Source organism: Carassius auratus, chromosome 23, assembly GCF_003368295.1.
Source record: "Carassius auratus strain Wakin chromosome 23, ASM336829v1, whole genome shotgun sequence".
Lineage (NCBI taxonomy): Eukaryota > Metazoa > Chordata > Actinopteri > Cypriniformes > Cyprinidae > Carassius > Carassius auratus.
The window spans coordinates 2,738,860-2,883,038 of NC_039265.1; the positions used below are offsets into that span (position 1 = coordinate 2,738,860).

At 38.6% G+C, this 144,179-nt stretch overlaps 2 protein-coding genes across 2 annotated transcripts; one reads left to right on the top strand and one right to left on the bottom strand.

The window, feature by feature from the left end:
* The first annotated feature begins 26,343 nt into the window (after window positions 1-26,343).
* LOC113040985 (alpha-2,8-sialyltransferase 8E) lies at window positions 26,344-63,138 on the top strand. The gene is made up of 8 exons (XM_026199227.1): window positions 26,344-26,395; window positions 27,074-27,179; window positions 59,958-60,038; window positions 60,210-60,296; window positions 60,617-60,758; window positions 61,511-61,626; window positions 62,263-62,346; window positions 62,482-63,138. The coding sequence occupies exons 1-8, from the start codon at window positions 26,374-26,376 to the stop codon at window positions 62,936-62,938; spliced, it is 1,095 nt and encodes a 364-aa protein (XP_026055012.1). The 5' UTR covers window positions 26,344-26,373; the 3' UTR covers window positions 62,939-63,138.
* Window positions 63,139-74,260: 11,122 nt separating this feature from the next.
* Window positions 74,261-88,002, bottom strand: opn7b (opsin 7, group member b). Its single transcript, XM_026200375.1, has 5 exons — window positions 87,915-88,002; window positions 86,347-86,509; window positions 84,206-84,333; window positions 75,263-75,597; window positions 74,261-74,982 (listed from the first exon to the last, which is right to left on the bottom strand). The coding sequence occupies exons 1-5, from the start codon at window positions 88,000-88,002 to the stop codon at window positions 74,491-74,493; spliced, it is 1,206 nt and encodes a 401-aa protein (XP_026056160.1). The 3' UTR covers window positions 74,261-74,490.
* Between the last annotated feature and the right edge of the window lie 56,177 nt (window positions 88,003-144,179).

A 144,179-nucleotide genomic window follows, 5' to 3' on the forward strand; every position in this document is an offset into this window, starting at 1 on the left:
TTTTCTGCAGTTCAGCCTTTTTCTCTGCGGGCCAATCGATGTTTAAGTTGACCACAGTGCGAGTAACCTTCTCCAAAAGATCCTCATACTGGGGAGACTGAGGGGGTGAATCCTCATTGACGCCTACCATGTCAACCTCCTTGGAGGAAGACAGGTAGAGCGCAGAACTCACAAACTGTGTTTGTATTACACCCGTAATATAACACTGACAGGGAGGAACACACAGATTGAAACGCTGCCTGCCCTTGCCCAGTTTATGTTTGGTCTTGTCTCATGATTTTTACATTTTATGGACAAACATCAGGCGCTTGCTGAATGACAGAAGGCTAATTCCGGCTTCGCTGCACGTGCTTTTAAGCTTCCTGGTCTCTGACGTCACCCGCATATGACGTCTCACCCATCCATTGGATTGATGACACACGTGATTCAGAGCCAATCAAGCTGGAGACGTTCCCAAAGCATTCTCCGAAGCATCTCGAGTTCCTGAAGAGGAACTTGTTGTTGGAATAGCCCAATTATACGTCTGTAAACATTTAGGATGCACGCGCATCATGGTTGCAGAAAACCTGGTAGAGATAGCCTTTACAGAATTACAAGGATATGGTACAAAATAGTTAGGTTTAAAAAGATTACAGATTATATTGATTAGATGTCATTTTTTAAATGTTCTCCACAAATTTCAAGAGCGTGTCACCCAGCGACAAGCACTGTTAATCAATGAAAGTGTATTAGATAGTGGGATAGTCTCTGAAACAGGGATGATGTTTTTTTGTGGGGGGAGACTATCTGGTGGCAGAAAATGACTGCATGTTCTCAAGTGGTAGTCTATGGAGACATGGAATAAAATAATTAAAGGTCCCGTTTTTTGCGCTTTTTTGAAGCTTTGATTGTGTTTACAGAGTGCAATATAACATGTGTTCATGTTTCGCGTGTAAAAAAACAGTATTTTTCACACAATTCACCTATCTGTATACTGTTTTTTTCACTGTCACAAAAACGGTCTGATGTCTTCCTTGTTTTATAAAGTCCCTCCTTCAGAAATACGTGGCGAGTTCTGATTGTGCCAGTGGTTCCTGTGTTGTGATTCGATAGCAGCTGAGCGCACACTGCCCTCCTGGAAACGTGATTGGACTAGTTTTGAGAAGCAAGTGGGCAGGAGCACGTGCTGGAAATGTACTTATTATCACAGGAGCGTTTTTACTAAAGAGATGCACATGAAAATCGCATTCGTGTTTTTGCACAGCCCTAACATCTAGTTAACAAAGCTAAACAGTGTTGCACTTTGTGTAGTAAGTCACAGAGACTGTTAAACGCACCAACTTAAATAATAAAATACACCTACCTAGATTAAAGACCCATCTCTTTAACCTGGCATACACATAACATACTAATATGCTTTTAATATCCAAATCCGTTAAAGGATTTTTAGGCTGCATTAATTAGGTAAACCGGAACCGGAAACACTTCACATAACACCCGATGTACTTGCTACATCATTAGAAGAATGGCATCTACGCTAATATTTGTCTGTTTCTCTCTTGTTCCGAGGTCACCGTAGCCACCAGATCCAGTCTGTGTCCAGATCAGAGGGTCACTGCAGTCACCCGGATCCAGTACGTATCCAGATCAGATGGTGGATCAGCACCTAGAAAGGACCTCTACTGCCCTGAAAGACAGTGGAGACCAGGACAACTAGAGCCCCAGATACAGATCCCCTGTAAAGACCTTGTCTCAGAGGAGCACCAGGACAAGACCACAGCAAACAGATGATTCTTCTGCACAATCTGACTTTGCTGCAGCCTGGAATTGAACTACTGGTTTCGTCTGGTCAGAGGAGAACTGGCCCCCCAACTGAGCCTGGTTTCTCCCAAGGTGTTTTCTCCATTCTGTCACCGATGGAGTTTCGGTTCCTTGCCGCTGTCGCCTCTGGCTTGCTTAGTTGGGGTCACTTCATCTACAGCGATATTGTTGACTTGATTGCAAATAAAAACAGACACTATTTCAACTGAACAGAGATGACATCACTGAATTCAATGATGAACTGCCTTTAACTATCATTTTGCATTATTGAGACACTGTTTTCCAAATGAATGTTGTTCAGTGCTTTGACGCAGTGTATTTTGTTTAAAGCGCTATATAAATAAATAAAATAAAGGTTGTGGTCCATAAACAACGCCTTCTCCAGACAAAGAGGGAACTGCTCCATCTTTCAGGAATAATCTTTGTGTGAATCCGGCATTAAACTGATTGAGATTGAGAAAGTTGTCCTCAGCAAAATGTGCTGCACATAGTTTTACATGTGGATTATAATTTTCGGGAACCGAGTTAAACATAAATTGTAATCATTGATCTCCAAGTACAGTGTCCCTGGGAAGGCCAAACAAAGATGATTGGACTCCGAGATGAAAATAACAGCGTCTCGACGACATGTCGAACACAAACGCAACTCTTCCTCTTCTCTTTCGGAGTGCAACAAGACCACGCCCCCTTCTTTGTGAATTCATGTGGGCGGAGGTTAGTCAAAAAACTGTTTTAGTGACGTCATTACTGCAGGAACTAGAGGGATGTAGTCCAAACGGGTCGTTTTTTGTAGACGAATTCTGTTAAATAAAATATCTCGCTTGGCATTAAACTTTGAGCTTTAGAATTTTACAGATATTATTTATACTCTAACAACAACATTACACATGAACTAAAGTTTAAAACATGGAATCACGAAGAAGGGGACCTTTAAAAAAAAGGTAAATTTGATTTTATATTTCAAAATTCTGACTTTATTCTCGCAGTTCCAAGATTATATCTTACAGTTCTAATAAGGAAAATATATATATATATATTTTTCTCCTCTTCTGGCTTTTTATATTTCTGGCTACACTATTTATGAGTTAAGTTGAGTTATAAAGTCAAAATAAGGAAATATAAACTTGCATTTGCAAGAAAAAAAGTCAGAATTGTGAGATTAAGTGAATAAAAGTTTTGTAAAATTGTTAATAGTCAGGTTTAAATAATATTTCATGCTGAAAGGGCTAATACAATACATCCTCTATGAACAGCAATTGTGAATATTATGTAGACCTATTGTTTAAAGCAAAAATATGCTTTAAAAGAAGAGTAATCATAGTAGTTTTCATCCATAGTCTGTCCATTTAAACGTCTTTGTTCAGCTTCAAATGGCATCTTTGATTACAGTATTCTATAAAAATTATTTGCATTCCGATCTTGACATCAAAAGGCACAAAAATATATTTTTTACTCTCATTGCATGGATTTTCGAAATTTTTCTCCACTTGTTCCCATTGTTTTTCTGCAAACACCATGTGCGTGCAGCTGCAAGTGACGTAACTGTGATGTCTACTCTTAATTTGCCTCTAAGCACAGTGTTTTTTTTTTTTTTTATGCTAGAAACACTATTTCTATAAAGGCTCATATTTGAGGTATTTGAGGACTGAGACAGTTGGGGCCAGAGTATGGAAGCATATGGGTAGCAATATTCAATTTGGGATGTAATGTGCAAAATGACAATGCATTTCTGTATTAACATTTACATTTTCCAATACATTTGTGCAATGTTTGGTGCAAAATGAAAATGAAAATTAAATTACATAATTTTCATTCGCCATTTCATACACCAGTTTTAATATGTAAAATGAATACTAATTTTAACACTTTATAAGTTGCAAAATTAAAATGTATTACAGAAATGATTAGATATGTCTAACATGTTGAAGCAAAAACTGTGGCAAAATTATCATTCAAATGCTATTTTTCTTAAATGCATTAACAGTCACAGTCAAGACACTTAGATTGCATTTTCATTCAATGAATGTAGCAAAATTCAATGTTCACATTGAAAATGCATTCCAAGCCGATCACGTGTCTGCCCCCTCCCGCCATGTCAATCATTGTGTGAACAAGGCAGGGCTTGCAGAAGGTCAAGAGACTCAAAGCTCAAGAAGAGGATTCAAGTGAGAGAACATGGACAAGACAGTTGGTCCGTGTACGTTGATCATTTCGGTTTATGGCTTCAATATTTCATTCACACTTGTGGGCGGAGCTGAAACGCTGCTTTCATCTGTTTGGTCGAATCGCTCCAACTTCAGCTCGGTCTTTTCATTCTTTCAGACAGAATAATAGTCAGTGCGAGTGAAGCACTGTAATGTCTGAAACTACACTCACTGTTAATTAGCATAATATTTGAATCAGATGTAGCTGGGCACATAATTCGTGCTGCTGAGACCTGCAAATTATTTCTAGGTTGTAGTATTGTATGAATATTCATATAGTTCTGTCTCTTTGGATAAAAGTGAAGTGGAAATAAAAATCAATAATAGACTGAACAGTTCCATGTCTGTAACATTTACCACTCTCACCTTTTAAGTCATAAGGCACTAGGTATGTGTGTGTGACATTAATAAATAATTGAAAAAATTAATCTAGTTACATTTCTAAATAAAAATAGTAAAATTAGCTCTATGTTGCTCAGTGCTCCTGTAGCCTACCCCAGAGCGCCCTCTTGCGGCTGTAGACGGTAATGTTTTCTCTTGGTTCTGAATAAATGCGACTTATAGTCCAGTGCGACTTATATATTTTTTTTTCCTCGTCATGACGTATTTTTGGACTGATGCAACTTATACTGAAAATACGGGTAGCATTATTATTATTATTATTTATTATGAGAGTAAATGACACAGACTAGAACTTTAATGTTTCACCAAATTCAGCTCAGATCTTCAGACTCGTCTGACTCGTGTTGCTGTATAACTTGCCAGACTTACCTACCCTTACCTACTAAATTTAACTATATTTGTTTCCACTTCACTGTTATCCAAGGAGACAGAACAATTTGCACTGCTTTTTATCAGTGGGACAATATTTATTCAATACTATAACCTAGAAATAATTTAATTTAACTGGCCAGACTTACCTTCCCCCCAAAAAATCATATTTAATTTTATTTAATAAATTTAACTATATTTATTTCCACTTTACTGTTATCCAAGGAGAAATAACTATTTGCACTGTATTTATCAGTGGGACAATATTCATACAATACTACAACCTAGAAATAATCTGCAGGTCTCAGCAGCACGAATTATGTGCCACGCTACATCTGATTCAAATATTATGCTAATTAACAGTGAGTGTAGTTTCAGACATTACAGTGCTTCACTCGCACTGACTATTATTCTGTCTGAAAGAATTAAAAGACCGAGCTGAAGTTGGAGCGATTCGACCAATCAGATGAAAGCATCGTTTCAGCTCCGCCCACAAGTGTGAATGAAATATTAAAGCCTACACCAAAATGATCAAAACGTACATGGGCCAACTGTCTTGTCCATGTTCTCTCACTTGAATCCTCTTCTTGAGTTTTGAGTCTCTTGACCTTCTGCAAGCCCCGCCTTGTTCACGCAGTGATTGACATGCAGTACTGTTAAGTCACCTCCTGTTTGTTGTTGGCACCGTACTGCGTTTGAGCTCCGTCAGTATATTCTTTTTAACGACTATTTTTATCTTAAAAATCTATTTTAAACACAATTGTTTCCGCTTATATAACGTGTGAATATATCCTCTATTGTATTCTACAACAAAAACAATCAGAGCGCCTCGTTATCACTAGTTTCATTTGGATCTCCTGGGTCCGCTATTAGCTTTTAGCCTGTTAGCATCAGCAAGCGTGGTTGCAGCTATCTGCGCTTACTTTGCTAATACTCTATTCACACACATTACCACTGCTGTACTCACTGTTACTTGCTAAATGAATTTATCAAAGATAATAGTTTTGATGTACTCTGCTTGACTGAAACCTGGCTAAAACCAAATGATTATTTTGGTCTAAATGAGTCTACTCCACCAAACTACTATTATAAGCATGAGCCCCGTCAGACTGGTCATGGCGGGGGTGTTGCAACAATATATAGTGATATTCTCAATGTTACCCAGAAAACAGGATACAGGTTTAACTCTTTTGAAATACTTCTGCTAAATGTTACTCTGTCAGACATACAAAAGAAATATAATGTATCTCTTGCTCTGGCTACTGTGTATAGACCACCAGGGCCATATACAGAATTCCTAAAAGAATTTGCAGATTTCCCCTCAGACCTTCTGGTTATAGTTGATAAGGCGCTAATCATGGGAGATTTTAATATTCACGTTGATAATACAAATTATACATTAGGACTTGCGTTTACTGACCTAATTTACTCTTTTGGAGTCAAGCAAAATGTCACCGGGCCCACTCATCATTTTAATCATACACTAGATTTAATTATATCGCATGGAATCGATCTTACTAATATAGATATCGTACCTCAATGTGATGATATTACAGACCATTTCCTTGTATCGTGCATGCTGCGTATAACCAGTGTTGGGAACGTTACTTTAAAAAAGTAATTAGTTATAGTTACTCACTACTTGTTCCAAAAAGTAACTGAGTTAGTAACTGAATTACTCTATAATAAAAGTAATTTGTTAACAGGGAAAGTAACTATTTGCGTTACTGTACAACAAAAAAGTTGCCATATGTCAGATAATTTATTTATTTATTTTTTTTCTGCCAAAAAAAGTGGAAGATGTTACTGCAATGTACAGTGCTACAATGTACAATATTGAGCAGGCCTATTTGCGTTTTTGGTTGTTTGAAAATGTGCCTCCTGAAAATATGCCTTCTGAATAAACTGTGAAAATCAAAGACTGCAGTGTTTTATATAAAGTAGACTAGTGTGTTCCCCCTGATCTGAAAGTGTATGCATATGATGCAAGTATGTGTCATTTAGTCATCAGAGTTACACTTTGACAAAGGAATGTTAGGTTTTGATATTAGAGTTTAGGTTTTGATAGTAGAGCTTCAATTTGACACAGATGTGAATGGTATATTTCCCAGTGTTGTGTCATGTTTACTTGTGTGCAGAGTTTTGGCACAATGAGCCAAGTTTTGCAAAATGTGTTCAAGCAATGGGGAAAACTGTAAAAGGTCCAGACCAGAAGACCATAAGAGCCAACCCGGTGAATGTTTATGAAAAAGATCCTGAATATAGAGAGGTGCCTGACCATGCAAGGCTCTATAAGTGATAACTAAAATTTTAAACTGCACTCTGAATTCAACTGGGAGCCAATGAAGGTCCTTAAGAACTGGTCTTATATGAGACCACTTACTGGTACCAGTCAACAGCCTTGCAGCTGTATTTTGTACAACTTGTAGTCGCTCCATAGAAGATTTATTCAAACAAGTATACAGAACATTGCAATAGTCCAAACGTGACGAGATAAAGGCATGAACAAGCATCTCAATCTCTTTTCTTGAGACCACCGATCTAATCTGAGCAATGTTCCTGAGATGTTGCTTGAACACTATAGAACCATGCTTAGACTAAAGTAACACAACTTGAAGCTTTTGTTACCATACCTCAAACATACATACATTTCATACATAAGACACTTCGTTCAAAAATTAAATCTCAGAGTGCCATTTGGAAAACACATGTATCCAAAATACAAAACACATCGGGTAATTGCTACCACTCAAATACACAACTGAAGGCACTTACTTGCAAAACTGAACACCAATCAGCCAGCTACAAAAATCCCTCTTTAGCCATTTCAAGGACTTTGCAAGCATGGATGGAGGGAGAGCAAGAGGAGGAGGAGGAGGCGGCGGCGGCCATGCACGGATCCCTATTTCTGATGATATAAGAGCAACTTTGGTAGACCATGTCATCAACCATGGCCTGACTGTGAGGGAAGCTGGGCAGAGAGTCCACCCACACGCCCGCATGTCTCTTTTGCAGGTAATGGACCTGTGGTGACATAGTGTTTATATATTTATATACAGTATAGTGTTTTTTATATTATATTTTTTTCGCTTTATCTAAATTCATGTTACTGCAATGTACAGTGCTACAATGTACAATATTGAGCAGGCCTATTTGCTTTTTTGGTTGTTTGAAAATGTGCCTCCTGAAAATATGCCTTCTGAATAAACAGTGAAAATCAAAGAAAATCAAAGTGTTTTATATAAAGTAGACTAGTGTGTTCCCCCTGATCTGAAAGTGTATGCATATGATGCAAGTATGTGTCATTTAGTCATCAGAGTAACACTTTGACAAAGGAATGTTAGGTTTTGATAGCAGAGTTTAGGTTTTGATAGTAGAGCTTCAATTTGACACAGATGTGAATGGTATATTTCCCAGTGTTGTGTCATGTTTACTTGTGTGCAGAGTTTTGGCACAATGTGTTCAAGCAACGGGCAAAAACTGTAATAAATAGTGATTTAATTAAGATTACGTAATTCTGAGCCTTATTGCTTGCCATACATGTACTGCAACACGCATATAAACACTGCAGACGGAGTACAGGTCCTTCTAAAAAAAATAGCATATTGTGAAAAAGTTCATTATTTTCCATAATGTAATGATAAAAATTAAACTTTCATATATTTTAGATTCATTGCACACCAACTGAAATATTTCAGGTCTTTTATTGTTTTAATACTAATGATTTACTAATGATTTACTAATGATGGCATACAGCTCATGAAAACCCAAAATTGCTAAAAAAAAAATTAGCCTATTTCATCCAACCAATAAAAGAAAAGTGTTTTTAATACAAAAAAAAAAAAAAAAAAAAAAAAAAAGTCAACCTTCAAATAATTATGTTCAGTTATGCACTCAATACTTGGTCAGGAATCCTTTTGCAGAAATGACTGCTTCAATGCGCCGTGGCATGGAGGCAATCAGCATGTGGCACTGCTGAGGTGTTATGGAGGCCCAGGATGCTTCGATAGCAGCCTTAAGCTCATCCAGAGTGTTGGGTCTTGCGTCTTTCAACTTTCTCTTCACAATATCCCACAGATTCTCTATGGGGTTCAGGTCAGGAGAGCTGGCAGGCCAATTGAGCACAGTAATACCATGGTCAGTAAACCATTTACCAGTGGTTTTGGCACCGTGAGCATGTGCCAGGTCGTGCTGAAAAACGAAATCTTCATTTCCATAAAGCTTTTCAGCAGATGGAAGCATGAAGTGCTCCAAAATCTCCTGATAGCTAGCTGCATTGACCCTGCCCTTGATAAAACACAGTGGACCAACACCAGCAGCTGACATGGCACCCCAGACCATCACTGACTGTGGGTACTTGACACTGGACTTCAGGCATTTTGGCATTTCCTTCTCCCCAGTCTTCCTCCAGACTCTGGCACCTTGATTTCCAAATGACATGCAAAATTTGCTTTCATCTGAAAAAAGGACTTTGGACCACTGAGCAACAGTCCGGTGCTGCTTCTCTGTAGCCCATTTCCTGCACACGCCTGTGCACGGTGGCTCTGGATATTTCTACTCCAGACTCAGTCCACTGCTTCCGCAGGTTGCCCAAGGTCTGGAATCAGTCCTTCTTCACAATCGTCCTCAGGGTCCGGTCACCTCTTCTCGTTGTGCAGCGTTTTTTGCCACACTTTTTCCTTCCCACAGACTTCCCACTGAGGTGCCTTGATACAGCACTCTGGGAACAGCCTATTCATTCAGAAATTTCTTTCTGTGTCTTACCCTCTCGTTTGAGGGTGTCAATGATGGCCTTCTGGACAGCAGTCAGGTCGGCAGTCTTACCCATGATTGTGGTTTTGAGTAATGAACCAGGCTGGGAGTTTTTAAAAGCCTCAGGAATCTTTCGCAGGTGTTATAGTTAATTAGTTGATTCAGATGATTAGGTTAATAGCTCGTTTAGAGAACCTTTTCATGATATGCTAATTTTTGAGATAGGAATTTTGGGTTTTCATGAGCTGTATGCCAAAATCATCAGTATTAAAACAATAAAAGACCTGAAATATTTCAGTTGGTGTGCAATGAATCTAAAATATATTAAAGTTTCATTTTTATCAACTTTTTAACTTTTTAACAATATGCAATTTTTTTAAAAAAGACCTGCATGTGTCAAACGGGTGTAACACAAAATGGCCAACCACTTTTAGAAGTGTCTCATGGCAGTTCTCAATAAAGCAATTTAACACAATTTAAATATCATAAGATCTAAGTGTATTTTACACGAATATGATATGAACAAATATACAATAAAAACTTACTCACTGTGAAAGTCGTAAGGTTAGTCGTTCCGTTGAGTCAGACCTACGATGTTTGGCCACATGAACCACGCCCCTCACTACAGCTTAATAGTTTAGTTAAAAAGAAAAGAAAAGAAAAAATTCAGCAATGATGCATTGAATCAATGAAAAGTGAGTGTCACTTTTTTTGTTTCAGATAAATGCCGTTCTTTTGAATTTTTTTCCTGAAAAACTAAAAAGCTTTGGTGAGCATGAGATGTCTTTTCAAAAACACATCTTATGAATTTTGAACAATAGTGTATATTTGTGGTTATTAACTGTATGGTTCAGTGTTCTTTGTAGATGTAGTCTGACAGGACTCTGTAGCAGGCGATTAGCATTGAAGAATATAGGAACATAAGCAATTTGTCACAGAGACAACCATATTTATATACCAGTTTTATTACAAGGAACCAAGCTAAGGAAAAGAAAAAGAAGAAAATAAAGAAAACAATTTTGTAACGTAACATAATTTGTTTCAAGGTTTCTTATTTAATATTGCTTACTTATGGATGTCAAAGCCTTCTTAAAAATTGAATGAGCTTTCCCAGTTCTTCTGCCTTCAGAAATTGCTAAATCTTGTAGCTTCCCCTGTTACTGAGGGGTTTTTTTCTCTTCTGAAAGGCTGAAAACAATAGTTTTTGTCAATATTTGTTTACCATGAGAGATCAACACATGATTCAGTTTATTATCGCGCTGATATAAGTGATGTGACCGATTAACGGTTAACTTACAGTTTATATGTTTAACTTTAGCTTAAATAAATGAGCCTATTTCCAATCACCCATTTAAAATAAATAAATAAAACACAGCAAACCTTTCACAGACCTGTCAAATGCCCTCATGTACACATAAAGATGTAATAGAAATCCCAAACTTTAATAAAGAGCTCCGTCTATGGAGTTAGCCTAATGTTACCTCCAGTGAATCAGGTAAGATGCTAACGGACTGATTCGAAGACATTAACCATTTCTATGAAATAAATTCAACAGAAGCAAGTAAAAAAAAGAGCAAGAGAAGTGTCAGGAACAGTTGTATGTAATATCTATGTGATTTTAGGGACTAAACTTACCGAGAGGTTTGAAAAGAGCAGCAAAAGTCAGTAATAGGGCTTTGGCGTCGTGACGTCATTACTTGGCGTGGCCGCCACGTTGAAAGCCTCCTTTAATGCCACTCGGACTACTGCGCAGTGTTTAGACATACTCCCTCTCATCCGTGTGTCTTAATTTGATGAATGAAAAATCTATTTTAACCATTTTCAACCGTTGCTGTATTGTGGGGTGTAATAGTGCAACACATAATAGCCATGGGGAAAATAAAATGAGAATGGATTAACTTTACACCGCTTTCCTGCATGGAGGCGCGACTACGGAGACCATAACATCTGAATATTAATTTATATAGCGTAAGTCAACATTGAAAATAAGGGATATTTCTCGAGTTACTCATCCAAAATACGGGAAATTTCAACATTCATCTTTTTGTTGCTATCCCTCTGCTGACAGCAAAAATTCGTACTATAAAACTGCTGCATAAACTAACGTTAAGCGATTTGTGAAGCTAGGTCTAACATGACTTTAGTTACAGATTGGCGTGAAATCGTGCTCTCCCAACAACCACGCTATCTTAAAAAGCCCAACATCACGCTAAGGTTGCTTTCAAGTAAGCAAAACGATGCTTTGAAACAAAACTTACGCCAGCTTTCCCTCTTTGCATCTTTTATAACTCTTCTAACCTTAGCCCTTAATCTCTTATATTCTATTGCACATTCTTCCATTGGAAACTTCCTTACCCTTTGATATGCCTTATTTCGAGCTAACACTGCTTGAGTACATTTCTCATTCCACCAAGGCACCATTTGCCGTTCTTTTGGACAATCAAACTTTGGAATGAACTCTTCTGCTACCTGAATCAACATAAAGCACAAACAATCATTCCATTTGTCTATATCGTCTTCAACCACATTATTAATCTCTTCCTGAGCTCTTATATTAAATTCTTCCCACCTAGCCTTGGAATAATTATATTTTTCTGACCTGTAATCCTGCTCTTTTACCAATTTTTACCAATCACTCCCAATCGTGTAGCGATCCATTATATCCCACTCTCCTCTCGTGGCTAACTCTGGAGAAGCAAACGTTAAATCTAAACATGAACTACCACCTTGATTAACCTGAAATCTAGTAGGTCTACCATCATTTAATACCACCAATCCGTGTTTATCCAAAAATTCTTCTAAAATTACCCCATTTCTATCCCGAAATCTACTACCCCATACATCACTATGTGCGTTAAAATCTCCCACCCATATTACTGGTAACTCAACCTTATCCATTATTCCTTCAAAATTTTCCTCCTCTAATATTAAACCGGGGTTGTAATAATTAATCACAGTGATTTTCCCTCGATCTGACCAAATTACACCCACTACACATTCAAGTTCAGAATTTATCTCAATTCTTCTATGTTGTTATCCTAATTTTATAAAAGTAGCACACCCACCCCCTGCTCGATTACCTCTGTCAGCTCTTAAAATTGTATAACCTGGAATGACAAAATCCAGGTATGGTCTAAGCCATGTCTCCTGTACACATATCACATCTGGTCGGTCTACAAAAGCATCAACAAATTTCTTAAATTCCTGCCCATTAGCTACTAAACTCCTAGCATTCCACTGCAGTATATAAAACATATTTAATACTTAACCCATTTCGTCCTCTGATGACTCACATCTTTCCCCAGATTTACCTTTCTCTCTAATGAACGGAGCTTGCTGGCTTCCTGTTAATCCTCCATGCATATACTTATACAACATTTCTGGATGAATATCTTTGATCCCTAGAAATCTATCCGCCACCGCAACTACTTCCCTTGCAACATCTGATTTATTCTTAGCTCTCTCCATAATCCTCCACACAGCTTCTGAGAAAAAAGCTAAAAATTCTGCCTTTTTGATAACTGTCATCATCGGGCGTTTTCTCCCACATCTGTTGTTGCTTTACCACACCTACTTCATGACCAACACTTGTTCTCTCAATCCTTTTTAACGCTTCTGCATATGACAACTTATTCTCGTCCCTCATCTTCTGTACTGCTTCAGCTTTTGCATGGACTGGACATCCCCTAAATGCAGCTACATGACTACCCCCACAATTACAGCATTTGATCTGCCTTTTACATTCTTTGAAATCATGATCTTCGCTACATTTTCCACATCTGCGTTTACCCTTGCAAGCCCCTGCTATGTGCCCGAATCTCTGGCAGTTAAAGCATCTTAGTGGTGGCCTTTCATACATCTTAACTCTGAAGCATAAGTAGCCTAGCCTAAGTTTTTCTGGTAGTGTTTCTTCCATGAATGTCAACATTACTGCAGAGCTTTCTCGCCCATCATCTCTTTGTTTTTTCCCCAAACATCTTGCTTTGGTCACTTTCCCTCCTTTTAAGTTGCTTTTTAGATCTTCCTCAGTAATTTCAAAGGAGACATTATAAATAACTCCTATTGACTCATTATTTCCAGGAATAAATCCTTCTACACCCTTTCCATTTAAGTTCTTTACATTGCAGGCTTTCTTTTGCTGCTCAGAAGATTTACAAATGATCATTAACATTCCATTTGCCATTGTCTTAGCATGTCTGATGTCACCTATCTCTTCATTTATAGCGCTTGAAAACTTGAAAACAATCACTTTTAATTCTTTATCTCCTGGATTGTTCTCCATCTTCCTACTCTTAACTTCCTGAGGGATTTTACGATTTCTTTTCCCTTTTTTACCCTTCATTTTCATCCATTCCCCTTCAACCTTCTCAACCTCCCCAGATCCATCCAACATAGGCTGAATGTCAGACTATTTACCCGAAAGTGATATATAGTTCGTTCAGTTTTAATCAAAAACCCTTTTGTTGATTTCCAACCTTCCTCGATTCAAACTCGAGCGCCACGCGCCAAACAGTCCCGTGCGTGCTATGTGTCGTCCGCGCCCAAGCCCTATTCTCTGCTTGTTAGTTGTTGTGTTGGCGCTCTGTTTCTATGGCAACTCCCTCCGCTCCAGTGTTTGAATGAAACTCGAATGTTCAGCACGCACGCCCATTTAAACACATCACAGTCACGCAGAATTTACATGAATAAACATTTAAAATTAGAACATAACTTAACTTAATTAAATAATTATTAAATCATCTATTCTTTTTAATAATCTATCACATTATGGGGACCAAATGTAAATATAGTAAGTATAGTATAGTATAGTAAGCCTAATACCAGTACATTTTGACCTTGTAGTGACATTTTTTTAGGTCCCCATGAGGAAACAAGCTTATAAATCACACAGAATGGAGTATATTGTATTTCATGTAAGGGGTAGGTTTAGTTGTAGGGTGATAGAAAATATGGTAAAAATTAGAGACCAGCCTGGCCAAGCTGGGAGACCAGCTAAAACCAGCTATTTCCAGCTAATACCAGCCAACCAGCTTAGGCTGGTTTAAGCTGTTTTTTTCAGCAGGGTTGAAAGCAATTTGTTGAGTCAATATTTAATTGTCAGTTTCCAAAAATTTTAAAAACATTTCTTTCTTTTTTTTTTTTTTACAGTGAATGAATGATTTAATGCTGCTGTTCTGGAAGAGCAAATCCTGTGACTGTTTAACAGTCTCACACACTCATCCGAGTTTGGTAAAAGTGTTTTTCCCATGTAATTGTATTTTATGATAGGTAAAAATGTTTTCCAAAATGTAAATTTGTCTTGAGCTTCGTAAAATTGTTTCACACTTTGTAATGTTGTTTTGCAATTCCCGGCCACCGTAGGTCAGAGGAGAACCGGCCCCCCAACTGAGCCTGGTTTCTCCCAAAGTTGTTTTCTCCATTCTGTCACCGATGGAGTTTCGGTTCCTTGCCGCTGTCGCCTCTGGCTTGCTTAGTTGGGGTCACTTCATCTACAGTGATATCATTGACTTGATTACACAGATACTATTTAAACTGAACTGAGCTGGATGATGACATTCAATTCAATGATGAACTGGCTTTTTGCATTATTTACATATTATTTTCCTATTTAATGCTGTTCAGTTGCTTTGTCACAATCTGTACTGTTAAAAGCGCTATATAAATAAAGGTGACTTGACTTGACTTATTGTAAACTAGGTGGAAGCTTCTAAACCAGGGCATTTTCAAGCTCAAACCTGTACTCAACGTTTTGTTATGGCTTCTGGTTTGAACAACGTGTTTTCTGGAAACGGTGTGCAACAAGGTTTGAGATATGTTTTCCCTTTTTTGGTTAGTGTGTAAAACATGTCAGCCCAATCAGCAGCAACATGTATATAAACCATGCGGTATTAAAGAGACAGATTAGTAATGTAAATGTAAAAATACTATACATATTTATATATTTTGCTATTGTATTGTAGAGTGACACTTTCATAAACTTTTCTATACTCATCTGATTATATAATGGTAAATATTACAACATCATAGCACAAGAACAGTGATCAGCAATAATGAAAAGCCTAATACTCACAATAAATATGTGACCAGATGCTCTCCTCTCATGTTGTTCAGTAATAGAAATCAAGTTAATTGGAGTTCGCCGCAGACAAATTTCCTTTTAATCTTTTTGACGTAATTTCCGATCAGCCATGAATAGCCTCTTCTCATTCCAGTCGAGACACATTTTCTTTCCCCTTTCTTTCCAGCATGCGGGTGATTTGACTGTGGCTGTGCACCACCTTTTGCATACTCCTGAAATGGCAATTCCTTTAGCTAAAAATGAGACCAAGCGATCTAGAAGTGTTACGGTTCAGAGTGCTTGACTGATTGTATCGTCAGGTATGCCTTTATCATAGGAAGTTACGGGTACTGTGTGTTTGGGCAGTAATCTGGAAAGTTAGTATGTTTTTAGCATGTTTCAGGCATATGCAAACCAGTTAATGCGGCACTGCAGGATCAAAAAACATTTGGCATTCTTGCGGGCATTAACCATTGTGTTCCCATTTTAGGTTGTTCGAGATGCTCTGTGACTTTGAACTTCTTTTGCTAGATGCCGAGGGCTTCAGTCAGAAATCCTCCCTTGTTTTTTCCACACCTGTTGGTGGTGGTTTGAACAATGGGTGCTGTGTGCAGTGAGACGCACAGATTTTGTGTGTTTGTGATCAGTTTACTCCAGTGTGTGGTTTTATTTATTTGTCCTTTAGCTCTCAGCCAAAGCTTTTGAATGTAGTCTTTTATTGTATGTCAATTTTGTAGTGACTGATTGTTGAAAGACTGTATTTCTTCTCTGATTAAACAACATTCTTTTATGGCCAGATGGTGTGTCTTGCCTGGTATGCTCAGTTTATTTTAAGGTGATTTTTTGTATTAATGAACTCTTGTGTATGATAGTCATGTCTCTGTTCCTTACTAGTGCAACCAACTTGCATGCCTTAATATATGTATCAATTATTCTCGGTATGATGTCAGAGTGCTGTAGTCGGTTTTCTTAAAGCTGCATTTATTCTGTTCTAAATAGTTAGGCCGTTGGTGCCACTAAGTATGGCCCCTCTCTTGCCAAAAAAATAAGTCATATATCATAACCCACAGCCTCGGAGGAAAGAAGTGGATTAACCTTCACCTGAAATGTCTGTCAAGTCAAGTCAAGTCACCTTTATTTATATAGCGCTTTAAACAAAATACATTGCATCAAAGCAACTAATCAACATTCATTAACAAAACAATGTCAATAATGCAAAACGACAGTTAAAGGCAGTTCATCACTGAATTCAGTGATGTCATCTCTGTTCAGTTTAAATAGTGTCTGTGCATTTATTTGCAATCAAGTCAACGGTATCGCTGTAGATGAAGTGATGAAGTTGATAGGGAGCCAGTGCAGTGTTGACAGGACCGGGCTAATATGGTTATACTTCCTGGTTCTAGTAAGAACTCTTGCTGCTGCATTTTGGACTAACTGTAGTTTGTTTACTAAGCGTGCAGAACAACCACCCAATAAAGCATTACAATAATCTAACCTTGAAGTCATAAATGCATGGATTAACATTTCTGCATTTCACATTGAGAGCATAGGCCGTAATTTAGATATATTTTTGAGATGGAAAAATGCAGTTTTACCAATGCTAGAAACGGGGCTTTCTAAGGAAAGATTGTGATCAAATAGTACACAACTGATGACGAAGAATTGACAGAGCAGCCATCAAGTCTTAGACAGTGTTGTAGGTTATTACATAATAACAATAATAAAGCAGAGTCTGTCTTTTCATCCTGAAATGTCAAGTCAAGTCACCTTTATTTATATAGTGCTTTAAACAAAATACATTGCGTCAAAGCAACTGAAGAATATTCATTAGGAAAACAGTGTCAATAATGCAAAATGACTGTTAAAGGCAGTTCATCATTGAATTCAGTGATGTAATTTCTGTTCAGTTTAAATAGTGTCTGTGCATTTATTTGTAATCAAGTCAACGATATCGCTGTAGATGAAGTGACCCCAACTAAGCAAGCCAGAGGCGACAGCGGCAAGGAACCGAAACTCCATCGGTGACAGAATGGAGAAAAAATAACCTTGGGAGAAACCAGGCTCAGTTGGGGGTCAGTTCTCCTCTGACCAGACGAAACCAGTAGTTCAATTCCAGACTGCAGCAAAGTCAGATTGTGCAGAAGAATCATCTGTTTCCTGTGGTCTTGTCCTGGTGCTCCTCTGAGACAAGGTCTTTACAGGGGATCTGTATCTGCGGCTCTAGTTGTCCTGGTCTCCGCTGTCTTTCAGGGCAGTAGAGGTCCTTTCTTGGTGCTGATCCACCATCTGGTCTGGATACGTACTGGATCCGGGTGACTGCAGTGACCCTCTGATCTGGTTACAGACTGGATCTGGTGGCTACGGTGACCTCGGAATAAGAGAGAAACAGACAAATATTAGCGTAGATGCCATTCTTCTAATTATGTAGCAAGTACATCGGGTTTTATGGGAAGTGTTCCTGGTTCCAGTTTACCTAATTAATGCAGCCAAAAACAGATTGGCTTTAACAGATTTGGATATTAGAAGCACATTAGTGTGTTATGTGTAAGCCAGGTTAAAGACATGGGTCTTTAATCTATATTTAAATTACAAGAGTGTGTCTGCCTCCTGTACAATGTTAAGAAGGTTATTCCAGGAAATTCCAGGAAAAGGATCTGCAGCAGTTTATTTTGATTATATAGGTATTGTCAAAATGCCTGAGTTTTGAGAATGCAGTGGACGTGGAGGATTATAATCTAACAAGAGCTCATTCAAATACTGAGGTGCTAAACCATTCGGGGCTTTATACGTAATAAGCAATATTTTAAAATCTATACGATGTTTGATAGGGAGCCAGTGCAGTGTTGACAGGACCGGGCTAATAAGGTCATACTTCCTGATTCTAGGAAGAACTCTCGCTGCTCGCCATACTCGTCATCCAGTTTTTTATATCGACTATGTGTATTTATCAGAGCTTTTACATGTCCATGCCCCCATTAAAGCATTGCGGTCATCCAATCAGGTGCTCCTCAATGTTCCAAGAACTAGGTTAAAAAATAAAGGTGACCGGGCTTTTTCAGTGGTGGCACCTAATTTGTGGAATAGTTTACCTGTACACATAAGAGCTGCTCAGACTGTTGGAATTAATAAGTAATTTCTTATATTCCTTGGCTTTTATATCAAGCTGAGATGTGACATTGGGATGTTTTTACTGTATTTGTCTTATTTGTGTGTGACTCTATTTTTCTTTTCTAGACATTGTTGAGCACTCTGTTCAACCATGGCTGTTTTTAAATGTGCTATATAAATAAATTGAACTGAACTGACTATGCATTCCATTCGTTTTTTATATTGGGTTGTTTCGCCGGGCCACTTAGAAATATAGAGCTGAGTATCATCAGCATAACATTGAAAGGAAGGACGTCACTTCCTGTTTGTTGTTGGCGGCTGTACTGCGTTTGAGCTCCGTCACTATATTCTTTTTATTGACAATTTTTAACTTAAAAATCAATTTTATACATCATCGTTTCCATTTATATAACGTGTGAATATATCCTCTATTGTATTCTACAACAAAAACAATCAGAACGCCTCGCTATCACTAGTTTTATTTTGATCTCCCGGTTCCGCTATTAGCTTTTAGCCCGTTAGCATCAGCAAGCGTGTTTGCTGCTAACTGCGCTTACTTTGCTAATACTCTTTTCACACACATTACCACTGCTATACTCACTGTTACTTGCTTTAATGACGGATGAATGTCTCCACTCTGTGCAGCTCGAGCTCGAGGCCGTGGGGAAGCAGATTCGTGACCTGGAGGTAAGGCAGGCCAAGCTGAGAGAGCGGAGAGCCGCGCTGGAATCATCCCGGGCTGACGCTCACAAGTCCGGGGTAAGTATACAGCGTGCTGTTAACAGTCCCACCACGTCTACTCCGTGTGTTTCTCTGCACAGGCCCGGTGCACCCAGGACGTGATCTTCCCAGATGTCCTTCACTCCGACGCCGGGACACCACGGACTCTGGGTGCATCCAAAGCGGAGGATGCGAGCTGGGTCCCGGGCAACTGACTTCTCCCCCTCCTGCCTTCGAGATCTCCATGCGGAACCGCTTCTGTCCCCTCCGTGAGACAGGACGCAACGCTGTGATCATCCATTGTCCGACACATCCGTGCTACATTAGCCGAAGATAAAGTGCACACTCATTGTTTGCCTGGTGCTCATGTTCTCGATGTTTCTGCGCAGATACCCACGATCCTGAAGGACGGCGAGAGCCCCAGAGCGGTCGTGCTTCACGCCGGGGTTAACGACACCACGCTGCGGCAGACGGAGACGCTGAAGAGGGACTTCAGGAGCCTGATCGAGATGGTTCGCAGCACGACGCCCGCGGCGACGATCGTCGTGTCAGGACCACTGCCCACGTATCGACGAGGACACGAAAGGTTCAGTAGACTTTTTGCTTTAAATGAATGGTTGTTGTCATGGTGTAAAGAACAGAAACTGCTATTTGTTAATAACTGGAATCTTTTCTTAGGCTGTTTCGCGCTGATGGATTACACCCCAGCAAAATCGGAGCGGAGCTTCTCTCTGACAACATCTCCAGGACACTTCGCTCCATGTAGTAAGTCAATTCTCAAATAACCATTATGATGAGTTTTGTTCCACCCGCTTAAATGATAAAAGTACTTGCACTGTAAAAACTATTAAGACTATGTCTGTTCTCCCGAATAGTGAGGTCAAAATATAAATACAATGTAGGATCTAGAAAAAAATCTTATCGCAATTAAACCAGAAAAATGTAAAGTAAATGAACAAAAAAAATTTTTTAAGTTTGGGCTCATAAATATTAGATCACTCACACCAAAAGCAGTTATTGTAAATGAAATGATCACAGATAATAGTTTTGATTTACTCTGCTTGACTGAAACCTGGCTAAAACCAAATGATTATTTTGGTCTAAATGAGTCTACTCCACCAAACTACTGTTATAAGCATGAGCCCCGTCAGACTGGTCGTGGCGGAGGTGTTGCAACAATATATAGTGATATTCTCAATGTTACCCAGAAAACAGGATACAGGTTTAACTCTTTTGAAATACTTCTGCTAAATGTTACTCTGTCAGACATGCAAAAGAAATCTAATGTATCTCTTGCTCTGGCTACTGTGTATAGACCACCAGGGCCGTATACAGAATTCCTAAAAGAATTTGCAGATTTCCTCTCAGACCTAGCACACCATAGCACAGAAACTGCACTTGTTAAAATTACAAATGACTTGCTCCTTGCATCAGATCAAGGCTGCATCTCATTTCTAGTCTTACTCGATCTTAGTGCTGCGTTCGACACCATAGATCATGACATACTCATAGATCGATTACAGATTACAGAGACCAGATGGTGGATCAGCACCTAGAAAGGACCTCTACATCCCTGAAAGACAGTGGAGACCAGGACAACTAGAGCCCCAGATACAGATCCCCTGTAAAGACCTTGTCTCAGAGGAGCACCAGGACAAGACCACAGGAAACAGATGATTCTTCTGCACAATCTGACTTTGCTGCAGCCTGGAATTGAACTACTGGTTTCGTCTGGTCAGAGGAGAACTGGCCCCCCAACTGAGCCTGGTTTCTCCCAAGGTTTTTTTCTCCATTCTGTCACCGATGGAGTTTCGGTTCCTTGCCGCTGTCGCCTCTGGCTTGCTTAGTTGGGGTCACTTCATCTACAGCGATATCGTTGACTTGATTGCAAATAAATGCACAGACACTACACTCTAAAAAACGCTGGGTTGTTTTTTCAACCCAACTGCTGGGTTGAGGCCGTTGGATAGGACTTTGGGATGTTTTAACCCAAGTTTGGGTTGAAAATAACTATCTTTTTTAACCCAGCGGGGGTGGGTTGAGGACGCGGACGTGAAGGAGAGCACGCACGTCACGTCAAAATCGTACGTCTCTCCAGTGCGAGCAGCCGCCATTTTCTCAGCGTGATAGAAGCGAGAAGCGAGTGAAAGACTATGGTAAGTAACGTTAAATATTCAAAATGTAAAGTTATCTTTTATTGTTTACCCGGTTGTATGAAAGGCGGAAGGTTTTATGAAAGGCGGAAACAAAGGAGCTTAACGTTATATCTAACGTTATATAAAAAAAACGGACGCGGTTTTCGCCTCGGACACGGAGGTCTTAACTGCCTCATGTAACGTTACTGAACGGAGGATGTACTTTTAATATAACGTCTGTGAATGTATTTTGTCATATTTACATAAGATTTTACATTATCTGTTCTCTTTGAGGCGTTAACAGACGGTTATGGTCACGGTTACGCTCATGTGAATTTGTCTTTTTTTTCGCGGTTAAACTGAATGTATGTTTGTCTCCTAAAGGAAACGGCATTGTGTAGTAAAGACTAGCATAATTATTTTGAGGCTGTTGAAGTGGTAACTGTTAAAAGTATGTTTTACATGTAATATTTCAGACTTGTCCAGCTCCTGTCTTCATTGTCTTCGCGCTGAGAGTTAAAGACACAGAAGCTGTTTGTGTGAGGAGTCACAGACCTGTGTGAGGATGAGGAGGAGGTGTTCTTCTGAAGAGTGGGACAGACGGTTTAAGGAGAGTAAACTTCAGAATAACATCAAGTTATCTTTATTTTTACTAAGACTAAAATAATGTGTGTGTTTTTTTAGATGTTGAAATCCAGAGACAAGATAACTTCATTCTTTTGAGACTGATGTAAGTTAAATTATTATTACTTTTTTTTTTTTTTTAGAAAATTTATGTTTCTGTTGTGTCCTGCCTGTTAACTTCACATTTTGATGCAAAAACAGTGTGATTTTATATATATATATATATATATATATATATGTCTGTATGTGTGTGTATGTATATATATGTATGTATATGTTAATATTTTATTGAAACCATTGATGTCCCTCTTTGCAGAACTCAAACTAACTGGAGTTAAGGACACACAAGTCTGCTTGTGTGAGGAGGTGGTTTTCTCAGCTTCTTCTGAAGAGAGGGAAAGATCGTTTAAGGCAAGTAAACTTCATAATTTCATGTTATCAGTTGTTGTTGTGTTTTACTAAGAGTAAAATAATGTTTGTTTTTTGTTTTTGTAGATGTTAAAAGCAAGAGACATGGGAGATCATCATTCCCTTGAGATTTTATGTAAGTTATTTTTAGAAAATAAATTTTTCTGTTGTCTCCTGCCAGTTTACTTCACATTTTGATGCAACAACAGCATGATTACGTGCTCATTTAATAAAGACCATTGATGTCTGTGTTTTTCATTGCAGAACTCAAACCAACTTTGGAGTTGTCTGATTTGGAGAGTCATTATTCTTGGTCTTCGCTCTTAGAGGTAAAGTTCACACAAAAAAATCATTTACTTGCCCTCAAGTCATTCCAAACCTATAAGACTTTTGTCTGTCTTTACAACATAAATTAATATATTTTTAGTTTTCTCATAATATTTGTTAATCCATTTATAGTTTAGATAATCTGTATTTTCAAGCTTCATAAATATAGAGTTATTGTAGAAGTAAATTCTGATATTTATATATGAATAAATCTTAAATTATATGATAGCAAACATGTATGTTCAAAAATAAAATATTGGTCTCCCAGACCAGCAATGGAGGACACAAAAAGAGAATATTAAATATATTCATATGTTTTCCAAAAAAATGAACAGAGTTTGTATGAGTCTGGAAAAACATGGGGAGAGTAAATTATAAACATTTTAATTATTTGGTGAACTAACGGTTTGAAGAGCAGCCCTCCATGTACGTGAGTATTGTGAGGTATGTGAATGTCATGTCTGTTTTAATGTTTCAGTAAAGAAGCTTTCTGAAAGCGATATTTATTCAAACAATATCACCTGTCCTCACACTAGTGCTGCCATTATAGCATTCTGGAGCGCTGTGGTGGACTGAGACATTAAACAACCGCACAAAGTGTTGAAACTTTAAAACCGATTATTTACCTATCCTTACGGATGTGAATACACCTCTACCTGAAAATGGATAGTTTAATTAAATGTTTAATTTTTTCAAATGTGTTTCTCTTAGGCCACTGATGAAGAGCAGGCGGTGACTGGGATGAATCCTGGTCAGAGAGGAGAATCTTCTTTCCCCTAAACTGATGCAGCGGTGGTTTTAAAGGAGGACGCTGCCCTGGATGATGTAGAAGATGTCAGATGCTGTGCTGATGGGGTTTCTTCATGATTACATCGGTTATGCTAAAGAGATCATGAAAATTGACCGTGATGCATGATCTGTATTCATGGACAATGAAACAAACTGTAAGTGTATAATTTGTTAAAAAAAAAAGTTAAATGCTTTTTCTGTGTTGTTTAGTAGAAAAGTTTACACTCTGTCATGCTAACATTCTTTCACACACACACACACACACACACATGCATCTGTTAAAGGTTATAATATCAAAGTTAATGTTGTGATTTATTTGTGTACTGTCATGCCAGAATAGTTGGAAAAAAAAACTAACTAATTGTAAATTTATTGTATGTGTTTTCGTATATTTTTATACAATATATACAATTGAACAAAGTCCAATTTGATCTTAAGTTATATTCATCAAATGTTCAATGCTTTGTTTATGAACTCTGTAGCTGTTAATGCCATACTTTTCTGCATTTCTTCTAACATGTTACTTTTTGACTTTTCTCTTGTTTTTAATAAATATTTTCCTTTTGGTAATTATTGTTTGTGTGTAAAAGTGATATTTAAAATGAACAACATTTGTAGGTTTAATGCCTAGCTCAATTTGGGTTAATTTTAACGTAGAAATGCATTGTTTCCCCACATGGTTGCACTCTGCGAGTTTATTTTCTGCCAGCAGGAGGCGCTAAGAGCGGGAGAGGTAGGTTTCTCCGGTAACGGCTGCAGAGCGGTGCTGAGCTCACAAACGCTGCCTTACCAAGCATATGCGAAATGATATCGAACATTTTCTAAATACAGTAGTCTTCCTTCTGAAATACAGTGATAAAAAAAACACCCGCTCTGTTTTTTTTAAACCCTGCAATATAGTCATTTTAAACCATAAAAAAGGCAACCCAGCAGGCTGGGTTAAATATGATAACCCAACTGGTTGGGTTAAAACAACCCAGCGCTGGGTTCGTCCCTTTTTGACCCAGCGCTGGGTTGTCAAAATAACCCAAATTGGGTTGTTTTCAACCCAGCAGTTTTTAGAGTGTATTTAAACTGAACAGAGATGACATCACTGAAGTCAATGATGAACTGCCTTAACTATCATTTTGCATTATTGAGACACTGTTTTCCTAATGAATGTTGTTCAGTGCTTTGACGCAATGTATTTTGTTTAAAGCACTATATAAATAAAGGTTATTGATTGATATGATACCTCTCCGTTCACTGCTACAAATTGATGGCGGTCATATAAGTACGATTTAAACCATGCTAATGCACTTCCATTAATGCCAACAGTGTTCAAGTCTATGCAAAAGAATGTTGTGGTTAATAGTGTCGAACGCAGCACTAATATCCAATAAAACTAAAAGAGAGATACAGCCATGATCAGATGATAAGAGCAGGTTATTTGTAACTCTAAGGAGAGCAGTCTCAGTACTATGATACAGTCTAAATCCTGACTGGAAATCCTCGCAGATTATTCTCTGAGAAGCAATATAATTGTGAGGATACTACCTTTTCTAGTATGTTGGACAGAAAAGGGAGATTCGAGATCGGTCTATAATCAACTAGTTCTTTGGGGTCAAGTTGTGTTTTTTTTTTTTTTTTTTTTTTTTTTTAAATGAAAGGCTTAATAACAGCCAGTTTGAAGGTTTTGGGGACATATCCTAATGACTGAGGAATTAATAATAGTCAGAAGAGGACCTATGACTTCTGGAAGCACCTCTTTTAGGAGCTTAGATGGTATTGGGTCTAACATACATGTTGTTGGTTTAGATGATTTAACAAGTTTATTCAATTCTTCCTCTCCTATAGTAGAGAATGAGTGGAACTGTTCCTCAGGGGGTCTATAGTACACTGTCTGATGCGATACTGTAGCTGATGGCTGAATGGTTACAATTTGATGCCTAAAACTATCGATTTTAGAAGTAAAGTAGTTCATAAAGTCATTACTGCTGTGATGTCGGGAAATATCAACACTTGATGCTTTATTTTTCGTTAATTTGAAATGCAAGGCAAGTGTTGGATCACAATAATTAGGAACCACCGTTTCCACAAATTCCCTACTCAACTGGGATGTTCTCTTTTATTCTGGAAGGCAAGGGCAGTGACTATAACATTGAGTGTATTTTTCGTATTAAATACGTATCTATACCGATTTCACCAGGCAACGAATGGCCTTTTTAGCAGTTTAATTGAAAAGTTAAATTAAAAGTCATGCCACAACACTTGAACAAAAGACATACCAGAATGTAATATTTATTCACCTAACATGCAAGAAAAAAGAAAAAAAGCGAGCAAAAACCAAACCTAAGAAAAACAGTCTACACCAGGGAGCCACTTATATACAGTTTGAATATAACGTCAACAATTAAGTACTGCATTTGAGGGTGTACTGTAAAAGGGTCCATGAGGTTCATTTAGGATAATACAGACAGATATATTCAGCCCATTCAGAAGCAGCAGTTCATCCTCTGATTAAAACACTCATGTCTCACAGCACTTTTTGTCTGAAGTTTTCACCTATAAAGACTTCTGCTTTTTGTTTATTGCTTGTTAACCAACCCTCCAACAGTTCGAGAGGGCAATGTTTGTACAGCCTATTATTTAAAGTCTGTGGTCAAGGCATCCTGTCAGAAAGAGGAACACTGACACCATGCCTTATGTGTGCACCACGGGTAAGTTAACTCTTTTTATTTTCAGCATACAAACAGAGTATATATTAGCACTTATCCAATCAAATATCCATGAAATGACAAAACAAACAAAACAATTCACTAACATAGCACATGCTTTACCATAAAATCGAGACTTCTACAAATCCTTTGCAAATAGGAATTATTTTACAGGTTAACCTGTAGGCTACCATATAAAATGGAATGTATGCGAAAACATCAAGTCATTTTTAAATGTTTATTTGGAGGGGGTATAGTATTGCAATACTGAAAGAAAAAAACTAAACTAAATTAGTGTAGAACATAGTATGAAACAGAATATTCTCTGTAAACTGTAAATTTTGCATACTGTAAAACTACAAGAAAAGCTGGCACATACTATGTGTTTTTAGCCTTCCAGTTCTGCAAAAACACATGTGTTTGGGCTAGACTTCTATTTTCAGTATATACTATTTATGAAGACATTTTTCAAGCATTTGACCCTTGTAATGCTACTTAGCAGCATTTTATTATGAAGATTATCTCAGAGTTTAATGTTTGGCATTTATTTTCTGGAATGTCTTTGAAGTCAAATGGCTGAAAACATCATAAAATACAATTAATTTTTTGCCACCAGTTCTGACTCACTCTATCACAATATCATTATTAAATGACCTGAGAACATGTTTGTTCTCTCACAAGCCCAAAGCCTTCAGATGGATCTCTTTAAATGGATCTTCGGACTTCTGACTGTCCTGGTAATCTTTACATGCCTGTATTTGCCCTGCAGTAGAAATCATAAGATGGGGTAAGAAATGGATTTGGTCTTCATTTTTATTTTTATATTTAATTTATCCACACTTCTCAAACTATGAAAGAGCTGCATAATGAGCCTTTCAGTCATTTTGTGACTGAGAGGGAAAGAGTTACAAAAAAGAATATGAGGACAAAATAAATGTACTGTATGTAATTTTATGTTTGTAGTTTATTTAGAATATATTTAATAATCCTACAACTTAATTTAATATTCCCTTGCGAGTGCAGATAAACAGTTTATTAGGAACAACCAAATCTGACTTTCAAAGCAGAATTTTTTGCATCATTACTCCAGTCACACAATCCTTTAGAAATCCTTTTAACAATCTGATTTTCTTCAAAAAAAAAAAAAAAAAAAAAAAAAGTTGTTGTTGTTGTTATTATTATTATTATTAATGTTGAAAAAAGCTAAGAATATTTTTCCAGGTTTTGGGGGGGTAAATTGAAAGAACAGCATTCTTTGTTACATTTGTTACATTTACATTTGTGACCAATCACGGAAAGTAGGGACACAAGTCGGTTCTGGGGCATTTAGAGTTACTCACAGATTCTGAAAGTGTAGTCTCCAAGCTTTCCAACGATGTGTAACATATGGAAATCTGATAATATTTGGAGAAGTTGTGGCCATTTGAAGGTAGGCACTCAAAAAAGCTCAAAAAGCAGAAAATAGCCTCTGAAGATTGTGCAGTTCTCACTGCTGCGAGTGACAATGGGGCTCATTTACATCTCATTTAGATAAGCCATACCCCCTGCATAGCAACGACAGACACAACGGGAAAAATCGGACCGCATACTATTAATAATAAAGGAGAATGTGCATTGTAAATGTCAGTAATTTATCTTTTTTGACTTTTATAAAAAATCTTCAATCTTTAAAATGTGGCCATCATTTTTAATGTTATTATTTTAATGTTTATGTAAACAAAAAGTACATATTGATGCTAATTTTATTTGTTATTTGCTGGTTTTCTACATAAAACTTGGTGAATTGATTTCATTGTGTAGCATTAGGACTTTTTTTAACAGGATTCTGTGATAACCGATGAGCTATGAGCTAGCTAATAACAATAGGTAGATATGGGAAGGTCTAAACATGGACTAAACATGAGATAACGTGTACGTTTTCTTAGAATGAACACAAGACGACAAACTCTGATGTTTATGGAAACTCACCCCATAAGAAACAAAAGTATTCTTGGAGATCTCGATGCCTCCAATGAAATAAGTCGTTCGGGCACACTTTCTCTTTGTCGGGGTCTTCTTTGTGGATGTAACCATCTCCGAAGTTTGCACTGTGCGTCTGTTTGCCTCTAAATGTTACGGATTTTCCCCATTGCTCTGACTTTATCCCCATCAAATGTTACTATCGATAATAGTCTCTGATATTTTACGGTCCAACTCGTCTGACGCCAGTCCAATACATTCTTCCTCGTCATCATCTTCGCTCAGTTGTAGATTAGGTCTTATTATTACAGTCTTATTATGCCGCTTTCATCATCGCTCAGATCGTCTTCAGAATCAGTGAGCACTTGTTTATAAGAATCTGGCTTGTCTTCAAGTACTTCAAAACATTTTCGGTGTAACGCTCACGGTTCAGCTCGTCTGTGTTCATCTTTGCAGCGTACATCTTCATTGAATTTTGATATCAGCTAGAGTCCGCCAGAGCGCTGCATACTAAGTAGCCACGCTTCCCTCGGAGGGCGGGGGCAATAACAAAAGAAACAAAAGCCGGCTTTTTCAGTATGGAAATACAGACAGACAATGAAACCCCCCTACTGTGTGCTAGAATCTCCGACAAACAACCTGATTTCAATCTCAAAATGTACACTTTTAAATATACCAATACTGCTATCTCAAACACGGAGAGGCTTCTTTGTGATCTCAACTAACAGATTCTGCAAAAAAACGAAAATCACCAATTTTGAAAAAAAAAAACTGCTTCTTTCTCATTTTGCTCGAAAGTTGTGCTGCCGACTTGTGTCACTGGTTTCCGTGACGGGTCACATTTATTTGTTACATTTTGTATTATTTACATCAAGCTTTTGAATGGTAGAGTAGTGTATATTGTCATTGAAACTTCACAATGTTTCACTTGATTATACATTTAGTCAGGAATTATAGTTTGGAAAAAGTCTAACTAGTAAAATGTTTACACATTACGTGAAAACTAGTACAAGTATATACATAAATAAAAAGAGACTTACTCATGTTTATGATCTCTGCTGAATAAAGCACTTCATTCTTTTTTTTTCTTTGGAAATCCAAATCTCAAATCCTGAGGTAATCCACATCACATCTTTTTGGGGTGACATAATATTCCTCTCATCCCGAAGCAAACAGTAAAAAAAATCTCTCTGCATTGTTTTCTGTTGTATGGGCATATTCAGGCCGCGCACTCAAAAGTGCGTTCAGCGTGGGGGGCGTGGTCGCATTAGAAGATAATGAAGGGAGACGTGAAAAACGGACATCGCATTGTTTTCATATGGATTACTTTCGGCAACACTTGTTTAGTTTAAAAGTAGACATGTCAAGCTTTCTATAGATATATCTCTCATGTCTCTTCGTGGAGTATTCACTGAGTTACAGTTCATTTTAATGACGCGTTTGTAAATGAAGATCACCGCAGACAAAGGCTGCAGACAGCACATCTTGTTTGTTATCTTTATTTTATTTATAATGTCTGTATACAAAAAAGTAGACCCTTTTCAGATTCGATTGGTGTATTGCTCTTATATGTACGATCAAAACTGAAAGTGTAATTTAAGTTATTTTCGGGGTTATGAGGAGAAAATGCCTCATATGTATATGCATTAATCGACTCCGGAGGGTTAATGGGCAGTGGAGCTCACGCAGTCGGCTCTTGGGGAGTTGAATGTGCTTTTCCTTCTATTAAGCACTCCGCTCTTGCCTCTTCTCTCTCATATTAGTGTGTCCGTGCCTGTGATCTTGTGATTGTAGGCCCGCTGCTGCTGAGGCATGGCGGTGACTTAGATAATGGGGATTGCACATGATCTGGCGGACGGTCTGGAGACGGCTCTTCCTATCTCTACCCATGTTTCCAAGATCTAAAGCTTGTTCTTGAGGCTTGGAAGCCCGTGCTGTTGTTTCTCCCCCCTCTGAGTGAGAGCTCGCTTCGGTGGCCCAATATTTCTCTGAGGAGATTAATGTTGTTTGTGTGACTGAGCGGCTCATGCACTGCCGTAAATTACATCATTATGGTTTTTGGTGTGAATCTTTCTACACCAGATCATTGTTTACTCATCTGGTTTTTTGACTACATTTAATTCTGAGGAATAAAATGAAGTATTTATCTGACAATGAGAAGTTAGATATACAGGGGCTCTTGGGATAAAAATATCTTGAGTATAGCACGTGTATACCTCTCTTTCTCTGAGGAGGAAGGTCAGCAAGGGCTGCTGGGTGGAGGAGTCCCAAACCTACCGTGTTTCAGCCCCTCATGCTGGGGATGTCACTTCTTTTACTCCGCAGAGTCTAGAGTCAGAGTGGTGCTCCCAAGCCGAATGCTTCTAATAGAAGGTGATTCTGTGAACCATCATTCTTGCGGGATAGTCTTTGTCGTAAATATCCTGATGCCTAAGGCCATCTCCTTCTGGGGAAGAGCGGTGTACACTGCATTATACGGTGCCCGTCTCACCTCAGTGCCCTCAGGAGATTAGTCTGCCAAACCTGCCAGTGTTCCAGGGCACAGCAGTCTCCAGAAAGAGCTTCTTTCAATTACTGCCCGGAAATGTAGTGGTACTAAGAGCAGCTAGTACGGTCGTCCCCTGCTGGTCTGCCACTTCAGGGCACCAAGCTAGCTGCTCTAGGTGCACCAGAGGCCAGTATCACAAGACTGGTTCCCTTAGGAGGTCACATGGAGGTCATATGAATGTCCTGATGCTGTGGCACAGGACCACGGAGGGCAGGCTCCTCTGGGGAAGAGCTGTGTACACCGCATTACACAGTGCCTGTGTCTCTTCAGTGCCCTAGGGAGATCAATATGCTAACCCTACTGGTGTTCCAGGGCACTTCTCTCAGTTACCACCTGTAAACATAGCAGTGCTAAGAATCTTGCGACCTCCATAGAGGTTTCCAGAGCAGCTAGTTTTCCTGCTGGTGTGCTGCTTCAGGGCACCGAGTTAACTGCTCTGATGACACCATAGATCAGTCTTGAGAGGCTGTTGAGCATGTTGAGTCCAGCTCATGAAAAATGGGGGCAAAAACAAAAGTGTTGCATATATAATTTTGTTCAGTGTAAAAATGGAGGTGCCAGGCCAATTATATAGAGTTTTGAGATTCTGTAAGTATTGTAAACCACTATCATCATATATTTATATATATATATCCAAGAGTGTTTACTTTATAATGAGTCCATTGCAGACAATGAAATGGAGTACTGCCTGACAAAAGATTATTATTGTTGAAAGTAGGTGAATGCCTATTGCATATTGTAACAAGTTGATTTACACGAAATGGAACCCCCCAAAAAAACAAGATGCTTCAATTTATACAGATAAACAATTGAATCCTCAACTGGCCTCCAAGTCACACAGAAGCACAGAAGCATCAGGATCAAACCCAAACCAAAAGGGCAGAGGGAAAAGGCTGTAGTCTTCAGTCTAAAGTTGGGGAAAGAAAGACCTCCATGTAAATCTACTTCATTGTAAGGTAGTAGGTTTAATACAAGAGTGTTTCCCATCCGATATATCAAGTTTGTTCAAATTTGCACCCATTTCAGCAAGAAATGTAGTTTGTTTGTTTACTTGCATTTGCGCTGTAAAGCAGAGTGGGAGATTTTCTTTTTTGCCTCGTCTCAGGAAATCCCTGTGCCTCGGATTGGATGCAGATCTGACGTCTGGATGACGTCTTTTGGGAAAACCCTCCTGGTGATTGGTTGGTTGCCTGGTTACGTAGAACTTCGGAGAGTTTCGGATGGTTTCGTTGTCACAAAGTTTCAATGGAGTGGTTTTGAGTTCTGGATGGCAAGAACGCTAGCAGCTGGAGTTGGTAGTTCAAGCCATGGTGAAGAAGGAAGAGCAGCGCAGCAGGCCGCATTTACGCGACATGACAAGATACCCGACACAACCCTCGACAAGAGACCAGACTAGACCCTGAATTAGTTCAAGCATCGGGGTTTTATCAAAGCAGATTTGGTCCATCCCACGATGCGAGCTTCCAGTGGGATGCTGTTGCAGAGCTTAGACACGCCCCTTACTATTTCTTGATTAAACACTTATTAACCATCATGTGCCATCGTCATGTGAGAAGACCTCCTTCGTGATGACCTACTTATAAAGTGTCATAATATGCACACAATACAGAATCTGGAGATTTCATTTGCTCCAAGTTAAGGTAAATAACGTGAGCATTCATTCAATACTAAACTTTCCATATATTACACACATTAATAGCACTAAATGTCAAAAGGTGTTATAAAAACCATATATAAAACTAAAGTTGCACTGATTACCTTGAGCACATCAAACATATATAAGACATAAAACATTATTTGTGAATGTAGTTAAATCTTCAGATTTCTCAATGGTTGTCCTTTTGAGATGGTTTGTTGAAGAGATTCACAGCAAGCAGGAAGCAGAGTCATGGGATGCGTCCTGTATTGGTTCTTTGTTTTGAGGTCCATTAATTATTAACGATGCCTATGGTGTATCCATACATTGTGATCATTTGATGCTTCTGGATTCATAGGGTCCTTGTATCTTGAAGAAAAAGTTAATGTAATCAACTCGTTTAATTGGAAAACAACACTGCTGACAGGAAACCAACCCATATGTTGATGTCACATGTTTAGCTCAAGATTAGTTTTCTCAATTTTACAACAGACTTGTCCTCTGTTGTATGATCACATTATCACTTCACTTAATGTCAACATCAAGTTTTTTTAGCAGTTCTCCTTGACAGGAAACGGGTCCAGACAATCTAAGTATTGTTTCTCTTCAGCTTATCATTAACTTAGTTCATATCGCAGATGTGATAAAGTAGGCTCTTATAATTCCTTTGACGAAGTAGCCGATACTGCATTTATTGGCGTGGCTGTTCACCGAGGTTCTACATTTCCCACCTAACCTTGGTCAGGTGGCGAGCTGGTGGTTATAGGGGAATTAAGAAGGGGAAGATGTAAAACCTCCAAAGGGAGAGAGCAGACGAAGGTGATGACACCTTGTCTGGATCACCTCCCTTTGCCTATTCTCCTTTGACCCGTGATTCCTCCTACACCTACCCGCAGGTGGGAGAGGAGCACAAGCCATGGCACTAGCCTTCTGTACCTTCCTTACTGGAAGACGAGACCAGAGCATCAAGAAGAAAGCCTTACTTTCTTCCAGATATCTGCCAGGGTGGCGCAACTCATCTACCTCATCCTGAAACCGTATCAGAGCAAAGCCTCTATTGAGAAACATGCACTCCTAGGGGTTGTACGTTTCAAACAAAACAGTCAGTGAAGACAGTGAAAAGGATGACGTGTTCTCCCGGTGTCTATTTATAGTCGCACTGGTGGTGATGTCAGGGGCTGTCGGCGGCCAACTCGTTGGTGTTTTTACAATGTATGCTTCAGACACAGGTCACAACAAGGTGTTCCCCATAGCAATCCCTAGAGGTTGCAGTTCAAAGTTCCCTTGAAAGGGAACCCATTACAAACAAGGCATTTGTTGCATGCAGTGGGGACATAATTACCGATTATAATGATTTATACTGTTCTTGCAAAGAGTGAGGAACAACCAGCAGCTAGAGTAATGAATGGTCAGGGGCTAGAGTGAGGAACAGCCGACAGATTCAATGAAGGAGCAGCCAGGAGGCTTGTGGCAACCACATGTGATGACCCTGGGCTGGACGTCGCTTAGTTCGTGGTGAAAGCCAATCCGGCGATCCACAGCACAAAGGTGATGTATTTCCTCAGTGACCAGCAAGTATCAGCTCTAGGAATGACAAAGCGGATATTGTCCTCTTTTGGAGGGCCAAACAAAGTAGTTTCACTTTCAAAATGAAACACACAGTTTTTCCACATCATGGTGCCTGTGGCAACAGTAAGAATACAATGTATGCCTTCTTTCATTGTCTGAACATTTTGGTAGTGATATGCAGGGAGACGTGGACAAGTCTTTGGACTTAAGACTTTAGTCTTTGCAACTTACAAGCTTGTAACACTCCAAAGAGAAAGGAAAAATTTAAATCCCATCATATGACCCCTTTAAACTCTAACTCTAGAACTTTCTATTCTATTTTAAAAATATAAAATGATAATAATTGTATAAAAAAAAAGAAAAACACTAGCTTTCTTTCTATTCTTTCTTACTTGTTTTTCTTTGTGTGGTCTTCAGCTCATCCACATTTTTTGGTCTCTTTTTTCTCATTTTCCTTTTGACAGTACCCCATAGATTCTCTATGGGGCTCAGGTCTGGTGAGTTTGCTGGCCAGTCAAACACACCAACACATGGTCATTTAACCAACTTTTGGTGATTTTGGCAGCGGGGGGAAGGTGAAAAAATCCTGTTGTAAAATGAAATCAGCATCTTCAAAAAGCTGTTCAGCAGAAGGAAGCATGAAGTGCTCCATAATTTCTTGGTAAACGGGTGAAGTGACTTTGGTTTTCAAAAAACACAATGGACCAACACCAGCAGATGACATTGCACCCCAAATCATCATAGACTGTGGAAACAGGTGCAATGACTTTGGTTTTCAAAAAACAACAATGTGCCAAGACCAGCAGATGACATTGCACACCAAATCATCACAGACGGTGGAAACTTAACACTGGATTTCAAGCAACTTGGGTTATGAACATCTCCACCCTTCCTCTAGACTCTAAGACTTTGGTTCCCAAATGAAATACAAAACTTGCTCTCATCTGAAAAGAGGACCTTGGACAACTGGGCAACAGTCCAGTTCTTCTTCTCCTCAGCCCAGGTAAGACACCGCTGACATTGTCTGTGGTTCAGCAAATTCCTTGACACATCTGTGTGCGGTGACTCTTTTGTGTTTGCTTTGACCTTAGTCCATTCCTTGTGAAGTTCACTCAAATTCTTGAATAAATTTTGCTTGACAATCCTCATAAGGCTGCGGTTCTCTTGTTTGGTTGTATCTTTTTCTTCCACACTGTTTCCTTCCACTCAACTTTCTGTTAACATGCTTGGATAAAGAACTCTGTGAACAGCCAGCTTATTTGGCAATGAATGTTTGTGGCTTATCCTACTTGTGAAGGGTGTCAATAATTGTCTTCTGGACAACTGCCAGATCATCACAATTAAAAGAACCAAAGACATAAACCACTTCAGTCTGTGTGCATTGAATTTATTTAATACAAGAGTTTCACAATTTTGAGTTGAATTACTGAATTAAATGAACTTTTCCAAAACATTTTAATTTATTGAGATGCACCTATACTAACAAACAACTCATTTAGAACATTTATACTATTTTGTAGCTATTTATAGGCCTACTATTAATATGGTTTTAATAAAATATGATGTGTTGTAGATTACTAGTATCCAGACAAGTGATTATAATGGGAAATATACTTGGTTACAATAATTAAAGTGTGACAAACTGCTAAATACAGGTGTTTCTCAATAGATTGGAATGCTGAGGAAACATTCATTTATTTCAGTAATTCTACTCAAATTGTGAAACTCATGTCTTAAATAAATTCAGTGCACATAGATTGAAGTAGTTTAAGTCTTCATGTAACGATCGCAATCCAGTAAGACACAGGGTGAGAGCGATCCAAATGCAGGTATGTTTATTGAGGGGTAATCCAAAGAATAATCCAACAATCTGGGTCAAAACCAGAAAACAATCCAAAATAAAAACAAACAGGGAAGGGACAGGAAAGGGAACAGGCAGACGAGGAATCTCAGAAGACGAGAAGACTTGGATCACGAAAGGTAAAGTCTCCATCCAGACAACAGGAAATGACTGGTAAATATAGGGAGGCTAATGACAATTATGCAATTAATAAAGGCTCCTGGTGCAATCAGCAGGAGTGCAATTACTGTGATGAAGGGGCAAGGCTAGTGGGAATTAGTAGTGCCTATGGTGAAGTGCCTAAGGGGAAGTGAGCCAACTAGTGGACACACAGGGAAACAGAGACTAGACAGCATGACACTTTGGTTCTTTTAATTGTGATGATTTTGGCTCACATTTACAAAAACCCACCAATTCACTATCTCAACAAATTAGAATACTTCATAAAACAAAAACAAACAAAAAATAATAATAATAAAAAAAATAATAACATTAAGTGAATTGTTGGCCTTCTGGAAAGTATGTTAATTTAATGTACATGTTACTCAGTACTTGGTAGGGGCTTATTTTGCTTTAATTACTGCCACAATTTGGCTTGGCATTGAGGTGATCAGTTTGTGGCACTGCTGAGATGGTATGGAAGCCCAGGTTTCTTTGACAGTGGCCTTAAGCTCTGCATTGTTTGGTATCTTGTTTCTCATCTTCCTCTTGACAATATTCCATAGATTCTCAATGGGGTTCAGGTCTGGTGAGTTTGCTGGCCAGTAAAGCCAACACCATGGTCATTTAACCAACTTTTGGTGCTTTTGGCAGTGTGGGGAGGTGTCAAATCCTGCTGGAAAATGAAATCAGCATCTTCAAAAAGCTGTTCAGCAGATGGAAGCATGTAGTGCTCCAAGATTTCTTGGTAAACGGGTGCAGTGACTTTGGTTTTAAAAAAAACACAATGGACCAACACCAGCAGATGACATTGCACCCCAAATTATCAATTGGAAACTTAAAGCTGGACTCCAAGCAACTTGGGCTATGAGCTTCTCCACCCTTCCTCCGGACTCTAGGACCTTGGTTTCCAAATGAAATACAAATCCTGCTATCATCTGGAAAAAAAAAAAGACTTTGGACCAATGGCAACAGTCCACTTCTTCTTCTCCTTAGCCCAGGTAAGGCCTCTGACGTTGACTATGGTACAGGAGCGGCTTAACTAGAGGAATACGACAACTGTTGCCAAATTCCTTGACACTTCTGTGTGTGGTGGCTCTTGATGCCTTGACCCCAGCCTCAGTGCATTCCTTTTGAAGTTCTCAAAAATTCTTGAATCCAGTTTGCTTGACAAATCTTCATAGGGCTGCGGTTCTCTCGGTTGGTTGTGCATCTTTTTCTTCCACACCTTTTCGTTCCACTCAACATCCTGTTAACATGCTTGGATACAGCACTCTTTGAACAGCCAGCTTATTGGCAATGAATTTGTGTGACCTACTTTCCTTGTGAAGGGTGTCAATGATTATCAGAGACCATTTTGAAGCTCAGGAAACCTTTGCAGGTGTTTTGAGTTGAAGAGCTGATTGGCATGTCACCATATTCTAATTTGTTGAGATTGTGAATTGGTGGGTTTTTGTTAAATGTGAGCCAAAATCATCACAATTAAAAGTACCAAATGCGTAAAATACATCAGTGTGTGTGCATTGCATTTATTTAATACAGGAGTTTCACAATTTGAGTTGAATTACTGAAATAAAGCAATGTTTCCTCGACATTCTAATTTGAGAAGCACCTGTAGATTTATTCTGTAGAATATTAAATTAAATGTTTACTAATAGGGGAGAGTGGGGTAAGATTAGCCATTTTTTTACTTCCTCAAGATCAGTTAAAATGATGCAGAAGCACAATGGAAGTATCTATCCTATCCTTTCCTGTCCTATCCAAATGAAAGTATTCCTATAATTTTAAATGATCAGAATGTATATATGACAAAGGTTTAAAAAAAAAAAAATGGCTTCTTATAAAAAAGTGTTCCAGTTGCTCAGTTTGCCACGGGTTAGGGGTACCAAATCTGATTCAAACCCATGTGAAATAAATAATAAGAATAAGAATAAGATTAAGAATAAACTAATTTAATAATTTCCTTTTACAAAAAGTCATATTTATTTTCATAAAGTTAACTTTAACAGCATAAATCCAACCAAATGCAGTTTAAATTTCAATATTTAATTGTTTGCATTTCTGAAACAATATGTTGAACACCAAAGTTGTAGCCTTCCTAAAAACAGACTAAACAGAAAGTCAGAGACTGATTTGGTGCCCTTTTAGACTGTCCCTATCAAATAAACTACAAATATACATGTGACTTATGGTTGTGTAAGTTAAAATGCTGACTTGATTTACCCCACAATATTTGGCACACTATGCCCCATAGCTTCCATTTTGGAAAGAAATAGCTCTGTTGCTTATAAGGCTAATATTTAGCTAAATGATTTGCATGCTTTTAAATGTTATTAAATCACCTATATGTATCATAAATATATTTAGACCTGGATAAATTTGCTTTGATATAACAAGCATTAAATTTCTTATGCTAAAATTGTACTTTTACAAGCAAAAAACTGTTTTTAAAGTAAATGGGTGCTCTCTAAATTTTAAAATTTTGTGTTCCATCTGCATCAGCCATTTAGCCAGCGGTCTGTGGCTGTGACATCTGAGACTGAGACTGTGTGCCCTTTAGCCATTTTTATTATGCTACTGACTTCCTGTGGCAGCTTCTGTATTTCAGTTCCCCAAATCCAAATATCATGCACACATGCTGAAGATATCAGAGAAAATGGCTTTATCTAGCATTGGGAAGCGAATTGTCTGTGTTCCTGCATGGAAATATGGAGTGGGGCTAGGGCTCGATTCGGAGAGAAAGTGTTTTCCATAGGCTTGAGTCGATTGCACTCTGGTTGTGAAACTGGTACATTCTATGTAAATTATGAAAATGTACCGTGCTGTGAAAAAGTTTTTGTCCCCTTCCTGTTTTTTTTTTTTTTAGATTTGTCAAACTTGATTGATTAAGATAATAAAAATGTTAATATAACCAGAGTAAATACAAAATGCAGTTTTGAAATAATGATTTCATTTATTAAGGGAATAAAGCTGTCCAAACCTGCCTGGTCCTACGTGAAGAAGTAATTACCCCCTAAATCCAATAACTGATTGTGCCACCCTTTGCAGCAACAACTGCAAACAAGCATTTACGATAACTGGCAATGAGTCTTTCACATCATTGTGGAGGAGTTTTTGTCCACTCTACTTAGCAGATTTGTTTTAATTTAGCCACATTGGAGGGCTCTCGAGCATAAATTTACTGTTTAAGCTCTTGCCATTGCATCTCAATTGTTTTTAAATCAGGACTTTGACTTGGGTGTTTGTTGTATTTATTATATTTTTAACAAAACAGTCAAAGTCATATATCACAAGAAAGCTCTCATTCTCAGGAATTTGACTGCATTTCATTGTGTAACAATCACAGATAGAAACAATCTTCAACAGAATCGCAATGAAAATTTGATACCTCTGAGGAAACTTTCAGATGCATTCCTACTCGCACGATTGCCACAAACAGCCTAAAACTTTGTATTATCTTTTAGATTAGGTTCTCTTCTTCAAACGAGACCATTTTCGCATTTCTGTATGCTTGCATTGGTGAGAAATCTACTGTATTGTTGCAGAAGCACACTTGAGGGGTAAAGACTGTAAAAGCTTTTTTGTGCTGGGTCTTGCAGATTTAAAAAAAAACTGTTTTGAAGGCAATAATGACATGCTGGAAGACTTACGCATCGGCTGCACGGATAAATGGATATTTGAATGCAAAAAAATCAAAAGCTAAACTTGAAGAATGTTCAGCTGCGCCATAGAGTGGAGAGGACACGTCTGGTGAGCGCATATGAGTGCTTTTGCATTTTTTTTTGATATTATCATTATTTTGATGATAACAGCTCACAATCTGATAAACCTTGTATTGACAGTAAAGTACAGTACAAGATGCATTTCAGTAAATATATATTGATATTATTACAGTGCTGTGTTTATGAACAGTTATTTCTTTGTTTCACGTTCTGAAGACCAGATAGCTCAGCTGTGAGCTCATGGCAAAAGCAGTTAGCGCAGAGCTAGCGGCACAAGCTTCTCTGAAAATGAAACATAAATCAGTCAGTAATCAAGAAACGTGCTATGACGCATAGTAAAATAGGATTCTGGAGTCAATATTCTTTATAAAACCTGGATACTCACAAAGACACCTTTAGATGCAAAAAATTTACAATTTTACTCCCTTCGGTTATCATTTAATAACTCCTGTTTATGTCTCTTTCTTTATCAGAAAACAGTAGTTAAGAAAGCATTGTAGCATTGTCATTTGGATAGGTTTGCATGAGCTCTGCAATTGACCATTCACAAAGACCTGCCCTCCTTAGTTAATGTTAGAGTTGAAAAGTAACTAATTATAAATACTTACAGTACAGTACTTGATTATTATTATTATTATTATTATTATTATTATTATTATTATTATTATTTTTATTTTGAGTATAATTAAATTGTGTTACTTTTAAGTAAGTGGAATAAACCTTAAGTATTCAACTTCGCTACATTTATTAAGTACAAACAAAAAAAAAAAAAAACAATAACAAAAAACTTTTCAACTTTTCAAACTGCTGGGGAGGAGCCCTGCACTTCAGCCAATAACAGAGAGTTGTGTGTCAGCTGTGGGGGCAGGCTGTTCAAACCGCGCTTTGCTTTAACTGTCAATCACCTGCGTTGTCGTTTTGAATCAGCATCATTAGCGTTTCAGTATTTTAGTGAATGTGAACTAGGCTCTGGTTTTAAATCATCATTTTGTCAGCTCCTGAAATTTCCTAACAATTAAATATTTAGTAAGATTTCTATTAATTATTGACCTTATTTGAATCAAAATTAGGAATTGACAAGAATCAGAATCATAGAGTCAAACGATGCCAAAAACACTTACCTATACACCACGTTATGTATGAATCACACCTACAGTATGATTATGATATAGATATAATATATATATTAGGGGTGTAACGGTTCACAAAATTCACGATTCAGTTCAATACGATACACTGGTGTCACGGTTCGGTTCGGTACGTTTTAGATACAGCAAAAAGAAAAAATTGGCAGATAAATTTCCTTGATTTTTTTTTTTTTTTTACATTGAACTGATGGAGCTATTCTTTACCCATCTTCTATGGTGTTTTCTTAGCAGCATACTTTATAAAACAAAAACAGCTCCTTATTAAAAAATGAAAATGTTATATTGTTGTAGTAGTTATAAACAAATACAAAGATGTAACTTTTTATATGGAACTCTATAACTCTTTATATTGAGTGTGTTTTTACTCAGTTGGTTCTCTATAGGGCTTATGTTTTTTGGAACAAAGCAGGAATTACGGTCTGGCTGAAATGGGCTCTTGAAGGAATATTGTAACGGGGCTCAATTGCACGTTCTTAAAACCTGCGTTTTCTCTACAGAGTAATGCGCTTGCTCACTCAGTAGGGGAGAGCGGGGTCGAAAGTAACGTGGGATGAAAGTAACAAAGCAATTTTCTCAGAGCCTATTACTGCATTTGCATTCCCAGCTAGTTAGCATATTCAGCATGCAATCCTTGATGGAGCTGAGAAATATCATGTGATTTCCTCATCGTTTCCCGAAGTTAGGTCCGTAAAACTGTTTTCGAGTACAAAAAGTAAATTGTTGAAGTGGTAATTTTTTTTTATTAGTCGTGTTGTTTTTCTTGTTTCATGTTTTTTTAATATAAAATTAAATCGAGTTTAAATGTCAGGAGTTCCTGTCGGGACGAAAGTAACAGTTGTTACTTTTGTCCTGCTACAGTCACAAAAAGTATTTATTTTGTTCCAGTGCAAGCTATATTGTGAATTTCTGTGTCTTGCATCATTTCTTACAAATGTTTATGTCATATTATAACAAAATAATATGTCTTAGTGAGGGTCAGAAAGACAGACCGAGGTCTGGTTTTATCCAGATGTTTTTGAGAGGGCGTTTCTGGACATAGAGGAACATCTCTCTCTGGGCAGCTGCTACATCACATTTATATTTAGGTTTTAGCCATATCTTAGCCTTTACACCTCCACCTGTGAATTTGCAGTGTTTCAGATGTTTTAATGCACATTTTCAAATCATGCATAACAACAACTGGATGGAAACATAAATAGGCCTACTGTTACATTATGTTTAGAGTTTTTTTTGTTATGCTAATGTGATTACATTTTTATATTGTGCATTCTGTAGAATTTTTTTTTTATTGTATAAAAATACATTGAAATTTACAATAAAAAATACAGTCAGGTTTTAAGACATCTGATGAACTTAAACTTAAATTTAAAATGAAAATATGAAAATGTAATTTAATAATTTTTTTGCAAAGATAAAGGACAAAATATGTTTGCAGTTACTTATTAACAAGGTCACAATCAGGTATACTTAAGAAAAATAAGACTAACAGAAAAAAATCTAGCTTATATTGTTGTGTTACTTTTGACCCACCTGTGTGTTAGTTTCGTCCCAACCGATGGGGTCGAAAGTAACAATGTTCAACTTATGTTCAAAGTGAAATTATACTGAAGTCTTTCTACATTTCTACAAAATACCACCTGGTATTGTTAGACCACACTTCTGAGTTACTGGCCAAAGCAGAAATATATCTCTGTATACAAAAATATATTTTAAAATGAAAAATGGTACTTTCGCCCCTGCTCTCCCCTATGCGCTGAAGGCTCGTTGCAAAACGGCCAATGCGTTTAACAGACCAGAAATAGAAGATCCTCCAATATCCAACAGGTCTAACGGTTGCATCTGCTGCATGACAATAAGGAAAAAAAACACACCAGCGGGAATACTTACGCCGACATCACTTTAAACACCTTAAACGCATTGGCTATTTTGCAACGAGCCTTCAGCGCGTACTGAGTGAGCGACCACCTGACTGAGTAGCCTAACATAAACATATAAGCTGGTGTTTTTTTCTTCTTCGGGGGTGTCAGGGGCGTTGCCTGTTACATTGTTTGGGTTATTGCGCTACCTTGTTGAACACATAACCTTATATTTCACACACTTTTTTTATTTTCCATATATAATTAATTGGTCCAACGAACCGTTCGGTACTACATGATGCGTACCGCGTACCGAACCGAAAGCCTCGTACCAAATGGTTCAATACGAGTATAGTTACACCCCTGGGGTGCTGATGGCACAGTGGATAAGATGCATGCCATTGGTTGGACAGACCTGGGTTTGAATCCACTGGTTGACACCAATGTGTCCCTGAGCAAGACACTTAACCTCTAGTTGCTCCAGAGGTGTGCAACCTCTGACATATATAGCAATTTGTAAGTTGCTTTGGATAAAAAGTGTCAGCTAAAATGAATAAATGTAATATATATATATATATATATATATATATATATATATATATATATATATATATATATATAACTGGCAAACTTCAATTCACACAGTTTTAAAGCCATTCTTTCTTTTAAACCCTCACTTACGCTTCTTTGCTTTAAGGGTGAAAGGAAAGAAGGTTAAGTGAGGATTTAAAATAAAATAATGTCTAATTTAAGGGTGAAAGCAAAGAAGGGTAAGTGAGGGTTTAATAAAAGAAAGAATGGCTTTAAAACTGTGTGAATTGAAGTTTGCCAGTGATATATATTACTGGCAAACTTCAATTCACACAGTTTTAAAGCCATTCTTTCTTTTAAATCCTCACTTACCCTTCTTTGCTTTCACCCTTAAATTAGACATTATTTTCTTTTAAACCCTCACTTACCCTTCTTTGCTTTCACCCTTAAATTAGTTATAAAACAGTTGCTCCTGGCAGCAGGGTTAGATGATATGTTTGCTATTTACGAGTCAATTAATAATGTGATGTTTTTTTCCAAAATCACTATATAACATCAGTCATGTTTGAAACAGTTAGCTTCTGTTGTTCCATATTACTTTTTATCACAGTGAGACAGAAGATATTATTTATAAAAAGCTTTACTGTGATACAAGCTATGTCAATTAGATTTGCATTGAAATTGTGTATTTGTCTTCTACATTTCATCAGTCAAAGCTTCTCTATCTGCATTTTATCTGCACTTGAAAAACAGAAATTATAGTACATCATGTTTAGGATTAGGGTTACCCCTGCTCCATAATTCTCCCATCATATCATTTTGGGTAATAATAGAAAAATAATACTACAGTACTTTGTAATGCAGTAACTTGATTAGTTTTTCGGCAAAGTACTTTTTTTTGCTCTTACTTGAGTCATATTATATTTCAGTGCTTTTACTTGTACTCAAATAAATTATTCCTTAAGTAGCGATACTTTTACTTAAGTACAATTTATTAATACTCTTTCCACCACTAGTTATTGTCGCAATCTCTGACAAGACATGCTGCTTTCCAGGGGCAGAGCCAGGGGATGGCCCACTCAAAACTGCAGTTTTCTCCCTTTTTTTTCTTGACAAGAAATGCATTTATTAAGATAAGGAACGCCGTATCTCTTTATGACCACAACAAACAGCAGAATTTTCAGACGCGCACTTCAGCTTCACCTCAGCATCAGGCGTGAGTCAAATGAGCGCAAAAAAGCTATAACAGCCAAATGAGCTTCAGAGGAACAACTGTGAACTGCGGTCTGATGCGATATTGTTCAGACTCAAGGCCGTAGCTGGGGTTTGCGGGGCCCTGGTGCAGATCGTACCAGTTGGCCCTGTTTACAATAGTTTAATTTGTATGTCCGTTCTGTTTATTAAGTATTACGTTTTTTCAAGTTTGTTTTGATTTGATTTATTTTATTTTCACTACAAAAGCACAAAATACAATATTATACCTTTCACAAAAAAAAATGTGATGAAGAATTGCAGAAAAACCCTCAAGGGGCTTAATTGGTGGCAATATCCATAGAAACAATTCTATTTAATAAATTAAAAACATTATAAAACATAATATCAAACAGTTTTTGGATTAATCAATCAATCACCTTTATTTATATAGTGCTTTAAACAAAATACATTGCGTCAAAGCACTGAACAACATTCATTTGGAAAACAGTGTCTTAATAATGCAAAATGATAGTTAAAGGCAGTTCATCATTGAATTCAGTGATGTCATCTCTGTTCAGTTTAAATAGTGTCTGTGCATTTATTTGCAATCAAGTCAACAATATTGCTGTAGATGAAGTGACCCCAACTAAGCAAGCCAGAGGCGACAGCGGCAAGGAACCGAAACTCCATCAGTGACAGAATGGAGAAAAAAACCTTGGGAGAAACCAGGCTCAGTTGGGGGGCCAGTTCTCCTCTGACCAGACGAAACCAGTAGTTCAATTTCAGGCTGCAGCAAAGTCAGATTGTGCAGAAGAATCATCTGTTTCCTGTGGTCTTGTCCTGGTGGTCCTCTGAGACAAGGTCTTTACAGGGGATCTGTATCTGGGGCTCTAGTTGTCCTGGTCTCCGCTGTCTTTCAGGGCAGTAGAGGTCCTTTCTAGGTGCTGATCCACCATCTGGTCTGGATACGTACTGGATCCGGGCGACTGCAGTGACCCTCTGATCTGGACACAGACTGGATCTGGTGGCCACGGTGACCTCGAATAAGAGAGAAACAGACAAATATTAGCGTAGATGCCATTCTTCTAATGATGTAGAGAGTATGGTGTTATGTGAAGTGTTTCCGGTTCCGGTTTACCTAATTAATGCAGCCTAAAAATCCTTTAACGGATTTGGATATTAAAAGCATATTAGTATGTTATGTGTATGCCAGGTTAAAGAGATGGGCCTTTAATCTAGATTTAAACTGCAAGAGTGTGTCTGCCGCCGGAACAATGTTAGGTAGGTTATTCCAGAGTTTAGGCGCAAAATAGGAAAAGAATCTTCCACCCGCAGTTGATTTTGATATTCTAGGTATTATCAAATTACCTGAGATTTGAGAACGTAGCGGACGTAGAGGATTATAATTTAAAAGGAGCTCATTCAAATACTGAGGTGCTAAACCATTCTGGGCTTTATAAGTAATAAGCAATATTTTAAAATCTATACGATGTTTGATAGGGAGCCAGTGCAGCGTTAACAGGACCGGGCTAATATGGTCATACTTCCTGGTTCTAGTAAGAACTCTTGCTGCTGCATTTTGGACTAGCTGTTGTTTGTTTACTAAGCATGCAGAACAACCACCCAATAAAGCATTACAATAATCTAACCTTGAGGTCATAAATGCATGGATTAACATTTCTGCATTTGACAATGAGAGCATAGGCCGTAATGGACAAATGCAGTTTTACAAATGCTAGAAACGTGGCTTTCTATGGAATGATTGCGATCAAATGTCACACCTAGGTTCCTAACTGATGACGAAGAATTGACAGAGCAACCATCAAGTTTTAGACAGTGTTCTAGGTTATTACAAGCAGAGTTTTTAGGTCCTATAATTAACACCTCTGTTTTTTCAGAATTTAGCATAAATTCTGATAAGAGCAGATCATTTGTAACTCTAAGGAGAGCAGTCTCAGTACTATGATACGGTCTAAATCCTGACCGGAAATCCTCACATACAGTATACCATTTTTCTCTAAGAAGGAATATAATTGTGAGGATAGCACCTTTTCTAGTAGGAAAGGGAGATTCGAGATTGGTCTATAATTAACTAGTTCTTTGGGGTCAAATTGTGGTTTTTTGATGTGAGGCTTAATAAAGATGTGAGGTTTTGGGGACAATTTTGATGTGAGGTTTTGGGGACATATCCTAATGACAATGAGGAATTAATAATAGTCAGTCAATTAATAATAAACTTCTGGAAGAACCTATTTTAGGAGCTTAGATGGTATAGGGTCTAACATACATGTTGTTGGTTTAGATGATTTAACAAGTTTATACAATTCTTCCTCTCCTATAGTAGGAGAATGAGTGGAACTGTTCCTCAGGGGGTCTATAGTGCACTGTCTGATGTGATACTGTAGCTGACGGCTGAATGGTTGCAATTTTATCTCTAATAGTATCGATTTTAGAAGTAAATTAGTACATAAAGTCATTACTGCTGTGGTGTTGGGAAAAGTCAACACTTGTCGAGGCTTTATTTTTCGTTAATTTAGCCACTGTATTGAATAAATACCTGGGGTTATGTTTGTTTTCTTCTAAAAGAGAAGAAAAGTAATCGGATCTAGCAGTTTTTAATGCTTTTCTGTAGGATAGGTTACTTTCCTGCCAAGCAATATGAAATACCTCTAGTTTTGTTTTCCTTCAGCAGCAGTCCATTTTTCGGGCTGCTCTCTTTAGGGTGTGAGTATGCTCATTATACCATGGTGTCAAACTGTTTTCCTTAACCTTCCTTAAGCGTAAAGGAGCAACTTTATTTACAGTGCTAGAAAAGAGAGTCTATAGTTTCTGTTACATCATCAAGTTGTTCTGAGGTTTTGGATATGCTAAGGATATTACAAAGGTGCTGGGGAAATAACTTTTTTTATAGAACTATAAATGAATAAAGCAATTTAAAGTTGATTTACTTCAGTACTTGCCTGAGTAAACAATGATTGGGAAGTGGTGTCATCAATTTACAAAAATATTCTTAAACCTCGCTTCTGAAGTCCAGTTTAGTTGGGTGGGTACTAGCCCAAGCAACATTGCAGTAATTTATATATGGGTACAACATTGAGTAATGCAACATGACTGAAACTTTTTTGTTAATCAGGTGCCGTATTTTACCTAATATACTGACAACTTTGGCTATTTTTGTACTTGTGGCACTAATGTGTGGCTTCCAAGATAAAGAGTCATCTAGTATAACACAGAGGAAACGAGCTGATCTAATGTTGTTTTGGATTATCATTGAGGAATTAAATGAATCATATATGACTTGTTTTTTTTATGTTTAGTGACAGTTTGTCGGACTTGAACCAAGTAGATAACTTGTCAAGTTCTTCATTAACTACTTTTAATAAAAGGTCAGGTTTTTTTTGGGAGGAAAATACACTTGTATCGTCTGCAAATAACATTTAAGAGAGTTTATTTGAGACATTTGGGAGGTCATTAATATATAATAAAAATAACAAGTGACCCAAGATGGATTCCTGTGGTAAACCACAATGTAGAGGAAGGGGAGGGGATTCTGTCCCATTATAGTTGACAGTTTGATACCGATCTGAAAAGTAACTAGTTAACCAGAGTAGTGATTTATTCTGTATACCGTAATATGACAGTGTTTTTTTAACAGAATGAAATGGTTAATGGTATCAAATGCTTTCTTTGTATAGCTCAGTCAAAAAAGAAGTTTGTAGCCGTCCAGGTACAGAAACTGAATAATCAAATGTAAAATAATACTACATAGTCTTCAATGTAAAATAAAATATACAATCAAACCAAAATTTATTTGGCCACCTTCAATGTTTCTCACATTCTCACATTTTATTTGCTATAGTTTAGAAAATGGTAATTAAATATGACAATAACTCAGAGTCAGAACAAATTAATCTTGATAATGTCAGATGACTTTGATAGAAAGGTATGTAATGAATTACAGCCAACCAAAACTTCAGACAACTGTTAGTATAACAATATTTACACAACTATAAATACTTTGTTGATGACTTGTGGATTGTTCAACTGCAACACCCGCTGACTGCAATGATAGAGCTTGGAGTAGCCTGGACAATTTTTTATATAACTCCAACTAGATCCTGAGCATGCACAAAACATGTTCTAGTAACAAGATTTGGGAGGAGCGTGTCAGATACTAAGCCTAATCAACAAAGGACCACAATTTAGAATCAATACCACAGTATAAATACCACTGACTTACTTCTCTCCATTGAAGGTTTATTCACTTCGAGTTCACTTTACAATTAGACGGGGAAGGGGGGGTACTCTAGGTTCGGGCCATTCCCAAGCTCGGAGCCCTTCCCTGGACAGCATGCCAAATATGCATACCATACCTCAGCGTGAAGTGTGAAGTGTGAACTCGTGAAATCAATATAGCGTGATTTTTGTCATACTGTGCAGCATTTACTGGTTTTTAATTATTAAGGTAGGTAGGTGTAAACGTTAATAAAGCATGATCTAATAGGCTGAAAATTCCATTTATTATTAGATTCCAGCCGTATCTGTCAGACAAGATGGTGGATTCAGCTTTATGCCTGTCAATCAAATGCTTTGCAAAGGGTCAATTTGGCACTCAAGCCAAGTTACTGTATGTCCTGGTTATGAATATTTTATACAATATTTTTTGTATGACATATTTATGTATACTTTAATACTTTAATGAAAGCAGCTTTACTGTATTTAACATAAAACCGTCAGGTTCACATTCCACCTTTTTTTTTTAACTCATGGATGTCTGAGAGACTGTTTGCTTCTCATTTGGATGATGTGGTTGTGCAGGCACTTTAGGAGTTGAAGATAGATTTTTGATTGGTGTTGATCTTTCTTGACTTGGGGCACACATTGAAGTCTAAAGCCTGGAACACACCAAGCCGATGGTCGACCGTCGGGCAGTTTTCGAGCATCGACCGACTAAATCTTCTCAGTGTGTTCCGCATTGTCGGCTGAAATTGGTTCTCGTCAGCTTTGTAATGGTCGATTTGACATGTTGAATCGGCGTCGGGGCTTGTCAGCCAGTCGGGCCATCTGATCATTCTGATTGGCTGTTCAACCAACGAACCAGCATGCTAGGAAAAAAAAAAAACGGAAGTGACGGAGCATATAAACAATGAAGTCAACGGGGACATAGTTGCTTCTCTCATTCGTTTTCATTTCTCGTGATTATTACGAGGCAAGTGAAGATGCATTGATCAGCATGATCAGTGAAGATGCATTGAAGATGCATGATCCAGGAAAGGCCGGCCTTGTATGACATCACGGAAAAATCTTATTCCAACTAATTGGTGAAAGCTGAAATGTGGCGTGAGATCGAAAATAAACTTGTCATATCAGGTAAGATTTTCTTTTTGGCAATCGAGGTCTTTAGAAAAACTGGTTTGTTATTTTTAAATGGTCCATTGTTAGAATAATGACGTGTGTGTGTGTGTACAAAAATAATTTGGATAATGGAAACAGGCAGTTATTATAATTATGTGTTATCATCTAGTGTACGTCCAGTAGAGAAAAAAGTACAAATTTGGCATTACCAATAATCATGAAACTGACAAATAAGGCATAATGCTTACAAAATATGACCTTATCCTTCAGAGAAAGAGCTCAAGAAGCGGTGGGATTCATTGCGAACCCAGTACATGCGTTATAAGAAACAAGGACCCTCAGGAAGTTCTGGATCTCAGAAGACTGGCAGGCAGCAATGGATCCTGAACCGCCTGCAGTTTCTACAGCCTCACACAAAAAGGAATGAGAGCACTTCAAATTTACCTATCAGGGTAAATAACCAAATCTATTTTTTTTTCAGAATAAAATAAAACCTTTTGCTTTTTTTAAAGTGGCCACTGATTTTTCAGATGGGTCTATTTACAAGTAACTCAGCATATTAACACAAGCCGTTAAATTCTTTTGTCCCATTATCTTCCACAAATGTGCCATAAAGTGCTTCTGAATAGAGCCATTTCACCAATTTGCAGGGTATTGTTGTAGCTTTGCCCTGTTATTGTTTAGGGTGATTGGTGAACAGTTGGAAGAATCTATGGTATCACATCATTTGCATTTAGATTTTTATCTTTTACATTTTTTTTTTAAAGAATCTTCAGCTGATAGTGATTCCTGTTCACCCTCAGATGGTACCAACAGTGACACATGGACTGGCACCCATGAAGAGCCCAGCTTCATTGAGGCGGAGCTACGGCCCAGTACACCCTTGCCTGAATCCACGATCTGTGGAACTGAGTCTACAGCTGAGTCCACAGCCATTAGACAGAAACCAAATACTCCAAAGCCTCCGGGGAAGCGCAGGAAGATGCAGGATGAATCCTCCAGTGAGGAGTCCACATACTTGATGCGAACCATCGGCAAAACTCTGGAAAAGTTGGCATCACAGGAAAACACCAATGATGCCATCTCAGCTTTCTGCAAAAATCTAGAACACAGAATGCAGAGTTTGCCACCACATGTACTGCCACATTTTCAGCATGAGGTTGATGATTGCATTTTCAAATATTCAGTGGGCCACAACCATTCCCTGGATGCATCTGTCAATCAGTATACACACCTGTAATGTGTTACATTGCAAAAGTGTAATCATGTTTGCAGTATATTGTAGGTTGTACATTTACATTTGTAATTTATATTATAGCTGTATTAAAGTGCTTGTACAATTCTATTTAGAATTTAAAGTCTCTTCTATTTTTGGTATTTTTAAATTATTAAATTTTTAAATAGCAAAATTTTCGGCCATTGTTCTGAACATTGCAAAATAAAACACTGACTTTTAGTAAAAAGGTACTTGCATTCACAATTCTTTATGTAAAAAGAGATCAGAAAATACATAATTATGTCAAATCCTAACTTTTATTGAGCAAATTCTCACCATTGTCATGAAACACAAAATTCTTCTGCGAGCATATTAGAGCATTTGATAAAATATGTTATCAAATATCAGATCCAAAAAAATACAAAATGCAAATGCATAGAGAAGTGTTAGACGTGTTTTTTTTTTTTGTGTGTGTGTGTGGAGGCTCTTCTGTGCTCAAATCGTGACTAAGCAACTGAAGTTTAAATAAAAGAGGAAGTTGAGAGTCTCCGCACAAACAACATGCATTTAAACCAATGAACAAATATATACAAACTTGTGTTTTGAATTAGAAAATTATAGATTTTATTTCTTGAAAGTTACACAACACACACAGAGACACACAAACACACACACAGATAACAGCGTTTTCATTCCGACTTTTGGAGCACACTGCAGTGACTCAGTGTCTTATATTTTGCCCCATTGAAAGGGGACTGCACCAGTGTCTGAATTAAAGTACTGGCACAGTTTATCCCTGAGCTGTTTGGCATGTGAAGTACTGTTGGTTGTGTGTGGCAGAGAGGCCTGCTCTAGGCCGGGGTCTTGATCTAGTCCTTCCTGGTCAATTGCTGCCATGTATGCTTCACAGCACTCTGTACGCAGAAAGTTGTGCAGAGCACAGCAAGCCAACACAATGTCCTCAACTTTGGCAGTGTTTTGAATATTAATGGTATTTAGAAAAACTCTAAAGCGATTTGCCAGGATGCCAAATGCATTTTCAACCACCCTCCGAGCTGGCGAAAGCCTGTAGTTGAATATGCGTTGCTCAACAGATAGCCTGCGGTTTGGATATGGCTTCATGAGATATTCCTTCAAGGGAAATGCCTCATCTGCCACAATGCAGTAAGGGGCCAGCTGGTCAGATTCAGGAAGTGGTGAAGGTGCAGTTATGTTCGATGTTCTTTTCTCTAAAGCATCCTGTAAAGAGCATCCACCAAACACTCCACCATCTGAAACACGCCCATTGCAGCCCACATCAACATAAAGGAATCTGTAATTGCTGTCAACCAGTGCCATTAGAACAATGGAAAATGTACGCTTGTAATTGTAAAATGTCGATCCAGTTCCTGGTGGGGGACGAATGTTCATGTGTTTCCCATCCAGAGCACCCAGGCAGTTTGGGAAGTTCCACTGAGCCTGGAATCCAATGGCAACTCGCTGCCACTCTTCCACTGTGTCTGGGCACTGAAAAACAGCAAGATAATAATAATATATTTTTTTATTTTATTTTTGGCAGACCCTTTATAAATCGTAGTCATTTTTGGATGTTACACTGTTTGAATGTGTACAAACCTTCAGGTATTTCTCTTTTAAGACCTGGTAGATTGCTGCACAGGTTTCAGGAACGAATTGCTAAATCGTAGACATTCCCACTCGGAACTGGTAAGAAAGGCTCTTGAAGCTTTCTCCTGCAAAGAATAAGATCACATAACTCCATTAACAATTTTCCACACATTTTCGAGAATTAATCATCAACAACAAAACAATTTTAATGTATTATCATATTATTATATTTTATATGCTGTATCTTGTCAGGTAGGCTACAATTGCCATCCGAAATAATCAATTTCATTTCACTATTATAAAATTTAATAATACACCAAAATGTACACGGAACAACGGAAAAGGTGTTGTACTGCAATGTTAAAACAAAGAATAACCTTTAGCTTGCTTACCTGTTGCCAGGAACCGTAGTGTTACCATCAGACGTTCCCCAACTGAGATACAATCCCGGTAGTTTGTGTTTTTCCTCTGTATAATTGGAGTGATAAGTTCCTTTAAAGTGTTAAATTGAATCGGAAAAAGCCGTGCAAAATTTCATCTAGTTTCAGCTCTCTACACAGGTTCGGGAAAGCCCCATGAGCCTGTTTCTGGAGAATCCATGGTTTCACCCATTTAGTGCGCTTTCTGCGTATTTTTTGCGTCCGATTCTTTCTTTCCTTTTCCACAAGCAAAATACCAAGGGCTGACAACGCCAGTGCCATTTGCAACTTGTCATTTCCGAAAAATCACAAATCCGTCTGTGGATGGCGAGACTCTGATTTGCTTTATCTTTGTATATGGTTTGTATCCCTGTAGCTTCTTCCGGTTTCCCGCTTTGAGTAACTACTTCCAAGACTACTGTCACCTGCTGGTACGGAAAGGTATTTCCTACGCAGGCGCAGAACGGACGTACTAGTTGGCCGTCAGGTGACGAGAATCGGCTTGGTGTGTCAGGACAAATCTGGACACAGACGCTGCCGACGTGAGGCGATCCTGCAATCTGTTTTCGTTGCCACTAGTTTGTCTGCATCGGCTTGGTGTGTTCCAGGCTTAAAGGGGGGGTGAAATGCTATTTCATGCATACTGAGTTTTTTACACTGTTAAAGAGTTGGATTCCCATGCTAAACATGGACAAAGTTTCAAAAAATTAAGTTGTACGTTTGAAGGAGTATTTCTGTTCCAAAAATACTCCTTCCGGTTTGTCACAAGTTTCGGAAAGTTTTTTTCTAGTATGGGTCTGTGTGACATTAGATGGAGCGGAATTTCCTTATATGGGTCCTGAGGGCATGTCTGCGGAAGAGCTCGTGCTCCCGTATAGCAGAGCACTGAGAGCACAACAGACTTCACTGATCAGAGCGAGAGCGTCGCGAAATATCACAAAAGACGTATGTTTTTGGTTGCCAGGGCAAGACAACCCTGCACAGATTACCAAAAGAGAAACAGCATTAATTGAAGTGACATTCAGCCAAGTATGGTGACCCATACTCAGAATTTGTGCTCTGCATTTAACCCATCCGAAATGCACACACACAGAGCAGTGAACACACACACACAATCAATCAATCAATCAATCAATCACCTTTATTTATATAGTGCTTTAAACAAAATACATTGCGTCAAAGCACTGAACAACATTCATTTGGAAAACAGTGTCTCAATAATGCAAAATGATAGTTAAAGGCAGTTCATCATTGAATTCAGTTATGTCATCTCTGTTCAGTTGAAATAGTGTCTGTTTTTATTTGCAATCAAGTCAATGATATCGCTGTAGATGAAGTGACCCCAACTAAGCAAGCCAGAGGCGACAGCGGCAAGGAACCGAAACTCCATCGGTGACAAAATGGAGAAAAAAACCTTGGGAGAAACCAGGCACAGTTGGGGGGTCAGTTATCTGACCAGACGAAAACCAGTAGTTCAATTCCAGGCAGCAGCAAAGTCAGATTGTGCAGAAGAATCATCCGTCTCCTGTGGTCTTGTCCTGGTGCTCCTCTGAGACAAGGTCTTTACAGGGGATCTGTATCTGGGGCTCTAGTTGTCCTGGTCTCCGCTGTCTTTCAGGGCAGTAGAGGTCCTTTCTAGGTGCTGATCCACCATCTGGTCTGGATACGTACTGGATCCGGGTGACTGCAGTGACCCTCTGATCTGGACACAGACTGGATCTCGTGGCCACGGTGACCTCGGAACAAGAGAGAAACAGACAAATATTAGCGTAGATGCCATTCTTCTAATGATGTAGAAAGTACGGTGTTATGTGAAGTGTTTCCGGTTCCGGTTTACCTAATTAATGCAGCCTAAAAATCATTTAACGGATTTGGATATTAAAAGCATATTAGTATGTTATGTGTATGCCAGGTTAAAGAGATGGGTCTTTAATCTAGATTTAAACTGCAAGATTGTGTCTGCCTCCCGAACAATGTTAGGTAGGTTATTCCAGAGTTTAGGCGCCAAATAGGAAAAGGATCTGCCGCCCGCAGTTGATTTTGATATTCTAGGTATTATCAAATTGCCTGAGTTTTGAGAACGTAGCGGACGTAGAGGAGTATAATGTAAAAGGAGCTCATTCAAATACTGAGGTGCTAAACCATTCAGGGCTTTATAAGTAATAAGCAATATTTTAAAATCTATACGATGTTTGATAGGGAGCCAGTGCAGTGTGGACAGGACCGGGCTAATATGGTCATACTTCCTGGTTCTAGTAAGAACTCTTGCTGCTGCATTTTGGACTAGCTGTAGTTTGTTTACCAAGCGTGCAGAACAACCACCCAATAAAGCATTACAATAGTCTAACCTTGAAGTCATAAATGCATGGATTAACATTTCTGCATTTGACATTGAGAGCATAGGCCGTAATTTAGATATATTTTTGAGATGGAAAAATGCAGTTTTACAAATGCTAGAAACGTGGCTTTCTAAGGAAAGATTGCGATCAAGTAGCACACCTAGGTTCCTAACTGATGACGAAGAATTGACAGAGCAACCATTAAGTCTTAGACAGTGTTCTAGTTTATTATAAGCAGAGTTTTTAGGCCCTGTGATTAACACCTCTGTTTTTTCTGAATTTAGCAGTAAGAAATTACTCGTCATCCAATTTTTTATATCGACTATGCATTCCATTAGTTTTTCAAATTGGTGTGTTTCACCAGGCTGCGAGGAAATATAGAGCTGCGTATCATCAGCATAACAGTGAAAACTAACACCATGTTTTCTGATGATATCTCCCAAGGGTAACATATAAAGCGTGAAGAGTAGCGGCCCTAGTACTGAGCCTTGAGGTACTCCATACTGCACTTGTGATCGATATGATACATCTTCATTCACTGCTACGAACTGATGGCGGTCATATAAGTACGATTTAAACCATGCTAATGCACTTCCACTGATGCCAACAAAGTGTTCAAGTCTATGCAAAAGAATGTTGTGGTCAATTGTGTCAAACGCAGCACTAAGATCCAATAAAACTAATAGAGAGATACACCCACGATCAGATGATAAGAGCAGATCATTTGTAACTCTAAGGAGAGCAGTCTCAGTACTATGATACGGTCTAAATCCTGACTGGAAATCCTCACATATACCATTATTCTCTAAGAAGGAATATAATTGTGAGGATACCACCTTTTCTAGTATCTTGGACAGAAAAGGGAGATTCGAGATTGGTCTATAATTAACAAGTTCTCTGGGGTCAAGTTGTGGCTTTTTTATGAGAGGCTTAATAACAGCCAGTTTGAAGGTTTTGGGGACATATCCTAATGACAATGAGGAATTAATAATAGTCAGAAGAGGACCTATGACTTCTGGAAGCACCTCTTTTAGGAGCTTAGATGGTATAGGGTCTAACATACATGTTGTTGGTTTAGATGATTTAACAAGTTTATTCAATTCTTCCTCTCCTATAGTAGAGAATGAGTGGAACTGTTCCTCAGGGGTCTATAGTGCACTGTCTGATATGATACGGTAGCTGACGGCTGAATGGTTGCAATTTTATCTCTAATAGTATCGATTTTAGAAGTAAAGTAGTTCATAAAGTCATTACTGTTGTGGTGTTGGGAAATGTCAACACTTGTTGAGGCTTTATTTTTCGTTAATTTAGCCACTGTATTGAATAAATACCTGGGGTTATGTTTGTTTTCTTCTAAAAGAGAAGAAAAGTAATCAGATCTAGCAGTTTTTAATGCTTTTCTATAGGATATGCTACTTTCCCACCAAGCAATACGAAATACCTCTAGTTTTGTTTTCCTCCAGCTGCGCTCCATTTTCGGGCTGCTCTCTTTAGGGTGCGAGTATGCTCATTATACCATGGTGTCAAACTGTTTTCCTTAACCTTCCTTAAGCGTAAAGGAGCAACTGTATTTAAAGTGCTAGAAAAGAGAGAGTCCATAGTTTCTGTTACATCATCAAGCTGTTCTGAGGTTTTGGATATGCTAAGGAATTCGGATACATCAGGAAGATAACTTAAAAAGCAGTCTTTTGTGGTAGAAGTGATGGTTCTTCGATACTTGTAACAAGAAGTAGAATTTACAATTTTGGCTATATGAAGTTTACACAGAACTAAATAATGATCTGAGATATCATCACTTGGCTGCATAATTTCAGCACTATCAACATCAATTCCATGTGACAGTATTAAATCTAGAGTATGATTTCGACAATGAGTAGGTCCTGAAACATGTTGTCTAACACCAATAGAGTTCAGAATGTCTATAAATGCTGATCCCAATGCATCTTTTTCATTATCGACATGGATATTAAAATCACCAACTATTAAGACTTTATCTGCAGCCAGAACTAACTCGGATGTAAAATCACCAAACTCTTTAATAAAGTCTGTATGGTGCCCTGGTGGCCTGTATACAGTAGCCAGTACAAACATAACAGGGGATTTATCATTAACATTTGTTTCTCTGGATAATGTTATATGAAGCACCATTACTTCAAACGAGTTATACTTGAAGCCTGCCCTCTGAGAAATCCTGTAAACATTGTTATAAATTGAAGCAACTCCTCCCCCTTTGCCTTTTAGACGCGGCTCGTGTTTATAACAATAATCTTGGGGGGTGGACTCATTTAAAATAATGTAATCATCAGGTTTTAGCCAAGTTTCTGTCAAACAGAGCACATCTATATTATGATCAGTTATCATATTATTTACAAAAAGTGTTTTCGTAGAAATGGATCTGATATTCAATAAGCCAATCTTTATCATTTGTTTATCCATATTGCATTTGTTTTTTATTTGTTGAACCTCAATTAAATTGTTAACCTTAACTTGGTTTGGACGTTTTTTGTATTTTCTAGTTCGGGGAACAGACACAGTCTCTATAGTGTGATATCTAGGTGAAAGAGTCTCTATGTGCTGAGAATTAACTGACCTCTGTGACGGGACGCAGCTAGCAGACGGTCGGTTTAGCCAGTCTGTCTGCTTCCTGACCTGGGCCCCAGTTAGTCAAGTATAAACACTAAGACTATGTGCCATATTTCTAGACAGAAGAGCAGCACCACCCCAGGAGGGATGAAGACCATCTCTTTTAAACAGGTCAGGTCTGCCCCAAAAGCTCGTCCAATTGTCTATGAAACCTATGTTATTCTGTGGGCACCACTTAGACATCCAGCCATTGAGTGATGACAATCTGCTATGCATCTCGTCACCACGGTAAGCAGGGAGGGGACCAGAGCATATTACAGTGTCTGACATCGTGCTTGCAAGTTCACACACCTCTTTAAAGTTATTTTTAGTGATCTCCGACTGGCGAAGTCGAACATCATTAGCGCCGGCATGAATAACAATCTTACTGTATTTACGCTTAGCATTAGCCAGCACTTTTAAATTTGCCAAGATGTCAGGCACTCTGGCTCCCGGTAAACATTTGACTATGGTGGCTGGTGTCTCTATATTCACGTTCCGTACAATAGAATCACCAATAACTAGAGCACTTTCATCAGGTTTCTCAGTGGGTGCATCACTGAGTGGGGAGAACCTGTTTAATGTTTTGATCGGAACAGAAGAGCGGTGTTTTGATCCACGACTACGCTGCCTCACCGTCACCCAGTTGCCCTGCTGCAGGGGCTCTGCTGGAACCGGACAATGTACAGGAATCCCTGAGCTAGACGCATCCAAAGCCATATCTAGAGCCCTAACATTCTTACTGTCCTCAATTAAAGTTTGGATGCGTGTCTCTAATTCTGAAATCTTCTCTGTCAGCCCAACTATTTCCCTGCATTTATCACATGTGAATCCCGCATCAGCGACAGAGATAGATAAACTGTACATGTGGCAAGAGGTGCAAATAACAATTGTAGGAGACACACACACACACTGTGAGCACACACCCGGAGCAGTGGGCAGCCATTTATGCTGCGGCGCCCGGGGAGCAGTTGGGGGTTCGATGCCTTGCTCAAGGGCACCTAAGTCGTGGTATTGAAGGTGGAGAGAGAACTGTACATGCACTCCCCCCACCCACAATTCCGTCCAGCCCGAGACTAGAACCCACAACCCTTCGATTGGGAGTCCAACCCTCTAACCATTAGGCCACGACTTCCCCAAGGCCACGATTTCCCCTAACTTAGCTATCGGCGTGTAAGCACATCAAGTAAACAACATGCGATGTTGTCATCAAACTGCACTTTCCACATGTAACGTTACAGCTAAAAAAAAAAAAAAAAAAAAAAAAAAAGACGACAAAGTGGAACTTAGTCATTTTACAAAACCGCTAAGCAAATATATACAGTTTCAGTACATACCACATAGAGACATTGTTGCTGATGCTGCTCTTGTTAAATTTCAGCCTCTGGATCTGATTCTGGATCATAAATATACGCTGAATCTGACTGTTAGCCATGGTTTGTTTTGGTTGGTTTTGTCCTCACAATGTCACAGCTTCCAGACGCGCTCAACTGCAAAAGCCTACTGGCGCTCGTGATTCTTTAGCTCCGCCCACACGTCACGCCTCCAGTCGGTCGTGTTTTTCCGGGAAACATCGGTACAGACTATCTTTCTCTTATAAATATAATAAAACTAAAGACTTTTTGGAGTTATGAAGGATGCAGTACTACTCTATAGGTACTCAAGATTAACAGGATATTGAGTGAAAACGAGCATTTCACCCCCCTTTAACAGCAATTAAAAGAATGTCTCAGTATTTCTGTTAGCCTAATTAATAATATCTGTGGCAGTAGTTTTTATTGCCTTTTGTTGTGGAATGTTTCAGATTACACCAGAATTTAGATCTGTTTTGTTCTCTTACTCTACAGAAGTGCAATGACTGACAGATTGAAATTACTGAATTGCATGAAACTTCGTCAAAAGTTTTTCAACATCAGTCCAGCTGAGAGGTAAGAGGCTAGGCAAATAATAGATTATTTCACAAGCGAGAAATATGAGCAAATTATCTTATCAAAGGAACAACATACAGTGACCAAGTTTTGTATCAGCCTCTTTCTTTGTTTCTTTTTTATTCATAAACAGTCTCTCTTTAGTAATGTCTCTCTTTTTTTTCTTCTCAGTATTGATATGACAAATGTGACTGGGCCTCTCTCAGCATTCATGAGCTGTCCACATGTGTCCAACAGAACCCAAAAGGAGCTAAACAGGTGTGTGGGGAAACAGACTATTAAATTAAATATGCCTTTAGTGGTGCATAAGTGTATTATGTCCAATTCTGCTCCCGGAGGTCCAGACTTCCAGGCAGGTGTGTTGATAAACAGAACTAAACTTTCAGAAGCAGACTGGACACCTCTGGTATAATGTGATAATCTACCATAGATGTCACATAAAAAAAAATAAAATAGCTTCTGTATATAGAGACAATAAGAAGCACAGGTTAAAACTTTAAGAAGGTAATTATGTAAACTAAATATTCTCTCTCTCTCTCTCTCTCTCTCTCTCTCTCTCTCTCTCTCTCTCTCCTTAGATTAAGACTGCGTTTCTGTTGTAATGCCACAGATTTATTATACCTGACAAAGAAGAACACAGCTGTGAATCAAAGCATTCCCTATGAGACCTCAAAAAGGGTGTACAAAGTGGGAGCTGCACTTCACAAAATGCTGCCTGAGGTCTGTTCTTTCCACCAGACTTTTACTGTTTTTCTGATAAGATAGGACAGAACTTTTTGGTAAAACCATTTTCACAAACAGGTTTTGTTAAAATTAGTAGGCCTATAACACTGTGCTCTAACTACTGTACATGCGCTGCGATAAGTCTTTTCCATGTTAATCAGAGATTTTGTCATAAGAAACTGTTTCTATTTATGCGACGTCACGACAGGAACATCAACATGCAAACTATGACAATGCTTTACTGCTTTAATCAATGTTAAAAGTGTATAATGTGAGTTCAAATATCGTATTGCATGTTATGTATAGTCGTACAGAAAGCAACAACAGACATTTTACCTCAAATCTTGAAAATAGGCTAAATTAAAGCAAACATGTTCGATCAAACTGCGAACTGACAAAGAAGACAATGGATTCCATCACTGAGTTTTAACTTTTAATAATGTTAAAGAGGTTTAATATTCATTCATTATATAAATTAGATTATAAACTTGTCCATGCAGTGCGCTTCTCACTTTGAATGGCTGTGATATTTGATTGATTCTGTCGTAATTGTCACGTCGTGTCTAGTCAGGACACAGTGTTAGGTATCATATACTAGCAATTTTTTACATTAATTATAAATGTAGGTTAATATCCGTTCATACATATTGTATTCATAATCCATGTTCATACATTAACTTATGTTCTTTTGTTAACTGTGACAGGTTCTTTCACTATGTAACTACTGTATGATGTTCTTTTTTTTTTAGGACTTTCCATGGAGTAGCCGTGGTCATCTGGGCAGATGTGCAGTGGTGGGCAATGGGGGGATTCTGAAGAACAGCAGTTGTGGAAGAAAGATTGACAGTGCAGACTTCGTCATCAGGTACATACTGCACGACGTGCTCACTTGCAGTAGGTATAATTTTAGCATTACAGCTCATGCTAACCTTATCAGACAACATAATGCAACACAAAGCGGCACTGTACCCTTATTGGTTATGGATATTTATTGGATTTATTATAACTTTAGTTTGTCTTTGTTACAGTGTAATTATACATTTAATTGCTGTGTAATATTAATTAACAAAATACACTGACTATAGGTTATTTGCTTGTAATGATGAGTAATGGTACTTGCAGAAGGAAGCATCATAAAGTGGCATGTGAAAGTTTTTGGAAACCCCTCGCAGAATCTGTGAAAAACTTAATAATTTGAACAAAATAAGAGAGATCATAAAAAATGCATGTTATTTATTATTTAGTACTGTCCGGAGTAAGATATTTTACATAAAATATGTTTATATATAGTCCACAAGACCAAAAAAAGAAAAGAAAATGTATATGTAATATTAATATGTAGTATACATGTAATATGAAAATATTTTAAGTGGAATTGAGCACTGTGAGCACTGGGACTCAATTTTTTATAACATTTTAATAGCCCTACTTATTAGAATTTTGCCTTGTTCAGTTGAGCTTTTAATAATCCAGCAATTGTTAAATTATGTATTTTTTTCAGGTTGAACTTGGCTCCCATTAATGACAGTGATGTTGGGGTAAAGACTGATCTAGTGACCATCAATCCCAGTCAGCTCTCAGCAAAGTGAGATGATATTAACACAATTATTAACATAAAGATTCAAATTAACATTAAGTGAGGCAAGTAATAGCACATTTCATATACTGTGGGCATTAATGCTGCAACTGGTAATTTATGTGCATACCTCTGCTGTTACAGAAATATGGCTGTAAATCCGGATCCGCTGGTGCAACGCGTGAGTGTGTATGGAAATGCGTCTCTGATGATTTCAGCCTTTTCATACACAGACTGCACTGCAGTGTCAGTTAAAACCCTCCAGGTGCTCCAGCCGATCAGACCTCAGCAGCCCGTGGTGTTCTTTAGTCCCTACTACCTCAAGACATTAGACTGTTTCTGGAAGGGGCTTGGCCTGAAAGTAAAACGCCTCTCCACAGGTTTCATGTTAGTTAATGTGGCACTAGAGCTCTGTGATGATGTGCATTTATTTGGATTCTGGCCATTTGACATCAATCTAAAGAAGCAGACACTTCAGCACCATTATTATGACAACAAACTGCCCAAACCATTCGTGCACGCAATGCCAGACGAGTTTGTCTACTTGTTACAGCTTCACAGCCAGGGGGCACTAACACTGCACCTACAGCCCTGCTTATGACACACACACACACACACACACACACATTTTGCATTTGTTTTCTGTTTACTTGCAAAGCGTTCTGGCAAGGTGTCTAAAGCAGGGCTGTCAAACTCATTTAAGGTTGAGGGCCGGATCGGAGAAAGTGTCCCCTTGTGCGGGCCAAATTAGCTTTTTGTTAAACTCTAGTTAATATTCATATAATAAATATAATAAATGTATATATATGTGTGTGTGTATATATATATATTGGACACGGATTGGACACCTCTGTGGGCATGTTTGACACCCCTGGTCTAAAGCATAATGTTATCATAATGTGATCTAGAAATGCAGTTTGTCAACTGCAAGCCGTTCTATTCGCCGCAGGAGTTTCACTCGTTCATTCTGGTCAGTGTTTACATCCCTCTTCAAGCGCACGTGAGCTCAGCTTTAGAGAAACTCGCTGATCAGATTACAGAGACAGAACAACAACACCCGGACTCTGTTTTAATCATTCCTGTGAACTGCCAAAATACAGACAGCATGTTACATGTCCCACCAGAGACAGTAATATATTGGATCACTGTTACACCACAATAAAGGATGCATTTCACTCTGTTCCATGATCAGCTTTGGGACATTCTGATCACTGTCTGATTCATCTTATACCTACAGGCAAAAAATTAAATCTGCTAAACCTGTAGTAAGGACTGTGAAGAGATGGACCAGCGAAACAGAGCAGGATTTATAATCTTGTTTTGACCGCACTGATTGGAGTGTAAGTAGCTTTAGAAAGAAAGGTTTTAATTTTAGAAAGAGAACGAAGATAGAAAAAAACTAGAGCCAACTACAGAGCTAATTTTATTTTTCAAATTTGAAGTCAGTTTTTACACCCGGACACTTGAGAAGAAATAGCTAAATTTAAAGGGATGGTTGAACTTAAGACACCTGATTCAAGTAATCAGCTCATTAGTAGTGACTCTGACTTGTGAGAGAAAGGAGACATGCAAAATGTGCAGTGTTGGGGTGCCTCTAGGACCATGGTTGGGAACCACTGGTCTAGACACACTGATAAACTATTAAGAGTATGCTTATTTTTTGTGGTTACATGCAGATAGATGTGCATATCGTCAATGTAACAGTGAAAAGAAACAATGCGTTTCCTAAAACAGATCCCTGAGGAACACCACAAGTTAGATTGCTAAAGAGGAAGTGATGTTTCCTATTTTAACTAAGAAAGTTTGGTTTGTTAGAAAATATTTAAACCAATTTTTAAAACCGTCCCCTCAACCCAAACCCCCCCCCCCCAGACCCACATAAGACTCCAGGCAAGAGATGAGAATTTCATGATCAACAGTGTCGAATGCTAAGAACAGGTACAAATAAACAAGTAAAACTACAGAATTGTCATTATTTAAATGGCATCCATTAGAATATCATTTTAGAACTCTTACAAGGCTAATTTCAGTACAATGCAGTGATTTAAAACCTGATTGAAATGTCTCATAGATGTGATTACAAGTTAGAAATGACTGTAAAACCTTTTTTTCCTCCTGTAACCTTAGAAATGAAAGGTAGAACAGATACAGGCTGGAAATTTGCTAGAATAGAAGCATCCAGTGAACTTATCTTTAGCACTGGAGTGATTGTGGCAATTTTCAAACAATCAGAGATTGACCCTGATGCAGACATGTACTGAGCAAAAATACAAGCCCTGGTCCTATAATGTCAATTATTTGCTTCAAGTAGCTAGGTTTTATAATATCACAGGGGTTTGGGGTGTTTTTTTAATTTTGTAATTGCTTCCTTAAAACATTGAAGATGGAATTAAAAGTCATCCAAGAGGCAGATGGACTCATCAACGTCATCATTTCATCATCAGTCACTTGTATTTGAGCTCTCAGGTTAGTGATTTTGTCACCAAAATGTTTCAAGAAATCTTCACAGAGTGCATTTGTAGGATGTTGGAAAGACTGTACCGAATAATTGAATACAGAGTTTATAACAGAGACAGGAACACTAGGAGTGTGATGATGTTTCTCAGTCAGTTTAAAAAAAAAACAGAAAGACTCTGCTTTCTTGACAGCTCTCTGGTATTAAGATAAACAGTTCTTAAATATAAATATATTTTCCACCTTCTTTCTGCTTTGCTACATGATTGCCTCAGGGAATGAATATCTTGATCTATCCAATGCTCAGATTTACACTTTGGCTTTAAAAAAAACCTATAAGGCACAATATTATTAATATAAAAAAAAAAAATCCACTCATACAGTGGTTAAAGATTCAATATGTTGTTTGACATCTAGATCAGATACTAAAGACTCAAGGGATAAAGAACAGCTTACTTCATTGTAGAGTTCAGTAAAGGCCTTGTCACGGCTGTGACTAAGGACAGGAAGCAGTTGTGAGTAATTGGTATTTATTAAGATGAGTAAAGTCAGGCTGGATGATGGTGGTTGACGCAGGGACCTCAATGGCAGCACAGACAGGTGAGGAGGTGATTGAGTGTGCTGGTGGTGGTGGTGAGGAATCCGCGATGATGACTGGTAATCCAAGAGCGACCGAACAGGAACAAGACACAATGAAGCAGAGCTGGTGGAACACAGACAAGAAGCACATGGACCCCCGGGACAGGCGGATTAAGCGGAGAATGAAATACAGGCTTTATTTTAGATACATGAAAGGCGGGATGAATTCTCCTGTACGCTGGAGGAAGTTTGAGGCGTACTGCCACCGGACTAATGATCTTGGTGACAGTGAACGGGCCAATAAATTAGGGAGTCAATTTATTAGAGATGGAACAAAGAGTAATGTTCTTGGTAGAAATCCACACTTTTTGACCCACGACGTATATGGGAGGCCTAGACTGGTGGCGATCGGCTTTAGCCTTGGTGCGCGCCCCCACTCGGAGTAGAGTCTCACGGGCTCTAGTCCCAGTGCAGTGACACCTCTGCACAAAGGCGTGAACGGAGGGGACCGCGATTTCGGATTCCAGACTGGGAAAAATAGGTGGCTGGTAACCTACACTACACTCAAACAGAGATAGGCCCGTGTATTGTGGGCGTACTCCACCATTGACAGTTGTTGGCTCGAGGAGGAAGGATTCTTGGTAACCAAACATCGCAACACCCTTTCCAAATCTTGGTTGGCCTCTCCTGTCGGAAACCACATCTAGCGGGAGGCCATGTAAACAGAAGACACGATCTACGATGGTCAACGCAGTCTCCTTGGCTGAGGGTAATTTGGGCAAAGGAATAAAGTGTGCTGCCTTCGAGAACCGGTCCACCACTGTCAAAACTACCGTGTTTCCCTCGGAGGGCGGTAATAAAATCTAGTGTGATGTGGGACCCGGGTCTCGAAGGGACCGGCTGCGGTTGAAGTAACCCATCAGGGGGTCGATTGGAAGTCCTAAAAGTGGCGCAAATGTCGCGAGCCACAAGTGGCCACCAGAATCGTTGCTTGACTAAGAATTTAGTACGGTTAACTCCTGGATGACAAGGCACATTAGAGCAATGCCCCCACTGGATGACGTTGGACCGTAATCCCTCCGGCACAAATAATCGATTCAGTGGGCACCCGGACGGAGGCATTACCCCTTCTAAGGCCATCTTGACCTTCGATTCGATCTCCCATGTGAGTGTGGAGACCACTTATGTCTCAGGTAAAATACACTTGGGAGTAGACGGGCGTTCGGAACGGTCAAAATGATGCGACAAAGAATCGGGTTTGATGTTCTTGGAACCCGTGCGGTACTAGAGAGTAAAGTCAAAACTTCCGAAAAAAAGTGCCCACCAAGCCTGCCTGGAGTTCAACCTTTTGGCAGTACTAATATATACTAAATTCTTGTGGTCGGTCCATACTATAAAAGAAACCCCCCGAGCCTTCTAACCAGTGGCGCCATTCCTCTAATGCCATCTTGACTTCCAACAATTCTCAGTTACCAGTATTATAATTGCATTCGGCAGGGTATAATCGATAAGAGAAAAACGCCCATGGGTGCACCTTGTAGTCTGAAAAAGAACGTTGAGATAACACCGCCCCTACCCCCACCTCCGACGTGTCGACCTCCACCACAAACTGATGTGATGGATCAGGGGTGATCAGAATAGGGGCTGAAACGAAGCAGCTCTTCAGTTTGGCAAACACAGCCTCGGCTGTGTCTGACCGCCTGAACGTAATTTTGGGGGAGGTCAAGGCGGACAGAGGTGCGGCTAGTTGGCTGAAGTTGCGAATAAAACGCCGGTAGAAGTTGGCGAACCACAGAAATCTCTGTAGGGCCTTACGGGAATCTGGACTTGGCCACTCTACCACAGCCTTAACCTTCTCGGGATCCATGCGTATTCCCTCAGTCGACACGATATACCCCCAAAAATGGAACAGACTGTGCATGAAACTCGCATTTCTCCGCCTTGACAAAAGCCCATTCTTTAGCAACCTCTGAAGCACTCATCGAACATGCTGCACGTGTTCCTGGAGAGAAGAGGAAAAAATCTATATGTCATCCAGGTAGACATATGTAACAGAAATGACTCGAACCAGACAAATTAAAGAGGCAATCAGGGCTGTGTTTGAACACGAGCCGAATTCCTCAGGAAGTCATAAAACATTCTGTGCCACAAGTCCCAAGCAAGATGACAAACCAACTTGTTCACACAACAGCTTTCAACATTAACACCACTAGAACAATTATTTACTTCCCCAAAAAACACTTCCTTCAGGTGGAGGTACTCAGCGGGCACCTTAGACAAATCCACTGCCTCCTCCTGAAACACAGAAATAGAAACAGATGGACAAGCAGACACTAGACAAGATTCATGCAACTTGTTACTCCAGGCCAGGATGGAATTCAATTGCCAGTCTATTTTGGGGTTGTGCAGGAGGAGCCAGGGGTGACTGAGTACTATGGGTGTGAGGAGAGTCAAGGATGTAGAAGGAGATGGTTACTGAGTGGTTGCCTGATGTGATGAGGGTCATGTTTTCAGTGATATGAGAGATGACCTGTAGTCTCTGTCAATTGAGGGCATGAACCGTGATGCGTGGTGCGTGAGGGGAATTTTGAAGTCTGCGTGCTAGTGCTTTGTCCATGAAATTACCTTTAGCCCTGGAGTCCAGAAGTGCTTGACAGTCGTGAATCTGTGCTGACCATCTTAGTATTACCTGGAGGAGTGTAGATGATGATGAGTAGCCTCATACTTACTACCGGGCTTGGCCTTTTACCGGACAGATGTAGGCGTGATGACCGGTTCCCCCCGCAGTAGAGGCACAGACCCAGGGACCTCCGCCTCTCCTTCTCCTCCCGGGAAAGCTGAGCTCACCCTACCTGCATGGGCTCGTGATCGTAGGAGGGGCTGGCCCCTCGAACGTCCGTCTGGGCTTTCGATGTGGAATTGGGTAGGTTCCGTCGATCCACTCATGTCAGTCGTGCATCCACCCTCAGTGCCAGCTCAATGAGTCCATTGAGTGAGGTCGGAAGGTCCAGGGCATAGATCTCTTTCTGGACGTGGTCAGCCAGCCCATGCAGGGACATGTCCCACTGCGCCTCCTCATTCATTCAACACTCCACCGCCAGAGTGCGGAACTCCATGGAAAAGCATGAGAGGGATCTCTCTCCCTGACGTAACTCAGCTAGCACCCTAGCTGCCTCTCTCCCGGCGACGGCCCGAGCAAAGACCCGTCTCATCTCAACGGAGAGTGTCTGGAACGAGGCGCAGCATGGATCTTGATTCTCCCACACCGCCATTCCCCATAATGCCGCCCCCCAAGTGAGCAGGGTCAATACAAATGCCACCTTGGCTTGTTCATTGGAGAAGGTCCTAGGTTGAAGAGAGAAATGCATATTGCATCGTGTTAAGAAAGCTCTACAAAAATTCGGCTCAATAATTAGGTCTCCGGAATGGGGAGGCATGGTTCTGGCTGGGAGGGGGTCTCCAGTGGTGTGGGAGGAACGGGCGGTGTGAGCAGCACAGTGGGAGCTCGTAGAAGTTGTAGTAGTCCCACTTTATATTAGGTGGCTTTAAATACTATGCACTTCCATAAAAAAGTAAGTACAATGTACTTATTGTGTTCATATTGTATTGTAAAAGGGTGGCCTTAGGTGGCCTTAACTACTATGTACTTACATAAAAAAAGTAAGTACAATGTACTTATTGTGTTCATATTGTATTGTAAAACACTTTTGCTGCTATTGAGGTGGGATAGGGGTAAGGTTAGGGAGAGGGTTGGAGGTATGGGTAAGTTTAAGGGTGGGTTAAGGTGTGAAGTATGGGTCAACATGTAATTATACATGTAATTACAGAAATTAAATACAGATGTAATTATACATCTGTTTTTTAAAATATAAGTACAATGTAAAAACATGTATGTACACAATTAGTACATTGTACCGTTCAGGGGAGTCCATCCTTCGAGCACTGGCGCTGATGAACTCAGAAATGGTGTTCAAAAACTCAGACGCTGTTCTTTCGATGGACAGCATACATGGACGGTCGCAGTGATTTTGACAAATAAGACAACATATTTTGATGATCCTGGATCAACATTATTGTCCAAAAATATTAACTTAACCCAATCCCTACCCCTAAACCTAACCCTACCCATAATTTATTCCTAAAATCAGTGGGAAATGATAGCTGATTAAGAAGAGTGTACAAGCACCTAACCCTGATTTTAATCCTAAAACAGACATTTCTTGAAAAGTTATATCTCAACTCTGACTGGTTGATTGGAATGTTGTTCCAGTATCAACAAGGATGTTGATCCAGGAACATGTTTTACTTGGTGAAATCACGCTCGGTCAAAGGAGTAGTAGCTGAACTTCAAAGCTTGGAGGGTTAATAGAGGGTATACCGGTTGACCAGTTTTTTATTTTATATTTGGTAATGCTGGTTACGTGTCCTTGATATTTGTAATATGTAATAATAACCATTTATGAAAGCAACAGGACTCTTAAAGCTGTGTGGTATTATAATTATAGTCACTTCATGTGTCATGTTTAACAATGTCTTTTTGTCGTGACTGTATGTTCAACATTCAATGCAAGGCATTTTTTTTAGATCAGTCTTCATCTTTCATTCCAGAAGCACCTGTCACAAAACACAAAGACTCCACGTGATTTTGTCATCTATAATACTTTTGTTGGCTAATGTTTTTTACATGGTGCTTGGAATGCCTTATTTTATAAAGCTCAGAAGCTGTAACCATGTTTTCATCACTGAAATGAAATATCACATGACTACACATATGATGTGACATTCCCTAACAGGAATAACTATGTGAATGCTTTTTTTCTGCACTTAGTCCAGTGATGTCCCAGAAGCTGCTCCTTCTCCAGTCGTCATGCATTTTGAAAATGACAGAGGCCAGGGCTAACTCGTTTATTTTAATACATCAAAACCACTGGACAGCTTGTGTCTAACAGCAATGACCAGAACTCTATTGAGTGCTCTCCTCCTTGTTACTTATGTTATTATACTGCCACCTAGCTGTCATATGCAGAATCACAGTATTTCACAGAAACCAACACATTCCCAAGTCTTAAATACTATAGTGGTGTCAGGGGTATCCATGTGATGACTTACTTACATCTCTGAAATAAATAAATAAATAAATAAATAAATAAATAAAAATAGAAGAAAGGAAGAACTGAAAATGGAATCTAACTGGAGGAGCAGTTAGATTCCAGCCTGACTTTACAATTTCGAGAATGCTCGAAATTGACTGTTTGAACACAGTAGAAGAAAATATTTAGTTTGAAAGGATGGTTTTACAGATACAGCCTTCATTATCATTTTTAAGGCATCTTAAATGGAATAGGTCATCCAAAAACTAAAATTTTGCTTTACAAAAATAAAGATTTTTAGCATTCCATCTGCTCAGCAATGCAATCATCTTCAGTGAATGGTTTGATGGTGAGTGGGATAAATATTTTTTGTAAGGGAAGTTGTGGCCTAATGGTTAGAGGGTTGGACTCCCAATCGAAGGGTTGTGCATTCTAGTCTCGGGCCGGACGGAATTGTGGGTGGGGGTAGTGCATGAACAGCTCTCTCTCCACCTTCAATACCATGACTTTGGTGCCCTTGAGCAAGGCATCGAACCCCCAACTGCTCCCCGGGCGCCGCAGCATAAAAAATGGCTGCCCACTGCTCCGGGTGTGTGCTCACAGTGTGTGTGTGTGTTCACTGCTCTGTGTGTGTGCATTTTGGATGGGTTAAATGCAAAGCACAAATTCTGAGTATGGGTCACCATACTTGGCTGAATGTCACTTCACTTAATCTTTTGGTGCAATGCACTTATTGTGTAAAAACATGCTTTTGCATTGTATGCATGCATTATATCTGTAATTAATTACTGTCATTAACCTACCCATTCCACCAAAACATGTCCCTAAAACATATCCCACAGCAGAAGTGTTTTGCAATAAAATATAGACAATATAACACAATAATTGCAATGTGCTTATTATTATTTTTTATGTATGGTTTTGGAAACAAGCACATAGTAGCTAATGCCACTTAATATAAAGTGGGACCATTGCAACCACCTTAACAGAAATCAGAAAGTGTAATTTTTTTAGCATATTTAACTGGATTTGTATTATTATTATTCCATTTCACGTATGTCAGCAGATAAAAGTTTAAAAACATTATTTTTTTTGAGGGTCCCTTTTGAGCATTCTCTTGACAATAAGTTACCCTTGCACCTTAGTAAACTAACTTTCATTAGAGTGTTAGTAAACTGTCAACTAATTGTTTTTTGTGATGGTCTCCCAACAGACACTCTACTGACCATCTGTAACTTTGCAAGAACATGTTAACTTATTCTAACCCTAACCCTACCAGACTATAAATGCTCTACTAATGAGAGTTAATAGGTATGTAGGAGCAATGCTACTTATAGTCAACAGAGTGTGTTAAAGGGACCATGAAAATAATAAATAAAAGCCCTTGCAATGCTATTTTTTTGATCCGTCCACCTCAAACAGAAAAGCCCTTTTTTATGTGAAAAAGATATCATTACATCATGACCTTAAAAGTAAAATAAAGTGGACTAAGAGCAAGAACACCACTGAAGAGTAAGGCCATACCATATGTAAACCTACTTATACTCATCTGGTTTGATAAGTATTAAACCATTATGTCATGATCAAAACAACTTCCTGAGCCCATCAGAAGAGAAACTGTTGAGGTTTATGCATCTGGAAAGAGATTTATAGCCATTTCCAAGCCATTTAAAATCAACCATTCTATTAAATGTACAATAATTTTCAAATGGGGAAGGTTTCACACCACAGGCAAACTGTCCAGGTTGGGTCTTCTCTGGAGAGACGAGTTGTTTGCCAGGTCTGACTATAATGTTTTACAAAAACATTCCATTTGAGGAAAAGAACCTCATGCTGACCAGACCCGAAGCACGGTGGTGGAGTTTCAAAGCTGTTGCCATCACAATCTCAAAGAATTCACCATTATATCAAGAGTGCATGGGAAAAACACAAAGCTGTAAAAGGCTAAAGCTGTTATTGGATGGTTACAAGATGATGTTTCTTCTAAATATGCATGGCCATTTGTACATTTTATGGGGACAGACTTCAAGTGTCATTCACTTCCAGCTATTTTTGGCTGTATTTGAATAATTTTAATAATACCTTAAAGAATAATAATTATTATTATCTTTAGCTGGCTCATTTTTCTGCTTATTGCAAACTGGTGCATCATACCATATTATTTTCTGAACACACTGTTTTGTAGTGCAAACTCTTTTACCATTTATTGTATTGTTCTCGTTATTTTCCTACAGCAGGTAAAGAACCGGAAGTCTCGCACTTTTACAGAAAACGACTTACATTTGCATTGAAAAATACAGTGAATAGGGGTGTATTTTATATACATTTATTAAATAAAGTTTTTAAAAATCTTTTTCCCCCATTACATATATATATATATATATATATATATATATATATATATATATATATATATATATACATATATATATATATGTAATGGGGGAAAGAGATTTTTAAAAACTTTATTTAATAAATGATATTACCTTGAACCCATCAAAATTCCATTACTGATATGCTCACATATGTTGAGAAAGGGGTTTACTTTCCTTTTCATATCACAGTATGATCATATTAAAGTGATCAGAGTGAGATCATATTAAAATGTATGCTTTTTTATTCCAGAATATCAATCAAGCAAATTATTATTTTTATTTTGTAAAAAAAAGGACCAGTAATTCATTAGGACCTAAAGCATAAATTGCTTTTATATATTATATATATTTATATATTACTTGCATTTGAGGCTTAATTTAAATAAATAAATAATTGAAGTCAGGAGAGAAAACTGGTTTCAAAAAGCCTGAATGAAGGGTTGCCACATTGATTAAAGTTTAAAAGTTTAAAGTTTATAAAAAAAGGAAATATTCTGTCATGATTTACATTCACCTTCCAAACCTGTATGCTGTTATATTTTAAAGGTGAATTTTAGGAATCTTCATGCAGCTCTTTTACATAGTTCATGGCAACCACATCTACTATATCAAATAGCTCCATAAACATAGTACAACACGTAACTTGTGCACTCCAAGTCTACTATAGCCACACATGAGTTAATATGAGAAAATAGGAAAAGTCCCCCCCCCCCCAATATTTTAAATTCTTGCACCGATCTGCTGCACTCCATCATGCAGTGCTCTGTTTTTAGGTTGACAAAAAGGGTTAAAAGTTTCAATTGTCAACCTGGTCTGCCTCAATGAACTAAACCATCAAATCAAAGTATGTGGCGTTTACCGTTCACAGATGCAGAGCGCAAATTCCAGTACAATGGCATCAGTTTAACATTGAAAGCATGATAAGAAATTGAAAATCAAATGAATGAAAAATAAATAATATTAGTCAGCTGTTTTACAATAGAAATGTTAAATAACTGAAAAGGTCATAGCGTTGGCAAGTTTCTCATCATTGGGGGGACCAAACTATATATATATATATATATATATATATATATATATATATATATAGAGAGAGAGAGAGAGAGAGAGAGAGAGAGAGAGAGAGAGAGAGAGAGAGAGAGAGAGAGAGAGAGTTGATCCTCCCCTTTATTCAAGACATGGTTATGGCCTTGATTTTGACTAATTTTACAATTATAGTTATTCTTATTGACTGTTGTTGAGTAATCTGTAGGACAAGAGGGCGCTGCTCTTGTACAATACTACATGTCCAGTACACTGCACATGTCCTCAGTAACATCATGAATCGTTAATGATTTTTGTGTGTCACTAAAAAATAATTGCAAACTCATGCATACAGGTTTGGAAGGAATGAGAAAGAAAACACAATGACTGAATTTTTCATTTTGGATGAACTATTTAACTATTATTTGACAGTGGCATGTCAAGTTGAAGTTTCCCATGTAATTTTGCTGCCAAATCAAATGTTTCTTGGTATTTTGAGTTACCAGGTAGCCAAAAGCTCTTTTTTGCTTAATTAAAAAGTCAAGTAATATCCTCTTGCATAAGGAATACTAGTTAATATGAGACTTTAAGGCAATTTTTTTTAGTTTTTGCTACGGTCAGTTCCTCATGGTCTAAAGGAAGTCACTGTTGATTTCATTGGAGAGTTGGCTCACTGCCACTTCACTGTGAGCGGAGCCGATGAGGATGCGTGCTGTCCTTTGAGGGGTGATGTCCAGGTAATGCCCTGTTTGTCCTTCTGGACAATGTCTGCATGACTGGTGGCTCTCATTCAGTCCATTAGAGACCCACGTGAGGTTACACTTATCCTTTGTGTTTAGTTTTGAAAGGCTTGTTGTGTTTTTTTGTTGGCTGTCCGTCTGGCATATGCAGTCACAGAGTGTTCTCCTACATCTTGTGGCGTCCCGGCAGAGGGATTTTCGAAAGCTGGGCTTAAAGACGAGGTAGACCATTGGATTGTAGAGGGTGGATGACTTGGCAAACATGGCCGCCAGGGCAAACGCTATTGGAGGTACCAAGTCTGGATCAGTAAAGGCCGCCCACATGGATACCACGGCATACGGGCTCCACGCCATCAGAAATCCAATACACACCGCCACTGACAGCTACATGAAGAGGAAACACATACACAGACAAAAATATCAATTTGTTATATATATATATATATATATATATATATATATATATATATATATATATATATATATATGTTTATATATAGATTGGTTTATGGATTACTAAGTGTATTCAAAAGGACATTAGAAAGCAATTCACAAACAATGAAAATGTCTTAAATACAAAACATGGTTGCAACCAGTGATGAATCAGTATTTCTACCAGTACTTCCAACAAGAAGTGGAATATCTATTCTCCTTCAACTCTTACCTTGACGATAAGTGTCTGCACGTTGGAGATTTTGTTCTGAGGAGCGACGTGCTGCTGCACTGCATGCTGGGCCCCTCTGACCGTCACCAGGATGAGCGTGTAGGAGAGGATGATGATGGCGCAGGGGACGATGTAGCAGAAGAAGAAGAGGCAGACGATGTAGATCATTGCAGGTATGTTGTAGCTGGGTGCGTGCCAGTCGATGCAGCAGGCGGTGCCGTAAGGCTCTGAGCCGTACTGACCCAAGCCTGAGAGTGGACTTACTGCAAACACTGCAGCGTAACACCACACCCCAACCACCAGCAGACGCGCATGGGACGAGGAGAACTTATTACCTGATCAGGCAAAAAACATTGATCATGTTCAAAATAGCATGGTAGCATACTATTCCTGCAGTGCATAGTATTTCTGCTGTACATCATATGCAAATTTCAGGTGCACTTAAACAGTAAACAGTGTGAGCAACCACAGACAGAATACATTTGGAGTGAATTTCTTTGAATGTATTTTTCTCTGTAAAAACGAACAACTCTTCTGTTTAGCTATAGCGTAACCTTGGGGGGTTGGAGGGGCATTAATTACATGTTCCATAGTACTTATTTCATAGAATAACAGCCTGCAATGAAATGTGGTAATCTGTGAACATTTTTAATTAAAATTTTAAACATCCATCTCTTGTTTTGCCCCTTTTTTGCATTAGAAGCTAAAAGTGGGAATGCTGAATATGACACTTTAGCTTCAGCCCAACAGGATCACAATATGTGTGTGAATGAGTCAGAGCATCAGTAACTTACCGTAAAAGAGGGCAGACAGAGTTAGCCTGTAGGATAATATTATCGCTCCAGTAAAGGAAAAGGTTTAAACATACAACTAAACTCACTCGCAGCAATGAGTGAAAGAGAAGGGTTATAATCACTTTAGCCTTCGGCTTTAAAGTACAACCAAAAAAATATTACAGTAAAAAAAAAAAAAAAAAACATTTTACAGTTTTAAACATAAGCAGTAAATTCATACTGATTTTTATTTATGATGTCTTTTTGAACAATTTACAGCAACACAGTTGTAATTTCTTTGGAGGGAGACACATCTGTCAGGTTTCTCATGTTAAAGACAATCTTATGGGTTTAAACTCAGAACAACATGAGGGTGAGTATATGATCCATTTAATATGAAACAGCTAAACTTAAATAATTGTATTCATAATTAATTTATATAAACTTGGTTTTGAAAGAAAGGAGACCTTCTGTCAACATCCAGAGTTGCAAACTATTTGAAGTGCAAATCGGCCCATATACGAAATCAACAATACAGTCTGTACTTCACAGAAACAACACAATAGAAACGAACCCCTCCAGGAAGGATCTGGCCCTGCAGCTGCATTTACAGGAAAAGAGACACAATCTCATCACAAGCAAAGAGAAAGATGGTTTGAGAGGTTTTAGTTATTCGGAACAGCTCTTAAAGCAGCTTCTCATCGTGTTTACAAATCAAACCATCAAGAGACTACAAGGAGCAAAGTGTGTCAAATGTTGTGTTTAAAATGTTTATGAAAGTAGTATTATAGAAACTCTTCACATTTGATTGATGTTGTTTTTAATGAGGTTAAATACTGGGGACTTGCCACATGCCACATGTTCTCGAGTTAATGTCCCAATAAACAGATTTTAAGGGCAAGATCATGCACATGACATGTTATCTCATCCGTGCAAAACTAAGCAGTTTAAATGAATAAATAATAAGAATAAATTACCCACTGACAGTAAAAATTATTTCAATTAATTATTTACTCATGCTATTTTAAACCTTCATGGAGCACAAAAGCCTATGTCAGACCTGGAGCAACGACTTCACAAATACTTCAAAAATGAATGTCTCTCTGTCAAGAAACCTGTCATAAGAATAAAGCTGGCTGCCTTTGTCAAACTGGAAAACAGACTCCATGTATGAAAGATGTGACCTGCAACAGCATAATCACATGTCACACCTCCAACTAGGGTTGGGTATCGATTGGGTTTTTTACGATACCGGTGCCATTTTGATACTTTTAAAATGGTAAGGGTGCCTAAACGTTGCCTGAACTGATACTTAAAACAATAAAAAGAGCCACAAAAAACTATGGATAACATCAAAGAACACTGAAAAGATTTAAAATAAATCCATAGCTTTCAGACGCTCCTTTGATGCTCTCATTTCCCAAGCTGTGCTTCCCTTACTCTAGTTAATAAATGTATTTCATGATCTGGGTCATTGTTTAAAACAAAGCCACACATAATGTTTCTACTGTTTCTCTGTCATTCCCCCTGATATTTAGTTTGAATGAGTGCTGTCTGTCACTGTCTGTAATCATTCCTGTGAATGACTGGATTTTTGAGTGCACAAGCATGTCTGAAAACAGCTGGTGCTCCACGTGGAGATCTGATCTCACCATCATCGAATCTGTCTGCGATTACATGAAGAAACAGATGAAACTGAGACAAACTCAATCCAGAAGAACTGTAGCAACATCTCCAAGTCATTTTAAGAAACCTGCCTCCAAAGCTCCAGTACTGTGAGAAGTTTTAGGCACTTGTGTACTGTTAGTAAGATTGCTTTCAAAAATATCGTCATTAATAGATTTTATTTATCAATTAACTTCTGTTAACTAAATCAAATCAATATTTGGTGTGACCAACCTTTGTATTGAAAACATATTTTGTCCAGGTACACTTGCACATTGTTTTTCAGGTAGATTCGCAGGAAGGTTTCTTCAAGCGTCTTGGTGATATGACCACAGTTCTTCTGGATTGAGTTTGTCTCAGTTTCATCTGTTTCTTCGTGTAATCACAGACAGATTTGACGATGGTGAGATCAGATCTCCATGTGAAGCACCGGCTGTTTTCAGACTGCTTGTGTATTCAAAAACCTCACTGGATTATTTTTTACAATTAATGGCAGAATGAATGTTTGGAATTGTAAACTGATATTTTCTTCTGACACACTACAGAAAAAAATATATAATTAACTGTCCGAACACCATTCTTGAGGTGAAAATACTAACTTGCCTAAGACGTTTGCACAGCAGTGTATGTGTAAAGTAGGTATAATTAAAATAAGTATATTTAAGGGGTGGGGGTGGGGGTACAATGGTGTTTCATGTATTCAGAGTTGTTGACAGTGTTAAAGAGATGGATTCTCATGCTAAACATGGCCAAAGTTTTAAAAAAGAATTTAGAAGAATGACTTCCGGGTTGGTACAGGTTGGTTTTTTACCAGCTGAAACTTGTACACAATACACAAGCAGTATACTAAGATAAAAAAATTATTTTAAGGTACTGGCCTAGTAACAGACTGTTGTGTGCCTAATAAAAATGTGAATTTTTGAACTTTTTTCCCCCCTGACAGTCAGACACCCTAATATCACATATAGAATTCAGCTTGACATTGACAATGGTTCTAAAAGGTTTTTTCTAGTAATGCCATAGAAAAACCATTGAACCAGTGAACAGTTCCTAAAAGAACCATTTTGAAGAACATTTTTAATATCTAAAAAACTGCTTTTCTTTTTTTTTAATATAAATGACCTTTTCTGCTTTTGAAAGGTTTCATGGATGTTCAGGTTTTTCATAAAATCACTGATGCCAATATAAAGAAGCTTTATCTTTAAGAGTGCACTTAACTTCACACATGGCTCAATCAGTCAGAACGTAGAGCCAGAACTATATTGCTTTAGTGAGAGGCTGTGTCTGTGTATGGCACTCGCTTGACTCTCCATGGGATTCCACCATGTTATATAACCATTTTATGCGTTCTCTATAAGATCTTCGCTTCATTTTCATTTCATGGGATTGAATTATTGCTGCCGTTACTGCTGCTGCTCCTGAGTCTGAAGATTCAAACCAGAAATAGATTTCATAGAGGGCCATCTGAATGGAGCTTTCTGAGCATTGAGAAACCCAGGAGTTGTTGGAGACATTGTGTGTTCAATGATATATCAAAATCATATGTAGTCTTTTTATGTATATCAAATTGTCCACATGGTTTTCCTTGCTCATTATTGTGTATTTTAAAATCAAAATGTATAAATAATATATAGTGAAGGCCCATTTGAAAAAATATAATTTGAATACTGTCTTTACCCCTTTGTTATGACATGTACCTGATTTATTATTTATTTGGCAGAGATTTCCTGTTTCACACTGTAAGAGAACTGAAGCAGCACAAGCCTGTCATGCTTTTACATTCTAAAAATACTTTAACTTAAGCTACTGTACACCTATAATAATTTGAATTTATTACATACATTCTTTATCTTTTGAAATGACGATTCACCATGATGATTTTTACAATAAATGCACTGCCACTTTAACAGAGTGTGAGCAATGCCGTGAAAACAGACATGCTGCCAAAATGATCACAACGCTGCTCCTGTAACATGGGCCAGCCCTGATGCCATTTAGTTAAATGGTGTAAGACAGCTCTCTTATCACAGCAGCCTGCCTCTCCTTGACATGTTGCTCAGTGAAATCAGAATAAAAAAGGCCCTTCATCAATCATTTGCTGGGTTGGGTTGCATTTAACACAAGAGTCATGTGTGGATGGCAGTTTCAAGGCTGCTGTGTTGCAGAAATTGAGCCGCTGCTCATCCAAATACATGGCCTTCATGGCCCTGTTTCTCCCCTATATGCTTGATTTCACTTTACAACTGATAACACAAACAATCAATCCATAAAAACCCAGACACAAAACAATTTGCCTCTGCAGGAATGACAATACTGTCATCTTTTCGTCCCATTTTGGGTTACAGTGAATGACAAAGATCATCTGTAGATGCCAATGTCTGAGCTCCTGTGCTGCCGTAATCAAGCCATTTTTCACCTAAATGCTCACTCCTCACCCCTTTTCTCCCCTCATATGCTTGATTAATCTAAATCAAACCATTAAAAACATCTAAACAATGGCTTGATGGTGTGTAACCAGGTGTAACTCCTAATTCTGATTGGATTAGTTTGTTGAACTAAAGCTAAAAACACACTTGTGATCACACCTTTATATTAATAACAAATTTAGCTGGTGTCTGTTTGCTTTATACGTATGCGACCCCAGCTTTTAAAAAACAATCTTAAGAAACATTCATTGAAGTAGAAAGAATGACCGTGAGCCCCCATCTGATGTGATGTGTTGTGTAACTACCTCTTGTTGTTATATACAGTAGGTGTAAAGGTTATATAGGTCTTCTGTCTATCAAATCTCTCAAATCAAAAAGTTATAAGCAGTTTCGTTCTTTCATTCTCTGGCATTCTCCTTTTGTTGCTTTTCCTTTCTGTTGAGCAGTCCTGTTTCTTTGGCTGAAGCACTGGGCACGTTGTTTTCATCCTTGCAGGGAACAAGACTGGCTTTGACATTTTCAACACAATTACTAACCTGATTCTCACACAGAAACCTAATAGAATTACTGTCCAGCTGTGTCCTGCTGAAAAGCTCATCTGCAGCACCATGGACTGTCTCCTGTCCACTTGAAACCATCAGACTCCTTCAGTGTAACATTGGCAGTACAAAGGCAGAGCCTCCAAAAAATTATTTAAAAAATATTCAACATTTCTATATCATATTCTAGATTTTACAACTGTTCATCTACTTTCTAGTGTATGTAATGCAATTATTTGCTGTCTTTCTTTAGTCAGGGAGAGAGGGAAGATAATTGTCTTTAATGGTGTTTTCCTTTACCAGGGAAGTTAATTTGTGTTATAATCTTTAGAATGACTGTTCACTTTTGAGGGAACTTCGAACTGCGTCCTCTAGAGTTCGCTATGGGGAACGCCTTAAGCATGACTGGTGTCTGAAGCATATACTGTATCTCAAAACAACAATGGCACCAGTGACAGCCTATGACATCAATGCCCTGCATGATCACAGTATAAAAGGCACTGAGATAACAAGTCATCCTCTTTTTCATCTTCAATGAGCGTTTGTTTATGTTAGTGTTAAGCTAAGCACGACTAGGAGTGCATGTTCTCTCGCCAGAGGCTTTGCTCTGACACCTGCAGTTTCACATGGCTTACGTGCTGTGTGTGTGTGTTGCTCTCGAGGGAGTTGGATGCACTCTGTATTCAGTGCTTATTTCTTGTGAGGGATAAGCATGAATTGAACATGCACGTCTCACGAGGAGGGGGCTTGAGCTCATTGTGATGCATTTGCGGGAATACTGAGGGGGATGTGAGTACTTCACCATTTACCAGAGTTTTTAGATATCGTTCTCATGAGTGCATTCACTTAGGTTACGTATTCATTATTCCCTGAGAAGGGAATGAGACACAGCTTCCTCTAGTTTCCTTGCCATGCTGTGGACACAAGCTTCAGAGGAAAGTAGAGGATGACAGAAAAATGACGTCATAGGCTGTCCTCGGCCAATGATATTGTGGTTATTAGATATATGCTTCAGACAATGGTCAAGCTGAAGGGGTTCCACATAGCGACCCATAGAGGACCCAGGGTATGGTTCCATTCACAGGGAACCATGGTCACATACATAACCTGAGAAGTTTTGTTAGTTATTTAGGCATTTGCTCTTTTGACACCTTGGTTATTTAAGTTGATTAACTGCCCTGATATTTGTATGTTTTCAATATATATATACTTTTCGGTTTATTTTAAAAATAAAATATAAAATACTTATGTTAATTTCTGGTATTTGGGTACTCTTTTGTTTTATGGTGTGAAATAGAGGGTTTTGTGTGAAACTTTATTAGAGATATATCAGTGGTAAAAGTGACAAGTGCTTGGATATAGGAATAGAAGATTTTTCAATGTAAATGTATTTATTAATAACATCTTTTAACTTTGTTACTTCCACTCAGTACCCCATAGACAGAAGAGGGGACATGTAACAACATCAAATTAACATTCTATATGATTCTAGATTATGTATTCAATAAACTGTTATTAGTCAAATGTGTCAATGTATAAATTCCGTAATTAAATTTTATATTAACTAATAGTGTAAATTACTAGTTAACCTAAACCATATTGGGTTGAAGCCATGCAATTCAACTTCAACATGTACCAACTAGATACATGACTAGCTAAATAATTAAAAATGTATAACCATAATGACATATTACTCAATTAGTTAAAAGTTGTGCCTCAACGAGTAAAGTCATAACAAAGATATATTCGCAAATCATTAGTTAATGATCAACTAAAGCAGGCAACTGGAACTTGAAATACATCGCTTTGATCATGGTGGTGATTAACATATGAATTTACATAATTAGATAATATGGACCCACTTTATATTAAGTGGCCTTAACTACTATGTACTTACATTTTAATTAATAATTTAGTACAATGTACTTATTGTGTACATACATGTTTTTACATTGTACTTATATTTTAAAAAAACAACGTAATTACATCTGTATTTAATTTCTGTAATTACATTTATAATTACACTGTTGACCCATACTTTACACCTTAACCCACCCTTAAACTTACCCATACCTCCAACCCTCTCCCTAACCTTACCCCTATCCCACCTCAATAGCAGCAAAAGTGTTTTACAATACAATATGAACACAATAAGTGCATTGTACTTATTTTTTATGTAAGTACATAGTAGTTAAGGCCACCTAATATAAAGTGGGACCGATAATAGTAAATGTGTTATTAGGGAACTAATATATTATGAAATTGAACTAATAACAATTTATTTATTACTTAATCTATGAATCATATAGAATGTTCATGAATTGCTGATGTAGTAATAATAAATATATGGTTTAGTTCTTCGTGAGTTATACATTAACGTGTGAATTAGTTAAGCATGAATTCATGCATATTTGTAAAGTGTTACCAAAAATACACTTTTTAACATTATATAATGATGTTCTGACATTATAAAATACAAATGTTCATACACTGTCCCAAAAAAATAAAAAATTCTAGTCACAAGAGGGCAAATATGCCAACTGTTAGTATTATTATTTTTTTATTTTTTTTATTTCTAAGAAATCTGAACAATATCTCTTGCAGAAGTGAAGCCTGGGGTGAAGAAGATGATCGTAATCATTTGGCTCACACCAGCTGCCTCTGGTATGCACGGTTAATAAATCATCTTTTTTTAAATACAGTATCAGGCCCTGACAGATAATGTCAGTGATAAGATTTCTAGGCCAGCCAATAAAGATATTCCAGCTTAAAAGCTCTTATTAAGAAGTTAATTTCACTTTGTTTGGTAAATACGCACACAGTGAGCACTGTATCCACATGTCCTTGATCAAATGTACCAGATTGTTCTACTTTGGATTTCATCAAAACAACAGCATGTGAAGGCTTGAGATCTGCTTTATATTTATCATCACACAAAACAAAAGTTTCATTTAGACATTAAGAGTTAATTGTTTGTTTTGTTTTCTTTCTTTTTAGACAGAAAATAGTGGACCTAAATGAATAATATAGCCACAAGTGTCACAGAATATGACAAAAACAGCTAATTTTAAAAACCAGATGCTGTTCTTTTTGTGGTAAGCTTTGCAGTCATGTGCATTTATCAACAATGTATCATCAGATAGTACTGCTGTAACAAGTTTTGACAATGCCTGCCCTATATCTGTCAGAAAGTGTGATGAATCAAAATAGTTTTCTTTCTCTTTTTTTGTCATCCAAGGATCTGTGAATCAGCAAAATACTGATGAAATAGAGTGCAAAAAGAGTGAACAAGACAATGTACATTTTGTCCCACACTGGCTTAGCAGAACAGTTGTTTAGGGATAATGTTATACAGATTCTTTGAGGACATAGTAAACACATTTTACATTACATCTGCACCTAACCAGCCCACAGTGAGTAACTTGGCTGAGCTCTCAAAGAGCCGTGTGCCTTTGGCCTACAGGAACCACAGGAGATGCATTTGATACACATTTTAACATCATATTCTGCTTGATTATATTCAAACAAGACGTGTCTTACCGTAGTTGGGGCAGCAGACTTTGAGCCAGCACACACAAGACAACACGGTCAGGTTACTGAGGCTGCAGATACCAAACAAAACTCCACAGAAGGCATAACACATGCACATGACCTCCGTGAACAACCACCTGAAAAGAGAACGAAACGTGCATCATGTTAGCCAGGTTTAGTTGTTTTCTGTTATTATTGCTGTTGGACTGTTTGCCTGAGACTCTGGGTTACAGGTGAAAATGTTGTAAATAATATTCAGTTTCTTGCACAGATCAATCATTTTGCTTGCTTTATAAGACCTCATTAAATCATAAGCGGCCATGGGTATTAACTTTATGCTGCCTGTATATGTTTTTTTGAGTCTTAAAGTGATATGGACCTGCATTTTATGAATCTCAAACTGAGCTAACGTTGTGTTAGTAAGGAGAGTTTTTCAGACAGAGAGAAACTAAAAACTGAATATATAAGGGTTTTATTGCAATTTCTGCAGTTTAGTTTATTCTGTATACTATACTTGACACGTATAATACTAAAACTGTATTATATCAGTTTCATATAGTTCACATATGTCTGTATGTCCTCTTGAATGCTGGTTTTTGTATTGCAATAATAATAATAATAAGCAAACTATAACACTCCAATTTAAACAGCAGGATGTAGTCTGTACTTGTGTATATGCCACAATATTATTGTTTATAAGTTATTTTAATTTCACTGGCTGCATTAAAAATGTGTATCCGGTGCTGTGCACATTGAATACTGAGTGCTAGAGAGTGAGAGAAAAGAGTCAGATTGCTGCATGCAATGACTTCCACCTCATGGATCAGAGATCAAAATCAGAAAATGAGGAGCAGTGAAAATAAAATCCCATGATTGGTTTAGAATTATGTGGGGCAGAGTAGAATTTATTTTACTTATTTATTTTAGAAAAGGGCACAAGCAGTCACTTATCCCTAAATAAAACAGTAAACTTAAAACATAACCTACAAAGCAGTGGCAATAAGATATACAATAACATTAAAGCAAAAGCAGAGAGTCCAGTTCAGTGTAAATTCATGTTACAGTTGCATTTGATGTCTAGATAATTTCCCATTTAATTAATTTTGCCTCCTCATTTCTTAAATTCACCTCAACATTGGTCCATTTTTCACATCATACTACACATGTTCTACTGCAAGACGCATGTTGGAAAAGCATTTCTGTAGCCCAAACAGTAAAGCATATTTAACAATGCCCAAACCATGGGTCTGATTCCTGATAGGCAATGTGTGAAATCATATCATATAGATCACTTTGGGTTAAATTGCCAAATGCATAAATGTAAATTAATCTGTAACTGCATGAACAGTTTGGAAATAACCAATATAAAACCCTGGAATAACAGCTCAGATTATGTGTGTTTGTTGAGCAAATGTATATACTTTTGTTGAAATGCTTTGCTAGTTTTATAGTGGACATAGTGTCATGGTGTCTCTGCCTGCCTTCCTTCTTGTCCTTGGAAAAGAAGTGTGCATGAACAATTTACAGGCTTGCCAAAATCTGAATATTGATTCTGTGCTGTGTAATGTAGCCCTAATAACACCAAATTTAAACAACTATTGCTTCATCTTTATTCTTCATTTTTTATTAGGTTTCTGAAGGGGAACAAGGTTTACTCAAGTGACCCCTTTATTGTGAACTCATGAAATTGATGTTCATTTTATTAACGTTATTATAAATCAACTATCTGCGTTGCAGAAACATGTTAGAGAAACAAATTAAATAATTATTTTCCTCAATTTGTATGTTCCAGTGCTCACGTTTTATGCATGAGATTTCAAAAGCAGAGGAGTTCCCACATGATCAGTGATAACAGCTTACTACACACATAAAAAAGAAGAAAAAAAGGAATAGTATCATCAAAGGGGTCAGTCATCAGAGAGATCCAGCTCTGAGGACCAGGAGGCTGCGCTCATGTGTTTCCAGCTGTTAAATTTGATTTAATTTGCTTTTATTATGTTGACGCCTTTAAGCCGATAAGAGAGAGAGAACAAGATGACCCTCTTTAATGAGTCTCAAGAGGACACAACAAAGATATGTATGTACTGTATGAAGAGAGATGGGAAGACTCTTATTCTACAAGAAACATCCCTCATGTGAAAGAGATTTACCTGTGAGCAAAAGCAGAGGGAATAGCGAAGGGAAAGAGGAAGATGGTCATGCCAAGGTCACTGATGGAGAGGTTGATGATAAAAAACTCGGCAGGCTTTAGAGACAACTTCTTACGATAGGCTACAAACAACAGAGTGGTGTTTCCCATCAGAGACAGCACACCTGCAGTGAAAGAAAGAAATACACAATCAATCACACACTCACTCACTCAATCAATTAATCAGTAAATCAAAATGAATGGTAAAGCTGCCTCGAAATAATAGCTAAAAGCGCTATAACAGGGGTGCCCAATCCTGTTCCTGCGAGCTATCTTCCTGCGAAGTTCAGCCCTGATCAAACACAACTGAAGCCTCATTCTTCAGATCTCCAGGAGCTCTTGATCAATACGGACAGGTGTGTTTGATCAGAGCTGCAACTGAACTCTGCAGGTAGGAAGATCTCCAGGAACAGGACTGAGACTTTGCAGCAGACTGCTGCACTATACAAACAAATGTGAAATGACTTGAAAAGATAAGGCTATTGTACGCAGACTTAATCTGCTATTTGAAAGGTTAAACAGAATTATATACTTTTAGTAGCTGAAAGCAGTATTAATGTCAGTTTATTAGATGCACAGGATGGGGGTTTTAAACGACTATCATTCAAGTCTTTGGCGATTTCTGCAGGCGCAGATTTTGATTGGTTCTAAAGAATGTTATAAAAAATAAACGTCAATCAAGGAAAAATGTTTCTTTCTTTATTTTCTTATTTATTTGTTTTTTATTCAAAGTGAAGTATGGATGTTTTTTTTTTTTTTTGGGGGGGGGGGTGTTTTTGATCAATGTTAAATAAAAATGAAAGGGGTCATGAACTGAGAAACCAATATATAAAAGATCATTGTACTATTCAGCCTTCCGTTTGAGAAACCAATACCATTGCCTGTTTGGCTCCGCCCACAATCACACATCACTGTCTCTTAAGCCCCATCCACTGATTCACACATGAAGTTTAAATAATGAGAGGCGAATGCAGGTCTACACAGAAACCAAAAAATAAAGATGCTGTGGCCAAGTTGTGGATAAACAGTATTTGCATTGCCTTTATTGTGATCTCAAAATTAGGAAGAAGTGAATAAACTTTTATTTTCAAGTTCCAGACTGCGTCAGTAAGTCCTTCGCTCACCTCATTTTACTACGGATGCGTTATCAGACAAGGCACAATTCAATGCATGATTTTCAGAAAAATTGAAACTAAAAGATGATGCCAACTATCTTGGATCCGACAGTAATGATTTCATTACGTGATCATTATTGTTTTGTCTGTTAAACAGATCGTTTGATAAGTACTGAGTATTTATGCGTTTTAAACGTAAATCACAGCAGTGTCCATCTGTTGAGGACTTCAATCATACACAACTGTATGAGTATTTTTCAATATACTGTAGAATCTGAACAAATGAATCTAGGTTCAGTATTAACATGATTCTCAGTTACTATTCTTAATTAAGCTTATGCTTCATAATAAGGTGCTTACAGAATTAAAACCAATGTTAAGCCAGTATATTAACGCTACTTTGACAGACACTTACCAAAGACGGTGTAGACAGTTCCCAAGAGCAAGTCATTCTCTTTCGATATTTTGGACTGAAACATGCCCGTTCCGGATGAGTTTTCCATCTGTACAGAACAAGAAAAGGAGCAAATGTAAGACCAATATGCAACATCTGGATTTGTTTTATTTCGCACACCATCCTCTTCAAATCTGAAAATCCATGTTGTTGGATTCAATCCTTTTCCCAGAATTGATCAATGATCAATGCATTTCCATTAGTACCTGATCCAGTTTAAAAGATGTGAAGTTCTCCAGATACGAGAGAGTCTTAATATGTCTTCCCATAAATCAATTTTGCTCTGAAGTGCACACAGTCCACATGGCAAAGAGATGTAGCAAGCGTGCACTGATGCATACAGCACACACACTCACAGCAGCAGAGCATGAATGTGTGTGTAGAGACTCTAAATGGGACCACTGGATGAGACGATGAACATTGTGAATCATACTACAATCCTATAACATTAATCTGGAGTAGTTTAAATAGAGCACAAAGAATATTCAGAGGCAACACATGTGTGGTAATATGTTGGTACTTCAATTGCTTTCTCATTACTAACACATTTTGCCTTCCTCCACTTTCATCTGTAGCCTGCGGGCACCTGACCCAGAGGAATATATCACACTCAACAAATGATACAGTGCTCCATATCCTCTCTCCCGGCCTACGGCAAGATATTTTATCATACAAAATATTGCTTTTTGATATCAAGAATAAAATATTAATATTCATCCCACAACCAAAGATCAGATCCCCCGTAGTCCGTTCAGGAAATGCTAGGTGCAAGACAACAGTTCTTACTTTGATTTATGGATTTGACAGTATTGCTGTCAGCCAGATGTGAAAGTATGTGTTCTGTGATTGATGCTCTTGAGTGACGAAAGCTTTCACACGGTGGACAGCAGAACATCTTGCCAACATCTGAGTCAGTTAGCAGTCTCACCAGCAGATATGCATATGAATGAGACCACTGAACATCAGCCAGCAGATGCTTAACATGCTCATGTTCAAGATAGAATGAATCCTTCATAGCCTAAGATTACATGGCCATTAATATCCTCAATTAAATGTCTCTCTGTTGTCAATTTTGACAATTAATTGTGCAGGTCCTGGTCCTGAGTGAGTTTCTGTATCAACATTGGGTCACACTTTATTCTGAGGCCCAACTGTCGCTATTAACAAACAATGAACTATGACATTTGGCTCAATAAACTCTTAATGTGCTGCCTATTAATAGTGAGGTAGTTGTTTAATTTAGGTGTTGGGCAGGATTATGGATGTAGAATATGTTCATGCACAATATGTGCTTTATAAGTACTAATAAACAGCCAATATTATAATAATAGGCATGCTAAAAAGTAAAAATGTTTTAGTAAAAAAATGGTCCCTATATTAAAGTGTTACCCAACACTGTATTTCATGAAAACAAGTCTTTTGAGCACTAGACTTTTAATGTGTAAAAATCAACAAGTGTAGTTGGTCTCCAGCAAAAGGTTTGTTTAAAATAAGTAGATTATGATAGTACAGCTACATACCTCTCAACTATATCATTTTCATGTTATATTCAGTAAATGCGGTTTCAGAGACATTCAACGGTGTATCCATTAAAATATTTATGGGTTTTTATCAGATCTTACTACTATATTAATTAACTTTAAAAGTGAGCAAATAGGAAAATAAAAATCATAGGAAGAAAAAAAAAAAAAAAAAAAAAAAAAAAAAAAATATATATATATATATATATATATATATATATAAAGGATTCATTCTATCTTGAACAGGAGCGTGTAAAGCATCTGCTGGCTGATGTTCAGTGGTCTCATTCATATGCATATATATATATATCACAAATTAGATCTACAGTGCTTATCTCAACTGTTTCTCTAAATAAATAAATGTATTAATTAACATACAATAATAATAATAGTAACAAAATTAAAGGAAGAGCCAACATAGACTCAATATTTAAAAGGGTCATATGATGTTGCTAAAAAGAACATTATTTGGTGTATTTGGTGTAATGCAATGTGTTTATGCGGTTCAAAAAACACATTATTTTCCACAACCATGTTAATTAGAATGGATTCTTTTATATTACATAGTAAATTCAGATTGTTTAATTATTTCTTATGTATGCAAATAAAAAATACTGCAGGCTTTAAATTATGCAAAATAAATCTCCAAATATTTACGCTTATTTTTCCTTTTTTACTAGCTAGCTATCACATATTTTCTAGTATGCAGCAAGAAGTTTAAAGCTTATGAGCTTCATTATGTCATCCACATGCAGTGTCTTCTGGGATTTCTGGGATTTTGATTCTCTCAAACCTGCACTGGATGCATCTTCGCTATCAGGAACACATCCAGCTACTTTCATGTGTCATCTGTAATTGCGCTCTTGTGTATTGGAAAAAATGTAAATGGCTGGTGATGACTAAGTACGAGAACACAAGAACTCAAGATTGCTTAGGAACACATATCGAGAAACGGCAATTGTTTCCCAGATGTTCCATATTTACTATTGCACTGCATCCACATTATCATACATCTCTATAATATAGGTGAAAACAGTATGTTACAAAAGAGGTATGTCTGAATTCACAATGCTCATGAAAGAGTACAGTAAGTACCTGGATGACCTACTGTTTGTAAGGTGATTCTGAAGTGCACATTTGATGGACATGAGGTCATGGGAGAGGACTTATGAAGGGCAGTGAGGCGACACAACTGATGATGGTAGGTCACAAGACAGTGAGAACAGTGTTAACTTAATTGTGATCATGAATACTAACATTTGTTGAATATATGTGTGTCATTTGTAAAATGTGACGTACGTTAACCAAACATTATGTGTGATTATTTTTATTTATTTGTACCCTATAAGACCATATGCACACCATTTATACATCTCAGATGCAAAACTGCCCAATAAATCCATCAGTTCCAAGATTCTCTCCTCCAGCTCTCAAATCTGGAAAGAGGTCCTTATTAGGCTGCGTCAATGTAGTGAGACTTCACAAAAGCAAGATTAATTCAATCTCATTCTACTCATTTCCTCATCTGCTATTATAACAGTTTCATAGTTCATGGTAATTTCTTAAGGTCAAAAATGGTTTAATAAATATATGGATAAAGAATTTATTATTGCAGGATGTTCAGTAAAGCTAATGTATCATGACACAAATGTAGGATTCTTTTTGGAACTGCTTAGTTGTTTCATATGTAGAAAAGGATATTACTTTTAGATAATAGGTTATGAAGACAGTCCCTTTTCCTTTGGGATAATAATGTGGAATAAATGAAATATAGTAAATTCAGATGTAATGTTGTCTGTAGAACTTCTGAACAGAAAACTGGCAGTTCTATTCAAACTCTGTTCCTTTCCAGAGTCTTCACATTCACATAACTTCACATAACCCTTGCTGTTCACACAAGAAACATCTAAGAACACAAGTAAGAGCACTTTGTGTACCCCTTACTCCCTAGACCCAATTACTGTGTCATAGTCATTCTGTCATATCTCTCTAGTGGGTTGCATTCTAGTCAGCGTTAAAACTTCAAACTGCACTTCTTATGTCTTAAAATGAGTTGTTTTTGTTGAAATGCCTTTGGATGAAAGCATCTGCTAAATGGGTGAATGTAAATGAGTGAAATGCACCCATGTGTTTTGAAATTGTTTCCTCTGATTAGGTCGGTTGTGAATTACATAAAATCTCATTAGCGTGTAAACAAATTTTTTCTCAGCTTGCAGCCCAGCACACAGTTTACGCTAAAGAGCTTTCAAAGACTTGCTTTCATATTTTCAAAATCCCTTTTTAAAATTCTAGACAAGTTTCTCTTTCCTATTTGTCTACTTGCATAGGAAAGACTTGGGAAAATCAGACATTAACTTCAAAAGACGTAAGTAACAGTCATTCTCAAGCTCAGCACAAGTATGCAACACTTTCTGTGTGTTACTGCCAATATATGGATTACAGTCCAAGTGTGCACACCCAGCAGGCCAAATACTCAATGTGGGTGCTCAACCACAATCAATTTCAGACATGAAGAGCAAAGTTGGCACGCCACAGCTCCAGAAATAGAAACAATATTTATTCATGTTCAGGTGATGTTTTGCCTGTGGTGAGAACATGAATAAATATGTTTCTACTTTTGAAGCTGTAGTTTGCCAACTTTGTGCTACCTTCCAGCCAATATTGAAACATACGGCAAGACTATACAAAGAAATTGTATTTTCAGTGACACAATAATGTTCCATTTGTTAACATTTAATCATAATGTCAGTTATAATTTAAAGCTTTGCCAAAATCTAAATTTGTAGCCTATTTGTTATAATTATTTAATGCACCTCAGTCAACATGAACTAACAGTTAAAATTAAGTTATATTTTTATTAGCTAAAGTCAACAAATATTTATTAATGCTGTATGAAATGGTTTGCTCATTCGAGTTAATAATTGATACTGCTTTAACATGAACTAATGGGACTTTATTATATATAATAGTTTATTAGTAGTTCTTAAGCACATATTAATCCCTTTTTTCTGCATGACCATTTTCAAGATCCCTCAATCCATCTCATACCTGAACATAACTATTACAATAACTAGGCTGCCTTATCAATAAGCATCAGATTAGTTTATTAGGGCAAAAGTTGTAGTTAATAGTGAGAGCTGGTCTCCAGAATAAACTCAGGAGACATAACTGATTGTTCTCATACATTTTATTGTTAATTACTTGTGTATGTAAATATCACTGCTGTCTCATATGTAAGAACTATTTACAAAGTCAAAAGAGTCTCTTTCACCAAGTAAGAGAAAAGACGGATGATGAGAGAAATATGTAAGGGTAGATGAGGTTAGATGGAGATAGATAAAATCACTGTAAATAATAAATAAAGTAAGGAAATTCAGGAGATTTAATTAAAGCCAATGAAACAAGGGACTTGAGTTACAACAATAAGGCTGATTATGTAAACAGGACATAAGTGATTATCTTCCGTCCCTGAGGGTGCATATGGATAGACTGTCCTCTCTTATAGCTTCAGTAGTACATCCTCCAAAGGAAAGTACAGAAATGAAGATCCCCAAGCTGCTATATTTATGTTAATAATCTCTTAGTTTATACAGCTATCTCTCACTGAAGCCTTTCACCAGCTGCTTTGAGAAAACTATTCAAAAGAGTCCCCATACTGATGGATTCTTTACAGTCAAAACCTGATCGTAGCCCGTCTCCAGAACACAAGAGGGAATTCACTGAGAATGACTCACAGCCGCTGATAATGCTGTCGATTTCCACACACTGTTTGTGTTGTGTAGCAGTCCTATTCATTTAAAGGAATTATGCAAATCAGGTAATAACACAACCCCAAACAAGAAAAAAATCCCAACTGAATGCAAGGTTCTGCTGAATGAAGAGGACCACTGCGATGGAAGCTGTACATCACTCACCACATGATCTTGGATTTTTCAATGATTTTTAAAAGCCCTTTACCACTTAAGTCCATTAAAACCGCATTTTGAGGTAGACAGAAACACAATTATCCCTAAGTGTCAGAAAACACCTATTTAACCATGGATCCGTTTAGGAGAGAAGTAGAAAATCCAAATCGGATTAATCAAATCACATTCTGAAAAGCACATATTCACCTTGCATTTATCATGAAAATGCAATCACTTGGCACTCAATAGATATTTGCTGTTTTGGCCAGCATGTCTTGTATTGGAGAAACTAAGCCAGCTAGTGACATCGGTTTCCCGAAATTGTAGTAACATGGTTGTTACTGTGAATAATATAGGTCTGTCAATAGTAAATTCATAGGCAGTGTTGGGAAGGTTATTTTGGAAATTTAATAGGTTACAGATTACAATATACCATATTTAAAATGTAATAGCAGTGTTAGTATTTCAATTACTTTATTAAAGTAATGTAACTGATTGCATTTGCTTACTCTTCTAAATTTTTAACAAATGTTTTCAAATGTTAATCATTTTCAAACATTTAAAGCAGGCAGGGTTAACTTTACAGTAAAACTCAACACTTATTAATCTCAGACTTTCAAAATTCTTCATCAGTTGAATTACGATTATAATATTTTCACTTAAAAGCACAGCCACCACGAAATCAGACTTATGTTTAGCAGCTATGTTTACTATGAGATTATTCTGCAGTTTAATACAGATTTAAAATCATGATATATAGTTTAATAGCTATGATACTATTTTTGAATTAAATTATTTCATAACTATGACAGGAAACAGTGGCATCTACCAATGCATTGAGGCAATTACAGTTACATTTGTTTTATAATAAAATTACGTAATTACATAATTTATGGTCACAGGAATGTCGGGGAGTAATAACTACTGTGATTGAAATAGTTGAGATTCTAGTATAATGAGCACAGTATTGATGACTATATTGCTGTTTTTTCGTGATTTTGCTTGCCACATTAAAAAAGTTAACAGCTTAAGTCATTTGTGGATTAATGAGTGACGATTCAGTTCGACTTGGTGGAATGGTTCAATCGGTTCACTAAGAAGAACCACTTAAATTGAATGATTCGTTCGCAAACCAGATATCACTACACTGCAGTGAATGTGCTCACAACTTTTTTGTTGTTGTTGCTATTTTTGGACCAAAATGAATTTTCAATGCTTCAAAATATTCTAACTGACCCTCTGATGTCACATGGACTACTTTGATGATGTTTTTCTTACCTTTCTGGACATGGACAGTATACTGTACACACAGTTTCAATGGAGGGACTGAGAGCTCTCTGACTAAATCTAAAATATCTTAAACTGTGTTCAGAAGATGAACGGAGGTCTTACGGGTTTGGAACGACATGAGGGAAAGTTATTAATGACATAATTTTCATTTTTGGATGAACTATCCCTTTAAACATGAGATCAATGCATTTGAGATGTGTGTTGTGCACTCTAATTAGAACATATATCTGTTGAAATGGAATGAATGTTTTAAAGTGCCATGCTTGCTTATTGTGCTCAAAAGCATGAGTTAAGTCAGAGTTGCACTAACAAGACTCTGTGCTTCTAACCGCAAATCGAGAGGTGTTGTTCCAGCCATGTAATTGTGCAATGCTGTTTGTGAATAGAATCACTGAATTATGTTAGAAACATTGGAAATTTCAACCATAATTGGCTAAAGATGCTCTTGGAAAATACATCCTATACTGGTATCCACACACACATGCACACAAAATATATATTTTAATAAAAAAATGTATAAAAAAATCACTATATGATAATTCAGTGGTGTTCACATCACAGCAGTTATTCTCCATTTTATTTTTAGCTGATTTCAAGATCGAAGACTACAACAGGAAAGAGAGAGTAGAACATTTACTGTTCCCACATTTAATTGTGACTGTGTATGGAGTTTCAGGATATGATGCCAAGGGAGCTGGTGTAAAAAGCTTATTTTTTACTTTTGGGAGGAGTAAAATTTACATATGAGGTTTTAACATCCAAATGCATGTACACTTGTCTTGTTGTGTCTGGAATGACGTGTTATGTGCAATTGTAATCTGTCTTTAATGCATTTCATGGCATTTACACCAGTTTTTCATGGTCAGATATCCGACAATCACAATGAGCATTCCACTTAAAGGAAGTGAGAGTAAAACTCTGTCTTTGAGAGAAGTGGTATGCCTTATCAACAAGCAGTTACACTCTGATTTAATGATGTATAAAGTCATTAAATAAAATAAAAAATAACACTACCAATGGCTTCAGAAAGGCTGGACCTCGCTGGATTGCAGATGAGCAGGTTTTGATGTCACACAGTGACTTCTAGTGCAAAGTATTTCACATGAACATTACTACATAATATTCTAGTAATGTTTATTAAATAATGGCTAAAGCTGTCATCTAAGTATTCATAAATAGGTGGTTGAGGTGTGTTTGATTGGGGCTAGAAATCTGTTGCCCTCTAGGAGCAGGGCTGCTATAGACAGATATATTACACTAGGTGTAAATAAGAACCAAAGCTAAATGTACTGCTGTAAATCTACCAGAGATCTTTAGACTCTGTGTACATAAGCAGCTGATGCTAGCTTTAAGCTGCAAGTGCACAGAAGGTGCATGTTCATATAATCCCACCAATCAGCAGTACAGCACTAAATAATCATCTGTCTTCTCATTCGCTCTCAATCTCCTTCCACCCAAATCCATTTTCCCTGTGGATTTTGGTCAAGGACAGAACTGTGAGCTATACGAGTCAATTACAGCAAATTAAACTCTGCTTACCCTTTCCACCTCCCATTTATAGACTATATGAACACATGAGAAAAATATCTGACAAGCCAATACCCTCATTAGCTGCACACCAAAGAGACTGGAAATTAAATGAATCTAAAGTGTGGGATGTGTAATTAACCTGCTCCTCTCCTCAATATGGAGACCAATTAACAGGGCCATATAGTTAAAGATGCAAAACAAAAAGTAAATATACAGGTTTGTTACATGGGTTGCAACAGATCGAAATATAATAATTGATCCACCAGTTCACCAAAACATAAAATGGTGGAAAACAGCAATGAGATCATGTTGGATTTTGAATTTTGCAGATTTTAATTAGAGCACTTGGTGATTTCCAAGGCAAACCTGAAATGGCAATAACATGATGATTATAAATTATTTTAGACACTTCAACAGCAGTTTTAATAGCTTGATCCCTTGTATCTGCATTATGAAGGTCAATGGATAAATTAATGTGGAGTATGACTCACTGGTCAATATGTAGAGTTTCGGCTGTTTTCTTACCTAATCTAACACGTCCATAATATAGCTTTTTTGTTTTAATATAACAAATAAAAACATACAGTTTCGTTACAAGGGCATTGAACTGCTTTGGTTTGACCTTCAGACATAAGGCATGAGCTGATAGAGCATAAGCAGGAATAGAGGATGGATGCACATAAAGTTTTCAGTGGATTTGTTCTTATGCACCTGCAGCTGGTTTTAACATGCCATGTTCCTCTTGATTCCATCGAGCACCTAACACATGTACTGTGATGTGCACTTTCTTTGTGCCTTCTGGTGCCAGCTTCAAAGGAAATTATAGAAAAATAAAATAAAATAGCATGGTTTCAAAATTAAATGAACTTAAGTCAATAGAAAGCTTAAAACAGGTGACTTTGAGGGTTTTTCACTTTCTCTCCAAAATCAATTCTCACTGCTTCACAAGATCAACAAATCCATCAGGAGAGGTATTTAAGTCAGCCAGTTCTCTGAATGTTTTCCTATGCTCCTCTCCCTTTATTCACAGGGATGATGGCATGTACATTAACCCATTCGGATGGAATACAATCCACTACAACTACAATCATACACCACAGAATATTAGCAATTGTGTTTGTATGTGTTTAAACACTGAATTCAGATTTCTAGACCCCTGATCTTGCTCACTTGTGTAACTCAGAGCTCAAGAGAGGCTTGCTTGTGGCTTTATTTAGTCACTCATTTACAATTTAAAAGCGTTTTGCACCGAGGAAAACAACATTAGCACGCACACCTGACTTACTCTAAAAACAAATCACACCGCTGACTGTAGCATGGAAACACAATTCTCACAGCTTCTAGGTTTTTATTTTATTGTATGAAAAGAAGCTTCCGTATCACAGTGGGCTTAAAAAAAAAAAAAAAAAAAAGAAAGAAAGAACAAAATGTAACAATAGGAAGATTAAACCATGACAATATCTAATTTTGGGGGGTTTTGAAAAATGACAAAAAGGACTCACAAACACACACACAAACGTATTGATGTTTTTTTTTTATATTGGAAGATGAGGCACCAAATGCAACCTGATTTTGTGCACTGAATTAGTTACCAAAATTATGTTTCAAAAAATCCATATTCTTCATTCCTGTTCTTGGGGAGAAAAAGGTTTGGAACAGCTAGAATGTGAGTAAATTATGACAGTTTTCTTTTTTCCTTGCGAGCACTAGAGTCTCATTAATCATTATTATCATTTCATTCAAGATCTGTCAGTGAAATTAAAGAGTCCTCAGAGACGGAGCCCAATTCATGGCGTTTAATTTTCAGAGAGCTGCGTGCAGATCTCATGTCCATCACAATCTACTCGTGTCTGCTTTAAAGCGGTCTGTTTCCTCACTCACAGCCGGATCCATCCCTGCTTCTGTGAGGATCATCTAGGCCAGCTCTGGGAAGAAGATATAAGGGACAGCACACCAGACTGACACTCACTGATCAGTCAGAGAAGAATGGCAGTAGAGGAGAGACGTTTGATATGTGAAGAAACTTGACATCCAAGCAGGATCTGAGCATCGGTGCCAGTTATCTGTTTCTGTCAGATGCCACCTCAGCAGATTTACAGTGGAGTCGAGCGCTGTCTCTCAGCTTGCAAAGTGCTGGTGCTCTGCCAGACCTTTGTTCTCTGAATCTGCTGCTGTAATGCCATGGGCTAACATCAGAGCACGTGAATAAATCATCAGCTTACCAGAGAAAAAGCTGTAACAAGCTGAAAACAATTATACTTCTGTATTATGATGTATTCTAGATTCTAGGATATTCTGTTCTAGGCCTAGGTGATGTCAGCCAATCGGTTTCAACTGAAAAATGAATCATTTGGAATCCAACTTTTCTTGATCTTATGCAATTCAAAATATTTTGCAATACAAAAAGATAATTTATGAAGTATCAAAAGTTGCAGCATACTGTTAGAGTTGTGCATTTGTAGCTTCATTTGTGCAAGCTTTAATAATATATTGAGACTAAAAACTAGGAAATTAAGTGGTCCTCAGATGGACTATCTAGTGTATATCAAATATTATACCCATACGAAAGGAAAATATATTTACCAATATATTTCTTAAAATATATTGTCATATATTGTAATATATTATTTTCCCTTTTTATTTCCTAATATATTATATATTTGAATACATTTAATAATATATTAATGAAACATATATTATATAATATATTGCAAAATATACAAATGATTGCAACTTTCAATATATTGCAATATATTGGAAAAATAAAATAAATATATAAGAATATATGTCTTATATATTACATGATATTTTCCAATATACTGCAATATATTTTTGTTTCATAAGGGATACACTGGATGAAAGAGACAGAGGGGGTCAGAGAGAAAGATTTCCTTGTCAGCTCTGCCAAAAGCAGGTTCTTGAGCTCTTCACTTTGTGTCTGTTTGACACGCAGCTAAAGCTGCTCGGGGAGAGGACTCCGAAACTCCTGCTGACTGCAAACAAACATCAGCAAAAAAAGACAGTGTTCAACTGTTTTGTGAGGGCAACTAATGAATGTGGACAGACGTTCAAACAGCACTGATCACAATTACAATAATTAAAACATGAACTGACCTCAATACTTATTAACAGCATCACATCTAAAAGCACAAATTCGAGATCCCAATTTAATGCAGCAACTCTAGAGCGGAAATGCATTTATTTATTTTTAATGATTGATTGATTTATTGATTGATGATAGCCACCCTTGAAAACTAATGGTCAATTTAGTAATATAGTAGATATGTTTTAAATATAGTGAAAAGGAATCGTTCTGTAACTGAATCATGCGGAGAGTAAAAGACTGCATTCAGACTGATAGTCCGTGCTCGAGGGGCAAACCCATAGAAAGAGGTAACAGTACGCTGCTGTGTAGCAGAAGTGTGGCTGAAAGTACTGAGCTCTGATCTGGTGATGAAGTCAGCATAAAACACTCTAAAAATGCACTATAAACCTATTTATCAACTTTTTTTTTTTTTTTTTTTTTTTTTGCTATATAAGCTTTTATGAAGCAACTGCTTTTATGAAAAAAAGAAAAGAGTTTGTTGAGCTGAATTTCAGTTTCACATGCAGTGACAGGCACACAAACAGCACGTGCTGTCCCTTTAGTCTGACTGAAAACAGATGATTTCAACATTTTGGCTTCAACTGTGTGTAGATTAATTACAATTTTAGGTATAAATGTGGTCTACATATTCAGGTAAATTAGACTTCATAATGATCGAGTTTGTCTCACAATATAGCAATTTAAAATATATGTTTACTATAAAAAGAAATACCCAGAAATCAAGCTCTGTTACAAAGCTGAAGCCCTGTCTATAACATTATATATTCATCATCCTGAAATGTAACACAATGTAGTTCACACAATGCAAATGTAACATAACTTAACATTTTATACATACAAATATTTTATTGGCAATTATATTATCAGTTTGAATTCCAAAACAATTAATTTGTTATTTATTTATTTTTTAACAAATCATCTTGCTTCTGTTTCTATCTTCTTTGAGGCTGCTGGAGTGACATTTAAGGACTGCTTAACTAGACACAGAGAATCAATCTGTTTCCTGCCCTCTTGAGAGGATGATAAATTACCCAGTGAAGACCTCTGATCCCTTGTTAGCCTTGGGGTTGAAAAGACTGTCTGCTAATATAAGCCTTATAGAAGAAGCATTTTGACAGAGGTAAGACTTTGAATACATTTCTGTGATAAGAGTGGTAATAAAGATGAGAGTGCAAGCAGCAAGCTTTTATTCCCTAATGAGAAAACTGAAAAAAAAAGACCTTCATAAAATGTGGATTTAAACAGTATACTGACATGTTCATCATATACTGAGTTGTTGTAAATGAATACTGTGCTGTATCTGACATATGAAATACTCATGTTTGGTGTTTTTATGATGACTTTCTACATCATGTCCTTAGATTGACCTGAAGTGTGAGATTTAACTGGCTTGACACATTTGCCTCGAAACCAATTTAGAAAATGAATAAATTAAATTCATTGAGATGATTTGATGTCACTCAGTAATTTGCTTATTAATATAGCTGCTATGTTTAGGTATTGGGCAGGGTTAGGGATGTAGATATGGTCATGCAGAATATGTGCTTTAACAGGCATGATAATAAACAACTAGTTAATAGTGACTATATGTCCCTATATTAAAGTGTTAAATAAATAAAAAAACTGTGTCTTTTATGTCTGAAACATTTTAATAGTATTTTAAATCTATTTTATTCCTCATATAATTGACTTACATGTCACTTACTCAGTTTTAACAACTTTTCCTGTATACATTTCTTTAATTTACTAACATTTCATGTTTGGCATAAACTCTTCTTTCTTTGTTTTTTTCAGACACCTGTTAAAAGTTGCACATGCCTCCCTCTGACTCTATCTTTTCTCATTATGTATCAGCGAAGTTTCATCTCTCTCTTTCTTTAGAAGTCAGATCAAACTAGCCCACAAAAGCACATCTTCTTCCTCTCATGATCATTTACATAATCGTCTCAGAGATACACGTCTCGCACACAGCATGCATCATATCTTCAGTCGGGCCGTCACACATATTCATATTCAAAACCCGCCCTGGCGACGGAGAAATAATCTGCCACTGACATCAGGGGTTCCCTGTTTTTTTTTTGGCTGCTCAGACGAGTTTAGTGAAGTTTAATTAGCGGAGTGAGATATCTAACTTCAGCAGGAAACAGCTGCTCAGTTCCAGACCTGTGCTCTGTCTTTATAATGAGCCAATCTGTTTAAAAAACTACATCATGATCAAGCATCAAACCAGATTTCCACCGAAACTGAAATCAAGAAAAGCTATCAGCCGAGAGAAGGTAGAGAAGAAACACCCACCTGTTAAACACAAACTTTGCAAATGCGGTCTGTGACCACCTAACACATTTTGACCATATCAAGGCTTTTGGAAAATAACAAACTTTCTGTTTTGTAGCAAGAGCAAGAATATGATTCATGAAATGTGCATCAAGGGAAAATGAAGCAGAGCGTTAGGAATTAAATGAAAATTTAATGAAATGCTCTTGGGTTAGAGCTTTTTCACTGCTGATGCATAATTTTTTCTCCTTAGAGTCGTTTTATTGCTTTTGCTTCTGTGCATTATGTACAAACAGCGTTAGTACCACTTGTGGCTCATAATGAAGTTTTATCACATCCAAATTAACCTTCTCTCTTTGTAATCCACTTTTGAATAAGCAAAATTGCCCGAAAATGGCTTCATCCCCCAAACATGTCTGTGCTGAAATACACCTTTGCATAGGCTCAACTGCTTTCCAATGAGTTCTGTCATGTGTACAGTATATGTTTGTAATATGTTATAGCACACCTATGTAAGTCACAAAATTGAGATCACCCACCCACCAGACCCGTCTGAAACAGGCCACAACCACAGAACAGCTGTACTGTCCCCCTCAGATCTGCAGTCTATGCTTAAATCTCTTAACCCTGATTTACTGAAGGTAAAGGATTTTTCTCTAAACTTAATAAATTTGTTATTTGAGGTGTGCCTTCAAAGGCACACAAAATAAAGTCCAGTGTCTCACAGGTAATAGATTAAACAGACAAAACAGAGATTTGAAAACCTTTTCTTGTGAAAAATGTATTCAAAATGACATTTATAATAGGAAACTATAACTAAACTTATGACATCATTGTTAATTAAATACATTAACTAAATACACAGTGTGTAACTGTATAAGCCTACGAAAAACACTTTTAATCTCTTAAACACTACTGTTTTTAATATCACTATATAGCACCTTTTTATTATTATTAATAATAATAATAATAATAATAATATATATATATATATATATATATATATATATATATATATCATGGCATAATATAACATGGTATATATATATTATTATAAAAAATTGTATCATTTATCATTCACTGCATGGCACAAGCCGATTGATCTCTGTTGCATCTAAAGCCAATGAGCTTTCTTACACAACATTTAAATAGTTTGGTTCTGTTAATATCAGAAACCCTCCACCTCCCAAACTCCACCTGTATAGATCTCCACAGGTAATTCAATGTATGCTATTTGTGCAGCAGCAGTATGTCTTACATGCTCACAGTAGCATGCATGTGGATGGATTGGCAGTCTCTGTACTCGCTCTGCAGCAGTAATAATCAACAGCTGCAACAGCACAGCAGATCTTCTTACCCAATACCAAATGCACTGTCACTGTCATATCCGCTGCAATGCTTAACTCAGAGAGATGTCATGACTGAAATAAAAATAATGGCACTTTTAACATTTATATTGAATACATTGAGTAATCACTCACTCTGCAGGGTTGACAAAATAAGTAAAACCTTGAATTTAGTAAGTTGTATATCATCCTTTAGGAGCAAAATTAGGGCATTCCCTACCCAAAAAATCTGTTTCGTTTATCAATATTTTTGGTTGTCTAAATAACTCACTTTAGGTGACGCAACAGCAATTTAATTGATTTAAATGGAGATCTTTCTGACACTGAATAGAAAACAATGCAACTGAAATGTTCCCCAGCTACGAGAATACTTTTTGTGCACAAGGAAAACAAAAATAATGACTTTATTCAACAGTTCTTGTCCTTTTGATCTTGAAGACATGAACTGTTGCCCTGACATTCCCATGTATAATCTCTTCATGCAGTTCATAATTTATGGGGGTCAGTGATCGAAAAGTGTTCAGACTTAAACCTGTATGCTTCTCTACCATGATTCAGGATTTGGAGTGGGTGTGCAGTGCCCTTTTGACTTTAACTTAAATGTCCAAATATCATTTTCCCATAACTGTTGTAGAACATAATTCCTCGGACATTGATTTCTTTCTGCCTTCAGGAACACCAATCAACAAGTGTTTTTTTTTTTTTTTTTTTTTTTTTTTTTCGGTAGTGGACAGATGAACAAATATTTCTGCAGTTTGTAGTGTTTTCTGGAGGTCTTTTGCTGTTAATGGGCTTGCATTAAGTTTTTAGAGAAGTTGAAACTAAGAGGTTTGCTTATTTTGTCAAACCTGCCCTATTAAGAATCACTGAAGAGTCCAACTGTTTGTCTGTTATTGCTTAAGTCAGATATTTAGTCTGTAACTATGACTTAGAAGAAGAGCATAACATTTTATTAGAAATCAGTGCAGAAATGTGGGCATTTTCAAAGGGTCCACAAACTAATGTTTGCCATAATAAATAAAAACACTATTATAAATAAAATGGAGTTCACAGAGAGCTGGAAGTGATTAAAATTGGGTACATTTATCACACACAATAAGCAATTATTATTATTAGGACATAATTTGAACTGCTCAAGCAATCAGTACCATTTATTTGGGATCTTAGCACATCAAGCTTTAGTCGCTTATCTGGCAATAAGTATCAGCCGCACTCTGCAGTTCAGAGGACACGTGTCTAAACAAACTACACAGCCTCTCATTCCAAACACTGGCCCGTCTACAAATGTGAGATCTGAAAGACTGAGATGGACCCTCACCACAGGACTTACTTCAGCTGTTTGTAAGCGTGGCATGAGAAAAGCTCGTGCTGTTATTTTAAGCTACGCCTTCAGCGATCAACCAAATCCCACTGGCTGTTTATCAGTCAGTGATGAACCAAATCCCATCAGTGCCCCATCCTCAATGCAAAGCAGTGCTAGAGAAAGCTTTCACTACAATTGTGTATGTGTGTATTTATGTACTGTAATTAATTTATATAATAATATTTTATTTTCTTACTTGTTCTGTTTTCTTATAATTCATATACTCTTTTTCTTTTCTGTTTAAAATAATGACTGGATAACAATGTCCAAAACACTCATGTTCTGTAATACACAGATTCAGAAAGCATACTGACAGGTGCTCCACATACTTTGGAAAAAGGATTCCCTATGGACTTGGAGAAGCAGGGCTTGGGGTATTGGGAGCACTAGACACATCCAGTCTCGCAAAATCCAGATTTTAGGACTTTTCAGTAATAAATTTGACGATCTCACAACCCCATCATTAGAGTGCTGACATACTAATCATTCCTAAAGCATGTCTGCTCATTTAAACCATGCTCTCATATTGTATATGTGTTGTCACATGGATTCCCAGTCCACTTGTGCTGACAAAACACCAAAGTGGCATAGACATTGGCTGACAGCTGGGAGAGACATCAAGTGTGTGTCTGTGTGTCATCAGTCCAACATACACACACCTTGTGTATTATAGATGATCTAACCAACATATTTGCATCAGTGCATCCATGTGGTTATTAAAATTCCTGCACACACAAATAACTGCATTTAATCCTCCATAGTAGATATCCATAGATATAAATACATCTGAGCCCACGTTTATGGATGTGTCTGTGTGTGTGTGTGGTTTAAACACAATGCAGGGGCCACAGTATACATGATGAATGTATTGTGAATGTATTGTGCCACAGCTGAGTCTTTTCTCAGGATATAACATCAAACTTTACCCAACGTTTAATCCAGAAAGATAAATAGGGGAAAGAGGGAGAAGAGAAGCAGTGAAGCAGATAAAGACAGATACAGATAAATGAAAGAGTGTGAGAAAGAGAGAGAGACAGAGTATGGAAATGACTTGTGTTCTCTCTGTATAGAACTGACATCAAAGCAAAGTGACAGGTACGGCTGCACAGAGCAGTGAACGCCCTGGGTGAAATCTCACACACAAATCTCATTTCGCACACCCCGCTCTGTCCACCTCTCTCGGATTCATCCGTGCGTCAGCTAGCGGCACACATCCAGAGCATGCTAAATATTATTTTCCCTTTCCGTGTTAATGCAAACCCCACCACCAACAGCTATTAGACTTCCTTACAGATCATTTCTTCAGTAGCTTTACCTTCAAGTGATCAAAGCACAGGCCAATTCACACACAATGATGAAAGTATACATATGCAGCCAGAAAGAGCAACAGTACTATGTGGTCTCTAGCTCGGGTTTGTACTTTAAATTAAGTCTAGAGGATTTGGTTACACTTCACTTCAAGATATTCGACTAACTTTAAGTTAAGTTAAAACTACATGTCCACTAACTCTCATTAGTAGACTAGTAAGTATTAGTAGACTCTTTGGTTGGGGTTAGTAGAATAAATTGACATGTATTTGACAGTAACTAATACTCTAATGATTGCTACTTGACATGTAGCTGCAAAACTGGTAGACTTATACTGTACTTATTGACTATCGAAATAAAGTGTAACCAAATCCTCTAGACTTACATTTAAAGTAACCAACCCAAGAAACCTAAACCAAATCTGGACCCTATCACATTTTGTTCATATATTACTCTGTACTTACATTGTAATTAAAAGTAACAAAGACACCTTACAATAAAGTGTAACCAGCACCACTGATGATCTTGCTTATCTAAAAGTAAATATTGGTTAAGAGAAGATGCAAAGGAAGTAAAATAAATAATGACAGTGTGTCTGCGGGTAGACACACATCACAGTCAGAAGGGTTCAAGATTTAAGGACTCTCTGTAAGAGTTTGAAGAAAGCTCTGCAGGGAGATGTACGAGGAACTGGCATTGTACAAGAGCAATTTAACATAAATCAATCCTTTTCTCCTATGACTGGAAAAACAAAAAAACATGCAAAAAAGTGAACATACATCATACATTTATCATGGTGATATTTATCATAGGAAATGCAATTTTGGCCTGCCTTGGGCAATTTCCCCATCCAGTTCTCCCTCCAGCTGTTATCAATTTCTGTCCTTTCTCGGCCATCAATAAATAGTGTCCACACTGTCCCTGCTTATTTCAGCAAGGGGGATTTATGCCCTCGAGCCAAAAAAAAAAAAAAAAAAAAAACTTATTGTGCACAATATTTCATACAATAGTTAACAATAGGATATTTTACAGTATACAACAGCCCTTTGTGAAGAATAACAGACCACTTTATATAATAATTAAACATCTTCCTCTCTATTGTAGTGCATCACTAATGTCGCCTCTCACAAACCTCTATTTCTGAAGATGCCTTGAATGTGATTTAAGAGCTAGGACAAAAGAAGCAAATCACTGAATAACAATTTCCATCTTTAATTGTGTTTGTTCCTCACACAAAGCTCCTCATATTACTTCAGAAGATGAGGAATACAATGCTTCCATTGCATGGATTACTTTTATCATGTTTTATACACTGGTTCTGTGATGCATGAAAGAAGTCAAATAGTTTAGAATAACATTAGGTAGTAAAGCATGATATTTTAGCACCAAATTGCTAAACTCAATATAAATGTAAACATTATCAACCCTTAATGAGAATTAAAAAGGCTCAATTCTAAAAACAGACCACATATTGTCAGGTAATGCTTTGTGATCATAATGCCAAGCTCAGAATTTAATGATCTGTGGATGACGCAAATCGGAGATCAGTGTAATTAAGGCAGTGCTGTCCTCGGAGCAAGAGTTATGTGTCTTTATGAACGTGTGTGCTTCTTCAGCTCAGTTTTCACATTGTCAAAGTCCGTAAGTTTACTTTTTGTTTCACAAACTCTTAAAGTCACAGTGCTTAAAATGCAGTGTTTACCACTAACAGCCATGTATAGACACTCTGTGTTCTCTTTCTCACAGGACATGTGGAGGGGCTTGTTAGAGGTTATTTATAGCCAGACTTTACATTCTCCCGTCACTAGAATGGGTGGACCATCAAAGCATGTGACAGCACACAGTGTAACTCAGGGTTTCCCAACCCCGCTTAAACTCTTCCTAATCAAACACACCTGATTCATTTCATTAGTAGAGACTGCAAGGCCTGAAATGGACGAGTCAGATAAGTGTGTACTGCTGATGAGGTTAGGAACCACTGGTGTAACTGACTACTACATGTTTATCACATAATTCAGCTGATATGTTTCTTAACAGATGAAATATGTACGTGAATGAACAAATAACACATTCCATATTCAAAATGTTCCGTTTCTTCTCCAAAGATATCTCATAAACTATAGCTAATAAACTAGAATTGGTATATAGGATCACAAAAAACTAAAAAAATAAATAAACCTTGCAATGCAATATACAAATATTGAAATATATTGATAAAAACCAAAAAACACATGAAAGAGGTTTTACTTTCCTGTTTTTTTTCTTCTTCTATTTTCCCCCATTTTGAAAAATAATAATAATAATAATTTGCTGAAAAAATATTAAGTTAAATATATATAATATAAACAAATACATGTAAAATAGGCATTAATCAGACTGTTCTTCAGACAAGCATGAAGGCATATGGAACCGTTATAAAATTGTAACTGCTATTCTTACCTTACAGACAGACTTTATGGCAGTCCTTATGTCCGATGCCAGGTTATGGAAAAATCTGAAGTTGGTGAGCCATCAGCCTTGAACAAACAAGTTTGTTTTGGAGGGAAAGGAAATAGGAGAGGATAAGGAGAGAGGAGAAGGTCGAGAAGTCATTGTGCAGGAGCTAACGCTAACTCTGCCTGCTGCTGCGGCGGGAAACATACTGAGAGACACAAATCACAGTGGTGCTATGAAAGATTCACTCTCTCGCTCTCTTCTGCTGTCCCCCACCCTCTTTCTGTTCCTATCCTTCCCTCTCTCCTACTCCTGTTCTTGTTACTAACACTGATCTTTGTGTGAAACTGTCTGTGATTGTCACATGTCTAATGCCTCTCATTCACGTATAGATTTTAAAATATTGCTTATTACTTATAATGCCCTGAATGGTTTAGCACCTCAGTATTTGAATGAGCTCTTGTTACATTATAATCCTCTACGTCCGTTGCGTTCTCAAAACTCTGGTAATTTGATAATACCTAGAATATCAAAATCAACTGCGGGCGGCAGATCCTTTTCCTATTTGGCGCCTAAACTCTGGAATAACCTACCTAACATTGTTCGGGAGGCAGACACACTCTTGCAGTTTAAATCTAGATTAAAGACCCATCTCTTTAACCTGGCTTACACATAACACACAAACACATTTCTAATATTCAAATCCATTAAAGGATTTTTAGGCTGCATTAATTAGGTAAACCCAAACCGAGAACACTTCCCATAACACCCGATGTACTTGCTACATCATTAGAAGAATGGCATCTACGCTAATATTAGTCTGTTTTATTCCGAGGTCACCAGATCCAGTCTGTATCCAGATCAGAGGGTCTCAGAGGGTCACTGCAGTCACCCGGATCCAGTACGTAGATGTATATATATATATATATATATATATATATATATATATATATATATATATATATATATATACTGTGTATATATATATATATATATATATATATATATATATATATATATATATATATATATATATATCCTGCAGTCCATATATATATCCAGCAGTACGTATCCAGTACATAGATAAGTTTACGCTTAAAATCACTGTTTGGTGCTTGTACTTCAGTGTCATTCAGCTATCATTTCCTCTGATTTTAGGGATTACTCATGGTTAAGGTTAGGTTTAGGTGTAGGGATATGGTCAAGAATATATTTTTGGAGTAAAATGTTGTTCCAGGGTCAACAAAATATGTTGACCTAGGATAACATCGAACTCAGCAATATCAGGGTGTGCGCACTTTGTTAATATTAATAAAACAGTAACAACAAAGAAATCACTCACTTGAACCATTCCACCCCTAACATATATATAACAGGTCTGTATATATATGTATAAATAAATAACCAGGTCTGGATATAGTTGTATTCAGTGGACTTCATTATCTGTTGAAGGCATTTATCAAAGGCTGTAAAATGGTGGGATTCTTGTACACAGTGAAGTCATAAGCTTTGAAAATCAGTGTGAGAGTCTTCACCCAGAAAGCAGGTAATCACAGTACAAACCATTAGCGAGGCGGTTCTCACAGTGATTATGATTCCCACTACAGGGACCCTTGGAATCCTGTAAACAGAATAAGATAATAATAAAGCAAAATCAGAAATTCAGAAACCACTTTAACCTCTAGAAATCCACAATATCAGTCTACACTTGGTCAGTATTAGGCCTTTAAAAGGTCACATACTTTAGGTAACCCAATTTCACAGAAGGATGTTTCCCACATAGAAAATGGTAAAACAAAAATGGTTATTTTGTACTCTTAAAAATAAAAGTGCACTATTTAAAATATTTTAGACGATTGTCCAAACCTGCTCCTGGAGGGCCAGGGTCCTTCAGAGTATAGCTCCAACCTGTTCTAGCACACCTGTCTGAAAAATTATATTATTGAACCCAAAGAACTTGAACAACTGGTTCATGTGTATTTAATTGGGGTTGAATTTAAACTATGCAAGACCTCCAGAAGCAGGATTGAACACTCATGTCAGAAGGATAACCTTTCAGTGAACCGCTCTTAGAAGAACCATTATTTCCTTTCTGTGAAAACATTTTAATAAACAGAGGAGCCTTTAGAGTCACTGTAAAAACTTTTGTGCAAGAGTTTCCATGGATGTTAATGGTTCTTCTTGGAATCACAAGATGCTTTTCCACTGTCTGACCAAACCATTCACATTGCTTAACCATTCCGCTCCATGCCAATCATACCCAGCCAGCAAACATGGATTCATTTTCTTCTTTGGGGCTGATAACAGTGCTTGTACAAATGCATCAGGCATTGCCTTGGTAATGCATGTGTTCATACTGTATGAAAAGTAAATATTGACCATGTTATGGAAAATAATTCAATATTTCAGTTTAATTTGCTAAAATAGCATGCTACGCCAGCTACAGAGAGAAACTAGAAGCCAGACAACAAACAAGAGACCAATCCTGGGTGGCAACGTCACTACATTTTCTTTCTTTTTTTTAGCATTGTCATGCTGAAATACCCATTTCTTACTGTTCTTTGAACCATCCTGCCTGATGGAAAAACAAACAAACAAACAAACAAACAAACACATATTGTTGCCAATAAAGAACCTTAGTTTTTAAGAGTATATGACGTCACTGTAAGAAACCTGTTTTGGATACTTTTATTTTTAGAAGTATTTGCAATTATCAGAGCCACTTTCCAGCAGTTTCCAATTTTTTTAGTCAAAAAATACAAAAAACAAAAAGTGAGCTAAGGAGGCTCAAAATGATTCAGTGTAAATAAGCTTTCCTCTAGGGTGACAGAAGTATTGTTTATGTCAATGTCATGGGAATCTATGCATCACACACACAAACACACATGCAGACCACAAAACATATCCACATCATTGCAGTATTCAAGACCAAACTTGGCTGACTTGAAAGTGACTCAAGTGTTAAGTACAACACAGCAGAAAGGTTTAGTGGTCTGTACTGACTCGCACTTATGATCTGCACTGTGCTATTGTGTCTCTGACAAGATCAAGCTCCTCGATCCATGACAAGGTCAGCATGATGATGATGAATATGGTCTTGAACTCAGGACAACTCGAAGTTGAGGTCAAACTTGAGTACTTCAACGCTGCTGTCCAGTACAGGGGTGTTGGAGGGGAGGATGGTGTCTGAGATACCTGTCACAACACATATAATAAAGCATCACTACATGCTAAATCAAATACTTTCTTAGTATGAGAAAAAAAGTACAATAAAAGAGTAGGTAAAAATAGGTCCATTCTGAAGTGTGAGTTGTGTCTCTCTCCTATCTCTCTATTAGTTTTATTGGATCTTAGTGCTGCGTTTGACACAATTGACCAAAACATTCTTTTGCATAGACTTGAACACTTTGTTGGCATCAGTGGAAGTGCATTAGCATGGTTTAAATTGTACTTAAATGACCGCCATCAGTTCATAGCAGTGAATGAAGATGTGTTATATCAATCACAAGTGCAGTATGGAGTACCTCAAGGCTCAGTACTAGGGCCGCTACTCTTCACTCTTTATTTGTTACCCTTGGGAGATATCATCAAGAAACATGGTGTTAGCTTTCACTGTTATGCTGATGATACTCAGCTCTATATTTTTTCGCAGCCCGGTGAAACAAACCAATTTGAAAAACTAATGGAATGCATAGTCGATATAAAAAAAACTGGATGACGAGTAATTTCTTACTGCTAAATTCTGAAAAAACAGAGGTGTTAATCATAGGACCTTAAAACTCTGCTTGTAATAACCTAGAACACTGTCTAAGACTTGATGGTTGCTCTGTCAATTCTTCGTCATCAGTTAGGAACCTAGGTGTGCTATTTGATCGCAATCTTTCCTTACAAAGCCACGTTTCTAGCATTTGTAAAACTGCATTTTTCCATCTCAAAAATATATCTAAATTACGGCCTATGCTCTCAATGTCAAATGCAGGAATGTTAATCCATGCATTTATGACCTCAAGGTTAGATTATGGTAATGCTTTATTGGGTGGTTGTTCTGCACGCTTAGTAAACAAACTACAGCTAGTCCAAAATGCAGCAGCAAGAGTTCTTACTAGAACCAGGAAGTATGACCATATTAGCCCGGTCCTGTCCACACTGCACTGGCTAACTATCAAACATCGTATAGATTTTAAAATATTGCTTATTACTTATAAAGCCCCTGAATGGTTTAGCACTACAGTATTTGAATGAGCTCCTTTTACATTATAATTCTCTATGTTCGCTACGTTCTCAAAACTCAAGCAATTTGATAATACCTAGAACATCAAAATCAACTGCGGGCGGCAGATTCTTTTCCTATTTGGCGCCTAAACTCTGGAATAACCTACCTAACATTGTGCGGGAAGCAGACACACTCTTGCAGTTTAAATCTAGATTAAAGACCCATCTCTTTAACCTGGCATACACATGACATACTAATATGCTTTTAATATCCAAATCCGTTAAAGGAATTGTAGGCTGCATTAATTAGGTAAACCGGAAACACTTCACATAACACATAACACATGTACTTGCTACATCTTTAGAAGAATGGCATCTACGCTAATATTTGTCTGTTTCTCTCTTATTCCGAGGTCGCCGAAGCCACCAGATCCAGTCTGTATCCAGATCAGAGGGTCACTGCAGTCACCCGGATCCAGTACGTATCCAGACCAGATGGTGGATCAGCACCTAGAAAGGACCTCTACATCCCTGAAAGACAGCGGAGACCAGGACAACTAGAGCCCCAGATACAGATCCCCTGTAAAGACCTTGTCTCAGAGGAGCACCAGGACAAAACCACAGGAAACAGATGATTCTTCTGCACAATCTGACTTTGCTGCAGCCTGGAATTGAACTACTGGTTTCGTCTGGTCAGAGGAGAACCGGCCCCCCAACTGAGCCTGGTTTTTCCCAAGTTTTTTTTCTCCATTCTGTCACCGATGGAGTTTCGGTTCCTTGCCGCTGTCGCCTCTGGCTTGCTTAGTTGGGGACACTTCATTTACAGCGATATCGTTGACTTGATGCAAATAAATGCACAGACAGTATTTAAGTGAACAGAGAGTGAAATAAGTTCAAATTCAAATGTAGTACACCCATTTCAGATGCACCACATATATTATAATTTTGCTGGGCAAATGGTTTAAGTAAACAGACAAATTCTGCTGTAGTTTCCACTGGAATTCCCATTGGAGGAATATCTGTTTTGATAGCATATGTCAACTCTATCCATCAAACTTTTTGATATTTTCATCAGTTGGCTTGGGGTTGGATTTAAAACAGTATCAAGGTGCAGACCTCTTTTCTTGATGTGTTCAGCAAAGAAAAACTTGTTTGGTGGAATTTTTGGTATCAACTATGGCAGTTTCCAGTTGCCAAAATTTACTGTGATTACTTCTTTACAGCTCGAAATTGTGGATGACTGCTATCCACACATTTTGGTCCTGACTCCTATCAATCTGAAGATGGTGCTGAAGAATCCAAGGCTGCACTGTAGAATGTGATGCATTCCTGATGATGAGCATTACTTTCACAAATGTCTTATGTTTTTGTTTACAATGTTGAAACAAAGCCATCAACACAAGGGGCCATTACTGTTCACTGATAACACAGTAAACTGTTGTCACATGTCATGCATGTGGGCACCCTGTATCAAAAGGTGATTCAGAGGGTAAAAAAAAAAAAAAAAAACAAGGACTTGAACTAAATAAAGTGACACTGATTACATAAACATTGTCTTTCTGAGCTTATAAGATATTAAATTGTGTATGTCCCAATTTCCCACAACAATTAGCAGTTACAACAAGCAGAGATGATCTATAGAGACCAAGAAGGGAGAGAGATGGAGAGTGACAGAGTGCAGTTACTGAATAAGATAAAAACGGCAAGCCACTCCATGCATATGTCATGACTTCGACCTTCCTCACCCCCAATTCCAGCACACATTACCATCATGATTACATCACATGATTAATAAATAATAATAATAATGATAATAATAATAATAATCATAATAATAATAATAAAAACTAACCCTAAGACAACAGAATGTGAATAGAATATTATCAGTGGGCTTTATCTCCAAGAGGAAGAATGCAGCTGATTTCTTATGTCATAGAGCTCTGGGCTCCTTTATGTTTTGTGTTCTTAGTTGAAAGTTCGAAAACAAATGTCCTCACAGCAGCATGCCTGCATGCTCTTAGACATATAAATCTTTGTACTAGATCAGTAGCTATATGCAGATGAATATGCACTTAGACCAAACGGTTATCCATTATAACAATTCAATTCAAGTTTATTTGTATAGAACTTTTTTATGATATAAATCATTGCAAAGCACATTTACAGAAAATTAAGTTTCTTTAAAATGTATTCAAGTTCAAGTATTATTATGAGATAGAGCATAGAAAGGACAGTAAGATTTTCTACCAATATTATTATCAATAGTATTACTTCTCTAAACAATTTTAATCTCTTTGTAATTGAAATACCTGAGATATAGTAATGAGTAATCAGTAATGCTACTGAGAGTATAAAAGGGTACCTGAGGAATACAGGTACCAGGATGCAGGAGTGCCCGAGGCAGGGCAGAGAGATGCAGCGACTCATTCCCTATTCTCAGGGAACCATGGGTACATGCGTAACCTGGGACATGCCCTTTCAAAAGGGAACACCACGCTGCATCCTCTAGAGGGCGCTAGGGGAGCAGTATACCAATGCCACCATGCTGAGGGATGAGTGCATCATAGACTAGGTCACCTACCAAAGTCTGAGCTTTAGAGTGGAGGTCTAGCAAACAACTATCAGAACGAGAGGTGGCATGGCTACACTCAACATTAAGGCCTCATTGAGGCCTCAGCAGAATGACTCTCTTAAGCGAGAAGAGGCCAAACCTACTCAACATAAAGACTGTCTTTCAAGGCGGCTTCATCAAGGGCCGAACACTTGATGACACTGCCTAACTGGAGCTCTGATGAGCGGAAGCATCAGCAGAATGACTCTCTTAAGCGAGGGCCGAACCTAGGGGAGAACACCTAAATACAAAGCAACTATTTCCACTTCACTACCAGATAAAGGCTTTCACCGAACCTCAGTATATCAGGAAGTGAAAGCTACACAAACCAGCAAAAACATCATAGGTACACTTCAGGGCTGGATGTGAGACGTGGAGAATACTTTAGAACCTGGGGAGTGGGGGGTAGGGTTTGATAGGAAAAACAAAGGAAAATTATCTCTTTCCTTTAGCTTGAGACAGATTTGTTCCCCCTATTCGTTTGGCTTCGATAACCTCCCTCAAATATCTCCTATTCCTCCTCATGTCTCTCCTTTTTTGAGTCCTGCTCCTGCCAGCAGGGGGAGGAGCATGAGTTGCCACACTTTGCTCGCTAAATTACTACAGCCTCAACTGATGTGCCAAATAACCCAAAGGGCAAAACTGGCGAATCGAGAAGAAAATGTTTCCCTTTCCCCTCGATGTCAGCCACATTAATCCAGAGATGTCTCTCCATGGCCACCATTGCTGCTGTTGCATGACCAATAGCGGCAGATGTTTGTTTAGTGGCCCGGAGACCAAGACCTGTAGTACGACACAGCTCGATCACTGCTTTAGGGACAGGCCCTTGTCATCATCCAGTGCTTTAAGCAGATCAGCATGGTAGGCTTGCAACACTGCCACCATGTGCAAAGAACCACCAGCATGACCCGCAGCTGCATACGCCCTGCCGTTCATCTTAGATGTCATTCTCAAAGGCATTGATGGCAGGGTAGGAGTCTTCAACATCAATGTTTCTCCCATTGAGAGAGAGTTTGCCAATGTCTCTTCTATGGGATGCATTGATGCATATCCGTGCTAGCGCAATCCCTCCACGTTCGCATAATTTGCGTGGTGAAAAAGATGAACGCGAGTCGAATACGGATTTTTCCAAGACTTTTCCGCCTCGGAGTGCAGGTCTGGCAAAATGGAATTCCTCGGAATTGGTAGATCATGACCAGATTTTGGCTTTCGTGTTTCCAATTAAGACTTAATCTCTCAGTTGCACGTGCCATAACCTCTTACAATTCACCATATGTGGGGCAGGCTGAGAGGGTTCCAAAGCATCATTTTCATCCTCATGAACCATATCCTGCTCTTCTCGGCTTGCATTCACCAGAGCACTATCTGCTGGATCAGATTATCCTAAAGAAAGAACATCCACATCTGGCATTTAAGTGTATGTATGCTTCAGGCGGACAAGCTCTGAATAAGCACATGTTAGAACAGCACTCAAATAAAACGTTTCACCGGCAAGGCCTTAAAGCACATAATGTACTTTTGTGATTGCAAATAAGTGCAGTGTCTCGTGAGTTTAACTCTACTGCTGAATTGACATTTGATGTGAATAATACAGCACATTGCTTGACGTACAGTATATGTTGTGTTTTGTTAGTAAATGTTTCATTATATTATGTGTGTTGCCTCCTTCGTTCACTATTACACTACTGCATATATTGCATCTGACATTGTTGTTTAGTTTTGTAACGAGAGCCCACACTTTCAAACGTTTCACTCTTGCCACGATGACTGAGTGCATGCACACACACACACACACACACGGCCACATATTTCAGTGAAGGGAAATGACAAGCAGCAGCATCAAATTCATTGTTAGCATTGAAGTATCCAGAGATAAAATAAAACATGTATTGATAAAAGTATTGTTTGTCAAGAAGGTTATCGGTACTCCAGTATCGACCCAATTATGTACAGGTCCAAAAAAAATACCGGTTCTTGGTACTCATTACTAGGTATGTGTGAAAAAAAACTAAAAAACATGCCGTATACAAACATTTATAGCCTTGAAAAATGCAATATCACCCACCAGTGGGTGATTTCTCTCAAATTTCTCACAGACCTTTAGGACTATGAGTCAATGTTATTCGTGGATAACAACCTTTAAAAGCTAATAACTCAGGCTCGTCCAGGCAACAGCAGTTGGCGCTGTACTCTTGCTTGAACTATTTTTTTCTTGGTGCAAGCTTTGCACTTTTTTAGCTAATAAAATATTAAAACTCGATGCATAATTGTGTACAATTGTTTAATTATGTCATCCTGGTATCGTGGACTCGCTCTCGTTTCATACAAATGCAGCTGCTGCCATTTTGCTATTATTGTTTTGTACGCTGTAATAGTTATAAGAGAAATGGAAGCTTTAGCCTAAGTTCTGCCAGGAAGACTCAATCACTTCGTCATTAATTACCTTCATCATTATCCAATCACGTCTTTATACTCCTGTATAAAAGATCGTACTTACACATGTTTGAGTTCGCTGATGCCAACGCGACAACAACCGCAGATTCCAACGCGATTGTACTTGCTCAAGCTGTTGTGTTTATTCATCTACTTGCTGTAATTAAGTTCGTACCCCGCAAACTATCTAGAGTTTGACGTTCCTCTAAGATGCACACGGGATCGTTGGCTTAGCTCCGTGTGGCGGCGATCATCTGCAGTCATTTGTGTCGGATGATTTACAAGCTTTTCTCGGCAGAGGATGTGAACATTGGCGGAGTTCCGTGTGCTTCCAGGCCAGGGTTGCCAGGTTCTCAAAACCGCCAGTTACTACTATTTAAAAAAACAAAATAATAATAGCCCAATCGCGTTCAAAAGGGATTTATCGGTAGAATTCACATTCTAGGGGCTATATATAACACTATTGGGGTCACCTCAAACCCAGGACAGAAAAGGCATCCCACAAAAAAAAAAAAAAAAAAAAAAAAAAGGTCTTGGCAACGCTGGTGCTTTCCGAGATGTCGCGTCAGTGCTGCTTGGGTCTCAACACCTGAAAAGACTTTGGTCTCAATCAACAAATATTCATCTGTATGCTCACGTGAACCTGCACGAATGAAGTCTCTCCGGACCAGCAGACAGAATTAAGGCTGCCGGTCTCTTCGGCATCTCGCCTCCATCACTTCACAAGTCTACAGCATTATAAGTATCATTTCGTTCTATGCACTTGCGGCGCCTGGGCATTAATTTATTCTCTGCAAGGATTTATACTTACACGTTCAAATAAAGCACTGGGCGTTTCGTGCTTGTTTATCTAGCAGACTTGCACAGCATAATTAAGATGTTGATCATAGTGCATGCAATTTTCTGAATAACTTCTTCGTAATGAGGCACTTTAAGGCTCATCATAAACGCTACAATCTTTATACTGAAAGATTTTTCGCATTTCTTAAAAAAAAAAAAAAAAAAAAAAAAAAAGCTCTGTCTAGCACACTTGAGATTCGCTGTTTTAATCCTATGCTTTAATATTTGTTTATTCAGTCTTTCATTTGCGTTATTCCTGAAAAGTTCATACTCTAATGGGATTCTATGGTTGCAGATGCAGGGAACCGCTGCTCTCACCTCATCTTTACATGGCTTACTCTTGGGCTAGCGAATTATGAACACTGGATCTACCAAGCTGATGCGTATGGACCCTTCTTTTGAGTCGTAGGTAAGATTCGGCTCAATGCTCAGTCAGCAGGCATATATTACTCCACGTGACACGAGTTGCTGCTGACTTTATTTCAGAGTAGTGACATATCTCCAGTTTAAACCGAATATTAATTAGCAGGCATGGTTTGTTTGCACTCCTGGTCTCCGTCTCAAGGCGCGGTCACACTAGACTTTAAACATGCGAAATTATTTCGAACGCCACTGCGAATATGGGCGGGAGCAAGATAAAACAGTCTCCCCTCAATTTTCACAAGATGGATTATTATGTTTCTAGCACTGTGTCTTTTGCAACGGCGTCGAAAGCGTTTTATATTGTAACGTTACTCTGTATCTGTAAAGAGAGAGAGAAAAAAAAAAAAAAAAAAAATTGGGGAGTGACAGTTAAGGGGTTAAGCTACAATCAAGGCTTGTTTATATTCGCGCATCTACTGGTGTTGGTTCATCACTCTTACTCGGCTGTTGCGGCTTTCACTTTACACTTTTAAACTTTCAGACAGCTGTGCCCTCAGCCAACCCGGATTCTTCATTCTGCCCTCCGTTAGCAGACATAATACTAAACGAAGTGCTTACGTCAGCTGGAAATCACATTTCTAAGGCGTTGCTCCCTCTACAATCAAGCCTACACGTTTGCATGGTCCGCTTCTAATGTTTTTCCTTCCAATTTTTGCGTTCCTATTCTAATTTCAACCGTTGCTCCTTTCTTGTTTTAAAAAAAAAAAAAAAAAAATCGCAATCTTAATTTCTCTATTCGCAGACTCCTTGCCAGCATCTAATCCACGCTAAATTTTATAATCTAATTTTCAAGCCTTTTGGTTATTCAGTTCTATTACTACTTGAGGGGTTAGCTAAATCTTCCAACAAATTAAAGACAAATGTCTGCCTATTACCCTGCCCATATTGCAAAATTAATTACTTCCATCTGCTACGGCCTTCCTTCGAAGTACCTCAATATTCTTCTGGAGGCAGTGTTTATCTGCCTTCTACAGGTTATGCTTCCAGGGGAATTCACTTCAAACCAATCCATTTGATCCTGCTCGCGGCATTTCCTTCAGATCTAAGATTCGGACCAAAAATTCTTCACACTCTCCTCAAGCACTCAAAAACCGATGTGCAAGGTTCTGGTGTCACCTTAACAATTCTAAAATCAATAATCCTGTCCCTTCTCTGCATGGTGAAATTTCTTAAAAATCCGACCTAGAATTTCTAAAACGCACCAGCTCTATTTTTTCTAACGGAGCCCCCTTTCCAAGGCTGTTTAGAACTCGCTTAACCACTGTTCTCAAAGCTGCAGTCTATCTACTGGCCATTCATTCAGAATTGGGGCAGCTACTTCAGCAGCTGAATGAGGGATCTCTACATCAGCTGTTAAGATCATGGGCAGATGGTCTTCCTAAGCATTTGAATCATACATCAGACCTGATTCAAAACCATTATTGAAGCTCAGCAAGCTCTCCTGTAACTAATCAGGTAAATTCATGCAATTACTTGTGGTGGTGTTACTTTATCTGTACGGTCTATCAAGGCCTGTACATGTCTGGCCTTTGTGGCTATTTCTGTATGGTCTTTCGAGGCCTGTCTGTGTCTGCCTATCGTGGCTATTTCTGCACGGTCTATCGAGACCTGTCCGTGTCCGGCTATCATGGCTATTTTTCTGTATGGTCTATCAAGGCCTGTCCCATGTCTGCCTATTGTGGCTGTCTGTGTCTGCCTATCGTGGCTATTTCTGTACAGTCTATCGAGACCTGTCCGTGTCCGGCTATCATGGCTATTTTTCTGTATGGTCTATCAAGGCCTGTCCCATGTCTGCCTATTGTGGCTATCTGTGTCTGGCCTATCGTGGCTATTTCTGTACGGTCTATCGAGGCCTATCTGTGTCTGGCTATAATGGCTATTTCTGTATGGCCTATCGAGGCCTGTCCGTGTCTGCCTATCGTGGCTGTCTGTGTCTGGCCTATCGTGGCTATTTCTGTACGGCCTATCAAGGCCTGTCCGTGTCCGGCCATCATGGCTATTTTTCTGTACGGTCTATTGAGGCCTGTCCTGTGTCTGCCTATTGTGGCTATTTCTGTATGGCCTATTAAGGCCTGTCTGCGTCTGCCATTGTGGCTGTCTGCGTCTGGCCTATCGTGGCTATTTATGTACGGTCTATCGAGGCCTGTCTGCGTCTGCCTATCGTGGCTAATCATGGTCTATCGAGGCCTGTCTTGCGTCTGCCTATCGTGGCTGTCTGCGTCTGGCCTATTGTGGCTATTTATGTACGGTCTATCGAGGCTGTCTGTGTGGCTATAATGGCTATTTATGTACGGTCTATCGAGGCCTGTCCGTGTCTGCCTATCGTGGCTGTCTGCGTCTGGCCTATTGTGGCTATTTCCGTTGGTCTATCGAGGCCTGTCCGTGTCTGGCTATCATGGCTATTTTTCTGTATGGTCTATCAAGGCCTATCTGTGTCTGGCCATCATGGCTATTTCTGTACGGTCTATCGAGGGCTGTCTGCGTCTGGCCTATCGTGGCTATTTCTGTTGGTCTATCGAGGCCTGTCTGTGTCTGGCTATCATGGCTATTTTTCTGTACGGTCTATCGAGGCTGTCTGTGTTCTGCCTATCATGGCTATTCTGTTTGGTCTATCGAGGCCTGTCTGCGTCTGGCCTATCATGGCTATTTCTGTTGGTCTATTGAGGCCTGTCTGTGTCTGCCTACCGTGGCTGTCTGCGTGAGGCCTATCGTGGCTATTAATGTTGGTCTATCGGGGCCTGTCTGTGTCTGCCTATCGTGGCTGTCTGCGTCTGGCCTATCGTGGCTATTTATGTACGGTCTATTGGGGCCTGTCTGTGTCTGCCTATCGTGGCTGTCTGCGTCTGGCCTATCGTGGCTATTTATGTTCGGCCTATCGGGGCCTGTCCGTGTCTGCCTATCATGGCTATTTCTGTTGGTCTATCGAGGCCTGTCTGTGTCTGCCTATCGTGGCTATTTCTGTTGGTCTATCGAGGCCTGTCTGTGTCTGCCTATCGTGGCTATTTCTGTTGGTCTATCGAGGCCTGTCTGTGTCTGCCTATCGTGGCTATTTCTGTTGGTCTATCGAGGCCTGTCTGTGTCGGCCTATCGTGGCTATTTCTGTTGGTCTATCGAGGCCTGTTTGTGCCTGCCTATCGTGGCTGTCTGTGTCTGCCTATCGTGGCTATTTCTGTTGGTCTATCGAGGCCTGTTTGTGCTGCCTATCGTGGCTGTCTGTGTCTGCCTATCGTGGCTATATCTGTTGGTCTATCGAGGCCTGTCCGTGTCTGCCTATCATGGCTATTTCTGTTGGTCTATCGAGGCCTGTCTGTGTCTGCCTATCGTGGCTATTTCTGTTGGTCTATCGAGGCCTGTCTGTGTCTGCCTATCGTGGCTATTTCTGTTGGTCTATCGAGGCCTGTTTGTGCCTGCCTATCGTGGCTGTCTGTGTCTGCCTATCGTGGCTATTTCTGTTGGTCTATCGAGGCCTGTTTGTGCTGCCTATCGTGGCTGTCTGTGTCTGCCTATCGTGGCTATTTCTGTTGGTCTATCGAGGCCTGTTTGTGCTGCCTATCGTGGCTGTCCGTGCCTGCCTATCGTGGCTGTGTGTGTCTGCCTATCGTTGCTGTCTGTGTCTGGCCTATTGCGGCTATTTCTGTAAAAAGCTTAAGAAGTTTAATCTAACGTTATTTATACTGGTCATGCTAACTCTCTTTCTATTTCTTCCAGGAACCTTAGGATTCACAACTGGTGGGTATACTTCATCTACTTTTTTGGGGGGAAGGCTGGCCCCGTCTGGAGGTCTCATAATCCACCTAATTTTGGGGGTCTGCTGCGCCCCTGCCTTCGTCTTCAGGCAGGAAATGCAGATTCGCTACCCTCGGATTACGAACCATGGACGGGGCCTTCCGCCAAAGAAATTTATAATTGTGCTCGCTGAGCTGTCAATAAATGTATGCTTCGTACATTCCTCTATCTCCCGAGTCTTTCTGGTAGAACTAACAAACTGGTTTTAAATTTTTTTGTCTTAATTCTTTTAATGCCTTAATTATTGTTGTGGTGAAAAGTTGTGTAATACATGGTTTGCCTGCATCCTTTCCAAGAAGGTCACGGTTCATGCCCCAGTTGAGCCAGGAGACCAGAGATGGAGATTTGAGGTTATATCTGCATCACTTTATTTTATCCACCAATTGTCACTATATGAACTATTTGCTTATTAGCATACACATTTCTAGCATATTGGCTGTCTATTAATACTTATAAAGCACATATTAATGTCTTATTCTGCATGACCATATATTAGATCCCTTAATCCATCCCCATTTCTAAACTTAACTACAACATTACTGATATTAACCCTCTGGAGTCGATTAACGCGGATACGCATTATGAGTCATTTTCAAATTTTCAATTTAAGTCAAAAGAACTGAAATTACACTTTCAGTTTTAATTGTACAGATAAGAGCAATACATCAATCGAATCTGTAAAGGGTCTACTTTTTTGGATACAGACATAATAACAACAAACCTTTGTGCACTTATAAAATAAAGATAACAAACAAGGAGTGCTGTCTGCAGCCTTTGTCTGCGCTGATCTTCATTTACAAACACGTCATTAAAATGAATAAAGAGACATGAGAGAGATATATCTAGAAAGCTTGACATGTCTACTTTTAAACTAAACAAGTCCCGCCGAAAAAAGATATTCTGTGATAAAGTAATCCATATGAAAACAACACAATGTCCGTTTTTCACGTCTCCCTTCATTATATCTAATGTGACCATGCCCAGGTGCTGAACGCGCTATTCAGATTCAAACTGAAGCGCTCTACTTGAATACACCCACACAGAAGAAAAAGCAGAGACTGTTCTTCAAGTTTTTTTATTTTACTGTTTGCTTCGCGATGAGAGGAATAAGACATAATTCATAAGCAGCAAATGAGGTATAATAAATATGTGTTCCCTAATCTGAAGTGTTACCAAAGCCATGTTTCCAAATTTTTGGAGAATTTTTGCATGTGGCGGCGAACAACTTGATTCCATAAAACTCCAAAATCCTAAAAATTCTTGAGGATTTTCACAAAATATGCATTTAATATCACCTAATTTTCCAGCGTTCCTCAAATTATTAGTTCAAAGCAGTCTCATCTCACCACTCTTCCATGTATGCCATTTTGGTCAGTAGAGTCATAAACAGTGACCTTTACTGATGCAAGAGGATTTTGGAACATCTTTTTAACATTTATTTAAATATATTTCTCTCACTGTGGTTGTTTAGTGTCCAAGAGCCTTTGAAATTTGATGTAAATTACCTTCTTCCTCAACATTTCTGTAATGTCTTTAACCTTTGGTATAGTGTTTTACTGGGTAAGACAAATTTACAAGTACATTCTACTGAAAAAAGGTTTATTTAGATGTATTTTCACACAGGGCTAGTTTATTTAGTATTAAAAGCAATAAGCCCCAAAAAGTCATGGTTTACAGTGAATTTAAAAATAACAGCTAAGGGGCGTTGTTATAAATTCAATGTAAACCACAGCTTCATGTGGATTATTGCTTTTATAAATCAGCTATTCTTATATACGTAGTAAGGTTTCACATAATAAAACAGAGCAAATAAAGTGTAATGATATTAATAAAAAGAGTATTCTTCCACCAAACAATGTAGTTCCTCAGAAACAGTTGTGGTTCCAACAAAGTGGTTGCCGAACAACACACAAAAGTAAACAAAGGTTTATGTTTATTAAAGGTTTATTAAAAACTCATATTTCCTGTCTCCTGTCAGTAAAACAAGTGAGAAGGCCAAAAAAAAAGAAAAAAGAAGAGAAGAGACAGAAATTGCAGCAGTTGGTGTCATAATTCAGGCTGTGCAGCATAATGCAATCTACAGAGCTCATAAGTTTATGTAACTGCATTACACATAACTGCAATTGTGCTGTTATAACAGAGCGAGTGGAAGAACAGGAAGCATTTCATTTCATCAGTGCAATCCATGTGCTATCCATGAAGCATCAATGTGCTAATATATAGAAACATACAACATTTTGAAAGAGGAGCTGGACAATAAAAAGACAATAAAATCCTCTGGATCTATCATGACTCGAAGAATGTTTGCATATTCTTCATAACTGTCCAACCAACAATCCAGTCAATGATGGATAGAAGATGGACGTGTTTTTCTGATGTAATAGGCCTACAGCACATCCTTATATAAATATACAACCGGCTTAAGAGGGCCTGTTTTTATTTTCCTGACAGGAAGCTTATTTTAAAAAGGGCTTTTGTGAGGTCCACGGGTGCTTCCGCATGTGTCTCTGGAGCCTCTTAAAGCTGGCATCTTTCAATCAGTTCTGTCTCAATGACAGGAGAAGCTTTCCTTTCCTTTAGCTTTTCAAGGGTTTTCAAGGGTTACTCTCGTAATCCCCTCTCATGGCTGTCACAAGCGTTTGCCTTTGATTATAATGGCTGCCAGGAAAGCAATACTGAACACCGTCTGTAATACTCTCATAATACTAAACAATAAATGCCTCCTCTGATGAAATAAATCAAATAAATTAATCAAATTCCTCACAGTTTGAAAGGATCAAACTGAATTCTTCTCACTCCATACAGATGCCAAGGCTCTGATGCAAAACATTTGCACATCTAGTCAGTATCTTATGAAAAAACAGCATGTCTTTTAAGATCATCTTACAAGGTAATCTCATTTGTATTAATGTCGTAAAAGTGTTTAAAGTATACATTTGTATTCTTGTACATTTATATACAGTAGACACATAAAATGACAATATATTCTCAGTATCTTCCGCATTCTGTAGTCTGAGCTGAAATTGTGTCAATCTTTGCCAGGGCAAGCAAATGCAAAACCAGTGAAGGCAATAATATAAGGCTGAAGGATAAACTAAATTTCAATGCATTGTGAATTAACACATACGCAATATATTATAAATAATATAACGAATACCTACTGATTAAAATAGCTACTGTACATATCAGATGAGGTTAGGCAAGGCAAGTTTATTTAACACGTTTCTTACACAATGGTATTTCAGGGTGCTTTACATAAAACAAAAGATAATAATAATAATTAATTATAATAATAATAACTGATTTAAGAAGTTTGAAATGATCAAATTTAAAACAGTTAACAATAGAAAAATATTATACATAAAATATATATTGCACAGTGCTCATTCAATGAATGCACAGCTAAATATATGAGTTTTGAGACTGCATTTAAATGTGACTAATGTTTCAGCACATCTGATCTCTTCTGGAAGCTGATTCCAACCGCGGTCAGCATAGTAACTACATGAAAAGGCGGCATCCCCTTGTTTTGTGTGATCTCTTGGTATTTTTAACTGACTCGATGCTAATGATCTGAGTGGTCTGTTATGTTTATATTCAGTGAACATGTCTGCTATGTATTTAGGTCCTAGTCCACTGAGAGATTTATAAACAAGTAAAAGTACTTTAAAATCAATCCTAAATGTAACTGGAAGCCAGTGTAAGGACCTGAGGACTGGTGTGATATGCTCAGATTTTCTGGTTCTAGTCAGAATCCTGGCAGCAGCGTTCTGGATGAGCTGCAGCTGTCTAATGGTCTTTTTGGGAAGGCTGGTGAGGAGCCCATTACAATAGTCCATCTGCTGGTGATAAAGGCATGAACTAGTTTCTCCAAGTCTTGACTGGAAACAAAACATCTAATTCTTGCAATATTTTGGAAATGATTGTATGTTTTGAAATGATTGTATGCTGATTTAGTTACTGCTTTGACTAAATCATTGCTCTGAAATGAAGGTCTGTCTCCAGAATCACACAAAGATTCCTGATTTTATTTTTAGTTGTTAGACTCCTAGAGTCAAGGTATGCATTCACCTTGAGAAAATTGTCTTTGTTTCCAAATGCAATGACTTCAGTTTTTTCCTTGTTTAAATGAAGAAAGTTCTGGCACATCCAACTATTCATTTCATCAGTGCATTGGCAGATGGAGTCAATGGGGCTGAAGTCATTTGGTGATAAGGCTAGGTAAATCTGGGCATCCTCAGCATAGCAATTTGGTTCTTCCTCATTATTTGCCTTAGTGGGAGCATATACAGGCTAAACAACAGCTGTGCAAGAACTGAGCCTTGTGGGACTCCGCATGTCATAGATGTCCAGTTAGACTTATGCTCTCCTAGACTCACATAATAACCTCTCCCTTCTAAATATGACCTGAAGCAGTTGAGAACCATCCCAGAAAGCCCGACCTAGTTTTCCAGTCTCTCTAGAAGTATGTTATGATGGACAGTGTAAAACGTATAAATGCCAGTATACTGATAAATTGCCACAATCAGAATTTAAGCGATGTAAGGTTAATAAGTGAATTAAGATCAATATAACTCAAAGGGGATTGAATTACAGTGAATAAGAACCAAATTAGTATGCAAATTATTCAGAATTAATATTTAACACTTTATCAACTATTCGTCCACTGATAAATTGAGATTAGGGTATTTTGTCAATTCTGGACAAAATATTATCCCGCCGTGGCCTAAGGTAATAATATCATAAAATTATGATAACTGATTATGAGCAAGGTAACATAATCTACAGTTTAAGGCAGTAACTTGTAAGCACACAGCACAAGACACTGGTATGTAAAATCAAACAAGGCTTTATTTAACTACTCTAATACACACAAACTAAACTAACACAAACACACAAACATTCATTCAAACAGTGACAGAGAAAAGTGATGTTATCATCAGAGGGTGAATGGAGTCCCAAGTTTCTAGCGTTAGACACTATTTCTTGACCGCAACCTGAGAGAATCAATTACTAACACTTTAATCCCCGTTTGTTTTCTTAATAAGATTTGCACAGTTCAGTATATACCTAATAATTAATGTGTTTAGGAATTTAGATAAATGTAGTCTACAATAAAGTCTCACATTTGGTTAGACTTAGAAGTTCGTAAAAACTATCGCACAACTGATCTTAATATTATGGTCTGTTTCCCAAAAGCATCGTAACTTAAGTAGCACTTGAAAATCATTGTAGATCTACGAGTGCTCTGGAGTAATTGTAAAGCCCTAAGTGCGTCGTAAGAAGACAGATTTATTCAGTAACCTGCAGGACAAATGGCAGATTGCACCTTTTTGACCTTAAGACCTTTTTGTTCAGCTGATTGAGTTTTTGTAGTTAAAAAAAAAAAAAAAAAAAAAACTTTTGTCATGTAATTTCAACTTTTAATGTTATTTTCACTTGACTTAATAAAGTACGTTTAGTTGACTAAAAATGTGTTTTTAAACAGCATCACAAGGTTAAAAAAAAACTACTACATGCTTGATATTTTGGTCCAGGTTTTATTTCAAACCAGCGGCAACACATTGGTAACTTTAGCCATACTCATTCTTAAAAAAAAAAGTAATTAAATGAGTAGGCAGAAAAATAAAAATAAAAAACATAAAAAACATTTAGTACTATCTCATTCAACCGGTCCTAAATACTTTAACCTGCTAACTGTGTCACGCTGCCAGTCTTTGTTTTCCTGGGTGTTCCCTAGTGAGCTCACTTCCCCTTAGGCACTTCACCATAGGCACTTTAATTCCGCTAGTCTGGTTGTGTCTTCACAGTAATTGCACTCCAATTAGAATCGCACAGGTGTTGACAATACTCTGTCATTAGTTTCCCTATATAGAGCTGTCTTTCTCTGTTGTCATCATGGAGTCCTTACCCTTTGTGTCTCATGCTCTCGTTCCCCGAGACTTCCTCTACCTTCTTGTTCTTCTGAGTTCCCCGTTTCATCCGGTTCCCTCTTTTGGTTTTTGTTTGTCTCTCATGACTGTTGATTTTGTATTTACCCTTCCGTTTAAATAAATCCCTTACCTGCACTTGGATCCACCCTCTCTTTGTGTTTCATCTAAACCCTACCGTGACAAACTGTCACCCCGTCCCGTATACGGGACGCCTACGTTGACTATATTACAATCAAATCTAATCTAATCTTGACAAACTATATATCGTTGGAAAGGTCTAAGACTCCCAAATATATATTTTACCAATATTTTTTGTAAAAAATTATGTAGGAAAAGTAATAGATCAATTTATGACAAGAGTGCACCATCAGAAATCTACATTACAAAAGGAGTTTTGACCTTTTTTAAAAATAAGACTTCCTCGTTGCCTTTTTCTCTATCACATTTTAGAAACTTGAAAACATAAAATCTCAAAATTCATCCTTCAAAACCCATTTTAAAATCAGACATTGTATTACCATGTAAATGGCACATCAATGTTGCAAAATGTTTTCAGTCATGAATTAAAAATAATTAGTCTATCTTCAAAAACATGAGTGACAGTTAACAGGTTAAATGATCTATGTTTAACAATTTAAATTGTTAACACAAAACATGTTACAAAACGAGCAATATAAGTGCAAGTTAAAGGAGTATGCTTATTTTTGGGGGCTTTAGCTTTTTCACCGTATCCACCACACTCACTTGGGTGAGGCTCCTTTGTCTGTTCGGTGTTGGTGTGCTTCATTGCACATGCACCAATTTCATGGTCGTTACCAGTGTTGGTCATCTTACTTTAAAAAAGTAATTAGTTACAGTTACAAATTACTTCTCCTAAAATGTAACTGAGTTAGTAACTCAGTTACCACATTGTAAAAGTAATTAGTTACTCAGCAAAGTAACTGTGATGGTATTTTTTATGTTCTATAATGCTATTACGTCCTATAACATCTTTAATATATAAGATAATTATTACTGATATTAACTGATTGAAGAATAAAAACACTATAAGTATTTTAGAAAATAATAGATTGCAGCCTGCAATATGATATGTATAGAAATAAAACATATAAAAAATTAATATAAAAAAAATCCAAGTGCACAATCAAGACAAACAAATTTGAACAACAAAGGAACAAAAAAAAATGTATATTAGGCCTAAGGTTACTGCACAATTAACAAAACACTATCCAACTCTTATGGTGCATTCACACCAGATGCGAATAGAGCGTCTGTCATGAGTGATTTCAATGTTAAGTCAAAGCAAAGACGCGAATAGATAATCTCCGAAAATCACCATAACACATTTTTAAATAGACGCTGTCTTTATAAACAAACCGCATATCTGAGTTTAAAACAACAACATTCTCGCATGAACTACTTTTAAAACTACATGACACGATAACAGTAATATTTAGAAAATTATCCGAATAAAAATGATGGTTGAAAATGCTGAGTGAACTCAACTGGCAGAATTGACTTTTTTTCCTGGGCATAGCGTAAATGTTTAAGAAACATTTTGCCTTTAATTTCCTGTACTTCCAGGTCGAGAACGCCATTATCGCTGATCCCGTCTTGTGTTTAGTTGTTGTCAGAGCGTGCAGTGAGACAGCGTGAGCAGGACACCGCCCACCCAGCCAATCATCATCGGATTTGCAACGGTGTCAGGCACCTCACGTTTTCTGTGTGGCCAATAGCCAAAGCATGACACCTCACGTTTTATTCAACCAAATTGTAGTAACGTGACACTTTACATTTCTCAGTAAAGATAATGGCTTTGCAATGATGGGAAAAGTAATTAATTAGATTACTCCGTTACTGAAAATTATACTCTGTTAGTAACGCTGTTATACTGAAACGCCGTTACTTCCAATACTGGTCATTACAGTGTGCATGCTCCTACCTTCAACCCAACTTGTATGCTTGTTAATGTAGCAGGATGCAGTTATCTGGCTCATGCCTCCCTAAGTGACGCTTAATTTGCTGCAGCTGTGAGTGGTTCTGGGAAGTTAACTTTGAGCCAATCGCGAGGACTACTCCCCTTTATAAACCGGGACTTTTCTTTTGACAAATGATGCCACCGGTACGCGACTTGTCTTGTTTACCTGCCCAGCGACCTGATGTCTGCCTGGTTACCGGTCTACGGTAGTGCCGCAGAATCCCCGGTCTGGCAGCAGCCCTTTTACCAGCTGAGTGTGCGCCCTGTGATCAGCAATCAGAGCTCAGGGCCTGTGACGCAACGTTGTTAATCATAAGGAATGCTATTTAACCGGGGGTGCGGCCGCCAGTTGGCTATATCGATGCTGAACAACTGCTGTTTTGCTTATGTTTTACTGTTATGTCTTGTGTATGAACTTTCGTCGTACCTGGTGGCTTTGTTCACCCGGGATCTATGATTATTGGACCTGTGGTTAGCTCGAGTTTACAGACGGCTGGCTGGTGTGTTACACTATTGCCGGTTCAACTCAGTTTGATACCTCCAGTTTAACTCTGTTTGATCCTTTGTTATTTTTGGGAATCAGTGGTTGAGTATAAAGTGTGTTTGCTGGGCTAGCTGGCACCACTTTAATTGTTTTTGTCTATATTTCTGCAACCTGTTTAAGTGTTTTGTTTAAGTTGTGTTTAACTTTCAAGTGTCCGTTTTGTCCAGGTGCTGAGAACTGCCAGTGGGAGCGGTGCCCCTTGTGGTGGTGGGTCCCTTGGTGTGTGCTGTGGGTGTGTGTTCACCAAGTGTGGTCATTTCCCTTGTGGTGTGTGTGTGAATTCGACACTGGTGATTGGGGTGTCTTATGAATGCTCATTGCTCGTGCCACTAGTCTCCCACTGGTAAGATTCTGCCCTGTTCTCCTCTTCTCGTGTGTGTGTGTGTGTTTTGGTTTTTGATTTGGTGTACTGTGTATTTTGTTTGCTGTGAAGATTCCCTTCTATGTTTGCTGTGATTATTGTGTGTTTTTAAGTAAAAATAAAAATTTCTATTTTTGTACTGGACCACTGTCTCTGGCTGATCCATCCACAAACTTGAGTGCCTGGTTAGAACAAGATAACAAATTCTTTGGGTGTAACTCCCATTGTGGCGTAGTCTGCTACTGTGTATCCCTTCCTGCCACATTAACTTGAATTTACAAATTGAATTTATAATCAATTCTAGGTTGGTCCTACAATTGTTGAACCATCTTTTCACTAGTTATGCCGACATTTTTGCATTTAATGGTCTAACTTTTTTTACAGTGTATAATATAATAGTTATTATATCCAAGTTGTCTGTCTGGAACACGGCATTAGTTTAACGTCAATAATCAATCGTGTAACTACAATTACGAGCCATTCTATAAGGTGACATTTCAGCACTTAACAAACGGATAGCGACTCCTAAGTAGCACTTAAAGCACAGCTACATGCGATTGCTGTATGTGCATTGTTGGGAAATGCACGTGGAACAATAATGAACAATTGTAAAATTACTCTTAGAAAATGCACTTAAGCGCTAAGATCAGTCATTATTGGGAAACCCGGCCCTGTCTGGTTTGCTCAACACTGAGTGCTGAATCCAGTGTTTCAAATGCCATTAAGCTCACTTTCAAGAAATCAAGCTCACTGTAACAAATTCTCTGCTGTTATTTTGTATAGGGACTTTTAGTTTTTACTGTTCACTCAGATCCGACATGCATGAATTAATTTGAAACAGCATTTTGTTCTGTAAGCAAAACCAAAACTGTGGAAAGTGTTTGACCTAAGTCCCAAACAAATTTAATAAATGGTTTAAATTTGTGAAACTTATTTCTCTCTGTTTTACTTTGGCTGCTTGTTTGGGAGGTGATGTTGCTTATTTTACAGATATTAGGTGTTTTTTTTTTTTTTTTTGTACCTGTATACCAAAATGTCACAAGAGGCATAACACAGTATTAGAATACAGTTAATGTGTCATATCTTGTTGTGTGGTCTGTTTAATGACAGAACACATAGAAACCTTGACATTCTTGAAAATAAATGTAAATAAAGGCCAAAGGGACAGAGCCCTAGCCTTGGCCTTGTACTGTATCTGACAGTAAATCTCTGCATAAAATGTATCATATAGAATAATTTTCTGATCATTTCAAATAGATGTAATGTTTAATTTGTTCAACAACAATATGACACTATTTTGCATATTTCACAGTGCAGCATAACAGATTTAAGCAGACAAGTTATGAATGTCAGCATGTCATGCTGATCTACTGTAAAGTTATTAAGGTAATGATTGGTTACATAAACTATAGAAATGTGTTTAACTAGAAAACTGGAACATAAAAATGTACCAGTGTTAGAGACAAAAACAAGACAAATTTATGATTTTTTTCCACTCAATTTATTTTTATGGTGACCTTAATTTAGTACCATTTTATTTTAAGGTGTCCTTATTACACATAACAATACATGTACTTTCTATTATAAAAACCAATAAATTTATGCATCATTACATGCGAGTAGCCGTAATCCAAACCCTAATCCTGACCATATAGTAGGTACATGTATTTTATTAATATTACTCAGTATTTCAATAAAAAAAAACTACACTGTAACAAGAACACCTTAAAATAAAGTGTATCATTAAAAAAATTAGGTAACACTTTAGCTAAGGAACCAATTTTCACTATTAACTAGTTGCTTATTAGCAAGCATATTACTTGCATACTAGTTGTTTATTAGTACTTATAAAGCACACATTAATGTCTTATTCTTCATGATTTTATTTTAGATCCCTTGATCAACCCTATACTTAAACTTAACAACTAACTTAACAGCTATTAATAAGCATCTTATTGAGGTAACCCCTTAGTTCCCTTTCAGTTGGTCACTATCGACATCACATCAGATGACCGGCGAATTGGGATCACGCTTAGAGAGAGACCAATTTACTTTGTGTCACAGTGTCCGGGTTGTGTTCCCTGGGTTTCCACTAGGTGTCCTCCTTTCACCTTATCAACTTCCTGTTCCGTTATTTGGTCACCTTCCTCCTTGTTTGAGTTAATTGATTGTTCCCCACCTGTCTCCAGTTCCCTCATCATCCTTCTGTGTATTTATACCTGGTCTGTCTAAGTCTGTGTTACGGAGTCCTTGTTTAATGTCTTATGATTATTCATGTCTGTCAAATCAGTCTTGCCCTTGCCTTGTCTTCTTGTCTTGTTTTCATGTTTGCATATTCTGGTTTTGACCCTGCCTGGACTGTTTACCCCTTTGGATTACCCTTTAATAAATGACTTACCTGGAATTGGTTCTCTCGCCGTGTTTCTTGTAACACTGATTGTGACAGAAGGACTCCGTCACAGTAGGAACCAGCGGAATGTCGTTTTTCCGTTCCCCAGCCAAGATGGCGGAGCGGAGAACCAAGTACCTTCGGTTGACCGCCCTCCGTCAAGAGGGCAATGAAGTGGGGGTCCTGGCTCAGGTGTTCTGGTCTCTGGCCGACGGCATGGGTTACAATGATGCGGCCCTAAATGACTATTTTAATGGCGGGCTGGATGACCCAGTGTCTCAGGAGGAGATGGCACAGTTAGAGCGCTACTTACAGCATCGGCTTCCGTGGGATGCCCCAGCCACTCCGGTCTCTTCCGTTGGGGTGGTCGTCAGTCTAGCACCACTGCCCAGGATGGCTACCAGCCCAGCCCCGTTGCATAAGATGGCAGCCCAGCGTCACGAGACAAGATGGCCACCAGTCCAGTGCCACAACCCAAGATGGCCACCAGCCCAGTACCACAGCACCAGATGGCCGCTAACCCAGCGCCAATGCACAAATTGGCCACCGGTCCAGTGGCACAGTACAAGATGGTCGCAAGCCCAGCACCACAGCACGAGATGGCCGCCTATCCAGAGTCATGGCCCAAGATGGCTGCTTGCCCAGCGCCGCTGCACAGGATGACAGTCACAGCTGACCCTCTGGAGTCGAGTCAGGTTCCAGTGAACTCTCCAGAGTAGAGTCAGGTTCCAGTTGACTCTCCAGAGTCGAGGCAGGTTCCAGTGAACTCTCCAGAGTCGAGTCAGGTTCCAGTGAACTCTCCGGAGTCAAGTCAGGTTCTAGTGAACTCTCCAGAGTCAAGGCTAGTGACCGATGACCTTCCAGAGTCAGGGCTAGTCACTGCTGACCTTCCAGAGTCAGGGCTAGTCACCGCTGACCCTCCAGAGTCAGGGCTAGTCACCGCTGATCTTCCAGAGTCAGGGCTAGTCACTGCTGATCTTCAGGTACAATTGCAAGTCACCGATGGTCTTCATGAACAAATGCCAGTCACCAATGATCTTCGCGAGCAGAGTCAGGGCAGCACCGATCTTCTGGAGTCCAGTAAAGACACCAGGGGATTACCAGAGTTTCGTCGTCCCATTGGTCCGGCCGCACGGAGGTCTGCTCCACCTTGGGGGGCTCTCGTCCTGACCACATGGCTGTGGTGGTCTTCTGCTCCGCCCTGGGGGGCTTCTGCCCTGACCACAAGGACGTGGTGGTCTTCTGCTCCGCCCTGGGGTGCTTCCGCCCTGACCACACAGTTGTGGTGTTCTTCTTCTCCACCCTAGAGGACTCTGGCGTCGACCACAAGGATGTGGTGGTCTTCTGCTCCACCCTGGGGGGCTTCATGTTGTTGTTGTTGTTTTTGCTTTTTGTTTTTTTGTGTTCACTCCTGTCCCTGTTCCTCTCGGTTAGTCTGGTCCTCCGTCCCTCCCCCTGAACTTCCTCCGATCCTCCTCCCTCCTGGTCTCCCTGTTTTGTGTTTACAATTCTGGTGCCTGTTCCGCATGTTTTTCTTTTCTGGCCTTCCGTCCCTCCCCCTGAGCCTCCACCTGTCCGCCTCCCTCCTGGTCTCTGTTTTGTGTCTGTCGTGGAGCGTCTGGGAGCCGCTCCGTAGAGGAGGGGTACTGTCACAGTGTCTGGGTTGTGTTCCCTGGGTTTCCACTAGGTGTCCTCCTTTCCCACAGTGTCTGTCACCTTATCAACTTATCAATTCCTGTTCCCTTATTTGGTCACCTTCCTCCTTGTTTGAGTTAATTGATTGTTCCCCACCTGTCTCCAGTTCCCTCATCATCCTTCTGTGTATTTGTAGCCGGTCTTTCTGAGTCTGTGTTACGGAGTCCTTGTTTATTGTCTTTTTGTTTATTTACCCCTTTGGATTACCCTTTAATAAATTACTTACCTGCAATTGGTTATCTTGCCGTGTTTCTTGTAACACCGATCGTGACACTTTGAGTGTAAACTGAACGAGCCAATGCACATTGCCATGCGACTTGCTGCCGCTGATCACAGCGTGAGTATAAGTAGGCAACCGGTGCATCGTGTATTCAGCTTTTTGCCCTGGAGCCAAGCAATTACATTCTTCTGCTCCTGACTGCTCTACTGAGAGAAGAAGACTGAACGAATTCAGCACGATTTTTGAGAGCTCTTTGTGCACCACCTCGAGCGATGGTGGTTTCCTGTGTCGAGTGGGTTGCACACATCAGGCTGCACTACCCCCTGTTTGTGTTGCAGGCAGCAATCTCCCCTGTGCGCTTCAGCATGCTTAAAGAGCTTTTTTCTCTGAAAGAGCATTTACGGGTGTATCTTTTTAAAGATGAAGTGGCGTGACAAACTCAATGTTATGTCTTTGTAAAAACTGTGTAGGTCTTGCTATAAGCAACGTATCACCCAGGCGTTTCTCAATGAGGTCAATTGGCTCAACAGTGTGGTCCGTGCTGGAACTCAGACTCCCCCATCTGTGCCATTTTTTCTAGAGGTCCATAAGGGGCTTACCAGGTTGTGGATGGCATCTTTTTCTGACGGAAACCAACCTGCTAATTCCTCCTCCCTCACCACTCTTGACGGTGGTGCAGTGGAGTGGTCAGTTACGAAGCAGTTGTGTCTTAATACCACCTTCACCCAGCAGGGCAAACCATGCCTCCCCTCCCGGGTCTGTAGGTACTCATCTGGCCTGTCCGGTGATGCTTATACAGTCTGTGGAGATTGGCATATGGCATTCCTGCAGGTTCAAAAGCACAAGGGTGGTCATGATCTGGAAGTTCTAAAAGAGCTCCAAACTGCAACTGATCTTGCACTCTGAAAGACAAAAGTCACCACAAGTTCTCTGGGTCCTGTGATGTCCACACTTGTGGTCCAGGAGCATCACCTCTGGTTGTATCTGGTCGGCATGAGGGACACTGACAAAGTTTGGTTCCTGAAGGTCCCTGTGTCCCACCATGCAATCAAGAACATTGCCCAGCAGTTCTACCACTGGCTAGGGGGCCAAGTTCGACAGGCTTGCAGTGTCTGTGTTTGGACGGGCCCCCAACTATACTGGCAGATCAATTTCCTAGAGTTGCTGGCATTGCGTTTTGCCTTGATCCTTCTCAAAGGGCGCTTATGAGGCAAGCACATACTGGCCCACAGAGTCAACACAATTGCAAGGTGGTATTTGTTCCTGTGGCAACTCACCCACCACCTCCTTCTCTGTGATCAGAGGCATCCAAGGTCACTTTTGCCATTCACATTCCTGGTTTGCACTACCAGGCAGCTGATGAGCTGTCACAAGATGTGCTCCTGGGAGTACGGAAACTCCATCCCCAGATGGTCCAGATGATTTGGATTCATTTTGGAGCCGCTCAGGTGGACAGTGCAAGATCAGTGAGGTTGAGGAGCAGGTCCTGCTTGTGGTGCTTTACTGGCCCACTCAGACTTTGTTCCCAGAACTGATGCTCCTTGTGACAGTCCCTCCTTGGTAGATTCCTCTGAGGAAGGATCTACTGACTCAGAGACAAGGCACCCTGTTGCACCCAAGTCCAGACGTCTGGAAACTGCATGTATGGTCCCTGGACGGGACGCGGAGGTTCTAGGTGTCCTACCCCAAAAGGTAGCTGACACCATCTCTTCAGCAAGAGCACCATCTATGAGACACGCATATGCCTTGAAATGGAACTTGTTTGCTGAGTGATGTTCTTCCCTACCTCCACCCCTTAAAGTCTACATGTCTGTGATTGCTGCCAACCACGACCATCTGGTCATCAGGTTCACTCTACTCCAAGTTTTGCATTCTCCCAGATGCTAGCTCATGGTGCCTCGTTAACAGATATTTGTAGAACTGCTGGCTGAAAGACCCCCAACATGTTTGCTAGATTCTATAGCCTTCATGTGGAGCCAGTATCCTCCTGTGTTCTGACCTCAAATTTGTAGAAGCACTGAGAGGCCCCAGCTGCTAGTTAGCTTGTTAAGACCACTCCAGAGAATCTATATAGTTGACCCTGTCGAGCTCTTCTGTCCCTTCGGCAGCCCGACGTGGCGGAGCATCCGGCACAAGGCCCTCAATCGATGAATCCGTGAGAACCGGTAGAGGGCTGGGTTCCATATGTAGAGACCTAAGTGGATCCCATTTGTGTAAAATCCATGGTATAGCATACAGCCTGTGTTTCCCCGACAGGCTGGCTTCTTTTTTTCAAGAGGGTTGCATTCACCTCTAATCTTCCATATGCACCTAAACGTTTGTTCATATGTGTAAGTTGTTCTGAAACCTCCTACGGGTAGGATGGGGTTTCCGCAACATTCCTGTCCTAAGTGTTTTGGGTACATTTCCCCAGTGTTATCCAGTCTTACTGAGTGGGTAGTTGCAATAGCAGTAGTAGCTGTGGTAGTCTTCTTGTGGTAAGCCCTGGCCTATACCAAAAAGAAAGGGCATATACGGGTTCCAGGGGACACTGAAAGGGGCAGTTTCTGTGGCCCTTTGCTAGGGATTCTTATTCATCGGTCATCTGACATGACATAGAGAGTGACAGACTGAATGAGATCATCTCGGTGACAAATGTAACCCTCCATCCATGAGGGAACAGAGACGTCAAGTCCTGAAGTCAATTTTATCTAGAGTTTGGGCCAGCTGACTCCCAGGTAAATTATGAGGCCCCGGCCAAGCTATGTGCCCAAGGTTCCCACTACTCTCTCCAGAGATCAGGTAATGAGCCTGCAAGCCCTGCCCCCGGAGGAGGCAGACCAAGTCATAGCTTTGTTTTGCCCCGTCCAGTCATTGAGATGCTCCATAGACAGGACAGGCTCAGTTGGGGGGCAAGTTCTCCTCTTGTCAGACTGTGCTGAAGAATCATGAAGTTTCCTGTGGTCTTGTCTGTCTAAGAGACAAGGTCTTGACTGTGGAACTGTCTCTTGGGTTCATCTAGTTGTCCTTGCCTCTGCTGATATTCAGGGCTGTAGAGGTCCTGTCCAGGTGCTGATCCAACTTCCGAGCTGAATCAGGGTGACTGCAATGACCAACTGATCTGGATACAGTCTAGATCTGGTGACTATGGTGACCTCGGAATAAGAGAGAATCAGACTAATAATAATGTAGATGCCATTCTTCTAATGATGTAATAAGTACATTGTGTGTTATGGGAAGTGTTCCTGGCAGAGCCAGACAGTAACGGAGTACATTTACTTGAGTACAGTACTTAAGTATAATTTTGAGGGATCTGTTGTTTCCCTCTCAAATGTGATTGGATTGGGCAGGCGCCACTGATTGGGACAGCCTATCAGCAGTCACCTTCAGCTTTCCGCCAAAGACTTCATGACATTTAATTGAATTGAAGTACACACACATACACACACACACACACACACAGAGTTGTCATACAGAGTGCCCTATTTTAACGATCTAAACGCAAAGTGTAAAGCAGACTCAGGGCCTTTGCAAATTCACTTTTGGTATTTTAACGAGTCCGTGCACTGGGGCACATTTCTGGAATAGGTTGTCCCTATACTCTTAATAAGTAATGGGCGTAACGTTCCTCTCCTATTCCCTTTAAGAGCGAGATGCGTTCGCACTGTGGTGGATTGCTATTTACATGGCGGAATTTGTTGCCACAATAGCTGAACACTTTTCAAGCGAAGAAACCAATCTGCTCATGCGTGAAGTCAAAGCGCGAGAGCAGATCATCTACGGTACAAGCAGGAATCCACCAAAGCTTCCCGAGGTGAAGAAGGCATGGGATAAAGTAGCAGTGCATGTTTTCAAATAACTCTGCGTGATGAGTCAGTAATAGGCTAAATTGCAAATAGGTAGCCTAAATCTAATACATGCAATGACTATGCATCATTAAATTTTATATTTATGTAGCCTACACAATAATATTATTTTACACTGTAATCCTTTTGTTTTTAATATTTGGCATGTTTGTGTGATGCGCATCCATGTATTGCAGTTTTATTCCTGCTCATCTCGGGTCTGTTCGTACTGAACAGCTTTGCTTAAACATCATACACCCGACAGGAGCTTTTGGATATCGGTGAGGACTTTACCAGCAGTTTTATCACCAATCTTCGACTCATCCCTGAGATCGCTAGAACACCCGAGGCTTCGCACTCTACCCGGCCGGGCGGAAGTGCTCGCAGGCGGCGTCGAGATCGTAAACAAAGGCGGGGGAAGCGCGGAGGTCTAAGAGCTAAGCTAAAGCTAACACCGCTCCGGCTCTCTTTACCCAGCATTTTTCTCGCTAATGTGCGGTCACTGGTGAACAAAATGGATGAGTTACGACTCCGCATCACCCACAGTAAGAAACTTCTGGACTGCAATGTCATGGTTTTCACAGAAACATGGCTACACAGCGACGTACCCAACAATGCCATTGAGCTAGCAGGACGCTACACGCTCCGGGCAGATAGAACGGCAGATGACTCAGGCAAGACAAGATTGTGCATTTATGTCAACAAAGCTTGGTGTACGAACACTGTCATTGTTGGGAGACACTGCTCAGCTAACCTAGAGTTTCTCATGGTTAAATGTAGACCTTTTTATCTGCCACGGGAGTTCACTTCCACCATAATAACCGCAGTCTATATTCCACCGGATGCTAATGCCAAGCTTGCTTTGAACGAACTTCATGCAGCCATTAGTAAACAACAGACTGCTCACCCGGAGGCTGCTTTTATTGTCGCGGGTGATTTTAATCACTGCAAATTAAAAACAGTACTCCCCAAATTTCACCAGCATGTTTCCTGCCACACCAGAGGAGACAAAACTTTGGATCATGTTTATACAAACATTAATGGAGCTTACATCGCGAGCCCCCTCCCCCACCTCGGACAGTCTGATCACCTTTCTTTGTTTCTCACCCCTAAGTATTCACCCCTCATCAACCGTGTGAAGCCATCAGTGAGGACCATCAAAGTGTGGCCAACTGGAGCTGACTCTTTACTTCAAGACAGGTTTCAACACACTGACTGGAGTATGTTTGCTTCACAGGCTGCCTGTGGCTCTCACACGGACATTGATATCTACACCTCCTCTGTACTGGATCACATCAACTCCACCATTGACAGTGTAACAACAGAAAAACAGATAACAACATACCCTAATCAGAAGCCATGGATGAACAAGGAGGTGCGACTTCTGCTGAAAGCCCGCAACACCGCTTTCAGGTCAGACGACGCTCAGGCCTACAGTAAATCCAGGGCTAACCTGAAAAGGGGCATCAAAAAGGCGAAGTACTGCTACAAGTTGAAGGTAGAGGAACACTTTTCCAACTCTGACCCCCGACGCATGTGGCAGGGCATCCAGATTATCAGTGACTACAAGTCAAGCAACTCCACACCAACAGTCACGGACGTCTCCTTCCTTAACGAGCTAAATGACTTTTATGCTCGCTTCAACAGCGACAGCAAGGAGACAGCCACCAAAATCTCAGCCTCTTCAGACCACCAACCTCTCAAACTCACCTCCACAGATGTCCACACTGCACTGAGCCGGATCAACGCACGCAAGGCTGCTGGCCCGGATGGCAGTCCTGGACGTGTGCTTAGGGCATGTGCAGAGCAGCTTGCAGGGGTCTTCACAGACATTTTCAACATGTCCCTCATCCAAGCAACTGTGCCTACATGTTTTAAGTCCACATCCATTGTGCCAGTACCAAAACACTCCTCCCCAACGTGCCTCAATGACTATCACACCCATCATTATGAAGTGCTTCGAGCGACTGGTCCTAGCACATCTCAAAGACTGCCTCCCACCCACACTGGACCCACACCAATTTGCCTACCGCAGAAATAGGAGCACAGAGGATGCAGTATGCACAGTGCAGCACTCTGCACTCAAACACCTGGACCATAACAACACGTATGTTAGGATGTTGTTTGTTGACTTCAGTTCAGCATTTAACACCGTCATTCCCTCCAAGCTGACCACAAAACTTGGAGACCTGGACATTAACAGCTCCCTCTGCAACTGGATTATGGACTTTCTGACCAACAGGCCTCAGCATGTTCGGTCAGGCCACAACCACTCCACCACCATCACACTTAACACTGACGTACCACAGGGCTGTGTGCTGAGCCCATTCCTCTACTCCCTTTACACCCACGCCTGCAAGCCTGTGCATGGATCCAACTCCATCATTAAGTTTGCAGACGACACCACGGTGATTGGCCTCATCAGTGACAACAATGAGACTGCCTACAGGGAAGAGATACAGCACCTGGCCACATGGTGCGCTGACAATAACCTGCTCCTTAACACCAATAAGACCAAGGAGCTCATTGTGGACTTCAGGAAGAAGAAAGGAAGCACGCATGACCCCATCCACATTAACGGGATGGTTGTTGAACGTGTCTCCAGCTTCAAGTTCCTGGGAACCACCATCTCGGAGGAACTGTCCTGGGCCACAAACACCTCCAGCCTCGTCAAAAAGGCTCACCAGCGCCTTTTCTTCCTCAGGACACTGAAGAAGAACCAGTTGTCTTCAACCATCCTGGTGAACTTTTACCGGTGTGCGATCGAGAGCATCCTGACCAGTTGCATCACAGTCTGGTATGGGAACTGCTCAGTGGCTGACCGCAAGGCACTGCAGAGGGTGGTGAAAACTGCCCAGCGCATCACAGGGACACCACTTCCTGCTCTTGAGGACATCCAGAAGAAATGCTGTCTACGTCGAGCTCGCAGCATTCTCAAGGACTCCTCTCACCCTGACCACGAACTGTTTAACCTCCTCCCCTCCGGAAGGTGTTTCAGGAGCCTCCGGACAAGGACCACAAGATTCAGGAACAGCTTTTTCCCTAAAGCTGTCTCCTTGCTGAACTCTGCCCTCTGACACCCCTCAACACCCCCCACACCACACATAGACTCCTCCCCCTCTTCAACACTCTGATTTATTTATTTACTCACAACAAGCAAAAAGTAACTTGTTATTACTTGCACTACTGCCTGTTCATCCAGGAACAATGTATAATCCATTTGCACATTGATTTTTTTTTTTTTTCTATGCACTTTACTGTCCATTGCAATACTGTAAATTATGTTCATAGTTCTGCCTATAGTGTACATACACTTTTACATAGCCCATCTGTATAGTATGTTCATAGTACACCTATCTGTATATCGTGCTTATAGTATTTAATATCTGTAAATTATGTCCATAATACTTACCTGTATAGTTATTGTACATATTATAGACCTTTATTCTGTACTTACTGCTTATTGCACTTCTGGTTAGATGCTAACTGCATTTTGTTGCCTTGTACCTACATGTGCAGTGACAATAAAGTTGAATCTAATCTAATCTAATCTAATCTAATGTATGTAATAAGCAAAGTCAACGCACACTGTGGACTCGCCCAGAGAGGCATTTTCTACCAACGCACTCTTTAAATAACAAAACAATATTGCGCCATTGACTTTAGGCTTTAGACCAAGGTTTGAGTAGGTCTATGGCACAGACTATTTTCAGCTCCTTAAAATAGCAATGTGCCAGCAATGCGCCTGAACACACCTCTTTTTTAAACCAGCACACCCATGTGCGCACAAATGGGCACAAATGCATTTGCTAATTAAACAACATTGCGCTGGACGGGAAAATGCGAATGGTGTCGGACTGAAACTACCATATACACTTCTGCTGTGCTGCGCCTTGTGTCGCATTGCGCTGGGTGTATGATAGGGCCCAAAGATTGTGTGTGTGAGAATGGTGTTACTCAGCTGAAAGTATTTTCTCCTGCCTTTGCCTGTATGTCAATGTGAGAGAAAGGAGCTTAATACTGTCACTCAAAGCTGAATTTTATTTTTCCTTTGTATGCTGACCTAAACACAGCTGATTAGCTGATTTTCTTTAATCTTTATTATTTTATCTTCTATGGTGCGTGTATAACACAGTCAGGTTCAGAGGTGTGTCAAAATATTGCTATAATGCCTTTGCTGGTTTAGGTTTATTGATTTGATTGATGAAAAAAACAGAGAAACTGACATGTGTACACAATTGTTAGCTGAATTTTCTTTTCTGATATTACACATTAATTTAAGCTTAGCATTTGCTTTGATGTTCTTGAGTATGCGGTGTGTTTAACACAGTCAGGTTTAAATGTGGGTGCAAAAAATCCATTAAAACTCTTTTGTCAGAGCATTGCCATTGTGCTATTGCCTTGTGGGCAAGTGAGAAATGTTAAATAAAGCAACATAGTAAAAAGATTAAATGACTTTATTTCACTTTCAACTCCTTTTACATTCTCCAAGGTATTAACATGAACATTTTTCATAACTCCATGTAGAACGTTTCTGTACATACAGTAAATGTAAGAACTGTGGCAGTACTAATGCAATATTTAGAAAATGTACTCTTGTACTCTTCATACTCAAGTACTTTTAAAACAAGTACTTCAGTACCTTTACTTAAGTAGATGCCTGATTGAAGTACTTTTACTTGTACTTGAGTAAAATTTAACAAGGTCTATCTGTACTTTTACTAGTAATGAATGAAATGAATGAAAGTAATGAACCTTTGAACTCTGTCCGCCTCTGGTTCCCGGTTCCGGTTTTCATAATTAATGCAGCCTAAAAACGGATTTTAATGTTAGAAATGTTTAAGTGTGTTATGTGAAAGCCAGGTTAAAGAGTTTGGTCTTCATCTAGACTTAAACTGACAG

Excerpts from the sequence above, each read along its gene's own strand:
- LOC113040985 (XM_026199227.1), top strand. The coding sequence starts at position 26,374 with ATGCCTTATGTGTGCACCACGG. Across the intron at positions 60,039-60,209 it reads AACATCAGTCCAGCTGAGAG|TATTGATATGACAAATGTGA; the intron begins GTAAGAGGCTAG and ends TTTTCTTCTCAG. Across the intron at positions 60,297-60,616 it reads ACCCAAAAGGAGCTAAACAG|ATTAAGACTGCGTTTCTGTT; the intron begins GTGTGTGGGGAA and ends CTCTCTCCTTAG.
- opn7b (XM_026200375.1), bottom strand. The coding sequence starts at position 88,002 with ATGGAAAACTCATCCGGAACGGGCATGTTTCAGTCCAAAATATCGAAA. Across the intron at positions 84,334-86,346 it reads CCCTCTGCTTTTGCTCACAG|GTGGTTGTTCACGGAGGTCA; the intron begins GTAAATCTCTTT and ends TTCTCTTTTCAG. Across the intron at positions 74,983-75,262 it reads TGCAGACACTTATCGTCAAG|CTGTCAGTGGCGGTGTGTAT; the intron begins GTAAGAGTTGAA and ends CTCTTCATGTAG.